Raw genomic sequence first — 101,761 nt, 5'->3', positions numbered from 1 at the left:
TAAATTTATCTTTTTAATCAAATTTTGTTAAACTTATTTAAAATTTCAAGTACTTTTCATAATAGTATTTGACTTAACATGAAAGCAAAATTGTGTCAAATAGTATAAATAACTCGAATACAATCCTCAAATGCATACGAAACATTAAATAAATCCAACAAAATTTGATTAAAATAACTAAATTTAAGTATTTTAAAAAATGAAGGACTAAATTGGTTCAAAGTTTTGAAATGGACTAATTCCAAATTTTATTGAAAGTTAAGGGACCAAAAACATATTTAACCCTTAAAAATTATAATGATATGAATTTTAATATATTATATAAAAATATTTATTTAAAAATGTGAATTTTAATATAAAATTAAATTTGATTTTAATTTGGAGAGAGACAATATTGGTTCATGTTAACAAAAGTTGAGAATAAATTGCACAAAAATCACGAATATAGTGACCAAATTGAATATAAAACATTGACTCTGACATGTGGCACGTTACTGAATTGACATGTGCAGTGGCGGAGGATCATTGGGGCAGGGGTGGCCATGGCCACCCTCCCCTCCCCCACAATTTTTAATTTTTTATATTATATATATTAATTATTTTCAATTTTTTTAATTTTTTTATTATATATAACATATAAAAATTGATAAAAATTAAATGAGATATATTTTTATTTATTTTATAAGACATAATATTTAATGTTAATAAATATTAAAATATAAAATCAAATGTAATAAATAATAAAAATATTTATTAAGATATTTTTTATTTTCTTTCTTATTGTATTTTTCATTTTTTCACAAGTTATATTGATTTCACATTTTCACATGTTTTCTTTTCGTTTTGAGGGAAAAAAAATAGTTAAATACAAACTTATTCTTTTTCTTTCATTTATCATTTGTTTTCTTTCATTTGTGAAGACAAAAGGTAATTCTCTCGCATTACTTGATAGTGAAATATTTGTTTAATAGTTAATATTATTTTTTACCTCATGAGCCTTATACTTATTTTGTATGATTATAAGAAAAAAAATGACTGTACTATGTGTTTTTTCATAATCAACTTTTAATGGGAATTGATTGTCATTGATTTTTTCTTTTAGTAACTTAATTTTTATTTTTTTAATTAAATTATGATAAATTATTTTTTAATCTTAAACTTAAAAAGAAATAGGTATATTGATGAAGAATAAAAAAATAGATTTATTTCTTAAAAGTGATAAAAAGAAAGCTATTGGTGAAGATGAAATCAATACAAATTCAATATCTTAGCTTTATGTATCCTGAATCATGATACAAATAATCATATTGTTCTATTAGAGAAACATGTTTTATATTAATATTTTGGAACATGTTTATCTTTACATTGAAAAAGAAATTGTTAAAAAATTTAGTTTTGACTCAATTATGGATGAGTTCAAAAATCTGAAAAACAAAGGACAATTATTTGTATATGTGTGATTTCTTTTGTAGATACACGATTATACTAAATTATTTATACATTTTTATTGTGTTAATGACAATAATTAAATATATAAATTTTGAATTTTGAGTATATTATTTTGGCTCCTCCAACATTATTACTCAATATCCGCCACTGGACACGTGGACATTTAAAAAATAATAAAAATACTTTTAAAAGAAATTTAAAAAAATTAAAAAATAAAAGAAACACAAGTAGTAGTCACTGGCTGTTAATAATTTAAACGGTATTAGAGAAAATGACATAATTGAATGAAATTGACAAAAATTAAGATATATTTAAAGATAAAAGCAAAATTATAATTGATAAACTTGACGAAAATAAAAAAAAAAATTAAGCTAATATTATCATTTCTTTTTTATCATTGTCTCATCTCACAGAAGTAATAATATTATATCAGTTTTTTAAACATAAATAATCAATAACTGTCCGTTTTTATAGTCATCTTTTTTTTCCATCTGATTAGATTAGTCAAATCTTTTCTTTTGGATTGGAACATCTAATTCGCAATAATAACGAAATCTCTCTCTTGATCTGCATATAAAATTCAAGAAAAAAAAATCAATTTTTATTTTCAATATTTTCTCTCCCTCTCAAATCAAGTGTTAAATCAAGTGTTTCAATACCCCACCAAATTATTTACACCTTAAATTTTTTTGTATTTCAAGTCAGAGTTACCTCGCCAAAATTGACACATTATTTTGTGAAATAGCGTCACAAGTGACATATTAGACAAAATATTAAACTCTACGCTTTTACAGAATAACACGTGTATCGGTATTAATCACCAATAATTTATTAGTCACGCTTCTGTAGCACACACGTGTCAATGTTCGGGTGGAAGTAAAGTTAAACCAAAGGTTTTTAAATTAACAACTTCTATTGCTCTTCTTTTTTAATATTCCTCTTAAACTGTGAAAGTATGAAATTTTTAAATCGATCTATGTTAGGTAGGGAATCAGATTATTGGTGTTTATCCACTAATCCTGCATTATTTCTAGTCAATAAAATAAGTAACATCGTTGACGTTTACCTGGGAAAAAAACAAGTCTCGTGAACTTTAATAAATTATAATAATACATTATCTTCTTATTGAATTTACCAAGATTCATTCCCGCCAGAAGATGACTAACATACAAATGAGATGATAAAAAATATTATTATAATTTGTGTTATGAATATTATTTATGAGATCACTTTTATATTCAAATAATAAACTGATTTTCATTATGTCATCATTTCTTTCTCCAATAATGTGTGGCGTTCTTTACATTTTTCTTTCATATCAATTACTTAGGTTTTCAATTATATATGTCTTGCCATTATTAAATATACCATTTCTTAATTAGATATGCTATAATTATTATATATATATATATATATATATATATATATATATTCTTTTCTCCTGCTATTTTTCTCAAAAATGAAGTAATTTTTTAAAATACATATAATTATATCCTTCTTGATAAAATTATTGTGTCATTTCACGTATTTTTTTAATTCAATAAAATGTATTAACACCTGTCTAAAAACACAAAGCTAAAGGCCTCTCAACTTTTAGTGTGTTTGCTTGACATAATTTTTTATTTAGAAGAAAATGGTAGAATGAATTAGGAGGTGAAAATTAAGTTTGGTTCAGTTTATTGTAGAGTGAGCGAAGGCGATAATTTGCAGGATGTACTATTTTTTTAATCAATCCTGCTTATTGGAAGCAGTTTTGAAGTGATTGTTTGAGCAAATACTCATTTATCCTTTGGAGGGATCTGATCCATGGACATTGGAATCAATTTTGAAAGAAGTTTATAGAAAGAGATCCATGTACTTTGGAACCAATCCACCTAGAGGTTTGTGGAGATGGGATCCGATCCCATTTGATGTTGGAACGGATCTAGCCATGGAAGAGATCCAATCCAGCTTTCTGCATATCTGATAGTAATATTCTTTTTTTATAATTTTAGTATTAAAAAAATAAGAAAATAAATGTAACTCATACAAATATCAATTTATACTGCTTTTTATATAAAGGACAATATGGTAATCTATCTATTACATTTATTAAAACATTTTTTTACAATCATCATATTAATCAAGTCATTCAGACATTTTCAGAAATTTTACTTCCAAATTCATTCATTATCATCTTTGAATCCCCTTAAAAAAATAACACACAATTTATTCTCAAATCCATTCAAACTCAATCACTCTCTCTCAAACTCATCCACTTAAGTGAACACAGTATTAAAATAATTTGTATTGGAAACAGAGTTTTATATTAAAAAAAAAAAACTTTTTGACCGTGTCCAACAATTTACGGATATTAATTAATATCGAGATCTAATTTTGCTTTTAAAATTGTGCCTCGTTAGCCAAAAGAAAAATCGAACAGAAGTTAACTTACCCATAACTTTTCATTTGTTTTTCATGTAAATAAAACGAGATAGATAATTAAGGTTTAATTACTGAATTTCCTGAATATATTTTTTTCTTCCTTAAAGTTCCTGAATTATTTTCACTGGTCCTTTAACTTATTTTTTATTTATTTGAAATCTTAAATAAAAACAATGAAATCTTTAAAATTACTTTTTATTTTAATAGCCATCACAATACTTTGTGACGGTTTTAAAAACTAAAAAAAAAATATATATATATATATATATATATATATATATATATATATAATCTTATTTATTTATGTTAATTAGTAAAATATAAGGTATAACGAGTAATGCTGTTGGTAAATTGATTATATGGTGAAGACACGGACGGATCTTGGTGATGACAGGGTCCAAAGTTTTTTGGTTTTAATTTTTATATATATTTTTATGTTTTTTAAAATTATATTTATATAAATTATTATAATATTTATATTAAGTTTATATTATGAAAATTATAATAAAAAATAAAATAAAAATAAAATAAAATAAACATGATAAATATCTTTGTTAATAAAAAAAGTAAAGTTCTCTTTCTAGTTATAAAGTAAACTATTAAGAAAGTGTGAGAAGAGAAAAAAAAAAACAAAAGAATAGATTGAGGAATAGATATTGAAAAACAAAGACAATGAAAAATGCATTCTCACATGATCTCACATAGAGATTGAATAACACATTTTCAGAGGATCTTTTAGAGAGAAATTGAATAATGTTTCTCAAATGATCTCTCCTAAATTAAGTAATCCTAATTATGATTTTAGGAATTTTGTTAGGAAATCGACATAAAATCTAATTATATTTTTTTTTCAAATTAGTATGATTTTAAATTTTGAAATTTAAGGATTTTTTGTCTATTTTAGGGTTATTTTATGATATTATATTGAAAGATAGTCATATATTTTTATTCTACTACTATGTGTGATTTTTGAGTAAAGAAAATGAAGAAAAAAAGTGAAGTGTTTTTTTCAATTAAAAAATATTTATATATTAAAAATCTAATTTGACATCCTAAAATTTTTGTCCAAATTTCATCATTGGGTGATGATGAATAAGGTTTATTTAGATTATGATATGTGGGTTTGAGCGAAATAATAATAATAAGAAATAAATGAAAGTAGAAATAGGAAAAATAAGACAATTCATTGAAAAAATTATTAACTTCCTATTTTTTATTTTTTTTAAAGTGATGACACTCACCTTTCCCGTTCATCCTTGTCTGATTCTCTCTTTTTATTCCAAAAGCGTTTTTTAATTCTTTACGGATTCTTAGATTTAAAAAAAGGTTACAATATTTTTTTATTGGTAAGAAATATGTATTAATAGAGGAGTGTTTGAAGTACTACTATACAACATCGAAAACTATACAATAGAAAAATAAGTCACAGTGACAATGTGAAAAAAGGGAGTTCTTTCACAAGTTTCTTGCTTCTCCTTACTCTTCTTTTATCCCATGCGTGATGATGATTATTGAAGGAAATTAAAGTTGGTTAGTGTGAAAAATGAAGTCTTTATAATGATGACTAGGTTTTCTTTATATTAGAGTTGGTCAACCACTACTCATCTTTCCTTTTCAAAAACTTCACATTTTAGAGGTCATAATGTTAGGGATGTAGTTATAAGTTAGATTTTTATTTAAATTTTGATTTTAAGAAATTGCTAGTTTTATTTGAAATACAAAAACAATGGAATTTTTTATTTGGTTAGTTCAAGTTCTTAAAATAAATAATCATTGCAATCGATTACAACTAAAAGAAGCGGAAAGGTAAAAATTTTAATTGAGTTAAACTAAATATAAATTAGTAGTTTGATTTGATGTTTAAAGCTTAAAAATGTAGAAATATTTGGTAGGGGTTGTCAATGGTGACATGATACTCTCCGTGCTTTTTCATCACTTAAAAGAGAAATGTCATTTTTTAGGGTTGAAGAAAAACTAAAATTACCGATAAAAAAAACACACACACACACACACATATATATATATATATATATATATATATATATATATATATATATATTATTTTCTATACATTTTATTATAACAAAAGTTTATAAATGTTATATTATTTTCTATTTATTTATATTTTACGATAACACTTAAAATGATTTCCTTTAGTAGTCTTTCCCTTACAGTAATATTCCATTTGTAAAGAAAAATTAAATGCCAAGTGGGATTGAACATAGCTAACATCATCTTAAAGTAAAACCAGAAACAATCATTCATAAGACTTCTCAACATTACAAACTGCAGAAATATTAAGCAAACCATTTCAACCTAACATATCAAAGCACACTCCTAACAAATTACAATTCATTACACACAACAACATGACAATAAAAGACCCAACTTTATATAAGGAGACACCTCGTAAACCTAATATATATATATTTTCCATTCGTCATTCTTTGGCTCTCATCCATGGTTTTGCGAATGTTGGTCCTCTAGTTGATTGATCAGTTTCTGCAACATCTTTAGATACTTATTTGTCATATGATCAAATATCATCCTTCTTGAAACCCTAAGTTTTCCATAGAGTTGTTTAGGCGTTTCATATAAGTAGAGGTGTTTCTGATCAGAATCATAGTCTGAATCAGAATTGTCAGAAGAGGGTGCAGGAACAATATGTAAGATCCTGCCTGGAGGATAAAGAGGATGTATATCCATGTTGTTGTCTGATTTGGTAATCACATCACCTTTTTCTTCAGTATGATTAACCTCAATGGTTTCTTCTTCAGCGATGTCTTTGGTTATGACCTCTTCTTCCTTAATAGGGATAATATTTTCCTGTTTCTGCAGCTCAAGTTTCTCCAATTGACTCAGCAATTCTTCGTCAGAGGCACTGGAAGTAATGATGTTCTGGAAAGCAGATAAAAGTTGTTCCTCTTCGTCTATTTCATCGTTGTCATCATCTTCATCAGAGAAATTAGAATCATCCTCATCAGTCGTAGACTCTGAGATTATTATCTCTTCATAACTTCTCTCCGATGATCGAGAAACCTCAGCCAAGGTATCTGATTTAGAGCTTGGCAATGTGTCAACATTGTCACGCTTCTGGGACCAGGATAACAATGACTGAGTTCTTTGTTTATGCCTCTTCACAACCTTTTTTAGGCATAAAAAAGTGTATATGATTAGCATTGTCAAAGCCAATGGAGCAATTGTCAGTTAAATTTTAACAAAGATTCAATTTTTCAAATATATGATTATCTGGGTCTGAATCAAAAAATATATAATCATCTTTGTTCCATGTTCCATAGTACAATTATATGTCAAATATATAACTGAAAGCTACCTGCGAGCCAAGGGATACTGCACGATCCGAAATGGCTTTAGCACTAGATGCAAATGGTAAGCGAGATCCAATAGCAGTTATAGTTCCACGTGCTGCACTTAGTATGTTTTCATGCTTAACCTTACCCTGAAAATTTATTCAAGCATTATTAGGCATTGAACTATTTAAATTGTGTATAAGGGTCGGAATACCTAAATGCTCTATTTAAATACATTTGCCGATTAAAAAAAAAAATAGGTATTGACCTAATCAAAGAAAGCCTAAAAGAGCAATGAGAAGAAACATTTTGTAACAGAAGATTAAGCATTGGTAAACCGATGTTATGTTGGGAGAACTGGTTTGAGCACCTCGTAAATGAATTCATGAACAGAAGATGCTGACAAAGTAGGTACTATGTCTAAATCGTTTATAACGGAAATGATAAAGGGTTTGCCAAATTCCGATAACTCCGATGACACAGAAGCAGCTGCAAAAAATACATATTTTGGTCACTGACTTGTATTAAATAATAATAGGAAAGTTGATGCGTCCAGCTGAATTTTATCTTATTTTAATTAATATTATATTCTTACAGTATATATTGTTGTTTAAGTATCATTATAATTAACATTGTTTTCATGATGCAATTTTTTGTATAATTAACTTTTGAATTTGTCAACCACTACAGACTACAACAGTACAACATTAGCATCTCCATAACACGCTGTTCTACCATCTATAACCAAAGACCATGTGATATTCGATTGTAATAAAAAAAAAAAAACTATTGATCAAATATATAGTAACTCAATCTGGGGCAAAATAAAACTTTAGTTGTAAATTAAAGATTTTGGCATAATTGACCCCTTGCCTGGACCAAAGGTCACACAAGTGCATGAAGAGAATTGCTTTATTTCTCTAAGCATATATGTCAACAGTGCAGCAGTACCACCACCAAGCGAGTGCCCAACAACCTATGGAATGAAGATTTATTAATTAACAAAAAGGTTGATTTACATGGCTATATATATATAAAAAAAAAATACATAAGTTTAATTTATAAAGAAATGGAAGCAAGAGTTTACATTATGGCATTTAAAGAGAAAGTAAAACATTATAATCTCTGGTTTTCCAAAAGACTATAATGTTCCAATTCTGGTTGAACAATATAATCACTAGTTTTCAAAAGAGGATAACAATACCTTGATTTGGTAATCATGGTTTTTACGAAGTTCATCAAGAAGTATAGGAGTGCAGTGCTTTTTGATCCAGCGAGCTGCAGCAACCATACCACGGTGTCCATATCCTGAAACCATGTCCTGTTTTAGCTCACCATCTATGTAAATGAAGGGACTGAAGGACACTGGAGCACCGATTGCATCTGTAAGGGTGTCTCTTACGCTTTGAGTTCCACGGATGAACACAAACAAACAATTTGATTCTTTATCACGTATAACTGTGAATGCAGGCTTCAGAAGCTGACACAAAAGTGGTTTTCAGTTAAAACTAGGTACAGCAATAATAATAGTCACTACCTGTTTACGTCTAGAATAAACAATATGAACTTCAACACGATTACACTACATGTTGAAAAAAGCTTAAGAAACGAACGAACCCTAGCTATTCTCTTCCGTAGGAGGACATCCTCCTTGGAAAATCCAGCAGCAAATAGAAAAGCACGAAAGCTTTTCTTGCTGAAAAGCATGGTGCGAGTCAAGCATTTTTTGAGCTCATACAACTCCTTTAACAGTTCGGGGTCTTTCAGTTGAACACAGTCACTTCTTTCTCCACATTCCATTGGAACTGATTTCTTCGTCTACAAAGATTCACACCCAATAATAATAAAGATGAGAATTTGTAATTTGAGTAAAAGAAAAAAAAGTTTTTCTTCCATATTCAATAATTTCAATAGTTTAGAAGTCGATGCCTAATACTACACACACTCCAAAATAGATAATAACTCGGATGCATAATGATTGACAGATTTTATATATTTAAATCGTCTTAAATCTTAATTTTTAAATTATGTGAGACTACAGTAGAAAAAAAAAGGTATATAGATAAGTATGAAAAGTTGGAAATGAAACTACCTTATCCATGATAGAAAAAAGAATGGCTCTTGGCAAATCCAAGAGATGCCATTTGCCCAAGGTCTCTGCATAAAAGAACCTTATGGCTTCTGCTAACGTGAACACTATATCCGCCAAACTGTGTGGTGCTTCAGCTGGTCTCCGTTCGAGCTTCACGGCGGCTCCCTTAAAAACTCTCGACAATATCATTTTCACAGTTGAAAATGCAAACGATGGGAAAAATGGAAGAAGAAAATGAAGAGAGATCGTGTCCAAAGTTGAAGGAGAGTGTGGCCTTAAATAGAAACACCAGAAGCTTGGTTTTCATAATGTTTAATTAATACAAAGATTATACAATTTTAGCAAACTTTATAAAATAAATATATGTGTCGGATAAGATTGATGATGTTAGAAAAATATATTTTACTACAACTCGTGGAGAATTAAAAATTAGAAGAGGCAGAGTTACTTGGTTGTTAGGATGTGGTTCCATTATCAATTTATGGTATTGGAAATAAACTTGGGTTCTTGACGTAGTCATTGCAAAACTTAATTCCAAAATGAGATGGTGTAAGATGTTGTTGAGGAAGTCAAAGACATTTTAAAATTGGATCGCTAAAGGAAAATTTTATTGCTATTAACCATTAGCTATACTGTATGATATATATCCCAAGCACCATCATCGTACCATTGAGACTGAAAAGTTATGTTTCCTTCAAGATAATCTGTCTCAAGAATAGTGCAACAATTGAGATATAATCATGGAATGGTATGTTTGTTTTCTTGTCAATAATGAATTAGATTTTGTATCGTTAACGAATTTTTTTTATGATAACTGTGTCAATAATCTTTAATTTTTATTATTGACAAAATCTTCTATCGTTAGTAAAAGGAATGATAAATTTTTAGTCAAATCTAATAATATTATTTTATAAATTAAGTTAAGACAATAATTACTAACAAATATTTATTATCAGTAAAATCGAATGACGGAAGAATATTTATTATTACCAATTAAATTTGTGCAGAAGAAATTAATGATTTTCTTACAATGAGTAGCTTTGGATGCATAGATGTATATAAGTATATTTGTTCTTCAATAGAGTCTCTTTGTGCATTAGTTGCTTTTTATCTATTAATATATAATTTATGGGTATTATTATTATTTTGACACTTAACAAATTTTCGAATGACTTAATTAATTGTTTTGTACCCGTTTAGTTGAAAAGTTTTTCTCACTTAGCTTTTTGTTTTGATTAAGTCACAATTTTAGTTTTTTCTTTTAAATGAGTCCCATTTTTTAAAAATATTAACTCAATTGAGTATTTTTTAAAGTAAAGATTAACTTAAATTTTTTTAATTAAACTGGAGATCAAATTTTTTTAAATAAATTTTACATTCACTATTTTTTCCTTTCAATTTATTTTTTTACAAAATACAAAAAAAAATGATTTTTAATGATTAAAATACCCCTAAAGAGTGGAATGTTAATTCGTACAAATGGTATAAAAAAACATTTTCTATTATTATTTTCGCTTAACTGAAATAAAGAGTTGCGACAAGTTGATACTAAAATGAAACACTTACCCTATAATTTAAAATAATATTTTAATTATTATTTTTTATTTAAAATTCAAAATATATTTTAAAGAAATGAGTTGTTAACTAGGTATTTTTATTTAGAAGTGTTAAAATATGACTTTTCTAAAAATAATTCATGAATGAAAAAGAACGTCACGTACGTATATAGAAACATTAAAGAAGTTTTAGGCGTTTATAGTGTAATTTTTAATTCTTAAAGAAATGGGATAATAGGACAAGAGACAATACGAAAACACTTTTTATATAGTTAGATCTATTAATTCTAAAGGGAATATTGTATTTTTCTTTTGTCATGTATTGTCCATTATTTTTTCTTATCACCACAACCTTCTTTCTTTAAACAAAGTGAACACACACCCCTCATTTTCAAACCAAAATTTAGTAATAAAGATAAATAGGTCTCAGTTTAGGGCAAAGGTGGGTGAGTGGGAATTGTGAGAGATGGGAGCATGGGGACATAGTGGGAAAGAGAAGAAGACAAAAGTCTACCTTTGACTAAAATAAAATGTTAACCAATCGTGTTTCAATATTTTTATTTAATTGTTGAGTATATAATCTTTACTAGATTCTATTTCTCATTTACTTAGGTTTTTCTTTAAAAATAAATCTATAAGAATAATGTAATCTTAATAAATTGTAAAGAATAGTTAAGTATTAAAAGTAAAACGGATAACACTTCTAATAAAATAATAACATGTAAAATATCAATATGATAGAAATTCTTTTAATTATCAATATTTTTTAATTTATAAATTAATGTATAAATTAATTATTTTAATAATTTATAATTTTTTTTTTAAATTGGTTGTTATTTAGAAATTTCTTTTATAGTGTAATAAAATATCTATAATATAACCTATATAGATAGATTATGTAACTTCAAGTGTATTTCCTATAACATTTGTATGGAAAACTATATTTTTCTACACTCTAAAGTAAACCAGGCATATACGAGAATAAATATAAATACATTATACAAATATATAAAACTATCAATTTTAATAGTTATTTTAGTATGTATATTTTCTTATAATTTGTTACTATGATAACATTAATTATTTTATTCAAATAACTGTTTTTATAATTATTTTTTGAATTAAGTTACTTATGTTTTTAGTCTTTAAATTTATATGCGAAATTGAAATTTATTTTTATTTTAAATTTTGATATATTTTGGTCTTTAAACTTTACAAACAAATAAATATAATTTTTTTAATTTAATGAAATCAATTTTTTTAACATGTTAAATATTTCAAATGGTATAAATAATTTAAATATCAACTTAGAACATCAATAAATATTTAAAAAAAGTTAATCTCTTTAATTAAAATAACTACATCTATATATTTTAGAAATTTAAAGATCAAAATATATCAAAATTTGAGATAGTGACGAATTTCAATTTACACGTGAGTTTAAGAAATAAAAATGTTCTTATGTTTTATTTCTTTTATTAAATAGAAATATAAAAACATTGGAAATATGTTCCGATATGATTTAGGTCAACCAAGTACGATTTTGTAGACAAAATCATCTCACCAGATTATTTTATACAAAAATTATGAGACACTTCATCAAAGCTTTTTTCTTCATTGACTAACATATGGGACATGTATAAAGTTGACGAGACCTTTATCTCTTTATTTTTTAAATCATTGGACAATACTTATTTTACTGAATTGAAAAACAAATTACGTGATGAAACGACAGAAATATAACTAATGTAATAAAACTTTGCAATATATTTACAATAAAGAAAAAATAATTTACTTAATAATATATCAAAATATTTAAATCTTTAATTTTGTTTTTGTTTTTATATTGTTTTTGAACTTAATTGAGTATCTAATTTTAAAATATGATTGGTTCTCTATTAAAAAAATTAATAAGATTTTTTTCTTAAATTAACATTAAGATTGTTTGAAGGTGTCGAAACCTATGTCTCTGACAATATTAAAAGCTGAATTATCTTTTACTTGAAACATATTATTGTCAAAGTCAGAAAAGTTTTAAAATAGAAATTACATTTTACTTTAATAGATTTTTTTTTAAATAAGATTGTGAAATAAAATGGAAGATAAAATTTGTGTACACATCAATTTACTTTGATTATAAAAACTAAATTTTCTGACCATTTACATATTAACACTTACTATTTAATGATATTTTTACTTTATTTTATAACAAAAAAAAAAATAATAATAATAATAATAATAGTAGGAAAACATTTAAGTGCATATGTCAGACAATTTTCGTGCCATACGTCAGGTAAATGACGTGGTTTGCTTTTAAATGTATTGAAAATGATTTATACTGACTCCGAAAATATTAAAATAAAAACAAGTTGTCAATACAATAATTCCGAGCCTTTCTAATTAAGGGACAGAAGAAAGGCAGAAACAAATATGGATATTATTATTTTTATTCAAAAACAACGAATTAAACATAAATGGAAGCTTCTTAGTTTACAAGAATTGAATTAAAAGTATATATTTTAAAAATTTGTAAACAAACTATTATCATTAAAAAAGTGAAACTATTAATTATAAAGTAAAGAGAGAGATTAAAAAGTAATTTAGCCTAAATCATTCTGCAATCAAGTAATTCTTTTCTAATGTTCATAAACAAGATTAATTATTCCATCAACCACCAACATCTTCTTTTTTACTATATACAAAGACGAGCAACTAGTTTTTTAAACACACGTTTTTCATGTCTTTTATCGTTTGGTTTCTAATTTAAGTGGTAACTTTCTTGTTTTGCGTTGATTTGAAAAAGAACTCGTGTAAATTAAGAATATCTGAGTCGGTGAGAACAGGTGGTTGAAAATAATTGGGTTAATTTTGGAGTATTATATGAAAAAACAAAACTACTACAATCTACGTCACAACTTGGTGTCACAACTTGATTAGTGATGTTGCATCATCTCACGTATGAAAGGAAAAACAAAGAGATAAAAAACCAAAATCTCGTCAACTTTTACAATCCTGCATTATTTCTTTGACAGAAATCACAAAAATTAATCCTTCATTATTAAAAGTAAAGTAAATGAAGTGGACTTTTTTTTAGAATTTAAAATAATTTAATTTTAAAGAAATATTTTCTTTATACAATATATAACGATAATAAGTTTTAAACTTAATTAAGTCTCACATTTTTCATAAATGAAAATATTTTTAATTGAATTTTTATTAAATCTTTCTTGTTATATTAAATATTCAAGGAGCACAACTTATTATTCACAACATTTTCAAATAAAATAATAAAAATTACTCATCATTTTATATTAATTAGGATATTGTTTTATAATCTAATTGTGTATATAACTGTGATGTCACACAATTTTTAATAGGTAGAAACAAGTAACCAAAATGACGAAATAAGATAGCATTGATGTCACACAATTAAAAAACAGATTTAACGACACAAACTTAACACATATATAAGAATTGAGTACTCAATTAACAAATTTTTTTAATAAAAATTTAATTGAAAATACCTAAATTTATCATAAACTTAAATTTAATTAAGTCTAAGTCTTAGAATAAAAAGATATCATCTTTTCAAAATCATTCAAATATTATTTACATACACAGAAAACAGTATATATATTTTTTAAACAACTCAATACTGCGAATGTTAAAATATTCATTTGATGGATGCAGCTCTTATAATGGGAGAAGAATAAGCCATAGAAATAAATTATCACAATAATAGCCATAAATTAGGAAGATTTAATGAAAGATATTAACTAATTTTATATTTTTGTTAGGTATTTTTTTAATCACAATTTTTAATCATCCATTGTTAGAGCCCTCGTACACATCCTCAGTTAAAAGGAAATAAATCCTCAGGTGCTAGGTCTAAGAGATCCAACCCAAGTTTAATCTAACAAGGTGATGTATATTAAAAATTGTTAATCCTTTTCCTTCAACTATAAAAGCTAAATGGCATATACATAGTTAAATTTATGCTATTGTGATCACTATAATTACAGTGAATAGTGTGTAACAGTAATACATTGCTACACACACATATATATATAATATATATATATATATATATATATATATATATATATATATATATATATATATATATATGTGTGTGTGTGTGTGTGTGTGTGTGTGTTTATTTATATGGATGTGTTTTATATTAACATCTATAAAAAATATTTATCTTTCTAAATTTAAAATTATATTGTTTTTAATTTTTATATGTTGAATAAATTTTGGTTATAACTTCTGAAACTTTGAATAGAAATAACAATAAATGAATAATAGTTGTGCACTTTTATCACCCTTCCTCACTCTGCCAAAAACCACGTAATTTCTACCTGAAGAACCAACGCCAAATTGATCAATTTCTGATATATCCCAGCATTCCAAATTGATCAATTCAACAAGGTAGCTCCTGATGTGAAATATTTACCTTTTGCAACTTCTATTCAACTAACTTAATAACTCAAATAATTTAATAGTTCAATATAGGTTCAATCAAACATGGAATAGATAATACAATTTATGAAACATGAGCTGACACCTCCAAAACATGGAAAGAATTTCCTTTTTTTTTTTCTAGAGCTAATGAACAAAGAACTTTGGTACTTCATTCTATAACATTTTCAACTACGTATTCCAATATATTCAAGGTCAAATATACCACCAACAAAAAATATCATACATAAAGATAAAACTGGCCAACTTCTCCTATAGGTAGAAAAGAACCTACAGTCTCGTTTATTCGTTTGAGAGAGAAAAGCTGGATCAGTAGTAAGACGGAGCAAGGCATTCATCAACCATATCCAGAAGGTTTGGGTTTTCCAGTGCAGCTGCTACGCGTTCTTTATCATTTAATTGTTTGTTAACTGCATATATATTTGTGAAAAAAAAATTTAATTGCAATGGTATTTGTGTCCGGTCATGATCAAAGATTTATAAAGAGAATTGTAAAAATGTCACAGGAAATTTCAACAAATTATTGACTCTGCAAACTGCCCTTGGAAAAGGGAGGCGGGGAGCAGGATTGTTGTTTGAGTAAAACAGATAATCATCAAATAAAATTCAACAACACAACACCTCATTTTTGAACCAAAAAGGTTTAAATCCAAGAAAAGTGTTGTCACAGGTCTGTCATTCATTACTCCAAGCAAGAAATGGAATGGGCAATCATCTAAGTAGTAAGACGTAGATCGATACTGAATGCTTCAGTAAACAGTTCAAGCAGAAAGTATAGGTGCATAACACAACCTGATCCACAGGGAGAAAGAAAAAAGTAAGAAAGTTTTACCTGCAGCTTCAGTTGCATGAGATCCAGGTGCTACTCTGATATCCACCTGACCAGAATCAATAAGTCAACATAAATAACATTGTCACATAGGTTTCAAAGATCAGCATAATATTTGGTTTAATTAGTAATTTCTATAAATAATATTCTCAACTGACACACGGAGTACCATGGAAGCATATATTATGCTTTATAACACCATCATACAATTGGGTAACAATACATACATGTTGCAGACAAGAAAAAAAAAAGGTCTATATCATGGTTAAGATGTCAAATAGTATTGCAGGCGCAAGAAAGGAACAAATATACCAATGGCAGGAGCCAGCATGTGCTCCTCTAAAATTCTAGCTATGTAACACCAGTTAATCTTATTTAAGAGAGGATTAGAAACACAAAAGGATGTTATGAATAGACATGGCATCAATCAGTGGATTATGATAACGGATGAATATTGATCATTCACATTCACTAAGAACTATGTTTGCATCATATCATAAATCATTATTGCAAATAAGTAATCCATTATTATTTTTAATCTCTCTTTAGTTAGTATGCTGCAATCTATGAGTTAAAAAAGTATTTTTCCTTAAAGTTGTTTTACGGAATGTTCATGGGCACAGTATGAACACATTAAATACACCATACGAATTATTTTAAATAACTTAAAATAAAGATTACTAAATGAGTACTGCATTTTTCTTCTATACCTAATTTTACCATGTATGTGTCCATGGGCACACAGTAGAAAGCTCTTCTATTAATTATGTAAGAAAATAACTATCAATATATTTTTTCTCTCCAACTTAAACTAATCACATCAACTTATTGAACACGTAAAAATGGAGAATACCTTATATCGTGAAGGCAAGCTTCTCATGAGCTTGACACGTAAGCATAGACCTATAATTGTTGCCATACTACAATGTTCCACTGTTGGAGTAAATGTAATCCTGATGAAAAACCCAGTCACCATCCAATAAGAAGGAAATTAACATTACATATATTGATTAAGTGTGAATCAAAAAGTCTAGAAACTCAATAGATGAATATAAATAAAAAATAATAAAAATAATAGTAATAATAATAATAATCACCATAAATACCTAACATAATTTCGCTGGTCATCAACTTCAACAGCTTCCTCCGTGATCACCTTAAGCTCTTCTAAGGAGTATGGGTGCTCAGGGTCCTTTATATCTCTTATATGATTTGAGAATGTTAAGAAATATCACAGTTACAATTATCAACATTTCATTTATTTTCCAAGAAACTACTGAAAACAATGAAATTTAAAAAAGGATATCAAAAATCTCTTGTTGGTCAATTGGTTCAACAGCATACTCATCTTGGATAGCAGTTGGAGCAGTCCGAGTTCGACGCTCTTTCTTTTCATATATGATAGGATTCGCATTGATTAACCCAGATACCATTTTGGCTAAGAGTTGCAACTTGCTAGGTTAGGGCAACAATAAGACTGACGAAGTTTTAACTTGAATTTATCAGTTTATTATGTCAACACTGACAAATATGATAGCTGGGTCCTGGAAAGAAGGAATCTCAAGGTTCTGATTGAGCCTCTTTTATACTGCATTCAGAAAAAAAAACAAAAACTATAAAATTGATCCTGGGATTTAAAAATAACAATATGATTATGCAGACACGTCATCACAGTTTGGTCTGGTATAGAAAATCAAACTGAACCAAACCACTGGTAAAATTTGCCATTTCCATTACCACAAGCGTCATATCAGTAAAGCACACATGGACCAAATAAATCATGAAAACAAATCTTAGTTTTCCTATTTCTTGGAAAAAGCTTTTCTAGTAAAGTTCTCTCCCTGATGGGTGGGCATGGTTCACCTCAGGTTGAAAAACTGAACTGAAGAATTACATTAGAGTAATTTGGTTATCCGAAGCTAAACTGCCTCTAATGGTTCACAAGCTGGTTTGGATTCAATGAACTGGTTCAGAATCATATTGATTCCAAACCAGCTCTAAAACAGTTTAGACAACATTTTAACTAAATCAGTTTTTAAATTGTAAAACCAAACCAAAGGAGTGACCAGTATAAGCTATTCTCTATGGGGAAAGAGGACAACAAATGCCCCAAGAACTATCTACTTATGTTGAAATAATTTACCTAACAATCATGCAGAAAGACAGATCACATATAATAACAGAGAGAGATAAATGTCCAAAGCTAAACTTGTTGGTTGATTGTATAGTATTTATAGCACATGAAAACAAGAAAAATAACTGGCTGGTTCAGGTGCAATGCTAATCTGATACAGGGATCAACAAGATTTTGCTCAACAGGGAGCAACTAGGTTCTAAACTTGATCACCCATCTCTCTCCCTCATTCTTCTTTCCCATTGGGACTTTATTCTCCTATTTCATATAGTTCTTGTTGATTAATAATTTGATTGAGTTAATTTCTTATCTGAATCGGAGTATCTTGTTTAGTAAACACCAATTACAGTTATAGCAATGAATTATGTAAATAGGTCTAATTTCCACTTTTTCATAACAATCCCTGATAAAGAACTGAACTGCACTATTGCAGCCTAAATGTTCGTAAAGATTTGCTTTTCTTTTGATGGAGAGTTGACTACACCTTTTCATTCACAGATCATGTTCTTCTAAAAATATTGAGTGAGAATCATAAAGTAATCATTTAGACATGCTAGGAAGTAAAGTATTACCAATTAGAAGAAAATTTAAAATTAATCATGCATACACTGACATCATATTGCATAGAGCTCCCAAAATAATTTTATCAGTATGCATAGTTTTGTGTTCCTGCAAATATAGTTTTTGATCTTGAAAACTGCTCAGGAAAACATGACACCTTCCAAGTGAATGTTTCACGTAGATAACACAATGCACTCCCCCTCTCCCCAGCTTTGGGGGATTACTTGACATTTAGTATACACCAACTAGTCTAATTATTCACTTACTACTTGCCATTCAAATAAAAGCATTATTTCCTTGCAAAATTACCCCCAAGAAACTCTTTACCAGCACGTCTCTCAATATTATATGATGAGGCTTACCCTTACCATTATAACCTATTTATCCCATACTTGGCAAACATAAATAGTTAAATTACATTTATTCATCGGTGGAGGAAGAAAAAAAATAGTAAAAACCCAATAGTATATGGATTGTACTCACTGGACATAAAAATTTAAAACATGGCACAAACAGGGATACTTTTTCTTTCTTTCTCAAATTTCCAATATCATCAGGCACGAGCAATGCCCGTGACCTTTTCTTATTATCCAACCGATAAGGGATAACAGAGCACAGGGTTTCATGAGACCATAACCAATAACAACAATCTAACCCCGTATCCTTACTCCTCTAATTTTATACACAAATCACCACACAATGAATTTTTCATCCTCAAGCAACTTAACGACGTTTACGTGAAAATTAAGGAATCTGGTTTACCGTAAAATTTAAACTTGCAACAGTGACAACGCAATCGAATGCCCGAAGAATGAAATTGAGTGAAAAACCATGGCTGACAGTATTAGAGTTGAGCAAAGGTCTTACCTTTTCTCTTAAAAATTTGAGAAGCTAGGGTTCCAAATTTGTGGCTTCGATCTTGAAAACGGTGATTGTTTGGGGAAGATAACACAGGAACCCGCCGCAATGGTGATGTTGCAAGGAACCACGATAACAAGGTTAAACTAAAATATGCCTCACAGGAATTCAATTCAACGTGGATAAAAAAACAGTAATTGACTCAAATAACCTTTGAACAAGTACATTTCTATGAATGGTTAAACTAGTCAGAGAAAATGAGATCAAATAAATAACTATAAATATTTGATCTTTCTCTATCTTTTAAATATCTAAATTTAAATCTGTAAAAACAACAATTTTGTTTTACTATTTCCTCTATAAGTTTGAACAAAATAGCATTCAAAATAGAAAAAAAAAGTCAAAAAATATCTTTAATATAATAAGAATATTCTGATTATTATAATATGTGTTTCTCGAAATATCAGGCCATACCAAAAAAATGTTTTAATTACTTTCAAAAATATCAATATATTTTTCAACAAATTTATTTTGAAATGGGTGATGAATAAAATTTTCATTCCTTTCTGTAAAACTTTGTTATATCTTTTACTTTTTCTTGCTAAAATTACTAAAATATTTTCTATAAAATTATTATCGTAATAGATATTTCATTGTCTTCATTTTTTACATTAAAAAATATAAAACTATATAATAATTCAACAATTTTATTTTAAAACATGTATACATTTTGATAAATATATTATTCGTGATAAAAGAAAAGAAAAGAAAAGAAACTAGGAATTATTTTTGACTCAGACACCTACCTCAACATTTGTGGTAGCCGTGTTCTTCTCCCCATCCCAAAATTTCGGCGGTGTTCCTCTTCCATCTTCTCCAACCCAACAATTTCCACATCCAACCCCCAATTTCCCAATTTCATCAAGGTAATCACTCTCACATCATTCTTCATCCCCCTCACCTTCATACGCCTTTTCCATGCTCTATTTTCTGCAACAATATCGGGATTGAATAGTTACCCCATATTTAGGGATTTTCTCTCTTTTTCTTCCTGTTTTCTCGATACTTCCATGTGTATCTCGCTACAAAATCTCGCGACAGATATTTTTTATTCCGGGGTGAATTTTGAAAATCCTCATGTATTTTGTATTTATTCAATCAATTGGTGTTATCACGAGCAAACTGCTTTAACGACCAGCTAACAAAACCGTTGCTTGTTCCTTGGCCTTCGCTTCTTCTCTGCTACATATTACAGCCCTAATCGTAGGGGCGCGAAAGCTACCATTCTGAAAATGCAGGTTTCGAGTGCTATCAGTGACGTTTTGGTGGTGCTTCCTCCTTCCGCATCTCTCAGACTACCGGAATTTCGCCACTTGCATGCTTTTGCTGTTTCTGATGCCAAGGGTTTTCTTTCTGGTGGATTTCTTAAAGTAAGCCTTTTTGTTATTACGCTTTTGCTTTCTTGTTATGTATACATATCACTAACATTAACATTTTAACTATACTGACACAGCCACAGTTCTTGTTCCTTTTGGCTTCAAGCATGATTCCTGCATTCAATTTATTTTTTGTCTTGACTTATCTTTTTATTCCAATTTTTTCCTCTCCATTTAATTTGATACTTCTAATTCTTTTGAAAGTGCCCCATTTTTGTGGCAGATACATTGACTATTTTAGTGTCACTGATTATATTACCACTCAACATGGCATATTCTTTGCAGAGCTGTCCTTCGTCTTACAATCCCAAGCACTACAATGAATTCTACAATTTCAGAGCAAGAGGCTTAGTTGCAAGAGCATCAGCTAATTCAAGGGACAATTCGGCGCCTTTTGCTCCTCTCCAATTTGAGTCACCAGTTGGTCAGCTTTTGGAACAAATTTCAAATACTCATCCGCATCTACTGCCAGCGGCCATTGATCAGCAACTAGAGAATCTTCAGACTGCTAGAGATGCCCAGAAAGAATCTTCCACTTCATCTGATGATTCCCTTTACAAGTAAGTCTCTCAAGTTTTGTTTTACTTTTTTCATTTGACTAGAAGTACCTACTTGACAATGTTCAACTACTTTTAGAACTATTGTAGCAATATTAGGTTCATGGCATGTACAATATCTTGGAAGCTTTGGTTAAGAATTTCAAATTTTCAATTGCACAAACTTGATATTGGACTATCCTATGTAAATACCCTTTCCTGCAACAGATGTCTTGTGAGAATTTATGTATCAAGATTTGCCTGCATAGTTTTAACTTCCCTTTGTAATGTTTGTCGTTTTTGCTCTTTATATTTCTTCATTTTCTTGTGAAAAATACATAAATAATTAATAAGTTCAAGCTTTAGTTGAATAAAATATAAGGCTGCGTTTTTAGATAAGCTACTGTGGAAGTCCATTTCAGTCTATTATGACTAATAAAAAAACCCTTAATTACACTAATGAGTAGAAAGATATAAGAACATGAAACAAAACTTGGATATATTCATCAGTGAGTTCATATTTCTATTTGATGCCATCCTTAGTTAGTGTGTCACTCTTTATGTCGATGAGATATTTTTCTGTCAGCTACCTATATACATATACATATATATATATATATATATATATATATATATTTTTTTTTTTTTCTTTTAAATAATTGCATGCTATGTGCATTACTATTCATACAACTGTCTGTCAGCTTTGTGGTGCTCGCTCCTTATTTTATTTCTAAACTGATAAAATAAAGGATGCTATTATGTTTATAAACTTGTTATTCCGAAATTGTAATTTTTTTTTTGGTTGAGGAAGGCATGTAGTTAGTGCTGGTGATAGTTGCTATGAGAAGGTTTCAAACGGTTGTAAAGTTTTGCGGCCTATTTATTCACCGGTGTGAAGGTTGTTCTAGCCAAAAAGATTATTCTTTTTTCGTGTTTGACTATTCTAAACGACAATATTCTTGGGAAAAATCTAGCTAAATTCATAATTTTTAGTACAATTTATCGTAGTAATTCTAGAGTCATCAAAATGTTACAATATCCATTGGTACATCTAATTTCTTATAGAATGAAAGTCTTCTAGAAATTTGAATTAAATTTTAACATAAACAAATGCTTAACTGGCTTATAAAGATACTCTCCCTCTATCTCTTCTGAATCTCATGTTTATGCATACGGATTGGAACTTTGATACTCTTAATGTTTCATGGTCGCAATGTCAAATCTTTGGAAGATTGAAACAATTTACAGCAATCATATATTTGCAGCAAATGGTGGCATATTTAGTTACTGCTAGTACAGAAGTGATAAATTTTTGTCAAATCTGAATTTTAGGAGGATAGCTGAAGTCAAAGAGAAAGAGAAGCAAACGACATTGGAAGAGATCATGTACTGCTCAATTGTGCATAAATTTTTAGAGAACAACATTTCAATGATTCCAAAACTAACAGCAACATCAGACCCAACTGGTCGAGTGGATTTATGGCCAAATCAAGAGCTAAAACTAGAAGCTGTGCATTCTCCAGAGGCATTCGAGATGATTCAGAGTCACTTATCTTTGGTACTAGGAGATCGGCTTGTGGGTCCAATTCAGACAATTGTTCAGATTAGTAAAATTAAACTGGGAAAGCTGTATGCTGCTTCCATAATGTACGGATATTTTCTCAAACGAGTTGATGAACGGTTTCAACTTGAGAGGTCAATGGGAACCCTCCCCAAGGATTTGGGAAAGACTAAAAGTTTTGAGGAACCATCACCGGGTATCAAGCTTTGGGATCCTGATTCCTTGATCACAGTTCAGGATTACGACGATGACAGTTATAGTGATAGTGATTACATGGATACAGAAGGCAAATCTTTCAGACTAAGAGCTTATGTGATGCAGTTGGATGCTGAGACACTTCAGAGACTTGCTACTGTACGATCAAAGGAAGCTATATCATTGATTGAAAAGCAAACTCAGGCCCTGTTTGGAAAGCCTGATATCCGTGTGTCTGATGATGGTTCAATTGAAACCTCCAATGATGAATTGCTTTCACTCACTTTCTCTGGCTTGACCATGCTAGTTTTGGAAGCTGTTGCTTTTGGATCATTCCTCTGGGACAAGGAAAACTATGTTGAATCCAAGTACCCTTTTCTTAATGAGTAGACTAGATGACTGTGCCATTAGATTATTTTTACTGTACCTTTTAGAATGTAAATTAATGCTTGGAACTTGGCGTTTTGGTCGTCAAATAATTGTTCTCTATTCTTAACAGGAATGGTTCAATGTTATATAGAGCCTGAGAAAAACCACATGGGCGTGGCAGTATATAGGGAGATGTACATTTATTATATAGGCAGGACAATAATATTATGCAATGGATTTTGTAAATGTCTCAAACGAGTGAAATTTTCGTTTTTGGCTTATAATTGTTGAATTATAGCCTGCAAGCTTGTTCAAGAAAAACCTGACTGCATAAGGGGTTAAACGCAATGACAGTGCTAATTTTGTTTGACTGGCATTTGCCTTAATAAAAATAATTACTTAAATGTTCACATTAATAAACTTCATTAATAATATATCTTTTTTCTATGTAAAAAGAATTTTACTTTTTTATATTTTGCCGCTTTCTTTATGTAATGAATTATGTTTGTTTTCACAATTTTTGAATGGCTAACTGATTTGTAATAAATTCAACGTGACTTGTGTTTGATTTATTTTTTTTTACTATAAAATCATTTTTGAATTAAAACTCAATAGGAGAAGGTGTGAAAAGTTAGGAGTTTTAATGTAAACAAAAATATTATTTCAAAACAAATTATTATCGGCACTCTTTCTTTCTTCTTTTATTTATTTTTTACTAAGAATTAAATTATATATACATAGAAGGAGAATAAGATTTTGGATTCTCTGGAGTTATTTTTAACCTTAATCGTGAACATTTCAGATAACAGATGCACTTCATTATTTCTTAGAAAATCATTAATATATCTTTTGTAAACTCTTTTTTATCTTTCTTCATTGTTGTATATTTAATAATTATTTCAATATAATAAAAAGAGTAGTATAAAATATTCCTTGCTCGAGAAGAGATACTCTACACAAAAAATCAATTTTACTAAAGATTTCGTTTTATTATAATTATAGTTACACAATATTATTTAAAAATTTAGCATTTCTCATAGCATCAAAAGTATATCTAATTTTTTATTTGTTCTAATTGAATAGGAATATATTTAATTTTTAATTGAAAATATAAGGCACTACTATTTTCATTAATACTTTTAATAATTAATAAAATGAATAGTTTGTAAAGAAAAATACAATCGATACTTTTTTAATAATTTAATTCAATCTTGATTTTAACTTCGTACCCATTTTGTATTATTCTTTTATGCATCCACGCCTCATCATTTTTATTCTTTAGTTTATATAGAAAATTCAAGATTATGATGTTTGTTATAGAAAATGATAAACTGTAATTATACTTAAAGATATAATCTAATGATATGAATTAGTTAAAAGATAAAACTCATTATTATCACTAATTAGTAAAAAGATAAGATAAAACTTAATTTAATTTTATCGTTAGTCGAATAAATAAATTGTTAAATTTCATATAACAATATCTCTAAATTAGAGTAACATATTCTTAAAATCTCAATCTGTATAAGTTGTTATAATTTGAGGGTTAAATATGTTTTTGGTCCCTCAAGTTTCAGTGAATTTTGAAATTAGTCCCTTATCAAAACTTTATACCAATTTAGTCCTTCATCTTTCAAAATGCGTGAATTTAGTCCTTTTAACTAAATTTTGTTAAGTTTATTTGACGTTTCAAGCACATTTCATGATAATATTTAAGTTAACATTGAAGCAAAAATGTGTCAAACAGTGTAAATAATTTAAATACTATCATGAAATGCGCTTGAAACGTCAGATAAACTTAACAAAATTTGGTTAAAAGGACTAAATTCATACATTTTGAAAGATGAAGGACTAAATTGGTCAAAAATTTTGATGAAGGACTAATTCCAAATTTCGCTGAAACTCGAGAGACCAAAAACATATTTAACCCATAATTTAAATTTAAATCTAAAGATGTAAGAATTGTTGTTCATGGGTAGAATTAAGTCAACTCTAATAATATCTCTCAAAGATTTTTTTTTCAAACCATTTTTTACTTTTATTTTTTTCATTTCTTAGTGTGATTATTTTTATAATGGGTTCTTTAGATTTATTCCAATAATAAACTTCTTTATTTTAAATCTTGAAAATAATATTTTTGAAATTATCACAAGATCCCATTACACCAAGATCTGAGTAGATCTCCCCTGCCTCTTTTGTTTTGGTGGAACCCTCCCTTCATATCAAACAACTCTGTTCCTTTTTCATTTCATACATTCATTAACTTCGTCGTAACCTTTTTCTTTATTTCTTTACTATCGCTCAGAACACAAACCCTAATCCTCTTACCTCCAATTCACTTATAATTCTTTTTTCCAATTTCCAACCCACTCAGCATCAGCCATGGGTTACGAAGACGATCCGTGCGTTTGCGTTTTCTTTTTCTCTTTGATTAATTTTGCGTTAGGGTTTTGCCTTCGTTGATTCACTCGATTTCTTCTTCTTTTTTTTCGATTTATTTTCAGGTACCGCGACGAGGACGGTGAGCCCTTGATGGATTACGATGACATTCAATCTGACCGCGAGCCCTCTCCGGAGCCGCGCCACCAGCTCGACGATTACGGGGATGATGTCAACGACGAGTGGCAGGGCCGGGATCGGTCGCAGACGCCGGTGTACGACAACGATTCGGCGCGCTCGAAGCCGCGGAAGAGGCTGATCAAGAAGAGCGATGCGGGGAAGCAGTCGGTGGCGCCGGAGCTCGAGGATGAGGATGAGGGATATGTTCCTGAGGCGAGGTTTGACGAGGGGGATGGAAGGAAGAGGAAGAAGGGAAAGGAGGTTGGGAGTGGGAAGAAGGAGAAAAGGCTGAAGGGTGAGAAGAGATTTGGTGGTGGCAGTGGCTCTAAATTTGGGGGTTCTAAAAAAGGTTTCGGTGGTAAGGCTGGGAAGGATCATGATGGTGAAGTTGAGGAGATGTGGGATTCAATTGCTGGGGGTAATTCTGAGGTATATTGCCCTGCATTTTCTATACCGCCTTTGCGATTTTCCTTGATTGATTGGGCTGAAATTATTTAAAATGATTTTGGTTTTGAATAATTTTGAACGAAGCTGCTTCCCAAACTTTATTGGATGAAACTGGTTTTTTACAATTGATTTTGAATGGTTGAAATTGGTTTTGCAAATTTGTTTTCATTAGATTTTGAATAATCATGTTTGGATGTTTTTTTGAAGCAAGTTATTTGGAAAATTCTGAATAAAAGAATTTCTTCACCCCAAAAGTATTCAAACTTAGTTCTTTCTCACTAAATCAATTTTTGGATCAAACAAGTGAACATTTACGTAAAAACAATTCCAATTTGAGGCATTGATGATAATAAATGTGTGACTGTGAATATAATACTTGTTTCTCCATTTGAACTTTTGTGGATTGATCATAATTTTGTTTATTCTCTTTTTGATAATGGCCAGTATTTGGTTGTTATTATATCTGATCGGTACTTTTTGTTTATATTAATAGGATGATCACGAAGGTGTCAGGAATCTGGATGATGACAACTTTATAGATGACACTGGAGTGGAACCTGCTTATTATGGTAGTGATGAACCACGTTCTCCTGGTGATGCTCCTCAGGTTGGTGATTTTTTCCCTTTCTGATTTCTTACTAAGTTATCCTGCCATCAGATTCACTGTGTTGGATAACTTTTTTGATTCAAAGAAGTTCCTGCAACCAGTATTGGAGTGTTGGTAAACTATAAATATATAATAATGTTCTTTGAGAGAGAGAATTGAGTTATTCTGCTGCGTTGATTTTGCCTTAATTGGACACAATTTTATGAGAAGTTAATTTTAGGCTTGTTGCACTGTTTCTTCAAATGGCCTTTGTGTGATACATTTTTGTCTGTTACATTGCATTCGTAGGCAGAGGAAGGTGAAGAAGATGAAGAGATCAAGGATCTTTTCAAGATAGGGAAGAAAAAGAAAAAGAACGAGAGGAGTCCAGCTGAAATAGCATTATTAGTGGAGAATGTCATGGCCGAACTTGAGGTTACAGCTGAAGAAGATGCAGATCTTAATAGGCAGGGGAAACCTGCCATTAATAAACTCAAGAAGTTGCCTCTTCTCACAGAAGTCCTCTCGAAGTATGTGATTAATTTCCTAACTTGTTACGATTGCAGATTGATATTTCTTTAATCTTTTATGATTATTTTATCCTTATTTGAATAACTTCTGCACGTTTGCAGATTGATATTTCTTTTACCTTTTATGTTTATTTTATCCTTATTTTAATAACTTCTGGACCAACTATTTGGCAGGAAGCAGCTCCAACTAGAGTTTTTAGATCATGGAGTCCTGACTTTGTTGAAGAATTGGCTTGAGCCACTTCCTGATGGAAGCTTACCCAATATAAATATTCGCACGGAAATTTTGAAGATATTGAATGATGTAAGTTTACACCACTACAGCATTTTAGATGATTAATTTTAGATTATTTAGAATCTCATTTATTTGTCTCGTTATGCAGTTTCCTATAGACCTAGAGCAATATGATAGAAGAGAACAATTGAAGAAGAGTGGCCTTGGAAAAGTATGGTTTCCTTTGATCATGCGACTAATTTGCTTCCTTACGGGCCTAAAATATCCCCTTAAATATATGTACCGTATTGATAATTTGGACTCTTTTGTTTGTGTGGGCAGGTCATTATGTTTTTATCAAAATCTGATGAAGAAATCAGTGTAAACCGGAAACTAGCCAAGGAGCTGGTTGACAAGTGGGTAAGTAATGCAGGATCGAATTATTGCTCCATCATACACTTCTATTTTTCTTCAATGTTTAGTCACTTAGCGTTTTAAATGTCTAAGTGTAAACTAGATAGTTCTATTTGTTGTTTTTGAGCACTATGTTTACTTCTTTACTAGAAAATTTATGTCAATTATGTTTTCTAATTGCAGAGCCGGCCTATATTTAATAAGAGTACCCGATTTGAAGACATGAGAAATGTAGAGGATGATAGGGTTCCTTTTAGGAGACCATCGCTAAAGAAGTACTATTAAACTTTTCTGTCTCTTGGTCCCTTATGTATTATTATGAATACTTATTCCATCACGCTCAATTTATATAATTTTGTTGACATTACATTACAGGCCAACTAATAAAGCTGCAGGAATATCGAGAGATAGCGATCTTGATCTGGAAATTTCACAGTAGGCCTGGATGACATTTTTGAACTTTTTATTGATCACGATTTCTAAATTATATTCGTTTGTAATTTTTCTGACTCTAATGCAGACCTAGGGCTGGACAATCCTCCTCCAGGCAGCACGCTTCGAGACCGGAAGCGACACCTTTAGATTTTGTCATACGACCCCAGTCCAAAATTGATCCAGAAGAGATTAGAGCTCGGGCAAAACAAGCTGCCCAAGACCAGCAGCGTATGAAGGTTGGTGCTTTTTTTTACTTTTTTAATTATATGATTTTTCTAATCCTGTTATGATTTGTTATAATGTGATGTCTTCCTAAGTAGTACATATTTAAAAATAAAAGTAATAAAGAGTTTATGTTGTGAACTCGTATGGAATTTGGAATTTAAGAGATGGATGTATGTATGTTATTTTATTTGTTCATATATTTGTAAAGATGTGAACAATTTCATGCATTAACTTTTCATTGTATTAACCGTTCCTTGCAGATGAATAAAAAATTGCAGCAGTTAAGAGCACCCAAAAAGAGGCAGCTTCAGGCTACAAAATTAAGTGTGGAGGGTCGTGGAATGGTCAAATATTTGTAAATGATGACAAGGACTGAATATCGTGTGATTCTTAAGTTGGATTTGATAATTTTCTGTCTTATGATCAAACATTTTATATGAAATAAATCTGTTATTTTTATTTCTATAATATATATATTTTGTTTTATTCTATAAAATTTTATTGAAGTCTCTAAATAATCGAAATTTTATTTTTTTCATTATAAAATGAGGTTTATTTGTTTGTTTTAAAATCTGAAATTACAACTTTTGGTTCTTGACTTTAGACCTATATTTTTAAGCAGATAAAACAATATTTACTTTCGAAATTTTGAATTCTTATTTTAGCCATTAGGTTTTTACATTTTATAAAATTAATACAGAAATAAAGTTTCAAGATATTTAAATGTACGAAATCAAATAAATATGTATCGTATCACTGTATACTTGCATTTGACGTATAACTAAAGTTGAATAAAATATAAACTTTTATAAACAATAAAATAGTTAAAATCATTTTGTAAAATACAGTTTTATGAGAAGTGAGAATCCAATATTTATGTCGGTTCAAAAATTTATTGACATAGAAAATCTATTTTAATAATTGTAAAAATATATTGTACATTAGCATTCCTTTCTCCTGATGAATCTGTCGGAGTTTTCAAACGGATTCATGAGTCAGCGGTATACAAAATATTTGCTTATCGTGCTTTTCTTGCATTACTGGTTAAAATTATGAGAAAACTAAGGGTGATTATCATTAAAAATACTTATCATGTAATTTGTTTAAGTCAGCGGTATACAAAATATTTGCTTATCGTGCTTTTCTTGCATTACTGGTTAAAATTATGAGAAAACTAAGGGTGATTATCATTAAAAATACTTATCATGTAATTTGTTTAAGTCAGCGGTATACAAAATATTTGCTTATCGTGCTTTTCTTGCATTACTGGTTAAAATTATGAGAAAACTAAGGGTGATTATCATTAAAAATACTTATCATGTAATTTGTTTAAGTATTTCAACAATTTTAAAAAATTAAAATATATTGTATTTAACTTTTTATAATTAATTTATTTTTATTTTTTAAATAATTCATTTGAACAAGGTAATTGAAATATTTAATGTTTTCATTTTCCGTTTGGATAAAAGAATTAAATTTATATTGTAAGATAAAATTTTATTTTAATTTATAAAATTTTAAATTAAATTTAAAAAATATTAGTCAATTTAAAATATTTAATAATTTGATTTTAAAAATAGGAGTCAAATTTAACTTTTTTAATATTAATTAATATTATAAATCCTGGAGCAACAATTATATACTTTTATATCAATAATAATATATTTTTATATCAATATTGATTCATTCCATAAAAAATTATAATATCATTTAGTAATCACTTCATTTAATAACAATAAAATCATTAATTATATAAATCACAAGTTTAATATATAATATAAAAACACAATATCAATGTGATATAATTAATCCACAATTGTAACATAAACATGTAAATTCATATCAAAGTTAATCAAAATCTTAATCCGAAGTTATGATGTCAAATATTTTTCTATTAAAAAAAAACTAAATAACTTGTTCAAACAACCACTTTCTTATTTAATACATTTTTTTTTGTAAATTTTCATCATTTAACTAGCAAGTCTTTCATTCAACACAACTTACAAAAAGTGCAACAAAATTTATCAATCATAGTGTTGTACAACTAATGCAAACATGTAGAAGACTTATCAAATATCATAAAATTAATCAATCACAAGAAAATATGTATTATTTGTCGTGATTTAAGTTGTAGAAATATATATTAAAACATAATTTTTCTCATACTCATTTGAAGGACTTTCACAATAGGTAATTGTTTTGGCATATTAGCTAACCATATAGCTAACTGTTTTGCATGTTAGCTAACCATTTAAGAGCTTTAACTCATTATTCATTATCAAGATTTGACATTAAACACATCTATTTAGCACTTTCTTGATTTCATTTTCATAAACCTTTTCATCATATACATGTGTCAATATCTCAAATGACCTTTCTATTGTATTTCGTACACTTGTATGACAAAGATTAGACAACTTGTAAGTTTGAGGGATGTTCCCAATCCACTTATTAAGATAATATCTAAGCTTATCTTTAGAAGAATGTGTAATAATATATAATGTTTAAAAAAATGCGTAAAGTTAATTAATCTAGTATAATTATTTATAAACTTACCACAAACTATCTCCATTTACTTGCATCAAGACTTCCCAAATTATAAGTATGAAACTTCAAATAATTCTTTTTATCTGTAATAACTAAATTGTATCACCATATACTTAAGATTGTGAACAAGGATATGTATAAACATGTCGGTGCTGTTCGTTCTTACCAATAGAAATAGATATTATAATACTCTTTATTTTAAAGTATGATGGGAACTTGTTGCTTTATCAATAAATTCAAAATAATGACATGTCATCTTACCTAGACATTCTAGTATAAATTGGATGAAATACTCCATATTTAAATTTTAAATATTAAGATGCATTTAGAGAATCTGTATATTTGAAAAAATGTGGTGAAATGGTTGTGGAAAAGAAAGAAAAAGAGAGTTGAAAATCATTCGTGCTACAAAAGTTAAGAATCCCTTTGCATTTACTGATATCTGATAAGTGTTTTGTCATATGACAACACTAAGAGTACTTGAGTTAGTATATTTTTAGTTTAGTATTAAATAATGACTTATATTTTAAGTTTAGTATTAACAAAATTTTAGATGTATTTATTTACAAAGTTGCTTAATAAATTTATAATTATTTATTATGTGATATAATTAGACTATTAATTTTCTAAATATTGTAAAATTATTAATATTATTATTATCTTGAAAATAATTTTAAATAAAATAAATAATTAAATTTTTTATTATGAAATTAATAAATATTTTTTTCTATGAATTTTAAAAATTAAAATTAACAATGGTAACCGTATCTGGCATCTCCATACAAGAAGAATTGTATGAACAGAAATTGAATGAAAATTATTAAATTTATAAGAGAGAATTTATGATTGAAGTGGGACTTTTCTAAGTCAAATGTGTTGTTATATAGGACTTAAAGATAAAAGATTTAGATAATGATTTACTAATTATCTTTAAACCATGCAATTATAATAAATCAAAATGAAAATGATTTTTTAAGCTTAATCTTTTATATGGTAAAATAATTTTAAAAAAATATTTAAATTTATCAATATAATTTTTTTTTTTAAAAAGATAAGATAATTTTGAAAAGATATTAAAATTTTGTTAATATTAAAATATTTGTGTCATGTTTGATAACATCTTCTCAAACATAAGATTTGAAATATAAGATATTTTGAAAAGATTTAAAATATAAGATAATAAGATTTAAAATATAAGATTTAAAATATAAGATTTGAAATATAAGATAATATATTTGAAATATAAGATAAAATTCCCTTATCCAGATAAGAAAAATTCAAAAAATTTGAAATATAAGATAATTTTGAAAAGATTATATTTGAAAATATATGATATTGAGAAGATATCAACCTCATGTTTTAATATGTAAATTAATATTACAGATATATTATATATTAATAATACACAAATGCAAAAAAGAAAGAAAATTGTATAAATATGTATTCTCAGTTTTCCATTTATCATTGATAGCAAAACCGATCAAAACAAGAATATATATATATATATATATATATATATATATATATATATATATATATATATATATATATATAATCTATTAAAGATTTTATTTTTTTTAAATATAACACTTTTACATTAAATATCTTAATTATATTGATTTAAGAAGAAGTTTTTATAGAATCAATTTTATCTAATATCTATACATAATAATCCTTCATTTTAAAATATAATCTTTTCAAAATTATCTTATTTTTCAAATCTTTTAAAATTTCCTTATCTTATCATACATAACACAAATATTTTAAAATTAATAAAATTTTAATATCTTTTCAAACTTATCTTATCTATTAAACGTGAATATTTAAATATTCTAATATTTTCTTTAAATTATTATATCATATAAAAGATTAAGCTAAAAAATCAAATATATTTTTATTTATTATAATTACATTGTTTAAAGATAATTACTATACCATTATCTAAATCTTTTATCTTTAAATGTCCTATATAATAACACATTTGTCTTAGAAAAGTCTCACTTCAAATAAACTTTTTCACTTCAATCAAAAGCTCTCCATCCAATTTTTTTCATACATTTCTCCTTACATAGAGATGACGAATATGATTACTAGGAGCGATTATGAGGTATATATACATTTTATTATTTATTTCATTTGGAATTGATTTTAGGATTTGTGTTTTATGAGAAGGTTGTTCTAATGCATTTGTGTGTTAAATGAAATTTTAGACAAAACAAGGTGAAAAGGGTCAAAAAATGAATGATCTTTTCCAAATAGGAACAAAAAGAAAAAGGAATGAGAGAAATTATGCTGAAATAACTTCATCAGTCATGAATGTCATGAATGAATTTGAAGGTGTTGTTGAGGAGGATGCCGATCTTTACAAACAGGAAAAACCTGTCAATAAACTTAAGAAGTTGTCTCTTCTTACAGAGGCCCTCTCAAAGTATGTGATTAATTTATCTTTAATCTTTAATTTTTAATTTTGATGATAACTTTATCCTTATTCTAATAACTTTTTCTTCAACTATTTTGCAGGAATCATCTTCAACAAGAGTTTTTAGATCATGGATTGCTGACTATATTAAAGAATTGGCTTGAGCCACTTCCTGATGGAAGCTTGCCAAATATAACCATTCGCACAAAAATTTTGAAGATCTTGAATAATGTATATTGAATTTGCACCAATATAATATTATATTTTAGATGATTATTTTTATCAGGAAGGATTATTTAGAATCTCATCTTTTTTTCTTTTTTAATTATGCAGATAGACCTAGAGCAGCATGATAGAAAGGAACAACTGAAGAATAGTGGCATTGGAAATGTAGGATTTTTCATGTGACTAATTTGATTTCTTAAAATACCCCATAAAATATTTGTATCTTACTCATAATTTGAACATTTTAATGTGGCAGGTAGTCATGCTTTTATCAAAATCTGAAGAAGAAATTAATATAAATAGGAAACTTGCTGAGGATCTGGTTAACAAATGGGTAAGTAATACACCATTTAATTTTTGTTTCATTATATATGATAGAGATTCGTTTAAATCCACACTCATTTAAATCCGCATTTGAAAGAAGAAAAAAATTCTTAGACATATATAAAATATGAATAAAATAAAGTAACATGTTCTTTGATATAACATATCTCTTATATCTATCATATATCTCATCTTTTCATAATCCCTAAAAATTTCCAACACCCATATTATTTTATAGTATAATCATATGATATTCTATATTGTAATTATATGACTCTTAAAATTTTATAAGTTTACGTCCTGATTAAATCTGCATCAAACTCTCCAGATTAATATACAGACTTAAGCGAAAGTTTAATGTATTTTATTGAGTTTATTATTTATTAAAATTGACAAATTCTGGAAGCCATTATTTTTTTTCATAATTAATCTCTCTTTCTATTTATTTTTTGTTGAATTATTATGTTTATGTCAATTCTATCTCGTACTTGCAGCTCCGATCCTTATATAATAACAAAGATACAAGTTCTCTTAGAAGATCACAAATTACAAAACAAGTAAAGAGCGCTCTCCCAAATCACCAACGTATTAATCAAAAATTACAGAAATTGAGGACAGAAGGAAGAAGCAGCTTTAGGCGACAAAACCGAGTCTGATATTGAACTATTTGTAAAGTACAATAATGTGTAACAAAATTGTAAGATTATTTTAGATCGCAACACAAAATACTTAAATAAATAAATTTGTTTCTCTGTACTTTTCTTTTATCTTTTGTATTTGTAATTTCTAATTTTAAATAATATACATATCAGTTAAAATAGAATTATATTAATGTATTTGATTTAAATTTAAAGGAAAATAGTTTTGCATATTTTCTTTTTCCATTTTTAAGATATTATATGACTTGTAAAATTTGTTTAGAAGAAAATTGTTTTAATGATTTAGTTTTTAGTTAATTTTATTCATTTGTATAGTGATAAAATTATAAAATTATAAAACATAAAGTTATAAAATTATAAATTATATATTATATATTACAAAATTTTAAAATAATAAAATGACATATAATAATAACTAAAGATGTTTTGACAAGATAATAATCACGTGTACCACTTACAAGCTATATCACTCGATTAATAGAAAAAGTGAAAAACAAAATTTAATTAAAAATTTAAATTTATTATGTACTCAATAATATACCACCATCCTAAATTTATCATGAACTTTTATATTAAACATGTTCAATGTGATAAAATATTTCTGATTCATATTAAATATTAATTTGTATACAAGAATATTCGATTCAGGAAAAAAATAAAATGCTTAATTCTAAAATATTGTTTTGAAATTTGGGTCATCATTAGGGGTGGCAAAACGGGCTGGGCCCAACGGGCCAGCCCGTCAGCCCGTGCTAAAAGGAACGGGTTGGGCTAAAGATTTCAACCCGTCAGCCCGTTCTGACCCGTCCCGTCCAGCCCGTCAACTTGACGGGCCAAAGTACGGGTCAGCCCGTCCTGGCCCGTTGGCCCGTTTTATAAAAATAAAATAAAATAAAAATAATTAAAAAGATTAACTTTTTAGATTATATATTTTAAATGTATAAATATATAATAGTATTGTAATTTAAATCATTAACACCTACAAATTAAGTTTGAATTATTAGTTATAATTGAATAATTTAATATGTAAATTTAATAATTATTTTAACTTATCTAATTAAAAACATTAACTAATCAATTAAAAGTTAAAATAATATTTTATTTGATTAATTATGACTTTAATAATAATTTATATGTATATATAAACAAATTTAAAAAATAAAACAAATTAAAAAATTTGAAAACTAATTAAAAAAAAAAAAACTAGACGGGTCAGCCCGGCCCGACCCGTTAGCCCGTCCTATACGGGACGGGTTGTGACTATTGGCCCGTTTCTGTTTGACGGGTCAGCCCGTCCCGGCCCGTTTTTTGACGGGTCACATACGGGCCGGGCCAAAACGGGCCGGGCTGGCCCGTTTGCCACCCCTAGTCATCATAGAAACATATTAATAAGAAATTGCAGCGGTCGAGGGCATCAAGGAATCAGGCTGCAAAACGAGTGGGATGATTTGTTGTTAGTTGTTGAGTAAATAATACTTAGTATTGATGTCATATTAATATTTCCTATTTTTATTTAATTATTTTATTTCTACAATTTATTTTAATTCATCACTTTAAAATTTAAAACTATTTATCTAAGATCTCTTGAATAAAGTAGGAAGTACATTTAAAACTAGAATAAAAAATACAAAACAGGAAAGTCGAAAAAAAAAAAAGTAAAATAAAAAATGAAACACATTAGCATCTTGTTTTTGTATAAAGATCCCTTAATGAAGTGATCCATCCCTCATTATTTCGTTTATATATTACTAAATTTGTGAAATAACAAATGTTAAATAATCATAATCATGACTACATTATTTTCTTTAAAATATAAAAACTCTTTATAATATAAAAAAGAAAAATCCATACACAATAACACAGATAAATCATTTTAAAGAGGGCACCTCAGAATTGAGTATTTGTTTCTCCTCTTATGACTCTCTCATAGTTTACTTTCAAACTCAGACTGAAAATCAAAACATTCCAACACTAAAATGTGTACATTAGGAAGAGAGGATTGGAAAGAAGAAGATTTCAGTGATATGGATTCAATTAAGCCAATACTATAATCACTTACCAAAGTTAAATAACAAGGATTTGTGAGTGAGCAAATACTAAGATCTGTTATGAATGGATCTCTTGTTGTTAACCAATCTTCGCATTTCAACATTAGAAATATTTTCGTAAACCAATCCTTCCATGACTCCACAAGTCCCTCAAGTCTTGAGAGCTTTGCTTAAGAATTCTATTTTTGATATGAGCAATTTGTGGCCAATCATCCCCTGTTTCAGGTTGACACCTTGGTGTTAACAGAGGACAGTCCGTAATGGCCAACGTATCTAAAGACCCCAGCTTTTCCAGTCCTTTGGGCAGCGAATCCAAGTTTTCACATTTACAAATCACCAGTTTGGTAAGCAAACTGAGGTTGCCTATGGTTTCTGGTAGATTGGTCAAGGCAGGGCATTCATGAAGCTCGAGTTTTTCCAAAGAGGTAACATCCTCAACACCCCACGGAAGGGATTTGAGCTTGGGAATTTCCTTTATGATCAGAAAACGTAGGTGTTTCAGACCCTCCCACTCAGTCCTGGATAAGTCAAGATCAAGTTCCGCGCATCTCTCAATGGTAAGACTCTGGAGTGAGCTCAGAGACCTGAAACCTTGTGGTAGATAGAATAACTTGGAGCAATCACGAATTTGAAGGGTCTGAAGGGAAATGAAGTTTTTAAGCCATCTCTCTGGTGGAGATTGTGTAATGCGCGCAATTAGCATGGTCTTCAATTTGGAAAATGGAAGAAAGCCGTCTGAAATAGTAGCATGCACTGTATCCCTCATTGACTTTACGCTTGAATCCACAACCACCAACTCTTCATCCAGATAAGGGTACAAAGGCATGCAATGCAAATCAGGGCAGCATTGAATATGAAGTTTAGAAATGCGAGTAAAGAATGGTCTATTGGATTCCCAGTTAGCAGTTTCCCACCAGCTTCGGAGTTTGGGGCAATCAGAGATTGTGAGTTCCTTTAACGATGGAAAAAATGGTGTACTAGAGGAGGAGGAAGAGGAGGAAGAGGAGGAAGAGGAGGCTTCAGTGTCAGCACTTATTTGATCAGAGTTTCTTGAAACGAATACAAGGGAGTCCAATCTTCTTAGTTCGAGAACCCTGAGGTGTGGGAGGTGATCCAGTGGTGGTAGATATTGGCAATTGTAACAATCGTTTAGGCTAAACTTAACAAGGCATTTAATTGAAGAAAGCCAATTGGAAAACGTTTTACCGTAGTACCCGACAACGGATAACACTGCAAGATTTGGATTTGGATCAAGACATTCCAGTGATTCCTTGTCTTTTCCAGCAATACCATTCCTTTTCTTCTCATCTTCCTCCTCTTTCTCCTCGTGGTCCCATCTTAAAGTCAAACAATGAAGGTGCTTTTTGTCTCTCAAATACTTGTCTTTCGCTTCCAATGGTGCACAAAAATTCAACTGCTCCAGATGCAAAATTTCCAAGTGTCCTCTCAGGTCATCAAGATCCGTGAGTTCCCTAAGACCTCCCAAGTGGTAGTTCTTGCTAACCACAAAAAGAGACAATGTCTGCAGAGAACTCAGCTTGCCTATTCCCCGAGGCATGTGGGTGAGATCAAGGCACCCCTCTAAGTAAAGATGGATGAGGCAACTTAGATTCTCCAAGTCTTTTGGCAGTTCTTTGAGAACATGACATTGGGAAAGTTTCAATGTCTGCAAGTGGAAAAGCTTGGTGATTGAACTCGGAAGCTTCTCTATGTTGTTATGGGAGAGATCGAGAAGCCTCAAGTGCTTCAGTTCCCCGATGGAGCTCGGAACCATCTTGATCCCCAAGTCATGGAGATCCAGCACTCGCAAACACTTGAAAGTTTCTAAGATTTTTTCACAAGTTGATATGGTCAACTTCACCTCGTGCGGAAGCCGCGATTTGTTAGTCTTTCCCAGCAAGAGAATGCTCCTCAGTTTCTTCGCTTTCTCGAACAAAGCCTTTGGGATCCCACACTGAACATCCAACGCAAAATGAAACGAGGATCGCACCACTCTCTCGTGAACTTTAACCTCTGCCGAGTCTACTATGATATTCTCATCCCAGGCCACAGTCCTTGCTAGTTCATGCATTAAACGGTTCATCTTGTACCGCTTCACAACACCAAACTCGTCACTCCCCGTTTCCTGGAAAACGAAAGGAACAAAGTCGTTGAAACACGCTAAGCCAAACTCTTGTGGATCGGAACATAGGTTCCGCGAGAGAAACCCTTCCGCCATCCAGAGATGAATCAATCTCCCAGCGTCTATCTCGTGTTCTTGAGGAAACAACGAACAATAAGCAAAACATAGCTTTTGTTGCAATGAAAGTTCGTCGTAATAGGTAAACCTTATCTCTCGCAGAAACTTCTCCATCAGCTCTATTTCTGAAACTGGTGAATCAAGATCTTCTAGCAACCTTGCTATGGCTATTATCTTCATAGGGACTCCTCCACAATATTCCCTCACTACCCTCCGTCCCATATCTTCGTTTATTTTTCTCGAACCTGGTCTATTCTGAAACAGACACCACGATTCCTCTTCGTTAAGCCCTTGCAAAACATGGGGCTTAAGTTTAACCGTGCCACTTTCAGCAATCTTGTTTGCGACAAAATTGCTACGTGTAGTTACAACCACTGCCCCACCAACTCCAGCCTCCGCTAACTCGCCCTGCAACTTCTGGAGACACCCCTCACCGTTCTCGACTCTCAAATCATCAAGCACAAGAAGAAAGCGTTTACCCTGGTTAGCTGTTTCGGTAACACGTGTAGCAATGGACTCCACGTTGAATGTTTCAAGGTTTACCCATATCCGTGACGGAAAGAGAGCTTTGACTTCCTCATCCCCATAAACCAGACGAGCAAGTTTACTCTTCCCTATTCCGGCAACCCCAACAATGGTAACCACAGGAACAGAAACAACATGGCTGTTCACGAACATCTTGAGTTGATCTTTAATATCCTTCTTCACATTTTCTCTACCAACCGCTTCAACATTCTCAAATTCCTCATTTATACGAGTCAACTTTCTCTCATTCTCCCTAGCTTCTTCAGAGATGACCAAGCTTTCTGCTTCGTTTGAGAGGCGTTTGAGTTCCTCAATGGCGTCTTTGATTTGGTGCTTGAATTTGTGGCGATGTGCCATGTTTTGGCCGGCTTTGATGAGAGATATCGTGGCGGTGGTGGCCTCCGTGTTGTGGCGATGATCCTCCATCAAATCGTTCAAATCGTTGACCATGTCTTTGACATTTTTTAACCAAAGTGAAAGAACCGAGCGGTCTTGGATTTTGCTGTGCATGGCCTTCTGAACCGTGAGGAGTATCCTTTTGAGGTTGTCTTCAAATTGTTGAATGTCGTTTGAGGAGAGACGGGTTGCTGGGGGTGATAGGATGGTGGTGGCGCATTGAAGGATGTGGGATATGGCGTCGGAGAGAATAGCCACGTCCATTGATTCAACAAAGGTGGATGAATAATGTTTGGAACAAGGAAGAAGAACAGTAAGTGTTGTGTTGATGAGAACAAGAGACACGTCAAGAAGACATTGATGCTGCTTTCGTGCTTTTTAATTTTTTTCCCTTTTTAAAAAAAAATATTACTTACAAAAAAATATCCATAATTACTACTCATTCTCCTTTAATGATTAATTACATATTTACCATATTATTAAAATAAAGTTTTCAAGTATTTATTTAACTGTGAGTGACTTCGGTCTTTATAATAAGAAATATCATTTTTTTAGGTTTTTTTTAAGAGTAATTTGTATTTTTTTATGAATCGTAGTTAAAATTGATATTTAATTCGAAAAATAGTATGATGTTACGAAAAATTATTAGAATCATTAAATAAAATTATAAAATAATAAAAATCATTATTTTTTCTAAATTGTTACCTTACCTACATCACTATTCACTTTTTTTAAAAATAAATTCAATTCAAATAAAACTTAAATTTAATTAAAATTTAGTACAATTAAAAATTTACTTTATTATGTGTTGTCACCATCTAATTACAAATTACTATGATTAAAATTATTTTTTTAGTAAATGGAATTTTAATTAAAACAAAATATAAATTATTATGTGTGTGTATGGTTGTTAGAATTTCGATTTCATTGTCTAAGTAAGTATTTCGTGATCAATCTCAATTTGAATTACGTACATTACACTTTAAATTTATATATGTTTTAGTTGTGTTCAGTGTTCACAATATGGATAAACAAAACGTTTCCAACAAATCTAATATAAAAAGCATTTAATAATTTGGTGTACTACTTTCCACGATAATTAAAGATTGACATTGCTACTAAATTTATTAACCTTACCAGGCACGCAGACATAGACTTTAATTTATTTTATATTAAAGCAAGCATTAATATGTGTGCCCAGTGTTCACACTAATGTGGTCCAGAAAGGGTATTCACACTAATCCAGTACAGTACAAAAATACAAAAATGTTACAGTAATAAATTGTTAATAGTGTTTGTTTCCCTGTGTTAGGTCAAGATTCAATTTAATTGAAATTTTACTGCACATACTTACAAAACTTAAAAAAAAAATGTTCTCTGTAGGGAATCCAAGACAAGAGACATAGGTTATAAGGACATAAAGATAACATCAAACCATGAGATGAATTAAAAAACTATATTCCATTAAAAAAAATATAATAAAAAAAGAGATTGATTTTTGTTTTCTATTTTTAATCAATTAAGCTGGACTATGTAAAAAGTATATATCTACAAAGCTATATCATATTAACTGTTATTTTTCTTTTAATAATTAAATTTTTTATAGGAAATAAAAATACGAAGACCAACTAAATCCAACAAACATGTGTTTGCACTTGAATTAAAAAAAGTTGTCACATTTGCCAGGTTGTTTCCCAGACAATAGAAAGGATTAGTCAACATAGAAGATAAGTCTCTGCTAATTTTATACATATATTTACATGACTTGACCCGTCAAATAAGGATCACATTTCCTTTTTCATTAGTAGTGAAAACTCCAAGGAAGATAAAGAGTCATGTCACTGGAAAAGACACATTAGCAAATGCAAAGTTGTTGAAGTTGTTCTTTTTTTACCTTGTGATGGAGAAGAAATTCAATAAAGAAATAAGAGAGAGAAGGAGAAACATAAAATAAGTAAAAGAATATTTAAATCTTGAATGAAGGAGTAAGTAAAGAAAAATTATATTAAAAACTCTTTGTAGTAATTTTAAGATAATTTTAACTAAGTTTTTAAATGTTTTGTTGTATCGCTTTTCATTAACTTAATACTATTTGTTCATTAGATTTTGACAAAAAAATATTTAATTTTTAAAAATGAACTGAAAAAGTGTAATTTTCATAAACATTTCCCTCTTAATCTTTATCGCAACTTAAATATTAATGTTATTAATAAACTTAATACTTTTTGTGACTGATAAATCATTTGTTGCTTAAAATTGTACTGAGTGAGTGACACTTCTACATCAATAAATCACTTGTTTTTTACAACTTTTTTCCCCCTCATTGGTACTAGGTTTAATTTTAGAAGATCTCTTAATTTAGAAGTTTGATGAAGGTGAGTTGAGGAGTTTTCTTTATTTCTTTAAGATTTTTATGGGATTTTTTAATAGAATAAAATATAAGATTATATTTTTATTCTTATAGTTAAAATTAATATAAAGTAAAATATATTTCTATAAAAATAATTTAAAATTAATACAAAATAAAATTATTTAGTTAAAATAAAATTTGAAATAGTGTAAATAATTTAAACTTAAATGTGATTGGTTAAAAATGATTTTAAGTAAATATTGAATTATACAAAAATTAAAAATATTATTAATTATTTATTTCTATCATCACTAAATTCATTAGTACTTAAATATTTTATTATTTATTTTATTTATCGATTTTCTCACAAGGCAAAATCAATTCTCTCGACCATATAGCTCAACTAAAATTGATTCATCATCTCACATGAATCTATAATGGATTACATTTCTCCATACATAAGAGAATCGACTCCCTCACCCCTTACATGATGCAAACCACCACAGACTGAAAACATACACAATCACATGCTACATACAACCTTAATTAAAAAAAAGAAAAGAAAAATAAGGACATTTTGGTAAAACAACAAATAATGAATTCAATTAAAAAATAAATAAAAAAATAAGGGTATTTCGGTAAAACAATGAATAATGAATTCATTATCTTCTTCAACTCACAAATCATCATAAATAAATATTAAACTTATTCGTCAATCCTTCCACGTAAATTCGCTCAAAGAGTAAATCAAGGGTTCATCCTCTTCCTCATCCCACAAATTTCTTCCCACAAATTACTACAAATCATCATAAAGAAATAACAAATTCATTCATTAACCCTTCAACATTAATCCGCTCAAAGAGTGAATGTTAGAAGAAACACAAAGTATTGATCAAAAATATCTCAACTTCTCATATTTAAATGCATAACATTTTCTCTTGCGATATTTTATGTTTCTAGAAATACTAATACCATTGGATTATCATCCTTAAAATCTTCTCTAATGCTTAAAACTTGCTTTTTCTGACCATAAATTTTTAATGACCCACAATCTCGTCAAATAAACCAAGATGAACTACACTTAATAAAATTATAGGTGAGTAATATACCTAAAAAAATTGTGAAAATAGTTAAAAATGAGCTTGTGGCTCCTATAAACATTCTTAGAACTCCCACTTATTGTTTAGACCAAACGGATGTGACTTTACAAAATTCCTTAATTATTTGCATTTGTTATCTCTTTAAATGCGTAAAAACATAAATTCAATATTTTCACCACCTATTTTGGATCTCTACTATCTTCAATATCATTTATACCAAATCTAGAAAAAAGAAGAAGAAAAGAGTTATTATGTCAATTATTTTAACCCTAAAACTAACGCTTTAAACCAATATAATAACACCCTCTAACTCCCAAAAAAAAATCATTTTAAGTTATACTTGCTCTTTATTTTTTTGTTATAATAATAATTTTTTTCTTTCACTTAGTTGAACATCATAGTTTTATTGGTAAGTTGACTTCTATTCTCATTAATATCTTCAACATTTCTTATAAATATTAAAGGTCATACTTCAAAAGTATACATAAAATGGAAGGTATTAATATATATAAAATCAAATGTATTAGTATAAAATCAAAGGTATTATCCTTGCAAAACGTTGAACATTGAATAAAATAAAAAAACAAACAGGTGGCATGTGATAAAAAAGAAAAGAAAAGAAGAAACCATATGTTATATTATATGTATTGTATTGTTTTAATTTTTACAAATAAATAAGACGAGAGATAACGATAGATACATATATGACAAAACTAAGAACAATCAAATATTTGTCTTAAATCCAATTCTTATTTGGCCAGTTTCACAACCCTAAAATATTCATATTAATCCATTTTAGGTACTATTATTACCATTAAAAAAAATCTCGTGATTCTTAATCCTAATCTCGAGGCATCCAAGTTTATTTTCTCTCTGTTTAGTCTGTTGAGGAGTGCGCGTGTGATCGAACTGAATCCTTTTCTTCCTTCTCTCCACACAGGTCTCAACGTGCAAGCTTTTCACATTAGTTAGATCATTCCAAGTACCAAACTTCCCCAGTCAAGTTTTTTTCTTTTTGCTTTTCATCTTCTGGTGCCACGGTTACCTGCAAGGTAAATGCGTACCTTCTTTCCCATTTTCATTTCACAGTTAATTGATTCGGTTGTGGAAGCTGAAGCGTAGAATGGCAGGAATGAGTGGTGCAGCGAGTGGAATAGTTCTGGAACCACTCACAAGAGACAATTACGAGAACTGGAGTGCTCTTGTGAAAAATTATCTGATAGGTCAAGGTCTGTGGGGCGCTATGACCTCTGTTTCTGAGATTGGTGTCAAAGCTAAAACCGTTTCTGACTCATGGAAGAGGAGGAATGCCAAGGCTTTGCACATCATTCAGCTGGCGTGTGGAACGGAGATTCTTAGTCAGATCAGAGATGTTGAAACGGCCAAAGAAGCTTGGAACAGATTGGGAGCCTTGTACAGTTCACAGTTAAAAGCTGATTCTGATATTGAACAAGGTATTTATGCATTTAAATCACTTTGGTTTGAGCTTAGTTATGAAACTTCAGTTCTGTGTTTCAGGAAGAAATGTTTCAAATCAACAAGAATTTCTCTAAGATAAAATCAAAGAGTTTTTCTTTTTTTCTCTCTCTAGATTTTTCGAAATCAATTGTCTGAGATTTTATTTCATATATTAACTACATTTAAAAAATTAAGTAAACTAATTAAATCAAATTTCAGTTTTGTTTTTTTTTTTGATGGGATGTATAACTGTTAATATGCTGAATTGTCCAAGGAAAGGATATTTTTGTACATTTCTCAAAAATGACCTTTTTCCTCCTCAGAAGACTTGGTAAACTGAAAATAATTTATTTTGAAGTTTGGTGTGCCAAAGACTGGATAAAGTAAATGTCTACTTTAGTTGACTTGGAATTATTGTACTCGACAATTAACTGCGTTAACTTTTAACTTAAGTCCGTGTAAAAAAATAATGATATCTATTAACTTAACAAAAAATTGTAGTTATTGTTTAGTTACAAATAACCATTAATGCTTTGTATAATTTAAACATTAAATTATTTTTATTATTTGATGATAACTAAAAGAAAAATGATCTTTTGACTACTAAATTTTAATTACTTTTTTTATAATATGATATAACATTTAATTGGTTTTGAAATATTGAGAATAAGAAAATGAAAAAATGGAGAATCACTTAAGAAAGGTCACCTAAAGTCGTAAAGGAAAATTGTCAAAATTTAGTAGTCAAAATATCATTATCCTAACTAAAAATAGAAATAGCGTGGTGAAGAACTTTCCAACAATGCTGATAATAAAATTCCAACGTGCTTGCCAACATACACTATTTTATTTAGGACTTAATTACTATATTGGTGTCTTAGTTCATTGATTTGATTTATTTTGGTTTCCTTATTATTTTTTGTTTCAATTTGATATTTTAATTCTTTAAAAATGTTCAATTGGGTTATTGCTGTTAAGTTGATGTTAATTTCTCTGTACATGTCACGTGTCATTTTGTGGAATTTTTAATTTTATTTATTTTTTTGAATTTTGAATTTTTTATTTTTAAATTAAACTGCTATATGTCACGTCATGGTTGTGCCACGTGTCATTAAGCTTGTAAGTTGTAATATCGCTTAATTATTAATTTGGTCAGAAGACAAATTGAATCATTTTAAAAAATTAGGAGACTAAAATGAATCAATTTTAAATAGAGGGACTAAATTGAAAATAACCAATGTTAGCTTGACACGTGACAAAATTATAACCTATCACGTGACAGTATTTTTTCTTTTAAATAAAAAATTCTCAAATTGACATGTGTCACAACCACAAAGTGACACGTGACAGCTTAAATTTTTTTATGAAAAAATTAAAAAAAAAATTGAAAATTTCATAAAATGACACGTGACGTGTACGGAAACAGTGTTAATATCAACTTAACGGCATGAAGCAAATTGAACTTTTTTAAAGAATTAGATAACTAAATTGAACCAAATGATAAGGAATCAAAATGAATCAAACTAACAAATTAGAGGTCAAAATAGTAATTAAGCCTTTATTTAAAAATTAATTATTTCTTCTACAAACAAACGTGTAATCATAATCTTAGTTCTTCGTCTTTAATTAATATATAATAATAATAATAATAATAATAATAATAATAATAATAATAATAAAATTAGGTCATGTAATGTTGTGGATCAAAATAAAATAAAATCATAACAAGATGTACAAGTTTTCAAAACTTATTTTGAGTACCGTCTACAAAAGTATTATATAAGCTAGGTCTAATAAACTCGTATATAGAATACTGAAGTTAAATAACATGCTGGTTAATGATATGCCAAAATCGAGTTATTAAATACGTGTAAAACTAGTTTTAGTAAGTTAGTTTATTAAACTATAACTGTGAAAAATTAATTAAGTAAAATCTTAATTAAAATTTGCTAGACATTCTAATGAAATTGTCTGGTGAGATGATTATTTTGTATGGAGAAGTAGTGTGACGGTATTTCAACCGAACCACATTATCTCTTTGTGTGGTCCTTTTTTATTCTTTAATTTACATTCTATTGTCTAGCAGTTGCATATTTCTCTATTATCAATTTTGTTTGTGTGGTACGCACTCTACAATATATTTGTAAGCTATTTCCTGATAATAATAAAGTTATAAAATTAAAGTTGATAAACCAGCTTAATTCATACAAACTGTTTGATAAAATTCCCGGTTAAACTGAAAGACATGTAAAAATTCAGGAGAGACAGGAAGATTCATGAATGAGTGTTTGTGTGGCAGGTGTACTGGTGGAGGATAGTCTCCTTCAAAATAAACCGTTGTACAGATATGTGGAGAGCGATGAGTGGAATGATGCAAAAGCAATAATCAACAATGACGACACCGCCATATTTTCCACCTCCTCAACGGGAAGAACCGTTCTTCATGTTGCAGTAATGGCTGGCCACGTGCACATTGTGAAGAATCTGGTGAAGTTAGGGAAAGATAAGTTAGTTACAATGCAAGACAACTTCGATTACACTGCTCTTTCTCTGGCTGCGGAATTAACCGGAAACGTAGAGATTGCAAAGTGCATGGTAGAGAGGAAGGGAGGGAAGAAACTCCTAACTATGAAGACCAAAGATGGTGAAATTCCTGTTCTTCTTTCTGCTGCAAAGGGCTACAAAGACATGACTCGCTATCTCTACTCTGAAACTCAGTTGGAAGCGTTTGTGGACAAAAATTCCCGCAACGGAGTTTTGCTTCTTTCGCGATGCATCACTGCTGAAATATTTGGTAAGCAATAACACTTACTTAACTAATTGAGTTTCTCCTCACTACTCCTTACTTACTGAAGTTGTTTTGATGAGATAGATGTGGCTTTGAGTTTAATTCATCGCATTCCACAACTCCCTCTAACCCATGAATCCGGTGGACTAAGACCCTTATACGCTCTGGCACGCATGCCTTCTGCGTTCCCTAGTGGCAGTGGATTTGGACGTCTACAACAACTCATTTATAATAGTAACTTCTAACACCATCTCTTTCTTCTCTGTTCTTATGTTTGAACTTTCTAACAATTATCCTCTTCAACCCGTTTTCAGGTTTAAGATTAGAAAGATTAGAGGTGCAAAACTTGTGCACAGGAAAAGATAAGTTGTTAGGAATAAGCATTGACCGTTGCGGAAAACGCATTGGAATAGTTGCAGATGTTACTGAAGTAGAAGGCCTTCGTGTTGCTCAAGAGAAAGACCGATATAATACTTCCTTCAGAGGTCTGTGTCAATTAAAATTTCAACCGGTGTTTAATTAATTCATTTTGAAAAACATCACTCACATGTATCATTCTCCCTCTCTTCATCTTCTTCTTTCCATTCACATGTACCAACCATAACTAAGTCTATTTCCTGTATTGTTTCTTCAGGAAGGCTCTGTGAACTGGCTTTAAATTTTACTCCCATAAGGCTCTTAGGTACGTGCCTCCATCTCTTTCAGGGATCCTGTGCCCTAGAATCCAATATATAATTCTTTCTTTGTTTGTTTTCCAGGTCGACTGCTTATATTCCTTTATCTGTTATTTCAAAATTACATACTGTTAAAGTTCTCAGCTGGTACGTCAGCACACATTGGATTAATTTCGTTCTCAAGGCAACAATATTCTTTTTTATTTCATGTTATTTATTTAAAAAGATTCCTTCTAATTAATATTTTATTCACATATAAAATGACTTAATTCCTCAGGAATTAGAGAAATACACGAACTGAAAAAGACGCACCTTGTAGTTCTTGAAATTCTGAACTGCATGTGCGACAGAGTTTCGGAGTACGAGGAATTGCAGCTGCGAGAGGCTTCAGCGTACGATGCAATGTTACAGGCAGCGAAGCTTGGAATCATCGAGTTCATAGATAAGATGAGGAAGACGAACCCTGACCTCTTGTGGGCCATTGACAGAAACAGGAGAGGTATATTTTCGCATGCAATTCTGAACCGTAGAAAAGAAGTGTTCCGACTCATGGACAAAGTCAACGGAAGGAAGGAGATAATCAGATGCAGTGCAGACGTGTTTGGCAATACCCTCTTGCACTTGGCTGCGTATTTAGGACCCTCCTCTGATCTTGATCGCAGATCCGGTGCTGCTCTCCAAATGCAAAGAGAACTTCAATGGTTCAAGGTTATTATTATTCATCACTTCCTCAATTTCATAACTATGGAAGGAAGCGAATAGAAAGAAAACTGATAAATATAATAGATGTTGTGAAAAAAATGAAAAATCAGTTTAATATATGTTTGATTATATATGACAAATTAATAATAATGATAATGTATTATTAGTTCAGGCTGTTGAGGAAATTGTGCATCCCAAGTGCAAGGAAGAGAAAAATGGAGACGGTAAGAAGCCCCGTGAGATATTCAGTGAAAGCCACGTGGAGATGGTGAAAGCTGGTGAAAAATGGGCCAAAGACACTGCTAGTTCATTCACTCTCGTGGGTACTCTCATAATCACCATCATGTTCGCGGCGGCTTTCACTGTTCCCGGCGGAAACAACCAAGACGGGGAACCCATCTTCTTGCGCGACCAGATATTCACTTTGTTTATCATAGCAGATGCAGTATCGCTCTTTACTTCCTCCACCTCTGTTCTCATTTTCATTGGGATCCTCACCTCGCGTTATGCTGAGAAGGATTTCCTGAAGACGTTGCCTTTGAAGTTACTCTGCGGCCTCGTGTCTCTTTTCTTGTCTGTGGTGTCGATGATGATAGCATTTTGTGCTTCGCTTGCGATGATGCTGAGGGGTAATCATCATTTGATCATAGCAGCTATGTCACTTGGGAGTATTCCTGTTATCGTGCTGGTACCCTCACAGCTTCGCCTCTTTCTTGAGATTTTCAATTCCACTTTGCATGCAAGATATATCAAGTGAATAAAACCTCCTTTGTAAGTGCTAAATTAACATATTATGAAGGGAACCTCCGTTAAGGACTAAAGTTTTTGTTTTGTCATATTCATGGAAATTGATTGAATTGAGTGCATGGCTTCCGATTTCCAATATAAATCAAGTTACTTAAACGAATTTTTTGTATTTCAGGATTTGTTTGAAGTTGAATTTGTAAATATGGATCGTTTGACTTTTTTTTTTTTAAAAAAGAGTGAAGTCGTTGGGAGTGCAGACAACATCAAAGTTGAAGTCGTGATATAATCTGATTTTTTTTTTTAAAATAAAGTCATTATGAGTCATGACATTTTCGGTGTATAAGAATAGTGAAATCGTCATGACTCATTACAACTTCACTTCACTTTTCTGATACACTAAAATTATCATGACTCATGACGACTTTTGAATTGTTCTTATTTTTTAAAAGAAAACCAGTATTTATCATGATGACCTCATCTGTAATACCGTTTTCATTCATGACGATTTCATTTTGTTTTACAAAATCAAAAATAAACCAATCCATATTTACAATTTTCATTTCAAACCAAATCCAAATACAAAAAAGCTTAATTATACGCATGCAATAATACAATTATCTAGTGTTGAAATTTCTGTAATGTTATTACTACACATAAACTAATTTTGTGAAATTCTAGAATGAATAAATGTTGTGAAAGTATGATATATAAGGAATGTATATACAAGAAGTCCAAGAACGTCGTAGTAGGGAGGGAGGATCTTCTTGGCGCTAGATAAATCTTATTAAAATTTTATTCTTTGTAAAAGAATTTGTGTAAGTTAAAAATATATTGTGATTATAGTTGAATCTTGCATAAGTCTTTATAGATACTGGCGGATCGATCTATATGTAGCTGAGCATGGATAAGTACATTTCCTGGTTTTGTTAAAATTATCAAATATCTAAAATAAATTATTTTATTCTTCTAATTTTATATATTTGTCTCCTCTAATTTTATTTCCATTAATTCTTTACTTTTATTTCAAAGTATTCCTTGATTGAGATTCAAATAATTTTTATCTGAAAATATAAATCAAATATTTATTTTTTTCATATTTATTAAATAAAATCTAAAATATTTAAAAATATAATAATAAAAATAGCAATAAGAGATAAACATAAATAAAAATAAAAACATGATAATACTAATTATCATTAATTTTTTACATTGTACTCATCTTTCACTCTTATATATTTTGTTTTTGAAGAAAAAAAAGGAAGTTAGACACAAACTCATTATTTTTCCTCTCATTTCTCATTGATCGTCTTCTTTTCTTGAAGAAAAAAGAAGAAGATAATTCTTTTGTGTCTCACTTGATACTAAAATATTAGTTTAATAGTAAATATTATTTTTTATCTCAGGAGCTTTTTGTATATTTATTTTTTATGAATATAGAAAAAATAAATAATGTATTATGTGTTTTCTCATAGTCAATTTTTAATTGATATAATATATATATTTTTAATAATGAGGTATCTCAATTTTTTATTAGATTATGATAAATATTTTTTAATATTATTTAAAAAGAAAGATTTATTGATAAAAAATAAAATAATAGATTCATTGTTTAGAAGTGATAGAACAAGAAAGATTTACTTCTTCACATATAACGAAGAATTATATTAATTATCTAATCTAATGATCTAATTGTTCAGATAGAAGAATTATTCTTTGAAGTTTTATACTAATAATCAAATCTAATGTTTAGAAAATTATATTACTTTAATCCCTTCAAAATTTTTGATCAAGATCCAAGTGTTATTGGAAAACATTTATCCCAAATTTTATGTGTGTGCACGCCAAAGATTTAATACGGTAATAATTAAGTGAAAATTGCTTCATCTCTTAAAACTTTTTACAACGAGAACTATTAAGAACCAGTATGCGGATTACAATTAGAAAAAATTCCAGTTAAAATAAAAATATTTTTTAGATTACAATAGGAAAAATTATAGTGTAATCCACTAGTGCAGAATTACATTTTTACCTCGCCTTATAGGTCTCGGTTAGCGAGGAACCGAAGCATATAATGGCGCGATGACAATTTTGCAATTATAGACAACTTTTATGTCTCGGTTTACATAAAACCCGAAGCCAAAAGTGGTTATAGGCCTCGGTTCAAAAAAAACCGGTGCCAAAAGAGGTTATAGGCCTCGGTTAAGAAGGCCCGAAGTCAAAAAGGTTGCCAGAAATTTCAAAAATGTCATTGAGACTTATAGGCTTCGGGTGGGGAAAAGCGGGTGCCAAAAAGGGTTTTAGGCCTCGGGTGTTAGGGAACTGGAGCCAAAAAGGATTATATGCCTCGGTTCTAAATTGAACCGAGACCATATAATTTAATTAGGGCACAAAAACGCTGCATCTTCTCCATGTTGAACAGTACTCCGATGTTGTTGTTGGAGACAGGGAGCATAGTTGGTGTTGTTCCCGGAAAGCTTTGCCATGGTGGTTGTGGCTTGGACCATGAGCTTTGCCATGCTTTGAGGATGTCGAGGCAGGGTGGTAGAACCCTCCGTCTTTTCGCTTCCACGCCAAACACGACCTTCTCTGCCTCTACTTCTCCGCCGACTCAACTCGCCGCCGCCTCACTCAGCCGCCGATTCAACTCCACTTCGCACGCCTCCACAGCGCCGACAATGCTGCAACGAAAATGTCGAACTTGTCTCAGACGGAAAAGGTTGTGTAGAAGGGATACGGGGAGGTTTGGGCAACAGCGAACAATCCATTTGAGCGCGGTGGTGGGAGTGGAGGAGAGTTCGTTTCCCGTTCCCTTTCTCTTTCCCTTCACCTCCACGGTGGCGCTCGCAGCCACGTGAGGCAGCGTAAGCCATTTCTCCTCCCATTGCCTTCCCGCCGACAAGTGCCGCCGACCACTCCTCAACGCTCTGAACATCCATTCTGCTTGTGCCGCCATCGCCAATCTCATCACAGGGTTTCAATTTACACCCTCTTCTCTCTTTGTTTTTCCTTTCTTAACAAAGCAAATCACAACGAGTCCAAATTTAAATTTGAAAATCATCAAAATTTCTACAACCTACTCTGTAATCATGGAGAAAGTTATCTGAATGAGGGAAAACAAGCTTCCGTGGCCGTAATCAACGCGATAAAGTCGCTGCCGATGTCACAGAAGAGTGGTAGAGCGAAGAGAGGTGGTGTTCTCTGTAGAAGCCTCTCGAGGAAGCTGTTGAGTAGAAGCTTTTGGAGAAAAGCAACAGCGGTGAGGGAAGAGGGAAGCCAAGGCGTGTCATGGTGCTGCTGCTACGAGTGGTGCCGCAAAAAATTAATTAAAAAAAAATATTTTTAACTTATGGCTCCGGTTCATTTAGAACCGTGAATGGACTCTATGGCTTCGGGTAACAACAGAGGCCTACCTTTTGGCCTCATCCCAATATGTCTCGGTTTCAGATCCGAAACAAAATGAGAAAAATAACCGGGACAAAAATCCTTTACTGGTATAATATAAATATTGCAGCGAACATGACAGTTATGACGAGAACACCCACAATTGCAAATGTTCCAGCGGTTTCCTTTGCCCATCTCTCTCCGTCTTTCATCAGCTCCCTGTGCGTTTCAATAAATGTCTTCAGGCTTCTTACCCTCGTCATTTATGGCTTCTTTACATTTGAGATGCACAACTTCCTCCACCGCCTGCACTCATTTCATTCAAGTTGTTAATGAATGCATGAACTATATATATTAACCACGGATAATGATAATATGATTCTTAGTTCTTGAGTCTCTATTTTTTATTTTCTGACAGTGATTTAATATGGAACATTCATTAATGTATTAATGTACTATTATTTTTTTTAAGAATTAATGGTCTAGATTAAATCACGTAAAGAAGTAAAGAAATAAAGAACGAGAGTAAGTGAAAATATAATTTTTCATGCACCGAAGCGGATGAAGCGGAAAAAGCTAGTGAAGATGAATGCACCTTAAACCATTGAATTTCTCTTTGCATTTGCAGAGCAGCACCGGGTCTGAGATTCAGATCGGACAAAGGTCCTAAATGTGCCGCCAAGTGCAATAGGTTGTTGCCAAACATGTCTGTTCTGTAGTTAATTATATCCTTATATCCACAAAGAGTATGCATGTTGGAACACATTGTGTTTGCGATGAAGAATCGCATACGAAAATATGTCTCTTCCATGATTGTCCATTGCCCATAAGAGGTCATGGTTGGCCTCCCTCATATCATTTATGAACTCAACATTTCCATGCTTTGCTGCTTCCAACATGGCATCGTACACCAAAGCATCCCGGAGTTGTGAACTATTAAACTTTGGAACATTATCTTTATAATACCTTAATATCTGTAGAAATTCATTCTTGTGTCTAAATACACTCTCTCTATTTTTGGGTTTCATTCCACATGAATTCATAATCTTCGATTTTGAAACAATAAGAGGAAAACAAAAAGGAAAAAAAAAGTTATCTAACACAACTTTTATATAAAGATAAAATATTCTTAAGAAAAATTAATTTTTATATTTTTAAAAGAAGCAAAGAGTGAATACTATCGAGAGGTAATTTCAAATAATTTCAAATGATAGCAAAAATAATTATGGTTTCAAATACAAGTGTCCAAAACAAAATTACTTATGGTTTAGTTTTATTAACGAAAGATATTTGATCATTTAAACTAACAAACAATTTCAGAACTAACCCTCGAGAATGTTAGACTCCAAAGACAGAATTTATTGCAATTAATGAATCTAAATAGTTACCATATTAATGTAACTTTAATTCGATTATTACATTTTTCTTAAGTTGTTTGAGTTTGTATTCTTTTATATTAGAGTTTAATGCGCTATTCCAACTTGATTTGGAATTCAAATGAAACAATAGAAAAATATCATCACATTTAATTCTTAACAAACATTATTTTAAAATACATATCCACATAAACTAAATATGTTTTTAGTTTATAAACTTTGATCACATTTAATGATTATAAATTTATTTTATACAATTTACTAAATATTATTTCAAACCTATATTTGATTGAAGTTAGTTTATCAAAATAAATAATTAAAAAAAATTCAAGTTTACTAAATATGATCCAAAAATGGATGCAAGATATGAAATTGAGTGTGTTTATTTTATATGTTTATTATTAATTTAAATTAGATCGACTCAACCGGTTTAACTCATGAACACATCATCAATTTAATTTTAATTAGATACACTAAATTAAATCAATTCAACCAATTATATTCAACTTGGTAGTTTGATTAGAACTTGGTTACACTCATAAGTTAAATTGTCAAAATAGACAAAGCAATACTTACCCACAAACTTTCCAACCATGTGCATAATTGTCAAAATCAAATCGACTAAAGTACCTGAAAGAAGCATAAGAAGAAGTTTAAAAGTCAGTCGCATGATCTCATGGTTAAAATACTATTTCAATTATAATTTTTTATTTTTAAATACACCATCTAATTTATTGATAAATAATATTTCATCAGTTATTAAAGAGATTATGAAAAGTAAAAGTTCTATGGATTGAATGCTTTCTTAAAAAAAATGTGGTTGGACTTTAAACTCAGATCCGCAAACTTTAGCCAAGTGATTCCAAGCTGTGTGGGAGGTTTGGAAGTGTTTAATTTGATCGAAAACGTTTGGTGCACATGATAGTTGAATGATATGCAGAGCCTTTGCATCTCTCTGTGCATCAATGGGTGTCGATGTAGAACCACTCTCCCACAGATTTTCTCCCCTCAGATAGTTTTTCATTATAGTTTTCCATTCTTGGTAACACCAGTGTGTTCCATTACACTGTCTTGACTTGTCTTTGCTTCTCATCCTTTATAAAGAGAGAAAATAATATAATTATGTTTGGTTCTGCTTCCAAATGGAGAAAGGATATCAGAGTATATCAAAGGCAGAGAACAGATAAAGGAAATATTGTTGATACGAAAAGAGTGTGTTTACAAAGAAGAGAAGAAGATTTACATGTGAAAAAAAGAAAAGTTTGATTTACAAAGGAGAGTGTGTTTAAAGTATATATAATAAATTTAAAAACTTTTAATTGAATTTATATTAAATTTATATTGAAATAATTTTAAAAAGAGAAACACGTATAACTTCTTTCTTTCTTTTATTTTTATGCTTCCTTCATGTGAAAAAAGATTTTGCATGACCTATGTCTTTTTCTTCTATGTTTCACGTGTTTAGTTTCCTTTTTCCGTTACTCCACTAACAAGTAAAAAATTATATTCTTATTCTTAGTTCCCTGCGTGTTTTTATGTTTTACTAAAGTGTTATCTTATTATTATTTTTTTTTAATAAAAGAAATGTTTTGTAAAGTAGTAGTAACGGTACTGATATATATATGAAAATTTATTTATATATTATTTATTTTTCTATTTTTCTTACATGTTACTTATTGTAATACTAAAATTATGTTTTAATCTTAACAGTTATTTATTTTTAATTGTAATCAATATACTAGTTATTAGTAGTTCCCATTTTAGAATTTTTTTCACTGGATACATCCATACACATACTATAAATGTTTTAAATATATTTCTATATGTTTTAATAAAATATATTTAATAATGGGAGCAATGACACCACTCTCAACCTAAAATCTTAAGGCAATAAGTTTATGGGTCTTTATTCTTATATAGTGTTCTACTTTCTCATTTTTGATCAATGTGGAACTTAGACTCACACTTGATTCCTAACCATTTACTACAACAAATTGTAAAATTATAATCCAAAATTTGCTATATTAAATATATTTATTTGGTGGATAAATTTTTTTGTACAATTAACTCATACATGTTTTAGTTTACTAAATTATGATACCATTAGAGTCCTTTTAGATACAAAGAGTTAGTTTTTCAAAATTTAAAAGGTGTAAGATTATTTTTAATATTTTTTAATAAATAAATATTGGTACTAATATCGAATTAACACATTAATAATAGTATTTTTTAAGTTCACGTTAGCCAAACCGGTATTTAATTCTATATTATAAATTTGTGCATTTTTATGAAAAAAACTATTCATTGTTTTTAATCTAATGGTCGACCATTTAAAGTTAACAAATTTTTTCACTGGTACCTTTTCACTTTTTTTTTTTCAGCCACCCTATTTCGAGGGTCGGATGCTTTGCCACGCTAAACTGAAACATAAATATCGGTATTTCACACTTTGCAAGGGACACTTTTAATGCTTTTCTCAGAAAGTTTCTTAGTGTAAAAAATTATCATCTTTAAATTTGAGTCTTTGAACTAAAAGTAATTTACAGTTCTTATTCATTGTCCCAAAGATACATAAGGTCATTCTTTTGTTAAACTTATACTAACTTAAATAAATATTAAAGATATATTATGTTAGAATCGATTACCTAAATAAATAATAAGATTAATAAAAACAAACATAATAGTAAAAGTAAATAAGATTAGTAGCAATTAAATTTACACAAATTTATTTTATTTTTAATATTTATTTTAATTAGCGTAAGTTAAATTTGATATTAATATAAATGCGTATGATTTATCTGTTTAAAAGACATATTAAACCATGCTTTTGCAGATAAATAACATTCCTTAACAATGTTATAGACTTGATATACATTTGACATTTTTTTTAGGTTTATTCATACATTGAACAGAAAGACAACAAATAAAACACATGTTAAAAACTCAATTTGTGAAGCTTATTTATTGGAAGAGATGTCAACTTTTTCTTCATATTATTACCTTATAACTGTGATCCTGTTAAGGAGAACAAGAGTTCCTCCTATAAGAATGCATACCACAAGACAAAATCCATCATTTAATATTTCATTATCAATTTTTAATTGTCTAGATTAGGGATGTCAACAAAATTCGTACCTACAGGTATCCGCAGAGAATGGGTATGGGTATTTTTTATACTTGCATGTTAACAGAACGCATACAAGTATCATAGTATTTGTACCCGTAGATACCCATACCCACTATATTCTAATTTAAATTTAAAAAAAAAATTAAAAAAATAAAATATTAACACATTGATTTTGAATGGGTTATTTTTTATCAATTGGTTTAAAAAAATTATCATTTTTTTGTAAACTGTCATTCAACACTATTTAAATGGGTTATTTGCACTTTGTTTGAAACTTATAAATGTTATGCATTGTATTCTTATTTGAATATATAGTTAAGATTTGTTGTTATATATTAATTTTTTTTTTTATAAATATCCGTGGGTACCTGTAGATATTAATAAAATATGTGGGTATCTGCATAACAGATACCCACATAAATATGATTACAAATACGAGATAAATATTTATCCGATGAATAAAATACGAAAGAATTGCCGTAGCATGTATCCTCTGTTAACATCCCTAATGTTGATAGTAAAATATATGACTTCTCCCCGTTGACAACGATCGTAAAATATATGACTTCTACCTAGGATGAAAGAAATAAAAGCGTTCTATATTTATAAGTTACCTTATATTAAGATCAATCAATGTTTAAAAAAAAAGCGATAAAAAACAATTAAAATTAAAACTATAAAATATTTATTATAGTGTATGTGATGATAATAAATGTTAAATTATAAGAACAATTTGACTAATTAAATTAAATATTATGTCAAAAGTATGAATGTAAATAACATTTTATTATAAAACTAAAATATTTAGATAATATATAATTGGAACTTAAGAAAGAATTGTTTTCAACGAAACCACTAACAAATTACAAGTCGGAAATAGTACAGAAAAATACAAGAAAAAGAGAAACAAATAACTTCAAGTGTTAATTAACAATACAAAATTCTTCTGATGAAACCGTGCTTTCTTGAGTTTCGGCTTCCAGCGATGGGATTTGATGTTATAAATGCAAAAGTCTCAAGTAGAAGTCTAAGCTGAGATGGTAGAATTAAACCAAATGGAAAGATTATCAATATGAGGACTGCTTCAAAGAGATAAACGTAATTCCTAGATTTTTGTAGAACTATAGAAAGTGCAGCACAGAATGCAACCATCATGAGCACCAGGGACATGGAAAGGAACCCAAGGCCTGACATTATCTTCAAGGGTAATCTTTGTAGGAAGTCTATTTCAGCGTAACGTGATGTCTGAATGTCAACGTATATCAATACTGAAATTATAGAAGCAAATAGAGATACTACATCACTTATAATAAACACAGTAAATGCTCCTTTATTTACAAAAATTGGCACTCCAGTGTCTGGATTGTATCCTCCTGGAACAGTGAAGACTGCAGCAAACATGACAGTTATGACGAGAACACCCACAATTGCAAAGGTCCCCGCTGTTTCTTTCGCCCATTTCTCTCCATCTTTCATCAGCTCCTTGTGTGTTTCAATAAATATTTCACGAGGCTTCTTACCCTCATTATTTTTTTCTTCCCTACACTTCAGATGCACAACTTCCTCCACTGCCTGCACTCAAGTTAATGCATGCATGAACTATATTATTATATTTAATACATCAATCCTACTAGAGAGAAGAAAACAAATGAAGAATGCACCTTAAACCATTGAATTTCTCTTTGCATTTGCAGAGCCGCACCGGGTCTGCGATTCAGATCAGAGAAAGGTCCTAATCGTGCCGCCAGGTGCAACAGGTTATTGCCAAACATGTCTGTTGTGTAGTTAATTGCATACTTATTTCCACAGAGAGTTTGCATGAGTTGGAACACATTGTGTTTGCGATAAAGAACCGCATACGAAAATATGCCTCTTCCATGGTTGTCCATTGCCCATAAAAGGTCATGGTTAGCCTCCTTCATAGCCTTTATGAACTCAACATTTCCATGCTTCGCTGCATCCAACATGGCATTGTTCACCGAAGCTTCCCCAAGCTGTGAACTATTAAACTTCGCAACTCTATCTTTATAGTATTTCAATATTTGTGGAACTTCATTCTTGTTTTGTCCAAATATAGTCTCTTCAACTATTTGTAGAACCATCTGAATTCTCTGTCCAGTTTGGGGTCCCCTAATTGCGAATTCTGAGACAATGGTATGAATTTAGATCCAATTAAGCTGTGAGGGAAAACAAAAATTACACATGGTTTGGTTTTACTAGCAAAAGATATTTTGAAATTTTATCATTTCAACCAACAAACAATTTCAGATCTAGCCCTCCTAGCCCTCTAGAAGTTGGACTCATCCACATATAGAATTTACTATCCTAATTTGATTGAATTAGTGTATCTACATCGTTATTGTTATGTTATCTACTTTGAAATAAATTTTAAGAAAAAAAAACTATTTCAAATTTTGGAGAAATTAAAACTAAAATAATATTTTAGCAATATTAAAATCCAATTTTCTTTATTTTATAAATATCAAGAACAATTTACATTTAGAAAGAAAAAAAAAACACTCTTTTATACATAAATTATCAACTAATCATATGAATTCCAAATAAATAGGTGTTTTTGAATCTACAATTAGTCACTCGTTTTAAAACTGGGACATACGTACCTTGATTATTTAAATTAGTGATTTTAAATTAACTTTTCATATTAATTTTTTTTTTATGCCAAGATTTATTAAAATCACTTATAGATGCATGTCTAGATATCTGCGGGCAGTCTGTAAAAATGTCATAAGGCAAAAAGATAAATCAAAGAGACAAAGCAATACTTACCCATAATAAGCTTCCAAGACACGTTCAAAAGTATCAAAACAAAATTGAGTAAAGTACCTGGAAGAATCATAAGAAGTTTGAAGTCAGTCGCATATCTTTTGTACTTAATAATTGAAATTGTTGTTATAAACTATTCTTCAACTCTAATTTTCCTTCATCGCGTTTAGGTATTTTTCTGGGTCTTAATTATCTTTCTCACTTTTTAGATTGAATGTCAATATTAAAAAATATATATATATATATATATATATATATATATATATATATATATATATATATATATATATATATATATATATATATATATATATCAACACATAAAGCAATCTTATTTTCCTACGTAGTTCCCAACAAAAGAGTATTTTAATTATAACGTTAACATTCCAATTTATATAAATAATGTTTCATCATCTATTGAGGAGATTTTTAAAATAAAAAAAATTTCCTTGCATCGGTTGATTTCTTTAAAAATAGATTTAATTACTCTGATAGTACCCACTTTGGTAGAGATGTGTCAATTTGATATCCACTTTTAAAAAAGTATCAATTACATCCTAACTTTTCAAAAAAAAAAAAAAACGTGTTTCATTAGGTCTCTTTCAGACTGAGATTACTAACGCGGTTAACAGTAGCGTCTCACGTATCACTATGTGGTTTGTTTGATTTTTTTAAATTCTTTTTTATTTTTTTGCAGAAAAAATGTCATGTGTCAGGTTCTTGGTGTGACACGTGACATTGTCAATGCCATGTGGCAGGACAATGCCACGTGTCAATGTTACTATCAGATGTCATTGTCTTGATTTCAATTTAGTCTTCATATATGTCTCATTGATTCAATTTAGTAATTTAGTCCCTACTTATGTGTCTCTGATTCAATTTTGACACAATTTTTTTAATAATTAAAATCTTTTTTAATCCATTTTTTATGAAATTAAAACTAATTAAGTATAAATATTATTACAAAAATTAAGTACTAATATTTATATTAAAATTTAGTGATAAAAGTCATTTTATTAAGTCATTTTTAATAAAAAAAAATATTAGTATAACATTCATACAAATAAAAATTTGGTTTATAATTAGTGAGGGAAAATATCGTTCTATTTTAAGGAAAAAAAAGTAATAATTAACAAAACCTTAGTTAATAATATACAATAATTATATAATATGTTAAAAAGTCATTCTTAATAAGAAAATATTAGTATAACATTTATACAAATAATATATTTGGTCTTAAATTGGAGAGAAACAATATAAATATCAGTACTTAATTTTGTAAATATATTTATACTTAATTTGTTTTAATCTTATGAAAAATAGATTAAAAAAATATTTTAATTATTAAAAAAATTGGGACAAAATGTAATTAGAAACACATAAGTAGGCATAAAACTGAGTCAGACACAAACTGACACACATGGCATGTTGTTAGTGATTAATGACGTTAGTAATTTTTGTCTGAAATAGAGAAATACTTATTTAAAAGTTGTGATACAATTAACATTTTTTAAAAGGTAGGTATCAAATATATTTTTATCAAATTAAATATGATTCGAATAATTAAACCTTAAAAATACAATAATGGAGTTGCTAATTAATGAGAGAGAAAAGAAAAAAAAAACATTATTAAGTAAATAAAGGGGGAATCTTACGATCTGTCAAATTGTAAACTAATGTCTGTAAAGATTCAGAATCAGGGACTTCAGCGACATTTGAAAATGAAGAAGACATTCGAGCCAATTCATGAAGGCCCCCAAAGCCATAGGATATGGATTCTGTAGGCAGTTCCGGGTAAGATTCCAGCATTTTCAAAGCCACATCTGCCAGTTTAAACCATGCAAACTTTCAGAATTAATGTCTTAAAAGTCCTAACAAGCAAACGATTCCAATATACACAGTAAACCAAAGATAGAGGGTATGGAGAAGAGATGAAGGGGAAGCAGCATGTATGCATGCATAAATCTGTTCTTCATTTGCTTACCAAATATATGCGCTTGGATGCATCTTTCCAAAAGCAAAACTCGGTTGCGTGAAGACTGTTGTTGTAGGATATGGGGAGGAGTTCTTAGAAAAAGGAAGCGAGTCATTTTTTTATGTCCTGAATTAGCAGCCAAAAGAAGTGGGATCTCACCCTTATTGTTGGGTAAAGCCAGCACTCCCACGCCACCTTCTGCATTTACAATGCGCTTTGCTATATCCATGTCTCCGGTGTAACCAGCAGCAAGAGCAAGAGCAGTATTACCATCCTCATCCTGTTTTTCTAGTAATGCCTCCTTTCCTAGCTTCACCAATCCATCCACAATTTTCAAATGCCCTTCCATTGTTGCAACGTGGAGAACCGTTCTACCCGAAGACGGAACCCAAAATATGGCCTCACGTTCTTCTCGAAGGTATGATCTTGTGCCACTCCAATCACCCTTCTCCACAAATTCGTACAGTTTTTTGTGCTGATTAACATTGTCGGATACTACACCTGTGTGCGTCTCATTCACATTAAAACATAATTAAATATTTAGAATCAATCTTCTATGTAAAAATATACACATATAAAGAAGGATCTAAACAAGTATTACCGCGTCTAATATGCGATTGAGCAGTAAATTCATAACCACAAACTGCAGCCAAATGATTCCAAGCTATTTGTGCGGATTCAAAATGTTTAATTTCATCAAACATGTTAGGTGCACATGATAGTTGAATGATATGTAGAACCTTTGCGTCTTTGTCTGCATCATTGGGTGCTAAAGCAGAACCACCCTCAACAACATCCCACAAATTTTCTCCTCTCAAATAATTTTTCATCAAAATTTTCCATTCTTCGTAGTTGTACCTTGTGAGAATTTCACGAACTATTCCGTTGGATGCCATACTCTGCCTTCTGTGAATGAAATTTGTCCCTTTCATCCATGGAAGGGCACTTAAATCCACTCAAAGCTTTTTGCCCGACAAAACTTTCATGGTGACGTGGCACTTGAATTTCTAAGTTGTTAAAGTTCTTTATCACACATACCTAACACACACATACCTAACACGGGTATTTATTTTATTTAATAATCTAATACCAATTAAAAAAGCATTTAATAAGCTTCTACCAACCCAGTATGGCACTCTCCCCAAATGGTCAACGATCATGAGCAGCAATTATCATTATTAATCCTAAGATTTATTATCAGGATATGAAATGATATAAACAATTTAGATGTAATTATAAAACGTGATTTAAACGTTAAATAAATTTAATAATTTTAATTAAAAGAAATTCATACTGTTTTTTAAAAAAAAGGAAAAATTAAATTGATTTAAAATTTTGAAGAATGATTAGTTTAATTTTTACTAAATATTAATCACTAAAAATATATTTAATTTTTCTTGTTAAATAATTATTAAATCAGAAAGTAGAAACTAACGAAATAAAACTCAAAGGAAGAAATATAAAAAATAGTGAAAAACGTCATTATTTGAAAAATAAAGTAAAAAGAAATAAATGCAAAAATTCTATGTCATGATGTGGAAGAATAATTTACTTTTTGTGAATTAGTATATTTAGAAAATTATTAGCAATTTTTCCAAATATCTATTTATAATTTGTTGTCGAATATTTGATATCCGTAAGTTTTTTTTCTAATTTTTAGAATAATTTGAAATAAAAACTAACTTTTAAAAATTAAAATTAAAATAAAAATTATTATAAAATCTTAACAATAATACTTATGTTTTAAAATAACAAATTAAAATAAGTTACATCATAACATATCAAAATTTAAATTAACTTAACTTATTTATTAGTAAAGGATTCTTGCTTTCAATATATATATACACACACACACACACACACACATATATATATATATATATATATATATATATATATATATATATATATATATATATATATATATATATATATATATATATATATATATATTAATTTTACTCTTTAAATAAACCAAATTAAATATAATATCAATTTTATCATTTTAATGATTGTTTTTAAAATTTTATTTCTTTGTAATTTGACAATTATTTTTAATTTAAGGACTTTTTAAAATTAAAATAATTATTTATAATAAAAAGATTACGTACAAAATAAATAAATAAAATTATAAAAAAATTTATTTTTTATTTTTATAATTATAATAGTAATAATTTTATCATTTTGTATCATCATAAACAAATAAAAACATACATAATATATGTACGTCAACTTGAAAATAATTTATTTAATTTCATACGGTTAAATTAAAAAGATCAATTTAAAAATGGTCAAATGAAAAAATTGGTAAAAATTTATGTATACTAAAATATAATTTTTTTTATTAATATTATGGATATTAACCTATAATCAATTTATTAAAAAAATATAACCAATTATGTTTTCACACGAGTTGCATAAATTTTTTTAATAGATTCTTAATAATTGATAATCCCTTGGTGAAAGTCTCCGTGAAAATCCTTTTTCTAATGGAACATGTCTCCAGTGGTATTGCTTGTCCAAATTACTATCAAATACAAATTAATTGTTTTTTAATAAATTACTATCAAGCTGTACAGCAATCTAACGGTCATAGAACCATGAGAAATGGTTCACGAGTAGATACTATCTTTATTAATCCTAAGATTTATTATTAAAATATTAGATGGTTTATTGAATAATTATTAAATTATTTTTTAAATCAGAAAGTAGAAAATAAGAAAATAAAAACACTAAGAAAAAAGTAGAGAAATAGATTTGAAAACATAATTATTTATTGTGAAAAGAAATAATGCAAAATTTCTATCTCATGACGCGGAAGAATAGTTTTTTTTGTTGTGATTATATGTTTTATAACATAATTGTATTCCATATAAATCTTTCCACTAAATGTATACAAATTTCAATTTTGTAATGATATGTTTTATAACATAATTGTATTTCATATTAATCTTTCCACTAAATGTATACAAATTTCAATTTTTTAATATTTGAATTTTTTTTATCTTTTACATTTTTATTTTTATGTGATCAAATATATTTTAAGAAGACTCCAAAAAACAACTAACCTTCAACTTCTTCAACTTCTAAGTACTTTATCTTTCTAAGTATTTATTTTTTAATATCGGGTGGGTGGGGTTATACCTATGAAAACACTTTAACCTTCAAGTTAGTCAAGTGTGTCACCAAGCAAGTAATGCAGTGATTAATTAAAACATTATTATTTTATCTTGGATGACATGTTATTTATGTTACTTTTTATAGATACTTACGTGGGTGGGCCTGAGTCAAGAGAGGGAATTACCTGTGAGGCCCAATCACCTAAGAGGCCATTTACTTGTGGGGCCAATCAATGAGAGTTAACTTCTGTATTTGATCGTTAATACTTTTTATTATTCAAATTTAAAATTTTATCAATTATTTTTGAATTATAGCAATCTTTAACAAGAATAAATAAATTTTACTTAAAAAGAATTTTTTTTTTGTTAAAAAGGATTGTAAAATAAAATAGAAGATAATTTTTTTGTACATAATATAATTAATTACATTAAAAAAAATATAATCAAAAATTTATCACTATTAGAATTTTTCATATTTCAAGAACTTTTTCCTACAATCATTTTATAAAATTTTGCAAGAACATATTTTTTTTGTCATTTTTTCTAAGAGTTTTAATTGACAACTAATTTTTTTATGGGTAATTATTTTTTACAAAATTATAAATTTTACTAGTATTTTTTAAAAGTTTTTCTGTGAAATCCTAAATATTTTATTAAAAAATTGGTAGTAATTTTTTGTAAATTATTTTATGTGAGTATTTTTTATGAAAAAATTTTAAAATAAAATGAAAGGAAATATATGTTTTTTAATAATGTATCTTTTCGCTTAATGAGTTCAATAATTTAAAAATGTAAAAAAAAAAAAATCTGTTAGATATATGTGATTTTTTTATAATTATAATTAAATTAAATTTTTATTTTTTTGTATTAATAATAATGATAAAACTTATAAATTTTAAAATACTATTTTAATTTCCAAAATTAGTAATCAAGATCCGCATCTATACAATTATTCATAAATTTATATTATCGTTCACACCAGACTTTATACAATAACAATCTTTCTTTTTTCTTCAAACAATCCAAACAACTTTTAAGTATTATACTTTTATTAATTTGTTTATGTGACATCCCATTTTAATAATATTAAACTACTAAATAAAATATCACACAGTTATAATAAAGAGAAGCACTCAGATGAACAAAACGATAGAGAATGGTAACTGTTACAGTCATCCGGAATTTACTCAAAAGGAAACTTAGGCATGCTACATAGTCATAAGCAAAAGAAATTTAAAAGAGTTCAACGGTCTTGTAAAAGAGTTGCCCTCAAGGCAACTAATACAAAAGGCCACATGGCCATGAAACTACTCCTAAGGCGTCCAGACACGGAGATCTAAGCTGCACTGCTGCGTCTCCCGGATCCATCTCGGGCCTCCCTCTCATCTACTCCCACCAGAAGGTGATCATCGCAAAAGAGAAAAACATAACAGGAACACACACAAACATGCAAGGGTAAGCTAGTGTAATATAATACTTATCATGGTATAAAGAAATAAATGCATAAACATTCCCAGACATACAACACAGAGGCACATGGATCATGTTATGGCAAACAAGCAAGACACTAAGACTCAATTATCCGGATACATATATTAAGATCGGATTCATCGGACGCCTGCACTTGTGGTGGCCTCTACTGCTCTGCAGAGCCATTGCCAATGGGTTTCACCCTACCACTCACAAGGTTAGCCTTTAAGCGTCTAAGGCCATTATCCTGCCAAAGACTAGGGCCTCCCGCTACTCTCACCACTTGGGTCAGTTTGCTCTACTTGAGACTCACTGACCCTTTAGAGTTTCGGGATGCGATCCTTACTTGAATCCTTATCCTAATATATACACTACACGCCACCATAAAGTCTCCCCACGAGACTCATGGAATTACGCCTATCACACGCCACCATGGAGCCTCCCCACGGCGACTCATGGAATTACGCCAAACACACCATCATAATCATATTTCTCATGCAATTCCCACCTCTTTTTGGCCATCCATTAAATTCTCATGCAAGTTCTCAACCAACCAACCAACCAAACAAAATTCATGTATTATTCATGCCAACATACCAACTTTTAGTTCATAAGATTCAAGCAACCATGTATATACATATATTCACATGCTTTAAGATTTGAAGCGAAGGGGGTAATTAAATAAATCACAACTTCATCCATCAAACAACGAGAGAAAACAGAATTGGAGCCCTCCGCCGTCGCAGCCTCGCTCAAGCTAGGAGCAGTCGCCCAGGCGAGAGAAGTTGTCTCGCTCAGGCGACTGGCTCTCGCTTAGGCGAGCCTACCACGTGGAGCCTTAAATGATTTCACGATTTCTCGCTCAGGCGACGCTGTCTCGCCTGAGCGAGCTGACCTGTCGCCCAAAAGTGCAGCATCTCGCCTGGGCGAGTGCTCGAGGGAGAACCAGGGTGAACGTCCTGCAACTCTCGCCTAGGCGAGACGAGCTCGCTTGGGCGAGAATCGCAGAGCTCACCACTGTCCACCCACCTGCAGTGGCGGAAACCACTCAGATCCGCCCCCAAACACACATGCAACTCCATATAATCCAACAAAAACACATTTTACACGCATACAACAGGCAACGACCAAAAGACACTCGAAAACCACTTTGAACGGTTAAAACTAGCTTCCCTTACCTCTTGTTTGAGTACCACAAGCAAGCAAGCCCTAACTCTGTAGCACAGCAGCTCTAAGAACTAAGACCGCGAGCTTAAACTGGAAAAAGCGGACAAAATGAAGTTAAGAGTCTTAACTCTAACTTGGTCCATGTGTTTTAAACCGATTAAAGAGGAGAAGGAACGGATCAGGAGCTCTAGAGCTCAACTTACCTGGAAAAAGAGGGAGTTTCCTAGCTCAGAGATGTGTGACTGGTGTGCCCTAGCAGAACTTAGCTTCGTAGGGGGAGACAAGGAGGAGCTTTGCTTCTGAAAAGGAGACAAGAAGCACTGAATGAGTAGCAGAGGGGGGTATAGGGGGTCCCCTAGTGGGCTGGCCTTGGGCCTACGAAGGGCCAGGCCCATTACATGAAACTGGAAAAGAAAAGAGGGTTTACAATATCTCCCCAACAACAAAAATTTTTCGTCCTCGAAAAATTAGACTTACCAGAACAGATGTGGGTATGAACTCCTCATGTCCTCCTCTAGCTCCCAAGTTGCGTCACCTGTCCTCCTGTCCCAGATGACCTTCACTAAACTGGTGGCTCTTCCCTTCTGCTCTTTAACTTGGCGATCCTCTATAGCCACGGGTTGTACCACTACCTGGAGATTTTCCCTGACTTCCACATCTTCCGCTTCCAACACATGTGACGGGTCGAACACGTATTTCCGTAGCTGTGAAACATGAAAGACTGGGTGTAGATTAGCCAACTGGGGTGGTAATGCTATCTCATAAGCTACGGGCCCTATCCTCTTCAAGATCTGATACGGACCCAAGAACTTAGGTGACAACTTCCTCGAGCGGATAGCCCTCCCCACACCAGTGGTTCGGGTCACCCTCAAGAACACATGCTCCCCAGCCTCAAACTCTAGAGGTCTTCTCCTTCTGTCAGCATATGCCTTCTGCCTACTCTGGGATGCTTGCAACCTGTCTCTCACCAACTGCACCTTCTCTGTGGTCTGTTGCAACAACTCAGGTCCTACCAAAACTGACTCACCATCCTGGTACCAACATAAGGGAGTCCTACACCTCCTCCCATACAAAGCTTCATAAGGTGCCATCCCTATACTCGCTTGGTAACTGTTGTTGTAGGTAAACTCCACCAGCGGTAACACCTCGTCCCAAACGCCAAGGTGATCCAAGATACAAGTCCTCAGCAAGTCTTCCAAGGACTGAATCACTCTCTCTGACTGGCCATCCGTCTGAGGATGATAAGCAGAACTCATCCTCAACCTGCTACCCATAGCCTCCTGCAGTGCCTGCCAGAATCTGGAAGTGAACCGGGGGTCTCTGTCAGACACTATGCTATTAGGCACTCCATGAAGTCTCACTATCTCTCGGATGTAGAGCTGAGCCAACTTGGTCATAGACATCCTGAGGTTCACCGCCAAAAAGTGAGCACTCTTCGTCAAACGATCCACCACTACCCATATAGCATCATGTCCTCTCACGGTGCGAGGCAAGTGGGTAACAAAATCCATGGCTATGCTATCCCACTTCCACACCGGAATATCCAAAGGTTGAAGCGTTCCACCGGGTTTCTGATGCTCCACCTTCGCCTTTTGACAAGTCAAACAGGCCGATACAAACTGTGCAACCTCCTTTTTCATGCCCTGCCACCAAAAGTTCTCCTTGAGGTCTTGGTACATCTTAGTCATGCCAGGGTGCAGACTAAGACGACTCTTGTGTCCCTCCTCAAGGATCAACTTCCTCAACTCTGCATCTTCTGGTACACATACTCTGCCTCTGAACCTCAACACACCATCACTGCCCAAGGCAAACTCTTTGGCCTGATCCGATCCCAGTAACTCCTTTACCTTCTGTAGACTAACATCCGTTACTTGTCTTTCTCTGATCAAGTCCAAGAAGTCACTAGATATAACCAAGGTGCTACACCTAATGAATTCCGGCTCCAACTCGAATTGTAGCTTCATGTCTCTGAAGCTCTCTAGCAACTCCATCTCTTTTATCATCAAGTGTGCCACATGCACTGTCTTCCTACTCAATGCGTCCGCTACCACATTCGCCTTCCCTGGGTGGTAGAGAAGCTCAAAGTCATAGTCCTTTAAAAACTCTATCCACCGTCTCTGCCTCATATTCAGCTCTTTTTGGTCGAAGAGATACTTCAAGCTCTTGTGGTCACTAAACACACGGAACTGTGCACCATACAAGTAGTGCCTCCATATCTTCAAAGCAAAAACCACTGCTGCTAACTCTAGGTCGTGAGTAGGGTAGTTCTTCTCATGAACCTTCAACTGCCTTGAAGCGTAAGCCACCACCTTCCTTTCTTGCATCAAGACACATCCAAGTCCCTGATGAGAGGCATCACAGTAAACCTCAAAGGGTTTACTCACATCCGGAATTATCAGAACTGGAGCGCTCGTCAACCTCTGCTTAAGCTCTCTGAAGCTCTCTTCACATCTATCAGTCCATGCAAACGGTTGGTCTTTCCTGGTTAGCTGTGTCAGGGGTGCTACTATCTTAGAGAATCCCTCTATAAATCTCCTGTAGTAGCCAGCTAAACCCACGAAACTTCGAATCTCAGTCACTGACTTGGGACACTCCCACTGTATCACTGCCTCTACTTTAGCTGGATCCACAGCTATTCCCTGAGCTGATATCACGTGCCCCAAGAACTGCACCTCTCTCATCCAGAAGTCGCACTTGGCTAACTTGGCAAACAGTTGCTTCTCCCTCAAAATGCCAAGCACTATCCTCAGATGCTCGGCATGTTCCTCATGCGTCCTGGAGTAGATGAGAATGTCGTCTATGAAGACCACGACAAACTTATCTAAAAACGGACGGAAGATCCGGTTCATATAATCCATGAACAAAGCTGGAGCATTGGTCACACCAAATGGCATAACCACATACTCATAGTGCCCATATCTGGATCTAAAAGCAGTCTTCTCAACATCTTCTGCCCTCACCAGAATCTGATGATAACCCGACCGTAGATCAATCTTGGAGAACACAGATGCCCCATGAAGCTGATCCATCAAATCATCTATTCTCGGCAAGGGGTACTTGTTCTTGATAGTCAGTTTGTTCAGCTGTCTATAGTCCACACACAACCTGGAGCCACCGTCCTTCTTCTTTACAAGCAAAACAGGCGCTCCCCACGGCGAAGCACTCGGCCGTATAAACTGTTTCTCAAGCAATTCCTCTATCTGCTTCTTCAACTCTACCAACTCTGCTGGCGCCATGCGGTAAGGAGCTATCGATACAGGACCGGCTCCTGGTACCAAGTCTATGGAGAACTCAACTTCTCTCCTCGGGGGCAAACCCGGTACCTCTTCAGGGAACACATCCTCGAATTCCCTGACCACTGGTATTACTGTTATCCTCTCCTCTTTCTCAACCTCTATCCTGGCAAAGACCATAAAGCACTGTGCACCGTCCCGGATTTCCTTCATAACCTCATTAGAAGACAACAACTCAGGCTCCTCTGAGTTTGAGAACAACAACTTCTTCTCCCGGCAGTCGATGAGAACGTGATTGGCAGAGAGCCAATCCATTCCCAAGATCACATCTAACCCTTGCAGAGGGAGGCATATAAGATTGACTTTGTATATGCGCCCCTCTACCTCAACTGGACATCTAGCACACACAGAGGAAGTTCTAACCAACCCAGATGCCGGAGTCGATACCACTAGATCAAACTGTAGCTCACACACCGGCAGACCCAACTCCCGCACACAAGACTCTGACACAAATGAGTGTGTCGCTCCAGAATCAAAAAGCACGCAACATGATTTTCCAGATATCACACAACAACCGATAACTAGGTTACCTGAACCTGCTGCCTCTGACCCAGTCATCGCAAAAACTCTGCCTGTAGCCTGAGGCCTGCTGCCTCCTCCTCTCTGCTGAGCCTGACCTGAATTCTGACTCGGAGTCTGTGGTGAGGGTCGTGCTACGGCCCCTCTCCTCGAAGGACAATCCCTGCCAAAGTGGCCTACTCTACCACATAGGTTGCATCTGCGGAAACCTGGAAGCTGTGGGCAGAAGTTCTTCGCATGCGGTCCTCCGCAATGGTAACACTGTATCCTGCCGGGCGGGGAAGAGAAACCTCCAGATCTCTGTGGCTGTGGATGGGGTCTAGCATATGGCTTCCTCTTCTCTTCGACTCGTGGCCTGGACCCAGATGGTCCGCTAACTCTCTGTTGTGGTTGCTGCTGAGCCTCCACTTCCACCTTCATGCGTTCCATGACCCTGGCCTTTTCCACTAAGGCCGCAAAGTCCTTGATGGACAGTGGAGCTACCATCAGGCGGATGTCTCCTCTGAGACCATTCTCAAACTTCCTGCAACGCCACTCCTCATCTAGTGGCATGGTGTAGAAGCGTCCAAGGTGCTTGAACTGCTCGGCATACTCTGCCACTGACTTGTTCCCCTGCGTCAGCTGGAGGAACTCAACCTCCTTAGCGTATCTCACGCTATCAGGGAAGTACTCGGACAAGAACCTCTTCTTGAAGGCTCTCCAGGTGATATCCTCATGCTTCTCTTCCATCACCAGCTTCATGCTGGCCCACCAATGCTCAGCCTCCCCAGTGAGCATGTAGACGGTGAAAGCAAGCCTGCTCTCATCCGGACACCTCTTGGCATCGAAGATGCGCTCCATGTCCTTCATCCACTGGTCCGCCTGGTCAGGACTCTGCTTGCCATCAAACTTGGCAGGTTGGTGCTTCAGGAAGTCTTCCAAACTCCATTCAGGGGGTGGAGGTCGGGGATGAGGACCGTACACGGGTGCACCAGCAGCATCCCCCCCTAACTGACGGAGAGCATCCACATGCTGCCTCTGAGCATCCTCTGCAGCCTGCCTAGCAGCTTCCATCTGCTGCATCATGAAGTGCTGCTGCTCTAGAGAGGCTTCCTGGCGCTGCATCGCCGCCTCATGCTGTTGCATCATAGCATTGCTCTGTTGCGTCAAGGCTGCAGCCATAGCCTCGATCGCCCTAGCCAGATCTTGCCCATCGCCCTGAGAAGGTTGAGGAGGAGCTACACGAGGGGGTGCCATATCACTGGACACACAGAAAGCACCATTAAAAACTGGGTTAGACTGGAAACTCATCTAAACATGACAGGAAAGACACAACGAAAGCTAAGCAAACGCATAACCCACAGACACTTAGGAACGAAGGCTCTGATACCATAAAAGTGTGACATCCCATTTTAATAATATTAAACTACTAAATAAAATATCACACAGTTATAATAAAGAGAAGCACTCAGATGAACAAAACGATAGAGAATGGTAACTGGTACAGTCATCCGGAATTTACTCAAAAGGAAACTTAGGCATGCTACATAGTCCTAAGCAAAAGAAATTTAAAAGAGTTCAACGGTCTTGTAAAAGAGTTGCCCTCAAGGCAACTAATACAAAAGGCCACATGGCCATGAAACTACTCCTAAGGCGTCCAGACACGGAGATCTAAGCTGCACTGCTGCGTCTCCCGGATCCATCTCGGGCCTCCCTCTCATCTACTCCCACCAGAAGGTGATCATCGCAAAAGAGAAAAACATAACAGGAACACACACAAACATGCAAGGGTAAGCTAGTGTAATATAATACTTATCATGGTATAAAGAAATAAATGCATAAACATTCCCAGACATACAACACAGAGGCACATGGATCATGTTATGGCAAACAAGCAAGACACTAAGACTCAATTATCCGGATACATATATTAAGATCGGATTCATCGGACGCCTGCACTTGTGGTGGCCTCTACTGCTCTGCAGAGCCATTGCCAATGGGTTTCACCCTACCACTCACAAGGTTAGCCTTTAAGCGTCTAAGGCCATTATCCTGCCAAAGACTAGGGCCTCCCGCTACTCTCACCACTTGGGTCAGTTTGCTCTACTTGAGACTCACTGACCCTTTAGAGTTTCGGGATGCGATCCTTACTTGAATCCTTATCCTAATATATACACTACACGCCACCATAAAGTCTCCCCACGAGACTCATGGAATTACGCCTATCACACGCCACCATGGAGCCTCCCCACGGCGACTCATGGAATTACGCCAAACACACCATCATAATCATATTTCTCATGCAATTCCCACCTCTTTTTGGCCATCCATTAAATTCTCATGCAAGTTCTCAACCAACCAAACAAACAAACAAAATTCATGTATTATTCATGCCAACATACCAACTTTTAGTTCATAAGATTCAAGCAACCATGTATATACATATATTCACATGCTTTAAGATTTGAAGCGAAGGGGGTAATTAAATAAATCACAACTTCATCCATCAAACAACGAGAGAAAACAGAATTGGAGCCCTCCGCCGTCGCAGCCTCGCTCAAGCTAGGAGCAGTCGCCCAGGCGAGAGAAGTTGTCTCGCTCAGGCGACTGGCTCTCGCTTAGGCGAGCCTACCACGTGGAGCCTTAAATGATTTCACGATTTCTCGCTCAGGCGACGCTGTCTCGCCTGAGCGAGTTGACCTGTCGCCCAAAAGTGCAGCATCTCGCCTGGGCGAGTGCTCGAGGGAGAACCAGGGTGAACGTCCTGCAACTCTCGCCTAGGCGAGACGAGCTCGCTTGGGCGAGAATCGCAGAGCTCACCACTGTCCACCCACCTGCAGTGGCGGAAACCACTCAGATCCGCCCCCAAACACACATGCAACTCCATATAATCCAACAAAAACACATTTTACACGCATACAACAGGCAACGACCAAAAGACACTCGAAAACCACTTTGAACGGTTAAAACTAGCTTCCCTTACCTCTTGTTTGAGTACCACAAGCAAGCAAGCCCTAACTCTGTAGCACAGCAGCTCTAAGAACTAAGACCGCGAGCTTAAACTGGAAAAAGCGGACAAAACGAAGTTAAGAGTCTTAACTCTAACTTGGTCCATGTGTTTTAAACCGATTAAAGAGGAGAAGGAACGGATCAGGAGCTCTAGAGCTCAACTTACCTGGAAAAAGAGGGAGTTTCCTAGCTCAGAGATGTGTGACTGGTGTGCCCTAGCAGAACTTAGCTTCGTAGGGGGAGACAAGGAGGAGCTTTGCTTCTGAAAAGGAGACAAGAAGCACTGAATGAGTAGCAGAGGGGGGTATAGGGGGTCCCCTAGTGGGCTGGCCTTGGGCCTACGAAGGGCCAGGCCCATTACATGAAACTGGAAAAGAAAAGAGGGTTTACAGTTTACATCATTTAATTATAATAAAGTTTTTATTATTTATTCTTTGAAGTTGTTTACAACTACCCAATTGTAAACAATTATTAAAATAATAATAATAATAAAAGATAAATGTTACTAAAATATAATAAGATTGAAGGCTGTTAGTGGATTTGAGTATAAAAGGGTTGTTAAAGGTATGGCGTCCTGTTCTTTCACTTTTGATAAAGTAGAATCTGTTCAAAATTGGTGGAATACTAATAAAGGAAGATCAAATTTTGTAACAGTTTTTTATCGAACACATTTTATTATATGATTTTATATTTATATGTTATAAAAATGATTGAGTTAATTGTTATTTTTATTTTGATTATTTTTGTAGTTTGAAATAAAAGTATGAAGACATAGTTACTCCAATGACAATCGTCCTAAATTTTTTTAGACATTTTATTATAATTATTAAATTAAACCCATCATCTTTAATATTAGAAAATAAAGACACGAGTTGAAAAAATTGTTCTTATGGACTCTTAATAATTGAAACTACCTTAGTGAGAGTCTCCTTGGAAATTCTATTCTAATGCACGCCTCGGAGGAACATGTTTGTTGTTGTATTGCTTTTGCTACTTTACATATTTTACATTGACTTGACTCCTAAAGTATGAATATTTTTAGTTGACACTCTACTTACAACCTTAGCATAGGCAAGAAATGGAATAAATTATGAATAAAAAATAAGAGAGAGAAAAAGTAACAAACATAAAGGTTAAACAACATTAAAATATTGACCGAGAGAATGAGTAAAAATTAGAAAAGTCATATTAAAACTTTTAGTGATTAAAGAATAACTTTAACTAAAAGGTTTTAACTAAACGAATAATTTTCTTTTCATTTTCTCCTTAACAAAAAAAGTAATTTTTATTAGTTTTTGATAGCTTGCTTAATTTTTTTAAATTAATTGAAAATAGTAATTTTCGTAACATTTCCCTCTTCATTCCACTGCAACCTATGTTGTTAGAAAATTTAATATTTCACATGTAGGACTAATAAACACTATAGAACTGTATAATCTAATTTCATGTACTTTTTTCAGAAGATTTGTTAACTAACTTTGTGTTTTTTCACATGGATGCCACTACACTCCTCGAGAAATCCTAGGTACATATTTGAATCACGGGATTAAAAACAATTTTTATTCTTTTTTTAACTTTTGTATATATATTTAATTATTAAATATTGAATGACTTCAATAATGCTTCTAGATTTAGAACATTACTTTCGGCCATTTTTTCAAAGAAGTTTGAAATTTTGATGGATAAGACTATTATATTCAAAGTTGAGTGTAAAAGTAATCAAAGTTTCATATTTGAGCGATTATTAAGTGTTATCATACAAATGAAGTTCAATATTTGTATAATCTAAAAATGAAGAATTCTGTGAAATAAATCATACAAGCTATGATTGTTCTTGTGTTCACAATGTACACGTATTTTTTCACAGTAGAAAAACTATTTGTGGCATTAACCACCAATAAACCATTACTGGTTTGTAGAGTCTAATTTCATGTTCCTATCTTTACAAGATTTGTTAACCAAGTTTTGTGACCTTTTATCGGATGCCACTACACTCCTCGATAAATCCCGTGTAAGACCCAAATCGAAAAATATGTACTACAAGGACTAAATTATAAAAAAATGGCTTAATTGAACTTTTAGCTTTTTGGTATCACAAATCTAATGTCTTACCTTACAACTACACCAATTATGTCTTCTAGGTATAGTTAATATGTGACTTTAGCAATTTAGGATTCAATATATGCTAATGGGTCTTCCAAAAACTACAACTACAGTTAATATCACATTATATGATGAGTTGCCATATAACATTAAATTGATTACATTAACCCCACAAAGTATTAACATGGTAATTGATTTTAATATTAAATATATTTTTAGTCTTCCAATTATAATAAAAAATTGCAATCTACATACTTACACATCTAGTGTTGAATTTTATTTTTCTAATGAAAATTAACTTGTTTAGGATAAAAATAGTTTAGTCCATATTTTTTTACCCACTTTTAACTCACTCCTTTAATTACCATTAAATCATCTATTTTGATTCTTTTAAGTGATGTGATAATCTAATGATGATTAAAATAGTAGATTAAAAGTAAGTCAAAAAAAGTGAATTAAAATATCATTGTCTACTTTTTTAAAACGTCACCATCTTTCTACGTGGAACCCCATTTACCACGGCCTTTTACAGGGAACGTCACCATCTACATTTACTTTCTATAAGTAATTGCAACTTAACCTCAACTAGAGTATCCAAACTAAATTACCTTGAGTAGTTTCTTTAATAAGATTAATGTTAAATCAAACAAACACTTTTTTTGGGGGCAATACGAATAATGGCATAACTCTTGTAACATGAGAGACCTTACATCTTCAGAGACACATCCCCTTCTGCACTGCTGTATGACATCAATTGTTTGAACATTTTGACTTGCTCATGCTGCGGAGTTTAAGGTTTCTTAATTCGTCCAAACAAAAGCAGTTTCAGTAAGCATGTACTGCAAAACAATCTAAAAGGCAACGTTTCAACTGGATAGCAAGCTTGTCATGAAACAGAATTCAGAGATTTTCTCTTTTCTTTATTTTCCCCATAAATTACTTGTACAGGAGATCATATAATGGGCAAACTCACGTTCATTAACTATATTGCTTCATGGGAACACTAACTTTTAAGCTAAAGATAAGGTATGACAGAATTCACACACTACATACAATCCAGGTTTTTGAATGAGTAAAAATGAAGGGAAATTAGGAATGAAGGATCATATAACATTAAACATATCTTAACACTATAAATGGTCAGCTTTAATACAATTTGAACTACAAGCTATCAGAAACAAGATCTTGCTCTTGCTATTAAGTTAGATTATCTCCCTGAAAGGTGGCATGCAGTGGTTGGTAGGTGCTAGTGACCACCCTGCACACCCTCTGTCTGCCCATTCTGTTGAGCGTCATTACCCACATGTTCATCATTCCTCCCAGACCTTTGATGATCATCTTTCGCAGGTAGTTCCCCAAGTCTTTCCTGTAGATCAAAAAGCATTGTCAATCTTCACATGTAAAAGGATTCTAGGAGAGTGATACAGAGGTTTAGTTATATCTATGTTTTTCGCTGAATAACTTTCAAATATGTAATTTTATCACTGTGAACCTATTCTTTGCAGGATAGGTAAATTGGTGTCATACAGAACATGGTACTGGCACTACCTTGAGAGCAGTGTTCTCGGAGAGTAGTTGCTCATAATCACTCCTGATTCGACTTACTTCTGACCTGAGAGAAGCATTTTCTTCCTTCAAAGCCTCAGCACGCTGAGCTAACTCATCACACTCGGCCTTTAGACAAAACTCACACAGGAGTTAAGATATGTTATGATCAATCAACCAGAGAAATCACTAAAGGGTACTTTCTATTACCTGCTTACGCAACCTGGATCTGCGAGCAGATTCCCTGTTAGACTGCTTTCGCCTTTGCCTTTTAAGCTCTCTTTCATCCTGAAAGGTAACAGAAAAGAATTGAAGAAACTAATAAGCAACAATAAAAGTTGAAAATCAGGTCTCAGACAATAAAAATAACTCAAAGTCATAACTAGTAAGATCCAATAACACAACTAAAAATAGGTTCACAATTCATAAAATTACTCAGAAAAACTAAGAAATTCATAGATGCTTTAGAGTGAGCAGCAATGACTATGAAAGCAGCACCAATAAATGTGATCATGAGTGCCGTGCTCACAACAGTGAAACTAGTTATGATGGGGCTGCGTTGGTGCTTTGCTGCTTGTCAATGACGACAGTGATGGTTGTTCGACAGCAATGGTAGCATCAGCATTGGAGGTACACTCACCGTCATCAGCTGTCTCCTTTGTTTCGTTTCTAATTTCCAAATGGGTGGAAACCCTAGTAGAACAAAAGGGACGAGTTGGGCTTTGTTTTCAGGCTGGTAGCCAATAAATAGGCTGTCAAACACTAGCTGAAAAATGGGAAAGGATCAACGCAGCACATGATCCAACAAATTGACAAGCAACCTTGCAATCATGCTATTAGATTCAACTCCTCCCACTAACAAAATAAACAACTAACATTTGTCGATAAAAAAAAACGATCCACACCTCCCCTGATCCTCATAAACTTGTTATTTCCTTTTTTATCAGCTCCTCGCAGCTCATAACATCCTTATACTCGCAGGATCATGAGTACGTGACTTTACTCGCATTTTGAACAACATTGGGAAAAAATCAATATAACTATGTTCATTTGTTAAAATGCAGTGGCTCTATGCCCCCGTATGGGATTGCTGCCAACACTAAATGTCAAACATAAATTCACAGTTGGACACAAATTCCCATACTTCTGAGCCCCAAGAAAACACACCAAGGGGCAGCCTTCTACCTGATTTTTCAGTACCCTTTTTTACAAGTTAAGAAGGTGCAACCTAATCATGTTTAATATTAGGTAAGGAAATGGGCGGATTTTTTTAGTGAGGCCCTTTAACATTCGTGGCGATAACTTGGAATTCTAACAGATTGGTAGAGGTTGGATCATAAAGCGATAGCAAGACAACACTATCGGCTTTCTGCTGAGTGAAAGATTGGTTTGAGAAGAGATCTCAGACACTGGAAATCCCAAAAGGAATGTTTTCAATCATTCTTTATTACCGACCAAAACAGATTACAAACCATAGTAAGGTAAAACCAAAGTAAAAATCTCCTAATGAAAAGGTCTATATCTTCTCTAAATGATCAAAAGAACCATTATAACCTTAAACAGACAGTAGTGCATATCCTTGCTACCTGACTTCTTGAACCCAATTTCTTAAACCAACATATTAAAAACAAAAAGATTTAGCAAAGGATTTAAAGAATAAGCACTAATAACACCCCCTACATGTTAATAAATTGCCTTACTGAAGTATTCAGCTAAGCAAACAAGTAATCCAAAACAGTCATAAAACAGAATCAGTCGTCCGCAGAAGCAGATTAAGTAATCCAAAACAATCAGTAATTTGGCTTTGCTAGGAATTAACAAGTAACTATTACAATACAAAAGAAACATGATTTTAATAAATGCCACATTGACAAAAACATAATGACTAAAAGAAAGAATTTTACTAGGTGTCCCCAAAAACACAACTATGTAGTGGTTGGAAGAAAACAATTTTTAGGAAGACCACTATTATGCTTACTTTTCTGAATTCCTGTTTTTAATACACATATATAATACACACACACGCACACACATACATAACTTTTCTTTTTACTTTCGCATCTATATAACTTGTATTATATAAAAATATATTTAATTTTATATTATTTTAACTTGTTACTATATTATTTAGAATCTTTTTATTATTATTATCTAATTTATTATATTGCATATTATGTTTTATCTAGCTTTCATCACTATAGTTATTTAATTTATTATATCACACATAATTTTTTATTAGGTTTATTATTATAATTTAGTTTATTACCTTATACATTATGCTTTAAATAGTTTTTCATATTTCATAATACTATTATATTTATTATTATTATTATTTAGTTTTCTTATATTATATATTATACTTTATTTTCAATACAATTACACTTATTACTATTATTATTATTATTATTATTCAGTTTATTATAATTATGTGACATTTTACATACAAAAACAAAGGAAAAAAGCAGTTGGACTCGGGCCCAACCATTCAAAACAGACAAGACATTAAAAAACACTGAAAATCTAATATTGACCCAACCCATTAGCTGCTATTAGCTAGAGCAGCCTCAAACAAGCAAGAGAATGCAGAGTAGTGAAAGGTCACAGGCTGACAGCAACAGCAAAGGCCACAGTGCCTAACAATGGCAAAGGTCAGCAACAGCCCATGTCCAACAACGGCAAAGCCGCAGAGCCTTGCGAGTTGAGAGGGCAAACAAAGGAGCAGTGGTGAGGGCTGCAATTTGTATGATTTACCCTGTGAATGGCACAGCAACAGCCCCAACAGCCATGACATCCATGTGGTTTGTGACGAGTGACTTGGGAGCAGCAAGGGGCTGCTCCACTCCACCACCCTGTAATTGCAACGCAATTACACACAATTGACTACTACGCTGTAAATAAATAGTGATCATTTTCACATTGTAGTTGAGCCTACAAACGTCCAGAATACACTAAAAGCTATCAGATTCTCCGCAAATCTCGTAGCCAGAGAATAAGTGTCATGAACATTCCAATTAGGACATAAGTTAATATGTTATCAAGTTAACAAACATCATATCATCAGTCTTAGTCAAAAGTAACCTGTAGCCAGAGTTGTGATTGAACATTATCCCGTGATCCAGCAACTGCAGTAGATGGAACCTTTCTAGCAAGTGCAGGAATGTTGGAAGAAGCTGGTGTACCCCAATAATCCATTCCTATATTTAAGTTTGTTGTGGGACCAGGAACAGCTCCAGGAGCACCACCTGCAGAGATAGGTATGATAGGCAGAGTTTGATTGACCACAGTAGGAGGTGCACTTAGGCCCCCATTTTGAGGAGTATATGCTGAAGTGCCATTTTGAGATGGTTCATCTATAATTCAATAGAAAAGATACATTTCAGCGCACAAACATTAGAGGTCAACATAAGGCCATACATTACAAAGTCATAAACTATATATATTGAAACATAAGAAAGTAAGCTCGGCAAACCTTCAAAAGAATCCTGCCTGCCCCCTGATTTCAATTGAGAGTCCTATGAAAAAAAAAAAAAAAAAACAGAATAAATACTAATATACCAATCATAATAACTAACACAGAATTTATTTAGGGTATCTTTCAGAAAATAGTCAATTGTGCCCCCACAAGCAGAAGCAGCATGAGCTATGCAACCCACACCCAATCTCCGATGTCTAAACATGGTTGACATTTATATGTATATAGTTTATCTGACATAACATGGTTGACATTTATATGTATATAGTTTATCTGACATAGACATCAAAAAGTAAAATTTAACATCCCTTAATACTTCATGGCTTATGCTGTTTTACAGCAAAAAACTAAATACTTTTTTTGTTTTATAACAATAACCTTAATCCCTTTAATAATATCCTCCAGTATCCTTGGTCTCCGCACTCCAACTCCACTTATAATCTCATATTCAATCCGAGCCTAAGTAAAGAAGGATGATTGTGTTAAGCTGTTACATTTTACTAAAATAAGATCACTGAGAAGAAAAACACTGAACAGCCAACAACAGTGAATAGTGACGCATACTGTCCCTGTCTGCAGAGTCAGATGATAATGGCAGCCATAATGACAATAGCAATACAAGCCTATTTGATGGAGATGAGAGCGTCAGAAATAGCAATGGGAGTGCTGAGATGGCTGGCAACTTCGACACAAGCCTTGCAATGGCCGGCAACAACACACTGTGATGACCAAAGACAACAATGGTAGCGTTGTGATGGCCAGTGACAGTGATGCAGAGTTGATGATGACCACAATCTGAGTATAGCAGTGTCACACAAGAAGTTTGGTTCTGATTTGCAATTGAGATTCATAGGCGAAAAGGGTCATCATTTTTTATTTTTTAAGTTGGATCTTTACAAACCTGACCCAAAGATCCCAACTACATGAGTTGGGTAACAAATCCCAAGGCTGCACAAACGCTTTCAGGATCAATACAATGCAAAACTTCCCTATTCCACCTTGTGTGTTTTCCGGGTTGCTTGGGTGTCCCATACTCACAGGATCATGCAAATTTGTGAGCATACTCACGCTTTTGACATCATTGGCAAAATACCTGCATTTAAGGATAATTTGTCTCTGCTATAAGCACATATAAGTAAAATCCTTAGTCCCACCTCACCTCCATGAGTTACTTCTCATACTTTTAGTTACCCTACAATACATGCCTTCATAAAGCATTCCACAACACTTATCAAGTCACTCGATAATATGATCTTTCCAAGATCAACCCTCTGAAAATAAATAGCTTTGAGTGTGCACCTTTTTATGTAAATACAAATTGATTCCCCTCATTCTAGCCACTCAAGTTTTATCCCCTTGTAGTTTAAACAAACTTTAGTAACAAGCTTTTAATAAAATACATAAGCTCTCTTGATTTTCTGAAAACTTTCACCACTTATATTCCATAAATCCAATAACAAATAATTCCGTAAGTCTTTCATTGTCTTTGCCCTCACAACATCAACTGTATTATGGAAATTACAGTTCGTATTCAGAATAATAGAATAAAAGTTTGTCAGGACAGCAATTGGATGGGGATTATATTTAGGCAGTATGGAAAGAGCTATAGTATTCTATTCAGTGATATGTTCTTTTCACTAGTTTTACATTTATCCTCCTTAAAACTTTAGGTAGATGTGTGAACATGCTAGAGAGGACAACATACAAAACGAGTACATATGAGAAAATATCGATGAGGTATCAATCGGCAAACAGATTACAAAAATATTATGTCAAGGAAGTTTGAACACATAAAGATGATCACCGGAAGCATTGGTGAAAAGAGTAGATCATTGTTTTTAGTCCTATGAAAAGAGGCAAAGACCAAGGAGGACATTAGAGGAAATTGTTCAGAGGAATCCCATGATGAATAATATCCCCGAGAATTTGATCTTTAATAAAGTCAATCAAATACAGTCCAATTAACCAACCAAACCTAGTTAAATACATTTTTGGTCGTTATTGTATATTCCTTTAATACTGCAACTAAATATTAATGGATGGACATTGAAAACATAGTGCAAAACATTAGAGTGAGGACTGTCCCTGAACTTACATTTTGAGAATTTGCGTCACTTCCTTCACTAGTACCTTCGCCTTCACTTGCACTATCACCACTACAAGTCCAACATTTCTTATCAGTGTAAGTCACCCGTATGCAAATGCAAATGGCAAGGTAACATACACAACAGGATTATAAAAATAAACCAATGTCAAACCCAATATTATATTAAGAATTATTTACAGGAAAATACAACCATGTATAAAAAATATCTATGTCAAATAACTCCGTAGGGGTTCTCAGGCATTCTAAAACAATAAAATAAATATTAAATGCAATTTCTGTAATTTAAAGTTAAATACACAGCAAAGCACAAAATTGTAAAATAATGCATACAGACATGCTTCACTGCAATAAACCAACTAAAAAATTAAAATGATAATGGAAAATCAACTTCAGGAAGTGACTGACTACTGTTTCTATTCCCTAATCAACAGTATATGGAATTCATGAACCCGAAGTCATTTACATGTTAACATTGTAGTTCAAGTTCAGATAATGCTAGGCTCTGCAGGGCTGAAACAAAATCATGTACCAAAGTAGCCCGTAAGGAGTTGCTTTATTTGAATAAAGTCAAACAATTTTGTAACTTCACTTCCAATGATCCAGAATACAAGAAAAGTAAAGGATTTTATAAATTTCAATGATGTTCATTCCTTTAACACTAGATAGATATGGAAGCAAATGTTACCAACAATAGATGGACATCATATCAAAGTCATATTCATTCCTCCAGTTCTGAATTTAAGAATTTGCTCTTGAATATGTTAACCTGAGTTCTATTTAAATAATAAGGCCTCCAAATATGAGTTATATTATTCCCCCTAGCTACAGAAACAATGACTAATAATGGTGATTGATGACATATCATAGAAAAATATTATGGCATGCAAAAAGGATGGATGCATTATTTCATGAACCATAGAATCTTAAATCAGCAATCTGGCAAATAGGTAAGACATTTAGAAGTAAACTGTGTGCCTTTCTTTGACTGCTTTGCTTCAAATAATAGGGTACATAATTTAACAAGATTGATCAACACAACACATCTTACCTCTTTGAATGAATTCCATTAGCAGATGTCCCCGTTGTTTTACCATGTTCATTACTTTTCCCTGTGATCATATTCAAACTACCCAAACTTCCTTTTGATCTTTTGATTGGCAATTTTTCCTTCACCTCAGGAGGCTTACCATCGGCTTCCATGCTGCCAGGAGTGTTTCCCTGCATGCAAACTAATAAATTATTTTTCCTTAATTGGATAAGGACAAGTTTTGCACAGAAGAGGGAAAAGGCAGAGAAAAAGAAAAGGTGAGAATGAGAATAAAATACAGAAGGGGAAACTCACTGAAGCCTCAGCAATGCCATTTGGAGAAGGCATAGCAAAGGGGCTAAAAGGATAGGATCCCTGCATAAATTTGAGGCAAAAGTAGTTGATCAGCCAAAGATTCAACATGATAACTTGAAGAAAACAAAGTTTTACAAAGAATACCGGAGGCATGGATGGATGAGCATAAATGCCACCAGGTGGATACATTGCAACATATGGATGTGGTGGAGTACCATAGGGAGGCATAAATTGCTGCAAATAAGAATTTCATTAATGAACCAAAGAAATATTAAGATAGAACTTAAATGAGATATTTCATACTGTTAGTGAAGTATAGACTAGATGTAGAGTAGACACGATATTAAACTCTAGGAAGAACAAAAAAAGATAAGTAAACAAGACCATTCAACAATCTAGGACCAAAATCTTCAGAATTAGTTTGCAAAGGCAAAAATGGTTTGTGTTGACTCCTAATTAGGACATTCAAGCCTTCCATTTTTTAAAACATACAGTGTCCTGATGCAACAAAACTTTAACAAAATAATTACACTGTAGTTAAAAATGCAATGAATTAGGAGCACCATCAATCACAATAAATGCATATTGGAGAAGCAAGTATTTCGCAAGAGATACAGTCCTAACCATAAGCAAGTCTCAAGTTACTATAAAAATTTCACATGCCACCAATCACCACTACCATAACTGTGTTCCTTCCGAATAACTATAACAGTCAACAAAGACTACTAATAAATCCACCATTGTGCACCACACCACTAACCAGTCCACCATCATCATATGCCACAACACAAATAAAGGTAAATATGGAATTTCGCTTCAGGCCAACAATTAGAAATGTATAAAACTCTTCTAATTCATGAATATGATCAGGATCAAACATGAATATATATTTGTAGCTTCAAGCGGCAATCAAGTCATTAGGTAAATTTAGTTTTATTAATGTTCTTCCACATGCTGTTTGCTGATTATTGTTGATTAGAATAACCAAAAAAAATCTCATAATAACATTATTGTATCTTAAAGTATTTTAGAGTTTCTTAGATCATCTTTTATATTTCATGATTTGCTTCCTTGTTCAATAAAGATCAGGAATCTAATATTAGTTTAAATTAATAGGGATTAAGGCTCTCTATTTAGTATTACATCAAAACCATATGATTTTCAAATTATTCACTTCCAAAATCTCACACTTCCTCGTACCCCACATAAAACCCATATAATTTCAACATGGTCATCAAAACCATCTTCCATGACCTAGTCCATCAATGCTAATGCTGATTTTCAGCGACTGTCATTTGTCATTCTCTACCATGTGGTTTTGCAACAACCATTTCTCCCTCACAGTCATGTCACGGTTTTGAATGGCAGCCAGCCCTCCAATGTGCTGCAGATGACCTGCCACTGATGTAGCCTTGCCATGATGTCAGCGCAATTCACACTCACACATGACCAATATTTCACTGTTCCAAAATCTATACCCCTTCTTCCATCAGCCACCATCTTGCTTGGTGTGTGATCTGTTCTTCTCACTTCAGATCTGGTCTCACCTTTACCAACCAGATCGAGGTCTTTGTTTTGCAGTTACTGTCCCATATTTGACATCCTTTATTTTAGTGCATTGAAAAATGTAAACCCATATTTACACCATTTTTCCATTGTGAATGCCTCACTGCGCCATCTGGCATCCAATAAGTTGTGTTTGACACTCAAATTTGATGCTTTTCCTGCATTCATCAAGAGTTAGCTGTTTTCAGCTGTCTCAACTTGATTCTTGGCATTCTTTTTGTGGTTATCTCTGATTTTGGCTGTTAGGCTCTTTTTGGATGTTTGTTTTTGTGACACTGACTTTTCTACCAGTTGGTGACTTCTTTTTCAGCTAATGATCATGTCAGTAGTGACTTTGTACTGATTGATAGATTGATGGTGACGTTCTTCCTGCCATTCTTCAGGTGATTGGATTTGGTCATGATTCACACTAGCCCCAAATACAATCTGCAGGTCATGTATCCAAATTTTTAAGGTCTCCAAAGTTTTTACACTGTATGTTATAGAAGTTGAAGTTTTTTCTCCATATATAACTCCTAGGCAGAAATTTTCTGGTAATGATCACCCAAACAAAATCTCTTCTTTGGTCATGGGACTCTCCAACCAGCTTTTCAACCTAAGGATTGCTCCAGCCCCCTTGAGAAGTTATATTACCAGATATATTGATCTCCAACATCTCCAGCATTACAAAGACCACTTCATATTTCTTTTTCTTTTTCCTTTTCACAGTTTCATTTGTAAAAGGCTTAAGACTTTAGCTAGAGGAAAGTGAGTATTAGAATATCAAGAAAATATCTCATAACATTCTTAGTAAGTGAACTTCAAGCCTAACTCAATCTCATAAAATTGGCTTGCAAGTTAAGTTTGCACTCACTTATAAATTATAATTTAACCAAGTCTCTAGTTGATTAGGGATATCCAACAATTATTATATGAACGATGGCATAATTTAAAATATCCTAGGATTAATTTTCACGCTTCATTGTATTTCATGATTTGTTTTCATATTCAATTACAATTATGAAACTAGTATCAGAACTAATAAAAGATATTGCTTTATATTTTGTATACCAATTTATATTATTCACTAGCCTATCACCTCTCATCTACCTACCCTGCCTAAAATCTTATAAATTTCATAATAGCAAGAGCTCAAAGAGAACAGGGAGTTAATATCTAAATTACCTTCAATATTTTCCATTTGGCCACAGCTTAAGTATGGTCCAGTTAGGTTTTAGATTTGACTAAGCAATAGCACAAAACAAATTTAAACATTAACATTATCGTGTAGGCGGGATTGGTATTTATAATATAAGAGAGAGTTATAATAGAAGTGACAATTACCTGGACACCCCACATATAAGGGTGAGCCTGTGGACTTGATGCCAAGAAACTGTGTGGAGGTATAGGAGAATATGCCTAGAAAATAAGGGAGCTGGGTGAACCAAAATTCAATCTTGACAATAATAAAAATTATATGCTAGTAATGCCAACAAAGAGTGTTTCATTAGAAACCTGAAATCCAGGCCAATCAGGATTAATTGTTCCAGTAGCGGTGGTTGAAGCCTGCTCCTGGAAAAACAATGTTTTGGCGTCACAACAAATGTACTAACCATCAAGAATCAATGGAGATAACATAAAGAAAGTTAGACCTGTGATGTAGGTGGTGGCGTCTTTGACTCCTTCTCTTTTGGAGCTTTATCCATCTCACTGCTGCCCATACTCTAATATCAGTATCTTAAAAGTATACACTAAACCATCCTGCACCAAACATAACTTTCATTACAAGACAGCCTCAAAGACACTATTCTCCTTCAAAACTTACAAACAAATCACTGTAAGGTTGAGCAAGTTAGATAAAACACTTGAATCACATGATTTTCATATTGAATTAGTCTACAAAATCATTATATCGCCAATATCAATTGTAACAATAAGAACCAACCAAGGCACTAATCCTTTTTTCCCTCCCAATCAATGCAAAGCTAGATCAAAATCCAACTTCTAATGGTGCCCTGCGTTATCTTATCTCCAAACCAAAGATGGTGCAAGTTCTATTTAACTCTATGATAACACTACAGCATTAATCTCCACCAAAATTGACAAGGCAACAATATCCAGAGCTCAGAAAACCAAGATAAAACCCAGGATACAAAGTGAAATTTATGCATCGCAAAAAGCTAACAATATGAACAATTCAATAAAATTCAAGCTGAGAATTTTCAAATTACCACTCAGAAAGAGACTGTGGATCCTCCAAAGCTGGAGCAGAAGCAGAAGCAGTAGCAAAAGCTGATCTGCCGAGGATAACAAAAACAAGCGGAAGAAGCGACAATCAAATGCTCGAATAAAAATTGTGAAGAAAAATGGATTCAGTGAATAGCAGGAAGGTTTTTAGGAGAATTTTATTTGGGAAATACAGCAAAAAAAATGATCCAGAATTAATTTCAAAATGGATAAGAAGGGAAGAATGAATTAGGGGCAGATCAAAAATTAGGGTTTGTTTGGTTAAGGTTAATGTTTGTGTTGTTTGGTTTTGGGTGTTCACGGAGAGGAACCCATGGATCGTCGTAAGGTGTCGCTGTCCAGTGAGATTTTCGTTCCCATTTTGCACAGTTTGTGAAATCTCCATTTACTCCCTATGCCCACAGTTTCTCTTTTTCCTTTTTTATTTTATTTTACTTTTTGTTTTTTTATTTTTCATCATTGCGAATATATCAAATAAATGACACTGACATAATCAATTTACAGCTTTTCTTAATGTTTACATTTTTTTACGACTTGATTCTCTATTAAATATATGTTAAAATCATTTATTAAGTCAATGTCATTCATAAACTTTTATAAGTATTGTCAAATTTGTTGCATGAAGTTTTTAATTTTGATGTTGTAACCAAGTTTCATTTCTCTTCTATATATACAAATCATAAGCTATTTTAGGAATTATTTTTCCAAGACAATTTAGGAGCTTTTAATTAAATATGTTTAAAGTTTTTTTTTTCCTATCAATCTAACACTTTACTTTTTTATATAAATTTAATTTTTTTTAAAATGATTAATTATAAACATACTAATATATCACCATATAAGTTATTTAAATTAATTCCAAAACACAATCTACGTTTTAAAATTATTTATTTATTACTAATCTCAAATATAATATAATTTATGTGTTACTCTAAAATATTTATCTCCGTAATATAAAAATTAGATAATTTGCAAGTTATTTAACGAAAATATTTTAACATTTTAAAATTCATCATATCTTTCAATTTGCATTTTTAATTTATTCAATGTAAAAGAAATATTTATTATGTATAACTATTTTTTAATAAAGGATATTTTTTAAAATATTATATTACAACTACCAGCTTTTCAAGGAACATCTTGATTTAATCTTTTACAATAAAAAAAAGAGAAAACATAAATTAATTTTTCACAAATTAAAATCAGTTTATATATAAGTTTAAAAAAACAAAACAAGTAAACTTTTACATTTTAACTTCCAGACTCAATTTAAATTATAAACAAGTTAATTTTTTTTTCTAATTTATCTCCCCTAAAAGAAGGACTTAATGAATAACATCATAACAATTCCCATTTTTAATTAATAATTATTATTATTATTATAGTCCTTAACCGGATTATCAATGTCATACTTGAAAAATATATAATTTTATCATCTAAATTTTATTTAAGCACATAGAAAGCTTGTGAGCTACCCAATAATAAAAGGAACGGAAAAAGTAAAATAAAATTAAAATGTGAAAAACAAAATATCAGGATTAAACTTTTTTACATCAAAATGAAAAGGTTTGTGTAGAAAATTATATGATTGATTGTCCAAGAAATAGTCGTATATAGTGAAAAAAGTTAATGGATAATCTTTCCTTACAATGAAATAACTAACGAATCCTTTGTTTTTTTATTAATTAAAATATACAATGTTCACGTATGATTTAGTTTTTATAAAGAAAATAAATTTATATTATATATATATATATATATATATATATATATATATATATATATATGATAATTTATTACACAAGCTTTCTTTGAATATATTATCTGACATAAACAACTAAAAAAACTTGTCGAATATTTTGTCTGGAATAAGTAATAGAATTATATTTCAATTGTGTTAATTTTATATTCAAAGCAAGAATATTTCTATTGTATATTTTGAGAAATATTGTGTCGACGATATATAACAATCCTACTTTTGTCAAGGACAATTTCGTCAATTTGCTTTTGAAAAAAAGTTGGGAATAACGAGCGTTGCGAAAATGGGCTGGAATAACAAAGGCCCCGTTATTTTACAGGCCTGGCCCAGAATGTTGTCCACTTTCCCAAAACCCACTCTTCTCACCCTCAACTTTCTTCAACATCCACTCTCTCTTCACTTCAGTTCTCTCCCATTCCAATTTCAATGGCACCACCACTAACAGACTCGGAACCAGAATCTGAAGCGCTGCGCCTCAAGGCCATGGCGGAGTCCAAGTTCAAAGCCTCAAACAACGCCAAATCCGCTCTCAAATACGCGAAGCGCGCGCAGCGTCTGTGCCCGCACCTCGCCGGCGTGTCGGAGGCCGTTACTTCGCTCACTGTCCTCGCCGCGCCGGACTGGTATAGTGCGCTGGGCGCTGAGCCCTTTGCAAACAGCAGCGTCATTCGGAGACAGTACAAGAAGCTCGCGCTGCTCCTCCACCCCGACAAGAACCCCAACGTGGCGTCGGAGGAGGCCTTCAAGCTCGTCGGCGAGGCCTTCCACCTCCTTTCCGACCGGAGTCGCCGCCGAGAGTACGACGCCGAGCTCCGACGGAAGATCAAGGCGGAGAGCGAGACGTTTTGGACCGCCTGCTCCACTTGCAGGCTCCTTCACCAGTTCCAGAGAAAGTATATGGGTCAAGAATTGGTGTGTCCGAGTTGTGAGAAGAGTTTTAAGGCTGTGGAAACGGTTCAGAGTGATGGGGATGGTGATGGGGAAGGTAGGGTTAGGAGTAGGAGGTTGAAGTTGAAAGAGATAAATAAAAAGAAGGAGAAAATTGGTGTGGAAGGGAGAGTGGATAATGAAGTGGGGGATGAGAAGGAAGGGAAATTGAGGAAGAGAATGCGTTCAGTTGGGGAGGTGTTGGAGAGGTCCAAACCTAGTAAAAGGGTTAAAAATGGGGAGGAAATGATGACATTAGCTGAATTTCAGACTGAGGTGAGGAGGAAGTTGCAGGAAAAGAAGTTGAAGGAAAAAGAAAAGGAAAAAGAAGATGATAGAATTGAGACGAGAACCAGCCAGGGGGAGAGGCGGCGGGCATTGAAAAACTTTGAAGGTTTAGAAAAGGAAAAGGAGGATGATAGAATTGAGACGAGAAACAACCAGGGGGAGAGGCGGCGGGCATTGAAAAACTTTGAAGGTTTAGAAAAGGAAAAGGAGGATGATAGAATTGAGACGAGAAGCAACCAGGGGGAGAGGCGGCGGGCATTGAAAAACTTTGAAGGTTTAGAGGTTGGAGAGGGGAGGGCTTTGAAGAAGAGTGCGACGCTTGCGATTGAGGAGAAGCGTGTGGGTTTATCGAAGAGGAAGGGGTTGAGATCTGCGAGGCATAGGGATTCTGATAAAGGGGAGTTGGAAAATATGGCGGTGGTGGATTCAGATTTTTATGATTTTGACAAAGATAGAGTGGAAAGGAGTTTTAAGAAAGGTCAGCTGTGGGCAGTGTATGACGATGACGATGGAATGCCAAGGAATTATGCCTTGATTGATGAAATTCTTTCACTGAATCCTTTTGAAGTGAGATTAAGTTGGTTGGATGTACAGATCAGTGGGGATGGGAGGATAGTTAGTAGGGAGAAAATGGGGTTTCATATACCTTGTGGGAGATTTAAGGTTGCCAGGAAGACTTCGGTGAATTCGGTAAATATATTTTCCCATGTTGTGGATTGTGACCGGGCAGCACGTGAGCTTTACAAAATTTACCCCAAGAAAGGCTCAGTATGGGCGCTGCATGGCGAGGGAAGTATTGATGCAGAGGAGCGCAAGAGATGCTATGACATTGTTATATGTCTGACAAGTTACAATGAGGCAAATGGTCTGAGCATGGCGTATCTTGAGAAGGTTGATGGTTACAAGACAGTATTTAGGCGGCAAGAGAATGGGAGTGGTGCTATTATATTTCTTGGGAAGGATGACATGTGCTTAGTTTCTCATCAGATTCCAGCACGGAAGCTTATTTGTGATGAAACTCCTGAACTGTTGAAAGACTGTTGGGAACTTGATCCCGCCTCACTTCCTTCAGATTTACTTACTATTGGTGGCATTGATAATTGAGGTTAGACAATCCTTTTTGCAACAGACTCAGAATTTTAAAAGACTAGTTGGGAGTTGATTGTTGATGACTTTGAAAATACTTACTTTTGGGTGGCTAAGATTGATGGCCTTGGAAACTTTTGTACAACAAAGATAAGTTTATTAGGAAACCTGACTGCTTTGTAAAGCTTGACTTTTTTAAATCTGTAGATTAAAGATATATTCTGTTGGATTAACCTTTTTGTCAGCCAGCACTATAAACTTGTTACATGTCATAGTCGTGTCGTGCTAATGCTTATTCAGCCTCCTCCACTGATTGAGGTAAGTTTTAGGGAAGTGTTCATTTATTAATTTAATACATCTGAAAGAAGTCCATGTTTTACTATATGACAGACTAGTAACATTTAAGACTTGGTAATTTTCTTTTTTATGTTTTAATTATGTTTTTATTATCACATTTTCTCATTTGCAATCAATCTAAAATCATGTGTTTTGTCTATAACATATGTGAGATACCAAAACCTTTTTAAAGAAGGTGAGGGCATGTGCCCTTTAATTGCAGTTTAGAAACTTAGATTGTATGAAATTGTATTCAGATCATGGTTGAGTCAGCTTTTTTAAATGCTCTATGAAAATACCCATAAGGGTCCAAGGTCAATCAATCTAACCATTTCATCTGTATAGTTAGCTACTTCTCTGAGACACAACTGGAGTTGTTCATTTACTATAGTTATCTTCTAGCTCCTCTAGCTCTGAGGAAGAGTTCCCTCTACAAGCTTGTTAAAATTATCTCTCTTTCACCACTATACTGAGGGCTTTGTTTGTATCTCAAGTCAATTCCTGTGGCTGTGGCTAGACTTGATTAAATTGATTATTCAACGAAGAACTGAGATTATTTTTTAAATAGGGCTCTTTCATTATTGAAAGTGTTTAGTTTCACTTGAGTCAAAGTAGCTTATAATGATTTGTTTCTATATAACTATTTAACATTTTACATATTTGTTAATTGCAAAAGTTATCTGTTTTTTTCCCATACTTAAGAGGTGATGTTTGCAATGGATGTTGTGTGTACAACGTATTTCAGTTAATGTCCCTTTCAAGCTTAAGGCACAAAAAAAAGGTAGAGTATAATCTAATTGAACTGCAATCCTCTTAATTGTTGTAAATTGAGTTATGATTAGATATTGCTTAAGGAATTAAGTCATCATGGGTAGCCACTGATCTGCATTCTAATCTACATCTGGTCTCTTTTGTACTTTGTAATGACTGTTGTATTTGGTTTTAATGCACAATCAAACTATATAACCTTTTCATTACCTTCATAGATTATCACTTGTGGGTGGTGTTAAATAATTAGGTCTACTAATTCATGTTTGTAAATTTGGTATTACTAAGCTTGTCCAGGAGGGAATGTTGCCTAAACTTTAATCTGTGTATTCTGGGTTCCCGTCTAACAGAACAGTTCTTAAAAATAAGAGTCATTGTTTCTGGATACATTAATAGTGATTCCTGTAGTCTAATGTCTATTCTAATCACCCTATTTTTTAGTAGTGTTTCATCTTGAGCTTTGGCAGTTATCTTTAATGTAATTCAGGTATTTGCTTTCCTGTTTATTGTCAAGGATAACAAGCTGGTAGTAAATACGTCATGCATATAGGTGTTATGCCAATTGGGTTGTTAGGCATATATACAAAAAGATGTCTAACTAGCAGAAAATAAATAGCATTAGAATGCTCTGTACAGCAATATAAATTCTGTAATTTCAGGAGTCCTTACATTCATATTTGTCATGTTTTATCAGGCATCTGTGTAGAATGTTTGTTTCTTTGCAAGCACATTACTCAAGTTCAATACAACTGTCTGGTATAAACTCTATAACTCAGCTCAACTAAAGCAGATATCTTATTAATTTACTATAAGAAAATAGTTGGTTTTTAGGGAATCTATGATTTTTATTTTTTCTTACTTTGCATGCACATCAATTATTTTCATTGGAAGCATGACTGATATAAATTCCAAAACTCAGGCTCATTACTTATTTAGACTAATATTGAGGCTCGGTTCTTCTGTTTTAAGCTTGCACAATGTTATGAGACAAGGAAAAAATCAACATATTGTTTTTGTAAGTCCATTTCTTTTGCTTTGTGCTTTTCTGTCATGACCTAGGCATGTAACATAACATGTATTTCTTATCCGTAAAGAACAGCTTCCGTCAATGAGTGCATTGAAACACTAGTGTACTAGAAAGGTACTGAGCTTTTTGGAAATGATGTTAGAAGAGAACGTGAAATACATGAGTAACCCTTTTTGGTTGGACGGTAGCTTGAGCTTAAGATTTTAAGCTCTGTGAAAGGACAGTATCATCAAGAGAAATGCAGCATCCCTTTTAAAACATTTTCTTAAAGACATTTATTATTCATTGAAATTTATAATAATATGAACTCCGGTATTAATTTCTAAGATTTATTTATTCCTTGTTTCTTAATTTGTATTGCTGCACTATCTGAACTTTTAGGATCGACTTAGTAATTATTCCGTTACTTGGGTGCGCTTTGACTGTTCATGCATTGTGTAAAATACACATGAGCATTGTTCTTATACAAATCGTAGTTCACGTTTATAGCATATAGCTTGCTGGAAAGTTTTATTTATATTTTATAATTTAAAATTTAACAGCATATAGCCTGCTTGAATTTTTTTTTATATTTTATAATTTAAAAATTTAACTTAAAAAGTATATTTTATTCAAGATAAAAACTCCACATTATCAGAATCCCTGTGTTTTGGGAATGCTATTTGATTAAATTTTATTATCTGTTGAAAGCTGTTGTTCGATAATAAGTTATGTTTCTGTATTAGGTTCCTTATGTTTCTTTGCTTCATCTTGTGGTATTTTGAAGGCAGCATTTTCGTCCTTTTTTCCTCTAAATATCTTGAGCAGATCAGAAAATTACAGTTTGCTCGTATATAAATATTCTGTAATTTTGAAATACTTTTTGAACAGTTGGTGCTTTATCACTTGGTGGATCTTTTGTATAAGATTGATCTAATGGTTGACCAATTTTAGGAAAGTAATGCATTATATTTTCTCTAAGCTTCAATCTAGGTTATTTTAAACTTTATTTCTTCTACTTGTTATTTGTATTGCTAATTATCAGGTTGTTAGAATAAGTTGTATATGATAAAAGATTGTCTTCTATTGTATTTATATGCTATCTAGACAAGGCCTTTCCTTTGACATTAACTTATAATTCTCGTACTAGAGTAGCTTGATATCAAATTAGAGATGGTCAATTTTTCCATGTATATCTTCTTTTTTGGTCATCACCATTGTGTCTTGATCATTCACACAAGCATTGGCCTACTCAAGGTCGATTGTGGTTGTTTTGGTAAACACTGGATGTCGGGCATCATGTTAAGCAACAACCAATCATACCAGTCACCAGTTTGTTGAGTTTAGTTTATTGACCAAGGTTTTCATGATTACTTAGAAGAAGATGATAGAAAATTTCCATTAGACAAAGGTAAACAGTGGGGTAAAACAAAAGATGAATTTTCAACTGTTTTGATTTGTGGAACGCAATATACTAGACAATCTTAAAGCATTCAAAACTTGCAACTCTTTTTAGAAAAAGGCTTAGAGAAGTTCTTGCATATGATATTCAACACTTCTGTGATGTTGTCCGTAAATTAGTATCTCTTAAACAAAATACAATCAATTCATGTTCCTACCCTTACTAATACGAATCTCTGTGATTTTATTGACTTCTGACATGGCTGCTACATGTGATAGGGGAGGTCTTAGCAATAGAAGAGGGTGAAGTACTTGTATTTTCCTTAATGTTTTTATTGCAAGAAATGAGTGATATTTTAGAGTACTATTTTTCTTTACTTGGCTTCTCTAAAAAGATAACCACTGTTTTCAAATTTGAAAAGGTTGAACCAAAGTTTTCTCATGCATAGTATTAGAAATATTTAAGATTAAAATCTAGCTATCAAACACACCTTTCTATTCCTATTCCAATCTGATTTGTCAATAGCTTGCGTTTCTCAAATCATGAAAAGTTCAAGTTCGCGGATACTTGATTTTGGTGCTTTTGGTTATATGTATGATAATACCTATTTGTTTTATTTTATTTTTTTTCCTCCGAAGTTGTTTTACAAGGAATTGGTTAAGTCTCACTTGCAACCACTTCACAACTAAATTTCGTTCTTTATGTTTCTACTTACCCATTTAATCTCATTTTTTCAGTCAATTAACTACGTAATTAAATTGCTTTGTAATGTTGGATATCAATTCTTTTTAAGAATACTATGAGTCAATTGATTGAAGAAGGATATAATCTACAATTTATCTTGGATCCAAATTTTCTTCATATATTGCATTGTCGTCTCCTAAACTCCTCGCTTGGATCATCTACATTTACTAAAATTAAAGAAAATGGTTTCTGACCTTACCAAACATTAGGTCATAGAGTGTATGTTAACTAGGCAAATCTGCTCAATCTTCTTTTTATACAAGATGTAACCCTTTTTTAACCGTTCATTTTGACATCCGGGTTCAATTTGAGTCACTAACTTTGGGTTTTGATAGTTTGTTTTATTTAATTATGAACATTTCGTTGTACTTGGTTTATTTAAGGAAAAATCCGGATTAACTTTTGTCTATCATTCTTCTTTCCATAGTAAAATCAAAAATTGATTTAGTCAAATTATTAAAATCTTAAGGAGCGATAATGTAAGTATCTTTTTATTTTTTTTATTCTTTTTAGTTCATATGGCATCGTACGTTAGTCTATATGTTCACATACAATTCCACAAAAATGATATAGTTCATATCTTATTATATCCTATATCATCATTGGGATGATGTTATACCTATGGTTTGCTTCCACATGAATTGAATGTCCTCTTTCTCTCTTGAAAATCATATTGTATATACTTTCTTATTTCTATTTGATAAATTTAGGATTAAATATATTTTTTATTCCTTAACTTTTACTGAAAATTAAATTAATCTTTCTTCAAAACTTGGATTAATTTAATCATTCATATTTAGAAATGTGTGAATTTATTTCTTTTAACAAAATTTTGTTAAGTTTATTTAACATTTCAAATATGTTTTTTCAACTAACGTTGACTCGGAAATGTGTTAAATAATGTAAATAACTCTAATATTATCATAAAACGCATTTGAAATGTTAAATAAATTTAACCAAATATGGTTAAAAGGACTAAACTCACATATTTCTAAAGATAAGATACTAAATTAGTTCAAAGTTTTGAAAAGAGATTAATTCTAATATTTACTTAAAGTAAAGAGACTAAAAACATACTAACATTTTATTTTATATCTCTTCTAGTGTGATGATGTATGTTTTATGTACATGTTATTAGGGTTAGAAAATGTATTACTCTTATGATATTTTCATCTTCAAAAGAGGTGTTGATATTATTCTTCAAAAACTAAAAAACATTACATGAAAATATTTTTAAGAAACGTTTTTATTTCCTTCTTCCCTCTAAGTTGTTAATTTTCTTCCAAATTTTGTCATCTTAATTGAAACTTTATCCTCTTCGTCTCATGAGAGACTAAATAAGTCCCTTGTCAAAATTATTGAATTTTTTACATAGATAGCACACTTTCCATCTTTTTTTTACCAAAATAGCATATTGTAACTTTTGTTTACTCAAATAACACGCTTTTATTGTGTTAATTCATAGTTCAAGTTTTGGAAAACTGAATTCTAAATATGATTTTGCGTTAGCATGTTTTTTTAACAAAAACACCACAAATATGTTCAGAATTGGGTTTCCCAAAAATCGAATTATGTACAAACATATTAAAAATCGAATAATGTAAATGAAACTCACATTATGCTATATTGGTAAAAAAAGTGACTGTGTTGGGAAAAAATCCTCACTTACCTCCATAAAACATAACTCGAGATGAATTTAATATTTCATGATAACTATTATTCTTTACGTCTTTCACCATCATATACAAATATCACAATTCATAGTTTTTTTTTTTTTGTCAGTAAACAAAATTAATGTATATATATAACACATATAGTTTACTGACTTAGCTTTTAGGTATATGTACTTGCCCCACCTACACTAGATACAAAATGTTCCCATCAATAAACATTTAGATAATGTTGGTAAATGTATAAAAAAATCCTTGTGTATGCTTAATACTCATGCTGCTGCAGCATCCTCTACCTATAATTTATCCCATTGGTATCTTCTTGTCTCTCACCAGATACTTTGTCCACCATATTACCCTAAAAAATACTACTCTTCTATTCCAAGACCTACACCCCACACTTTCCCTTTACACCCTTTTCATCCAAAGTATTGCTCCTTCTGCATCTTTCCACCAAATTCTTTACCCTATATTTGCTCCTCTACCATAATTATGATGGAGATTTTATTAAAATAGAATATTAATATGTGACTCGAATATAATCACATAAGAGATCGACATTATTTTATTACTTTTATCGATATAAAACTTAGACTCGTATTTAAGTTATTTTGAACAAATTTATAGAATGATAAGGATTTTGAAAATAAAAAATGTTTACTCTAATCTTATGTTTTTACTCTCTTAAGAATCACACTCCCTGTATCATCTAGGTTTCTTATATATATTCCTATCTGCACAAAACCAGGAATAAAACTCTTCAGTGGGCACTAAAATTTGTAAATACAGTTACCACCCGTGATTGTATGAGTAATCATAACCTCTTTTTCCCTCTAATGTAATAATCCAACCATATCTTAACAATATATTCAGGCACGGTACGTCTTTTAAGACTATTTTTTGAATAATTTTCAACGCTATTAATTTGTAATTTATCCCATCTTAGTTGTTATGGGGCCTCTACAAAATGACAATCTTAGAGTGGTTCTCAACCTAAATCTATAATGCCCCAATTTTAGGTTTCATTTCATATATTTGTTGCAACCATGTTACCCCTTTTCTTTCACAACCTCGTTTTTCTCGAACCATACCAATTTTATATTTTATTTTAGTTAAAATAGTGTTTTTTAATTCTCTAATTCTTATAAAAAAATTAATTAAATTTCCAGTTTTATCTGATTTATTTTTGTTAGGTTTTATAGAAGGGGTTTCACTAGGAAGATATAACACGAATGAGATCTGAGTCCAATCACATAAGAAATTGACACAATTTTCAACCTAAAATCTTAAGTTAATGGGTTTATAGTTTTTATTCTTATACAGTGCTCTACTTTTTTCATTTCTAGTCAATGTGGGGCTTAGACTCACACTTTATTCTTAATAATTTTAATCCTTTAATCTTATAAAATGATTTAATTTAGTTATTTTCATTAGATTGATATTAATTTTTTGCTAAAATTAATATATCAACTCATTTCACTTAACAAATCTAAAGATTCAAATTAATTTTATTTTATAAGTAAAATTATTTGATGTATAAATTATAAAAAAAATTGCATCAATCTAACGAAAAAAATTTAATTAAATTATTTTAAAGAATTAGAAGATTAAATTAAATTAAATAAAAAAAATTAATTGAATTTTTCATGAAAATTAGATAACCAAAATAGAATTTTAACTTTTAATATTTTATTTTTCTGACTCTTGATATCCTTAGGGGAGCAGGTTGGCCATTACATCTTGCTTTCTAAGCTTTTCAAAAACTTATACCATAAACTTCTCATGCTATTATCTAGCACTAACCACTTTAT

The 101,761-nt window shown here is 31.8% G+C and overlaps 10 protein-coding genes across 13 annotated transcripts; 4 read left to right on the top strand and 6 right to left on the bottom strand.

Annotated features, from left to right (window-relative positions):
* Positions 1-6,109: 6,109 nt before the first annotated feature.
* On the bottom strand, positions 6,110-9,549 carry LOC114169638. Its single transcript, XM_028054883.1, has 7 exons — positions 9,277-9,549; positions 8,802-9,002; positions 8,389-8,664; positions 8,058-8,160; positions 7,555-7,673; positions 7,208-7,333; positions 6,110-7,017 (listed from the first exon to the last, which is right to left on the bottom strand). Exons 1-7 carry the CDS (start codon positions 9,463-9,465, stop codon positions 6,328-6,330), a joined length of 1,704 nt encoding a protein of 567 aa, XP_027910684.1. The 5' UTR covers positions 9,466-9,549; the 3' UTR covers positions 6,110-6,327.
* Positions 9,550-15,348: 5,799 nt separating this feature from the next.
* Positions 15,349-19,909, bottom strand: LOC114168618 (protein AE7). Its single transcript, XM_028053506.1, has 6 exons — positions 19,706-19,909; positions 17,450-17,731; positions 17,250-17,355; positions 16,997-17,096; positions 16,147-16,192; positions 15,349-15,724 (listed from the first exon to the last, which is right to left on the bottom strand). The coding sequence occupies exons 2-6, from the start codon at positions 17,574-17,576 to the stop codon at positions 15,624-15,626; spliced, it is 480 nt and encodes a 159-aa protein (XP_027909307.1). The 5' UTR covers positions 17,577-17,731; positions 19,706-19,909; the 3' UTR covers positions 15,349-15,623.
* A 574-nt stretch (positions 19,910-20,483) lies between these two features.
* Positions 20,484-24,048, top strand: LOC114173863 (UV-B-induced protein At3g17800, chloroplastic). 2 transcript variants are annotated; one of them, XM_028058514.1, is made up of 4 exons: positions 20,484-20,622; positions 20,952-21,126; positions 21,418-21,692; positions 23,001-24,048. In XM_028058514.1, the coding sequence occupies exons 2-4, from the start codon at positions 20,989-20,991 to the stop codon at positions 23,812-23,814; spliced, it is 1,227 nt and encodes a 408-aa protein (XP_027914315.1). In that variant the 5' UTR covers positions 20,484-20,622; positions 20,952-20,988; the 3' UTR covers positions 23,815-24,048. The 2 variants fall into 2 exon arrangements, with proteins under 2 accessions (XP_027914315.1, XP_027914316.1); XM_028058515.1 differs by having other exon boundaries at positions 20,498-20,622; positions 20,945-21,126.
* Positions 24,049-25,938: 1,890 nt separating this feature from the next.
* Positions 25,939-29,673, top strand: LOC114174150 (protein IWS1 homolog 1-like). The gene is made up of 11 exons (XM_028058926.1): positions 25,939-26,195; positions 26,298-26,781; positions 27,293-27,406; positions 27,695-27,915; positions 28,090-28,219; positions 28,299-28,361; positions 28,472-28,549; positions 28,727-28,818; positions 28,919-28,978; positions 29,064-29,214; positions 29,464-29,673. Exons 1-11 carry the CDS (start codon positions 26,176-26,178, stop codon positions 29,560-29,562), a joined length of 1,512 nt encoding a protein of 503 aa, XP_027914727.1. The 5' UTR covers positions 25,939-26,175; the 3' UTR covers positions 29,563-29,673.
* A 7,667-nt stretch (positions 29,674-37,340) lies between these two features.
* On the bottom strand, positions 37,341-40,926 carry LOC114173927 (disease resistance protein RGA2-like). Its single transcript, XM_028058608.1, has one exon. It carries the CDS (start codon positions 40,847-40,849, stop codon positions 37,529-37,531), a length of 3,321 nt encoding a protein of 1,106 aa, XP_027914409.1. The 5' UTR covers positions 40,850-40,926; the 3' UTR covers positions 37,341-37,528.
* A 3,924-nt stretch (positions 40,927-44,850) lies between these two features.
* Positions 44,851-50,495, top strand: LOC114174718. 3 transcript variants are annotated; one of them, XM_028059558.1, is made up of 9 exons: positions 44,851-45,087; positions 45,166-45,489; positions 47,793-48,287; positions 48,366-48,515; positions 48,596-48,766; positions 48,916-48,963; positions 49,040-49,102; positions 49,233-49,663; positions 49,830-50,495. In XM_028059558.1, the coding sequence occupies exons 2-9, from the start codon at positions 45,168-45,170 to the stop codon at positions 50,412-50,414; spliced, it is 2,265 nt and encodes a 754-aa protein (XP_027915359.1). In that variant the 5' UTR covers positions 44,851-45,087; positions 45,166-45,167; the 3' UTR covers positions 50,415-50,495. The 3 variants fall into 3 exon arrangements, with proteins under 3 accessions (XP_027915359.1, XP_027915360.1, XP_027915358.1); XM_028059557.1 differs by lacking the exon at positions 44,851-45,087 and having other exon boundaries at positions 45,117-45,489; XM_028059559.1 differs by lacking the exons at positions 44,851-45,087; positions 49,040-49,102 and having other exon boundaries at positions 45,116-45,489.
* A 3,518-nt stretch (positions 50,496-54,013) lies between these two features.
* Positions 54,014-54,828, bottom strand: LOC114174596. The gene is made up of 3 exons (XM_028059428.1): positions 54,578-54,828; positions 54,381-54,498; positions 54,014-54,091 (listed from the first exon to the last, which is right to left on the bottom strand). The coding sequence occupies exons 1-3, from the start codon at positions 54,826-54,828 to the stop codon at positions 54,014-54,016; spliced, it is 447 nt and encodes a 148-aa protein (XP_027915229.1).
* A 4,335-nt stretch (positions 54,829-59,163) lies between these two features.
* LOC114174595 lies at positions 59,164-64,029 on the bottom strand. Its single transcript, XM_028059427.1, has 6 exons — positions 63,649-64,029; positions 63,057-63,548; positions 62,728-62,895; positions 61,076-61,132; positions 59,950-60,431; positions 59,164-59,860 (listed from the first exon to the last, which is right to left on the bottom strand). Exons 1-6 carry the CDS (start codon positions 63,977-63,979, stop codon positions 59,216-59,218), a joined length of 2,175 nt encoding a protein of 724 aa, XP_027915228.1. The 5' UTR covers positions 63,980-64,029; the 3' UTR covers positions 59,164-59,215.
* Positions 64,030-78,620: 14,591 nt separating this feature from the next.
* On the bottom strand, positions 78,621-90,331 carry LOC114173918 (bZIP transcription factor 16). The gene is made up of 13 exons (XM_028058594.1): positions 89,949-90,331; positions 89,370-89,478; positions 89,233-89,289; positions 89,062-89,136; positions 86,317-86,406; positions 86,173-86,232; positions 85,879-86,048; positions 84,819-84,879; positions 82,721-82,763; positions 82,330-82,601; positions 79,462-79,539; positions 79,255-79,380; positions 78,621-79,072 (listed from the first exon to the last, which is right to left on the bottom strand). The coding sequence occupies exons 2-13, from the start codon at positions 89,436-89,438 to the stop codon at positions 78,953-78,955; spliced, it is 1,221 nt and encodes a 406-aa protein (XP_027914395.1). The 5' UTR covers positions 89,439-89,478; positions 89,949-90,331; the 3' UTR covers positions 78,621-78,952.
* A 1,639-nt stretch (positions 90,332-91,970) lies between these two features.
* LOC114174049 (J protein JJJ2) lies at positions 91,971-94,459 on the top strand. The gene has a single exon (XM_028058791.1). The coding sequence runs from the start codon at positions 92,150-92,152 to the stop codon at positions 94,040-94,042; it is 1,893 nt and encodes a 630-aa protein (XP_027914592.1). The 5' UTR covers positions 91,971-92,149; the 3' UTR covers positions 94,043-94,459.
* Positions 94,460-101,761: the final 7,302 nt, after the last annotated feature.

The sequence above is a fragment of the Vigna unguiculata genome, chromosome 2 (genome assembly GCF_004118075.2).
Source record: "Vigna unguiculata cultivar IT97K-499-35 chromosome 2, ASM411807v1, whole genome shotgun sequence".
Lineage (NCBI taxonomy): Eukaryota > Viridiplantae > Streptophyta > Magnoliopsida > Fabales > Fabaceae > Vigna > Vigna unguiculata.
This window is presented reverse-complemented; position numbering and strand designations above follow the sequence as displayed.

Excerpts from the sequence above, each read along its gene's own strand:
- LOC114174049 (XM_028058791.1), top strand. The coding sequence starts at position 92,150 with ATGGCACCACCACTAACAGACTCGGAACCAGAATCTGAAGCGCTGCGC.
- LOC114174595 (XM_028059427.1), bottom strand. The coding sequence starts at position 63,979 with ATGAAAGGGACAAATTTCATTCACAGAAGGCAGAGTATGGCATCCAAC. Across the intron at positions 61,133-62,727 it reads AGTTTACAATTTGACAGATC|GTACTTTACTCAATTTTGTT; the intron begins GTAAGATTCCCC and ends TGATTCTTCCAG. Across the intron at positions 60,432-61,075 it reads GTCTTGGAAGCTTATTATGG|AATTCGCAATTAGGGGACCC; the intron begins GTAAGTATTGCT and ends CCATTGTCTCAG.
- LOC114174596 (XM_028059428.1), bottom strand. The coding sequence starts at position 54,828 with ATGAATTCATGTGGAATGAAACCCAAAAATAGAGAGAGTGTATTTAGA. Across the intron at positions 54,499-54,577 it reads CATGGAAGAGACATATTTTC|AACAGACATGTTTGGCAACA; the intron begins GTATGCGATTCT and ends AATTAACTACAG. Across the intron at positions 54,092-54,380 it reads GAGAAATTCAATGGTTTAAG|GCGGTGGAGGAAGTTGTGCA; the intron begins GTGCATTCATCT and ends AAATGAGTGCAG.
- LOC114168618 (XM_028053506.1), bottom strand. The coding sequence starts at position 17,576 with ATGGTATCTGGGTTAATCAATGCGAATCCTATCATATATGAAAAGAAA. Across the intron at positions 16,193-16,996 it reads GCTTGCCTTCACGATATAAG|GTGGATATCAGAGTAGCACC; the intron begins GTATTCTCCATT and ends GATTCTGGTCAG. Across the intron at positions 15,725-16,146 it reads TCATGCAACTGAAGCTGCAG|TTAACAAACAATTAAATGAT; the intron begins GTAAAACTTTCT and ends ATATATATGCAG.
- LOC114173863 (XM_028058514.1), top strand. The coding sequence starts at position 20,989 with ATGCAGGTTTCGAGTGCTATCAGTGACGTTTTGGTGGTGCTTCCTCCT. Across the intron at positions 21,127-21,417 it reads TTTCTGGTGGATTTCTTAAA|AGCTGTCCTTCGTCTTACAA; the intron begins GTAAGCCTTTTT and ends TATTCTTTGCAG. Across the intron at positions 21,693-23,000 it reads TCTGATGATTCCCTTTACAA|GAGGATAGCTGAAGTCAAAG; the intron begins GTAAGTCTCTCA and ends TCTGAATTTTAG.
- LOC114174150 (XM_028058926.1), top strand. The coding sequence starts at position 26,176 with ATGGGTTACGAAGACGATCC. Across the intron at positions 27,407-27,694 it reads CTCCTGGTGATGCTCCTCAG|GCAGAGGAAGGTGAAGAAGA; the intron begins GTTGGTGATTTT and ends TTGCATTCGTAG. Across the intron at positions 28,819-28,918 it reads AGGAGACCATCGCTAAAGAA|GCCAACTAATAAAGCTGCAG; the intron begins GTACTATTAAAC and ends ATTACATTACAG.
- LOC114169638 (XM_028054883.1), bottom strand. The coding sequence starts at position 9,465 with ATGATATTGTCGAGAGTTTTTAAGGGAGCCGCCGTGAAGCTCGAACGG. Across the intron at positions 9,003-9,276 it reads TTTTTTCTATCATGGATAAG|ACGAAGAAATCAGTTCCAAT; the intron begins GTAGTTTCATTT and ends GAATCTTTGTAG. Across the intron at positions 7,674-8,057 it reads TTGTGTGACCTTTGGTCCAG|CTGCTTCTGTGTCATCGGAG; the intron begins GCAAGGGGTCAA and ends TATTTTTTGCAG.
- LOC114173918 (XM_028058594.1), bottom strand. The coding sequence starts at position 89,438 with ATGGGCAGCAGTGAGATGGATAAAGCTCCAAAAGAGAAGGAGTCAAAG. Across the intron at positions 89,137-89,232 it reads CTGATTGGCCTGGATTTCAG|GCATATTCTCCTATACCTCC; the intron begins GTTTCTAATGAA and ends CTTATTTTCTAG. Across the intron at positions 84,880-85,878 it reads AATGGAATTCATTCAAAGAG|TGGTGATAGTGCAAGTGAAG; the intron begins GTAAGATGTGTT and ends TTGGACTTGTAG.
- LOC114174718 (XM_028059557.1), top strand. The coding sequence starts at position 45,159 with ATGGCAGGAATGAGTGGTGCAGCGAGTGGAATAGTTCTGGAACCACTC. Across the intron at positions 48,767-48,915 it reads ATATAATACTTCCTTCAGAG|GAAGGCTCTGTGAACTGGCT; the intron begins GTCTGTGTCAAT and ends TTGTTTCTTCAG. Across the intron at positions 48,964-49,039 it reads TACTCCCATAAGGCTCTTAG|GTCGACTGCTTATATTCCTT; the intron begins GTACGTGCCTCC and ends TTTGTTTTCCAG.
- LOC114173927 (XM_028058608.1), bottom strand. The coding sequence starts at position 40,849 with ATGGACGTGGCTATTCTCTCCGACGCCATATCCCACATCCTTCAATGC.